This window comes from Lepidochelys kempii, chromosome 18, assembly GCF_965140265.1.
Source record: "Lepidochelys kempii isolate rLepKem1 chromosome 18, rLepKem1.hap2, whole genome shotgun sequence".
Lineage (NCBI taxonomy): Eukaryota > Metazoa > Chordata > Testudines > Cheloniidae > Lepidochelys > Lepidochelys kempii.
Genome location: NC_133273.1, coordinates 18,223,338 through 18,366,146, shown reverse-complemented (window position 1 = coordinate 18,366,146; position 142,809 = coordinate 18,223,338). Strand labels below are relative to the sequence as shown.

The following is a 142,809-nucleotide window of genomic DNA, read 5'->3' as shown; positions in this document are numbered from 1 at the left end:
AGTGTTGTCAGAGGCTCAGTCAGGAACCCCAACTTTATCACTGTTCTTTGTGCAGTGTTATGAAGATGTTTGGAGCTTTACAGGTGTTTAGCAAATCCAAGTTCAGTGGACTGTGGGACTGAGATCTAGGTGCATCTCCCTCTTCCTGCAGAGGCCAGCCCTCCAAAACAGGCATGAGGTACCTCCTGAAATAAAGGGCCAGATCCATAGAGTGATGCTGATTTACCTTGTTGAGGATCTGGCTCTCGAGAACACCACTCCCTGCCTCATTCCCGCTGAGCGGGAGAGGTGAGCAACGCCTGCTGAAGCTGGGGCGATCCACAGGAAGGGCCCAGCTTGCGTCCAGAGTCACTGCCACTCCTCGTGCCCAATCCCGCTTCATGCCCCAGCCTGACCAACCCAGCTCTTAGAGCCAATCCTTTTCTCAAAGTTACAGATCCGGCTTGCCAACTTCCCTTACCTACATTGTTCTAACATGCCAGAGACTGGTCACCTTGGAGACCTGCTGAGGATATGGGTACGGCCCGGCATGAGATTTACACCATCTCCCCCGGATTTTCAAGGGCCAGCGAGAGCTCACCGGTCACTGGCAGAACCGCGACGCTTTCCAAGGCTCAGGCCGCTCTCTCAGGGTGAACCCATTCCAGGGCGCCCTGCCCTTCACAAAGAAAAGAGCACTCTCCCTGGGGCTTCCACCAGCTTCTCCGGGATCTCCGCCGCTCCGGATTCGGGGATCTGAACCCGACTCCCTTTTGATCAGCTGAGGGCAACGGAGGCCATCGCCCGTCCCTTCGGAACAGCGCTCGCCTATCTCTTAGGACCGACTGACCCATGTTCAACTGCTGTTCACATGGAACCTTCTCCACTTCGGCCTTCAAAGTTCTCGTGTAAATATTTGCTACTATGACCAAGAGCTGCACCTGCGGCGGCTCCGCCCAGGCCCTAGGCTTCATGGCACGTCGCAGCGTAGCCCCCGTGGGTCTCATTGCCGGCGACGGCCGGGTATGGGCCCAGCGCTCCAGCGCCATCCATTTTCAGGGCTAGTTGATTCGGCAGGTGAGTTGTTACACATCCTTAGCGGATTCCAACTTCCTTGGCCACCGCCCTGCTGTCTATATCAACCAATGTGTTTTCTGGGGTCTGATGAGCATCGGCATCGGACGTGTATGGCTGGGGTGTCACTGGGGCTGCTCTTGTGAGCAAGGCTCAAAGGAACTGGCCCTTAATTAAAGCCACCTTCCACTGCGCTACTGCCCCTTCCCTGGTCTGCCATGGGAGATGTCTCGAAACCATCAAAGCTTTGCTCTGTTTGCGCAGCAACTCCCATCAACAGCGCCTCCCTCCCCCAGCACTGCACACCGTAATCTCACTGTAACCTTCTTGCACGCTCACTCTGCAGCCTCATGTAACTACCAATATTCTGGGAGACGCAGGCACGGCAGATGTAGTGGCTGAACATACAAGCCAGAAGCCAGACTTGGGGTCAATGGTCAGTTTGCAAAAGATATCAGCAGATTGTTTGCTTTATCCTGTTTCTGCTGCATAGAGGCTGGATGGCTTCAGAAATAGCCAAGAGGTCCTCGCCCGGTGTTGCTGGATAGTTCAAATGATGAACTTTAAAAAAAAAAAAAATTTAATTGGTAATTCCTCAGGATTGTGATCCCGGCCCCATTTGGCTTTAATGCAGGTTTGGCAAACACCGTCAAATGTGCTGTTCGGAGTTTGTTACAGTTTGTGGAGGAACAGCAGGGATGGATCGAGTATCAGCAATTATATGTATGTTCATATATAAACGTTTTAGTAAATGCTAAAGTGTGAATTTAGTATTGGGCTGGAAGTAGGGCCAGCCTGGCAGCTCCAGAGACCGTCCTTTGTTTCTTCACAGATCAAGCCTGGGACAGGCATTGCCAGGGCAAGTATCTGCCAATGGGCCTCAGCCGTGTCTTGGAAAGACCATGTCTAGGAGTGCAAGCGGTATTCAGCCCTTTGGGCCGCTTAGCCATTGGCCTTGCCCCAGAGATTGCCCAAAGGAACCGGTTGTGGTTACTGTTTTGTGTCTGGGCACCCGTTCCACTAGGAGCCTGAATGACACCCGCCAAGCTGATTCAGCATTGGACACTTTGATTGAAGGACGATCGAAGAGGGATCCAGTCCCAGCTGCTACCGCAAATTGCAGTGTAATATCTGTGATGGGCACTGAGCAGACAGCACAACCGGTCATCCCAAAGCAGGGAAGGTGGTTCTCCAGGCCTTCCAGGCTGCGTATCCCTGATATACTCTTTGTAAGGAGAGTGGGGATCCCTCACTGGAGCTTTGGGGAAAGGGTTTGGAAAGAGGCAGGAACTGGATTTTGAAAGGAGGAAAAAGGTGGGTGGGGGGGGTTTCTCTTGGCCTGGCCTGCTTTCGTCACCATCTTTTCTCTAGCCTGCTCCATCTCTCACCCTTTCCTACTTGCTGACTTCCAAGTTCCTTTCCCCTCCCTGTCACCCCCTGTAATTCCCATCTCTGTACCTCCCTGAGAGGCAGGACAATCAGGAGATATTTTGTTTGTCAGATGGGAGTTTTTTCTGGATCACTGAAAATAGCCAGCCTTTCCCCTGCCAAGTTTCCACCCCCTCTGGGCCTCATATGTGTGGCTGCAAACTGCAGCATTGCAGAGACGTTCTCCTTGGTTTTGTTTTAAGCTCTTACTATAATTCACTGTTTCTCCTCTTTTGTCAGGGCTGTTTCCATTCCTGTCCTGGCAGTCGAGGTCCTCTTTAATTTTTGGCCAACTTGATCCAATTGTGTTGTGTCTCTGCCCAGGTGCCTGGCTCTGATGTGATAACAGCACTGAGAGTGGCCTCCGATTGGATTAACAACCTCCGTACCAGTTTGGGCAGGAGAAAGGTTGATCCCACGTGGTTTTTTATGCAGTTTCCCAGTAAACCACCAAATTATTCGCTGGAAAATGATACCGGATTAAAAACATCGCTGCTCTTCCAAACTGGGTGTGCTGCAAACACCTGCCTTCACAGCAGAAATATACCAAGTACACTAGACCCATGCCGAAAGCCAAGTGCCAGGCAAAAGGTGGGTACAGCTGCCAAGGCCTGTGGGCAAACCTAGTTCACTTTTGCTTCCCCTCTAAACTTCGCTTCTTATTCCCAGAGCTATCTGAAGGTATTTATTTGCTCATCGGCCTAGCGTCCCTTTTGACATTCCCGATTGTACCTCGCTGGCGTTGATTTTTTTGCATCCCAGCTCCGTGCAATAAAAGCGTTGAGGGAAAACACAAGGCGTGGAAGGAAGTTCCCGCTGAAGAAGCGCTTTCAGTTGCGGCGCGTGTGTTGGAATGAAACGTGCTCTGCTGAGCTGCAGCAACGGGGCGGGTGAGCAGAGCCAGCGGCCGCGCCTGTTGCACTTCTTGGCTGTACCAGGTGCCTTTGCTGTGCTGTGACAGCACCAGGCAGCTGTTATTCAGAGGCCTCTCGCAGTGTTTTGACCCCTGCTTGAGAGCAGCAGCATTGATCCCCTTTTCAGCATCATTCCTAGGGTGGATCTAGTCCAGGCAATACCTGAGAGCGTTGAAGTAAACACAATCGTACTGTGTGTCTACATCACTCATTTCCTCCCAGGGAATGAAGAGCTGTGCCAGTTGGTAGCCTACAAGAGACGGGCTGGGGAGGTGGGTCCCAGTTTTAGTAGGATCCCTTGTTGACAGTCTTAGCAGAGAGAACGTGGCTCGAAGGAGTGTGGGGCGTCTGTTGGACCCTCAGGACTCGGAAGGATGAACCAGGCTGTTGTGCTGGAACGGAAGGTGTGAGCAGAGTCTCCTCGTGGACACAAGGGTAAGGGCTAATCAGAGCCCTCTGCACTGAGCAAGCCCAAGCCACTTTCCTCCCTGTTTCCTTGCTCACATGTTTACAAGGTGAAGGAAGGGGCAGGGCGTGAGTGGGGAGTGACATGTCTGAGAAGGCATGGTCCTGAGCATGAGCCCTATCCGGCCAATTCAAACTCAACTGGGCAGGAGGAGGCTCTTAGAAGTACTCCCTCAAGGTCTGGATTGATGCGTACAGATGTGTGTGTGTGTGAGCCTGCCCCCCGTGACTGCTGTCTGTTCTGTGGACAATTAGAGGGCTCTGGGCAATAAGGATGGAAATCACTAAATTGGGTTTCTTTTAAAGGGTAGCATCCAAACCGTCCAGCAGTGATCAGCTCAGACAATACTCACTGCCTAAAAGCTTTTGAGCCTTAAAGTGATGGAGCATCCTTAGGATGCTGAAACTGGGAACTGCTTGACTGAATCTGTGTTTACCAAAACAATCTCACCTTTCAGCACACAGGGCCAGGGACTCTCTTCCCTTTTCTCGGTTATTAATCATGGATTACTTTTGCGTGGCGCTGTCCTGACAAAGATTCCCTGAGGGAACGGTACAAAATCTCCATAGTGCCGAAAGCAAAGAGTCCCTGTGCCAAGAACAACCAGGCTGCAAATAGAAAACCAGGACAGTGACCAGAAAGCTGAAATAAACAAAAAGGGACAGATGTGAAAGCCAGGGTAGAGGAAGCCAAATCAAAGCCATCTGGTAGATGTATAAATGTGGAAGTAATTCTTGGGCGTTAGCTGTATTACAATAGCAATTAGACCAGGGTCCCATTGTGCTGACTGCTGTATGTACACACAGTAAGAGATATGGTGGCCAGATAGCAAGTGTGAAAAATCGGGACGGGGTGGGGGGTAACAGGTGCCTATATAAGAAAAAGCCCCAAATATCGGGACTGTCCCTATAAAATAAGGACATCTGGTCACCCTAGTAAGAGAGAGTCCCTGCCCCAGAGAACTTACAGACTAAACAGCCAAGAGGTGGGAAAGAGAGAGAAGCAAAATGATTTGCCCAAGGGCACAAAGCCCATCAGTGGCAGAGCCAGGGTTAGAGCCCAGGAGTCTTGGCTCCCAGGCCAGTGTCCTATATACTATACCAAGTTGCAACATATAGTCTATCCCAGGGGTGGCCAACCTGTGGCTCCAGAGCCACATTTGGCTCTTCAGAAGTTAATATGCGGCTCCTTGTCTAGGCACCGACTCTGGGGCTGGAGCTACAGGTGCGAACTCACTGCACAACCCCTGGCCCTGCCCCCACTCCACCCCTTCCCGCCCCCTCCTCTGTGCCTGCCATGCCCTCGGTCCTCCTCCTTCCCTCCCCGCCAGAGCCTCCTGCACGGCAATGGGACCGGTCCAAGGCCACCCAGCAGGCCAGTGGCAGAGCCAGGCATAGAACCCTGAGCTCTACCAGTCCAGTTCTGTATCCATTAGTCCACATTGCGTCTCTGACTTCCGGTTTTTCCTTTGGTGACGGGGAAGGTGATTAGTTTTGCATAATTTTTGGCACAAAAGCAGGTGAGAGTGGATTTCACTGAGATTTCTGGTTCATTGGGGGTGTGGTGTTGGCAGATGAGGTGGGAGAGAGCCCCTGGAGCTCAAAAGCAAAAAAAAAAAAAAACCCCAAACAAAAAAAAACCGTGCAAGCCCCTGCGAAGCAAACCTGGTGAGTCTGGTGCTACTCTAAAAAACTGCAGGTTATATCCCCAGCCGCTATAAATCTGCAAAGTGCAATTGAACTCAACAGAGCTAAGCTGATCTACCCCAGCTGAGGATCTAGCTCATAAAATCGACAGTTCTAATTAGCACTAGAAGTCTCTGTTCTTTTATGTGTATATTTTCAAGTGTCAGTACAAAGGAGCTGCCATTTCTTTGCCAACACCGTGATGTATTTGGCCCCATGATAGGAGCTGGTTGCAAGCATGGGCTTACTGAGTCAGCTGGGGGCAGTACTACCAGCAACCTCGCAGCAAACTGTGACGGCCGACGTAGTCCTCAGACATGCTGAGCCAATGTCCACCCTGCGGGAACTTCCTTGTCTTCAACTGAGTTACATCCAGAGGGATTTCCGCCACAGGATGCTGGGCCAAGTTCCTTCCTGGTGTAAGTCAGGGGTGTTTTGAAGGATTAACTTGTCGACGTTTGCAGAGTGCTTTGAGATTCTGAGCTGAAAGGTGCCCCAGAAAGGCAAAGATCATTATTATTATTATTTCTTTATTATTGTGAAGTGCATCCAACCCATTTTATTAAGAGCAAGTGTGAGTATGGATGGAGAGGTCCAGGATACAGCACGGTAAGTGCCAAAACTCTGTTCTGCAGGCTTTTTCTGTCTCCTGTCAGGCAGACTGATATGGTTCAGCTAATAGAAAGACAAGCTTAGTTTAAGACAGGTGGGTGTGAATAGAAAGGTCATTCAGCCTTCAGTCAGGGGGAAAGCTGACATTTCCAGATCCTCCAGAGGCTGGACATATGTTCCTTTATAGAACAACTCCCTGTGTCCCTGTTGCATCCATGCCCAGAACCCTCTTAGCACACACAGATCATTCTCCGGAGCATCCTGCGCAGCTGGCTATGCCCTGCCGGGATTACCAGGGTGCTCATCCCCAAGAAGAGCGAGGCACAGAAATCTGCAGCCTGAAGCAGGAAGGGTGCAGGGGGCCAGCTGGTGAAGCTGTGGTAGCCAACTGCCAGCGTGTTGGTCCCCCAGCAGGCCACAAACAGAACGACCAAGGCCAGGATGACCTTGGCAGCTCTCTGCTCAGAGACAAACCTGGCCACCCCGTTCTTGGCCTCCATGGCTCTCACGTGCCCCTTCAGTCTGTGTAAGGTGTACACGCTGGTGCCCAGCATCAGGGCTATGGGCACGGTTTTGTGGATGACTAAGGAAGCCGTGGCATAGGCCAACCCACTCTGCTGGGAGGGGAAAGCCCAGGTGCAGCCCAGCAAAGGCCTGGTGGTACTGCTCACTAGCATCAAGGAGAGAGTGCTATTCCCAACCGCTGCATGGCTGGAATACACCAAGGCAGGAAGAGAGTACAACACATTCACTATCCGGAGGGCAGATACAGCGATAGCTGCGTCCTCGGCCCCTCTGGCTTCCCTAGCCCCTGGGGGATGCTGCTTCCTTATGATACGGCAATGGAAGATGCCCAGGTGCTCATAGCTCTCAAGAGCACCCAGGTGAACATGAAGACCCTACACCAAGTGGCAGACAAGGAGAGCTGTAGCCCCAGGTCAGCTACAAGATCAGCGTGTTCCACAGCGCTGTGAGAAGCAGGTTGATGGTGGAGAGAGTGGCCAGGAGAAGGTCAGAGGCAGCCATGGTACCATGCTTCACAGTCATGGCAAGGACCGTTAGGAGAACCAGGCTGTTGCTCAGCAGGCAGAGAAGGACCAGAGCACCATACAGAGTCGCCTGCATCGTGTTGCCCTGAGACAGCTCATCCGATGTCATTGCTCTGGCGTGCCCCAAAAGCCTGGCGAAAGCAACACAAGGCAGGCCTATTATATCCAAGTGCCCATGTCAGCAGTCCCTGTGCCAGCCTGAGAAACCCACCTCCTCCCAGAACCGGGGCACCTTGGCTGTGCAGGCATCCAGAGACGATCCCCTCATGATGGATGATCCCATCATCATGCCTCCAGCCTGTTCTGCTTCTCTGGGATCAAGACAGGGGCTTCACCTTCAACCCACATTAATGGACACTCCCAACAAGGGACCAGTTGGGTTGGTTTTTTTGATGTGGATGTTATTTCTGGGAACTAGCCCAAGACACACACGGCCAAACTCATTATACCTGGGCCACTGAATAACCAGAGCAAGGCAACAGCTTTTGTTCACTACTGTCCTAGAGTAGATCCAGAACAGTGATCTAGATACCCTAGTACCCTACCACCAATTCTCAAATCCCAAGAATGTAGATTCCACTTAGATAAAGGGCCTAAGTGATGGCTCATTATTCACTGTCTCAGATCCACTCACCTGTGTGTTGGGGTCCTGGAACCTGCACAGAAAAGCAAAGGCCCCTCTCCTTCAGTACTTACCATCCTTCCAATTCCTCTCTTCTCTGGTCCACTCACTTGTTTGTGTGAAGTGGTACTTTTGCCGACTCAGCTAGTTTTCCACTCATTTCATCTGCTCATCAGATGCTTAGCAACTAAACAAGCATTTATACAACCCACTGATTCACCAGATGGCTACAGCTGGGACTTTAAAGACCTGTGAATCCAGATTGATCCTCCGCCCTTGCTAGAATGAGACAGAATAGGCCTACAAAGAATTGCATTGTCTTTCTGTAACACTGGGAGGAGAGTACTAAAAGCCAATTGGTGGGAAGGAGTTTGCCAATCAAATATACGTTGCACCTCTGAGCTGGTGATCTTGGAGAAGTTCAAACCACTGATTCTCCCAATGCCCCCTCTGAAGCAGGTAGGTATGTACCTTTGCATCTACTTTACACCTGGATAGATGGGGAGGCACAGAGGGTGCAGAAATAGAACAGCCCACAGCAAAGCCAGGCCTGGAACCCAAGCATTCTGACTCCTGTTGCCCTGCTTTAAAGGCTAGCTCATGCTGATGACTCATAAATTTTGGCACGGGAAGCTTTGTCTTTCAAGAGGGATTTGCTTCTGATGCATTTCAGCAACAGGTTTTATGCACATTTATCCTGAGGGCAGCCTTCCTTTACAGCAGTCTGATCTCCTCCCTGTGTTTCAGAGGAGCCTGATTCCAGGCCCTTTGTTCTCCCCTTCACCTCAACATGGCAGCTGAGGAAGGTTTAGGGAAGATCATGCTGTGATGTTACACCCCATATTCTTCACAGAAATATGGTTAGGATATGAATATGGCATAACTAAGAGATACTTTATGCAAGATGGGTCTTGTAAGATGTCATTGGAAAGGTTATAATTTACCAAATGTGTTTATCCAATTTGCATGCATGTATCATTTTTGTATCTGAAGCTGGGAGTATTGACCATGTCTCTGGCCTCATCCAACATAGCCCATTTGAAATACAAACAATGTTATTGGTTTATTGAGGACATGCACATGAGCATAAGGATTACCCTAGGAACGGTGTACAATAGAAACCTCTCAGAGAGAGCTCTGTACAATGGGCATGGTTTGACTCAAGGCACAGCAAAAAAGCTTTCCAGGAAGAGGGGGGAACATATAAAAGAGGGACAATGACAATTCGAGGTGTCCTCACTCTCCCTACAACAACACCACCTGAAATCACCTGAGGAACAAAGACTGAACTGTGGGAAGTGATGGTCCCAGGCTGGAAGGATTTTTAGCCTGTGTAAGAAAACCTGGGAAAGCCAAGGCAGTTAGTGCCTTAAGAATCTGCCAGCCTGTTTATCACTCAGGGTAAGCATTTGCTAATTTGTATCCTATCTATCTAGTGTATTAAAGCTCAGTTTGCGGCTTTTGTTTATTTACTAAGGTAATCAGCTTTGTTCTGTCTGCTATCCCTTTAACTACTTAAAATCTACCTTTTGTAGTTAATAAACTTATTTTGTTTATTATGAAACCCACTTTATGTGATTTCTAACTGGTTGGGGGGCAAGAAGTCATGCTCATCTCTCTTCACATTGAGGAAGTGGGCGGATTTTTATGAGCTTGCGCTGTGCAGATTTTTCTATACAGTGCAAGACAGTAGTATTTTGGGTTTGTCTCCCAAAAGGGGTGGGCACATGAGTGCTGTGGGAGTCCTCTCACACACAGCTGACTTGAGTCTGTGTCTGCAGCGGCTGTGGTCCTACCTGTATGTGTGCTGCAAGAGGCCAGAGAGCCTACTTCTTTAAAGCAGGGAGAGGCTCAACCCAGGCTGGTTGAGCAGGAGGGGCTCAGTGAAATCCCAATATATCAGGTGGCATCCCAGAAGGGGGGTCCAACCCGTCACACATGTTTATTCTGCAACATTGGTGGGCTGCCATAATGCTTCTGCCCTACAGCAAAGGAGAGGACGTGGTGTGTGTTGGTATGGAACGCCTCTTCGGCAGACTCCGCTGACTGGATCACACCATTGCAATCAATCCAGCCTTAAAGGTGATCTGCAAAAGAAAAAGAAACTGGGATTATGTCCCTTTTTTGCTTCTCTTTGATGGATAAAGAACGGCTGAAAGGATTTTTCCTGGTTGTTCTTACGTTAGGAATATGAGCTCTCCTCTCTGCTATTCTTGCTCGAGGACTCCATGGAGGACTGGCGAACTAGGACATGGCAAGAAGTGAGAGACTGAAACCTGATCAGTTCTTATTGTAGAAACCCTTCAGGGCAGCAACTATCTCTTTGTGACGTGATCTAGGATATTGGGGTCTAGCACTGTCTTTTAGGGGATGTCTTCACTGCAAAAAACAGGTGTGTTGTTACCTTGACTAGCAGCTCAAGTGCAACCCTAGGCTCCCCTTGAACTGCTAACTGGAGTTAAAAGCCAAGTTGCCATGTCTTCACTTCTAGTTTAACCCGAGTTAGGTAACCTGAGCTAAGAACACACCTGTGTGCAGTGAAGATCTCCTCTTCGCTTCGCTGACATTTTTGCTGACTCTCCTAGCCATTCAGCATCTGCTGCACCTTTTCCTCTCGAATCGTTTTGCTGGTCAGTGGGAATTTCCAAGCATCCCAGCACATTCTGCTCATGACCCGAGCTCAGACAGCCAATCACCACATCCACTCTATGCGATTCAGCTCCTCCTGGAGTAAAACAACGCTGCCAGCTCCCCTTCTTTGGAAAGACAGAGAGTTTGAATGGCAGCTTGGCTAGTGGAAATACTGATGGGGATGTGGGGCTGCCCGCTCTGTGAGACCTTACCAAAGCCCTGCTGCTTAGCATGGCCTTACTACAGCTCCCTGCTAATGCTCCTCTAATTGCTTCATTTGTCTATGTGTTAGCAAAGCTGCAAGGATGTGTTAGCTGGCTTCATGGACAGCAGCTCTTGATAATCACACAGCTTATGGAAGCATCAGCCACTAATTATGCCAGGACTTGCTCTCCCCCATGATCCTCTGGCCTGCAAAGGATGATGGGCTCATCCCACTGGGCCTGATGCAAACTGGGTTGTGTTACCCTACGCTGCTGTCACCCTGCTGCCAACCTTCTCTCAAGCTTTGGCATCTAACTGAAACAAAGCCTGGTCCTTAAATCATGGACGATGTCATCAGCACAGCTCTAATCCTGGGGGTTTTGTGATTAAATCCGGGACAATATCACTGGTGTGGGCCCGATCCTACAGTGGCAGAGAGGCTGGCTACAATATGATTGTGGCACACAGATCCTGTTCCCTCCACGCGTGGGCCCGTGAGGAGGGATAGCTCAGTGGTTTGAGCATTGGCCTGCTAAACCCAGGGTTGTGAGTTCAATCCTTGAGGGGGCCATTTAGGGATCTGGGGCAAAAATTTGGGATTGGTCCTGCTTTGAGCAGGGGGTTGGACTAGATGACCTCCTGAGGTCCCTTCCAACCCTGATAGTCTATGTTCAGTGCATCAATTCCTGTCTGTCACTGGGTGTCCGAAGTGCTCAGAAGAGGCTCCAGGCCTCCATGGATGTGAGGAGCAGAACTGAGGGTGGCTGTGGTGGAAGCCAGGACCCCTCGCGAGAAGTCTGCTCCCTTCAGATGGGCACACGAGGAGCCACAGCACAGCCTGCTTCTCAGCAGGTGAATGTTTAATGTCGCGTAGAGGCTGCGTCTGGGCTGCTTTGACCCTTGTTTGTCTCAGTCCTGATGAGATCTGGTTGGCGTTGTGGGCAGGTTCGGGGTCCCACCCCCGCCCCTCGGCCTCGCTGCGCACATCAGCGCGGGGACGTGCCTCTCTCTTCCTAGGGAGACAACAACAGGGCTTACGTGTCTGCTTGTTGACAGGCAAACAGCGCCTGCTCCTATGAGTCACGTCTGAAATCACTTTGTGCCTTTAGATGGCACCGTCCCCAAAGCTGGTCCCAGCTCCAGGACCAGCTCTGCTGCTCAGACAAAACAGAGCATCCCTCCGGGGCTGCTGGGGAGTGACTTGCTGTGTCAGACACCAGAAAACCCTGGCGCTGGTGCGGCCCGGGGCTCTCCCCTCCTCGCGGCCTCTGCTCCATCCCACCTGCAGTGATCCCTTTAGCCCTTTCACTGGCCCCTAAACGCTGCTCCCCTGGCGTATTGGGGCAGCAAAGTAGTTTCAACAGCCCTGGGGAGAATTCCCACGGCATAGGGCCGACACACATGGCCCTGTGCTGCCCCCGCTCCCACTAGACCTAGTGGCTTGCTCTCTGGATACTCTGGGCTGCAGTGCAACTCACGGACAGCGCTGGGCAGGCTGCCATATGGTAGGGCAACTGTGGGGGGCTGCAGCATATTGGGGACAGCAGCATCTGGGAAGCAGAAAGGGGGCTTAAAGCCCCTCTCTCAATCCCTCCTTCTGAGCTGTGACTTCTGCACCTGCCTCCTGAGAGGGGCAGTGTGGGGTCTGACTCGTCCTGGGAACACTGAGGCGAGCTGAGACCGTGCAGGAACGTTTGCACTGAGCACAGAGCTGAAGTGTCCAAATCAGTGCTTTTAATAAAGATGTCAGGACACGTTTCTGTTCCTCTTGGGCTCGCCCTCCGCTCCTGACAGGGCATTTCCTGGTTTCGAGCAGAACTGGAAGATCTGGCACTGACTGGTTAAGGTTTGTGGTTCTCTCTTTTGCACGTTGGCGAGTTGACAAAAGTGAAACAGTTTCCCTGAGGTTAGGTTGGAAGGTGACGGTCACAGTGTTTTATGTTGAACTAATGGGGTTGGATGTTCAGAACTCTTTCTCCCTCTCTCCCTTCACACACACGCTCCTGCGCTGGCCCTCACTTTGGTGGGAATTCTGTCATCCTCTACGGGCAAAGGAGCAAGGATCACACATGGAATCAGCTTGGCACACGTCTTTCCTTTAGCTTTGAATAATAATAATACCTAGTTTTATCTAGCGCTTTTCATCAGCGGATCTCAAAGCACTTTACAAAGGACTGTGGTCTCATTATCCCCATTTTACAGATGGGGAAACTGAGGTACAGAGAGGTGAAGTGTCTTGCCCAAGGTCACCCAGCAGGCCAGGGAATAAAACCTAGGTCTCCTGAAGCTGGGTCAAAAAGCTTTTTCCAGTAGGTCACACTGCCTCCTTGTGTCACCCATACATGATACACTGAAAGCTTATGCTCAAATAAATTTGTTAGTCTCTAAGGTGCCACAAGTACTCCTTTTCTTTTTGCTGATAAAAACTAACACGGCTGCTACTCTGAAACCGTACATGATTGGTGCCCTTTCACCACTAAGGGACTGATTCAGGGTAACAGTTCCATTGGTATAGATTTAATACACCAGCCACCATCTTTGTAAGAGCTGGATTACCTAACTCTTTCATCCAAGCTGTCTTGGTGTCATTTAAATCCCCACAGCATAAATCCAGCCACCTGTCACCTTCGTTCACTTCCCTGTGTATGGAGAAAACATGTGACAGGCTTTTAATAATTGATGGCCTTTGTTAGCTAGCTGTTTCTCACACAAACTATCCGATATTTATTTTTCTCCTCCAGTTCAGAGTTGCCTTGTTTCATTTGTGCTCTGGCTAGAAAGCAGAGCTGCTGTTACACAGAGATACATTTGTTAATAGCAATGATTATGTTTGCACAGGTAACATGTAAACAAGTGCTTCACTGCCATGTGTGTTGCAAACAGCTAATTAATCAGGAAAATATTAACAGCCACTCTTTTTCTTTCTTTGAGCAGCCAGCGCTGTGATGTTGTGCTGCAAAACACAAGAGTTGACTGCGCCCTAAATAATTGATACCATGAGAAATCATGTCTATGAGTGAGAGTGGCATGCGCAGAGTAGGTGGGTCTCTTTCTGAATGGAAATGGGCTGCAGTTATGCACCTGGAAGCTGAGATCAGGAATGTAGGTGCCAGCTCAGAACTAAGCCCAAGGAATGCTGGTCAGTGAAACCATGCACAAGTAAAGTGTGCAGTTGTTTGCAACGACTGGATCTTAGAACCGCGGGATAATGGAGTGCTTTGGGATACTGGAATAAATGCCAGGTTATTTTTTGTTCTGTATTGCTAGGGGCTGAGGTTCTGGGGGGCCCATCCTGCAAGCCATGGAGGGCCTGATTCTGTTCCCCTGCAGCATGTGTGTCCTCACACTTACACTAATGCAAAGCGGGTGTCAAATTATTATAGCACTCGGAGACCTCAGCAGAGCTCACCGTCCTGATCTGGCAGGAGCTGTGTGTGCAGCACCTTCCCCAGGTGACTGCATCCTAAACAGACAGCGGGAAGGTGGCGAGATGAAGGCACAGGGAAGAGAAGCCGCTTCCCCAGCTCACACGGCAAGGAGTTGCCCAATCAGAATGGGGGCATTTTACACCCACCTTGCACTGGGATAAATAACACCAGGAGCTGGGCAATGCAGAATCCGCCCTAGAACATGCCCTGGGAGGCGCTGGGGGCCCTCCACTCCCAGCAGCTCCAGTGGAGGCTCCAGATGTTTAGCACCTTGATTAGCAGGGGAGTTCGCTCTTCACCAGCTCGCGATGCCGTGGCCAGGCAGGCTGTGGCCCAAATCGCTTCTTTCTTCCCTTTCCTACCAGCCACCAGCTGCACGCTCCACTTCCACTTTGAAACTTGCCAAACTTCCCTGCTGGGAGGTGAGGGGTGATTTGGGAGGTGAGGTGATTAAAAGGACAGGACGTGGGGGTGGGCGGGGAGGGGGGAAGGGTAGGAGGTCCCCGGGGCACTGAGATTGCTAGAGCCCTACTTTGTGGGCTGTTAATTAAAAGTTAAAATAAACTGTCGATGGAGCCTAGGCTTGACTTTGACCAAGTAAATCGAGCAGAAAGGTTTTCCTGTGCATGTCCCCCAGGGGAATATCCATGTCAGGTCGGGGTTCGCTTCAACCTCTTTTTCCTAATCAGGACATACCTACAGAGTCCTCTTCTGGGGTGGTGGTAAGAAGCTCCCCAGAGCTCTGGCTTTTGGCATCAACATACCGCTGACGTGAACAGGGCCGTTCTCTCTCAGAGCTATCGTTTCAGGCTCTCTGCAGACTCAGGCAGGCAGCACTGCATAAATCACAGTCAGTTCCTATGTTCAGATTTTTTTTCACAACCATGAGAGCTAGAATCTTAATTTTTCTTTCGAACAAAAGCTGAGATTCTGACACATTAATATCTCCAGGAGCTGGAGCCCGAGGCCCAGGCCTATGATGTCAATGCTTTCCTGCGACCAGGCACAGCCGGGGCACTCTTTGGGTCGGAGAAGTGTGTGATGAAAGGTGCCATATGCATGGATTAGTAACAAGAGAGAAGTGGTTTGCTGTGTAGGTCGCTCTCCGCACAGTACAGATGCAAAGTCGTCATTCCCTGCGTCGGGAGCCAGTTTGCACTCGGAGGAGTTTTCATTGCTGACTTCAGCCAAGGCACTATTGCAAGTATTTGATTTGCCCATCTAATGACTTCTGGGAAGGTCAGAGGCCCCCAGGGGGAGGACACAATACCAGGTGACCTTCTTTCTGTGGATAATCCCATCGGTGCTGTAGCATCTGGCTAGCAAATGAACCGCAACACCTGCCTACCAGCTGCCACTGAAGGTCCTGATGATTGGTTGATCTTTCAGCCCTGTGCTCATTTCCTGTCCCAGACCAACTCTTCCTGCTTTAGGGACTACTCCGCTTCTCCAAGCAGGTGCCATGTGCCTGCTGCCTGCACTAACAGCTGTTCTGGTTCTCGGGGTATTTAGAGCTGCATCAACAGTATCAAGGCAAGGTTCTCCCTACCCCTGAGTGTCCTCCTTGAGTCCTGCCTTGCATGCAGGGGCCTAGACTAGACAACCTATTGTAGGACTGGACAGGACCTCACTTCTATGATTCTGATCTGGAGGGGCCACTTCAAAGAGGGCGAGACCCGTTTAATCTCAGTGGCTCATTCAGTCCTTACCCCCTCACTGCTGAAAGTGCCAGTTGTCATCGTGACCGAGAAGGGTGCAGTTAATGCACAGGACTGGGCTCAGCAGAGCGGCATTCAATCCCAGCTCAGCCACACGTTCCCGGCAGCGTGCCTAGGGCCAGTGCACTGAACTCTGAACCTTTGCCCCTTCATCGCTCCACACCCCCTCAGTAAAATGGGGATAGTATTAATATTTCCGAGGACGGCTGCAAGGCTAGATTCCTTCATATTAGCGAGGTGTTCAGATTTACGATGGGCTGGGCCATGTAGGTAGAGTATGTGATGTGGGCAGTTGCCAATCAGGAACTGACTGAGACCTGCCAAACTCATTTCACCCACTAGATCTGCTTTTTAAAAAGGAAAGGCTGCGGCAACATGCCGGCTGGGTAAGTATATCAGATGATATGAAGAGAAGCCCAGTGGCAGAAGAAACGATCTGTTACATTTCTCTGGCTGCCAGGTACCAGCAGGAGGATTTATCTGGCTGTAAAAGCTGTGACTTATTGCTTTAATATTTTACCAATGTTGCTGCATATTTAACCCCACTGAGTGGAGGAACCTGTTAATCTTCCTTCCCAGAGTGTTTTACAAGGGACTTCTGCAGAAGGATCTGCAACAACCGTGCTATTTCACAGCAGAGTGTAAGTGGTGCAGGGGAACTCAAAGGGAGTGGCAATGCGTCTCTAGCATCGCAAAAGACGAAACGACGCTGGGTCAGTAGGTTTGTTTCTATTCCACTGTGACTATGGGAGAGAAGCATGGACTACCCAGCAACCCACTCGGCCCTTCCTTGCAGGCCAATGTTTAATGCACTCGTCCGAATAGCAGCCCTTATTCATCTGCTGCTCAAAAAGGACCAAGTCCTGTTTCCCTTACTTAGAGGATTAGTCCACTGTGGCCATCAGCTTTCTATCCTGATTAAATTGAGCAGGGCTATCTGTTCATGTAGGGTGAAATGATTGCAAGCTTCTGGGGGGCAGGGACTCTCTCTTTATTTTGTTTGCACAGCACCTGGCACCCTGCGGGCCTGGTCCAGGACTGGTGCTCCCAGAGGCATCTGCAATAAAAAGAATTAATAATAATATTCTCCTGTGCAGAGGGTCGGCTCCACCCATCCATCACCACGGTATCTGTCTCCTCTAGATTCAAAGAGGATTATGCTTTCTTCACCTGCCAGGTGCTGGGTGTTCTGTGTGGGAAGGAGGATGGCAGGCAGGTTTCGCAGATTGCTCTGAGGCTTGTGATCGTTCTCACTTCTTCCAGCCGTGAGTTCCACATGCCTGGGCCAGCTCCGACAAAGGTTCTGTCTCGTGCCCGTTGGCTGACAGTAGCATTGTTCCAGTGGAACACAGCTGTCATTGGAATTATGGTCACAGAGGCCATCTGTGTGCTAGCCAGGATCAATGCCAGAATAGGGCTTGAGGAGTCAGACGGGTTTGTGATAGCCCTACACAGGGGTGGGTTTTACCCATCGGCTTGGTTTTGGGGTGTCCTTTCCTAAATGGACGTGGGATGGAACTTGAGGGCCCTGCTCTACCCCCGTGTTACTCCAGTTTTATGCCACTGAAAACAGTGGAGTTGCACTGACGTAAAACTGGAATTCCATTGACTTCACACTGGAGGTGAATCAACCTTGTTGCAACCTGTTATCCATTGGCTGAGATTTCTTGTGCTCCCTTTGAGTTCCCCTCACCTATGACACTCCTCTGAGAAGTGTCATTGTCACGGCTAGTCATTGGAGACGCACACAGAGATTTGGGGTTGGCTGGTTTGATTAGCACATTTTTATCAGTCTAAACAAATATCACCCACGGAAATACTGCATTGAAAGAGCCTTATCGCGGTTCCAATATCAAGCACTCAAAAGCTACGAAATGCCAGATTTAATGCACCCTTAATGCAGCCCTCGTGTGTAGAAGCATTTTGATACAGCCACTAATTATGTGATCAAATACTGGTTTTCCACCTGCTTCATTCAATGCACAGGATGGAACTGTTCTGGGGATAATTTTTCAGAGGCTTATAACTTGGCCGGGGGGGGGGCAGATTTTCACAGGGATGGCAAAAAGCATGTGCCTGCCCAGTGTCAAGTCCCTGCTCCAAGGCAAAGAGGGTTGTGGACTTTTCAAAGAAATGGGCACCAGAATTTTTAAACATGGAGCAAAGCAAATTATTTTCCCCAGCCTCATTTTGGGAAATGGCCAAACTATTTGGGCTGAAATTTTCCAAATAACGCTTGGCCTGGAACATGCACCCCACATAGTTTAACATTTGGCAAAGCTATCAGCAACTGAAATCCGGGTCTTTTAAGGAGACCTGTTGGGCAGCCTTAATAACTGGCAATCTCATACCAGCCCCACCCATAATATAATATAGATGGAGCTATAGGTGTTTAGGAATAGAAAGGGTTCCATTTTTTTCAAAAGCAGGCAGGCAAATAACCCCATGCTCATAATTAATTAGCTATGTACAGAAATATTTGCATAGCTTTGGGAGAAAGTCACCAAATCCATGACGTTTGCCATTTGTTTTGCGTGCTCAATAATTATTATGCCCCACTCCTCCTGTCATGTTCCTGTCCTGTGCAGCTCTAAAATGTGTCTAAATTGGCCTGAGTGCTTCCTTCCAGATGAAATAGCCTGGAAGAATTGGATGATTTGAATCCACACTTCCTCATTGGAACTCATCAACATATTTGTTTGGCGGGGGGGGGGGGGGGTGGAGGGTGAGAAAACCTGGATTTGTGCTGGAAATGGCCCAACTTGATTATCATACACATTGTAAGGAGAGTGATCACTTTAGATAAGCTATTACCAGCAGGAGAGTGGGGTGAGAGGAGGTATTTTTTCATGCTTTGTGTGTATATAAAAAGATCTTCTACATTTTCCACAGTATGCATCCGATGAAGTGAGCTGTAGCTCACGAAAGCTCATGCTCAAATAAATTGGTTAGTCTCTTAGGTGCCACAAGTACTCCTTTTCTTTTTGCGAATACAGACTAACACGGCTGTTACTCTGAAACATATTTGTTCTGTCTACTGCCATGTGTAAAACATCAAGTGTACTTGGCAGATACTGCTCGAGACCATTAAAGAGGGAAAATTGACGCTAGGATTTTTTTAAAAAGTAAATAAACGTCAAGCATTTCTGCCCCAATTGCAAACAAATTAGTGTGAACTAGAAGCGAGACATGCAAACATGTAATACAAGTGGAGATAAGGCATTGTATGATCGAGAAGGTATAAGATGGAAGCAAGAAAGACTAATTGCTGGACATTTCGTACAGCATAAAACACCAGGCTAGACACCACTGTGCCAAGGTACCGAATGACATACTGGCTGCAGAATTAGAACAGAGGGAATATATACCAGAGGTGTACGTACACAGACACATTAGTACCAGAATACTAGTTAATACCACCCACTTTATGGTTATTTATTGATTTATACTGGATGTTTGCATGCTTCAGTGAGTTCACCAAGTATTTATGCCATGACAATGAAAACCAAAGGAATAATAACAAATGAGTCACCATTTAGAACCCCCTACCGTTTTCAAAGTGGTGCTCCGCAGAGTTAGCATAATCCTAATAATAAATAACAAGGAACACGTTATGCATGGAATACCAGGATTGCAAACCATTTTAGAAAGGTGCGGGAATGTTATCACTCCTATTTTACAGATAAGGAAACTGAGGCACGGGGTGGTTCAGGTGAATGCTTTCTAACTGGGTCCCCAAAGTAAAAGCACCTGTCTCCATATTTCAGCACCGAAATAAGTGGCCTGATTTGGTTCAGAGCCAGTGTACTCAGCCTCTCTTGCTATCATCAGCCCTTGCCCGAACTCAGCCCTGGCATAGAGGTCAGGTAGAGGGTGTGGCCAACTCATGCTGAACTGCAGCTATTCCCAGCTGGTGTACAATCCCTTAGAGACTGGTCTCAGATGGTAGATGTTAGAGAAGCTCCTGAGACCCTCTCGTCTGCACTGAGGTAGGTGCAGATTCACCTTCTTAGGGCTTAGAGACACACCCACAGAGCAATAGGCAGCTGGAATTTCTGGCCAGGTGTCTCTTTAATCCACTTGGAAGGGACTTACGGTTGTCCAGCAAGAAAATATTCCTGATGAAGAGTATCTGAATGATTAGATCTGTTCTCTAGCATTCGGTAGATACATCCCTGGAATCTGGAAAACAGAAAAGATAAGGAACAAATTAGTATTTAAATATAGGAAACCATTCTAGTAGCGGGCGTTATGTTTATGAGGACTTGCAAGAAATGGCTTCCCAGCTTTTTCTTTGACATATTTTGTCAACCTAAATGAGTATTGCACATGAAAATCTGCCAGGGAGCTCTGTCTGCGCTGGTGTAAGGAGCTAGCAGGGCGTATGCCCTGCTGTTTCTTACCTTAGGATTCTAGAGGCTGTGTTCTGGCATGAATCTGCACTGCATCAGAATGCTAATGCCTGGGAGAGCCTGTGAAATGCATGATCCGGCTGCACTGATCTAACCTTTGAAATGTTCTGGACCAAATTCATCCCTGCCATGGCTGCCATGAAATCAATTGTGGTTATACCAGGCGTGACTCTGGCCTCTCTGTCTCGTGATAGACTGGGGATCCCACCTTTGTCACATGTGGGAAAGGCCAACGTGATCTAGCAGCACCCAAACAGGTAATTTTAATAGGCACTCCTGGGGTCCGATTCAGCTCTGGTGTACACAGGTGCAGTGCACTGAATTTCTGAATTTGCCCCCTCCCCCAACCTCTTTGACTCCTTTCTCAAACTGGTTTGATGTATGGACACACGGCAGGGGAAGCAGCCCCTGCCCTTTGCTCTCACTGCACCTGGACACCTTTGATTAATACATATATGACACCAGGCTAGTCCAGGAGCCCCCACTGAAGCCAAGGGAAGTTTTGTTGCTGACATCTGTGGGGCCAGGATTTCACACTCCCACTGTGGCCCTTCCAAACGCACACAGCTCGGGGATGCAACATGCCCTGGCTCTGTTGGACCAGTGCAGGGAGGGAAGGCCAAAGCAGACAGGCCCTTGTGGAGATACCCCTGACAGCTACCTTCTCTCTGTGATGCCGGGGAGCGGGGGTGCTCCCATTCGAGTGCCCCTGCTGAGCCCCATGGGGGTAGCATGTGAACAGGCAGAAGCTGCTCATGTATAAGCTGGTTCTGCCCACCATATTCATCCCCGCTTGGGCACTGTCCTCCACATGCCAGACAAGCCTGCTGTGGGGGGAAATGTCAAGAGAGCTTGAGGGATTGATTTAGGAAAGTAGATGTCAGGAGGTAACTGTGCCTGGCATAGAGTAGCTGGGAGCAGGGGCATGCAGCATGTCTGCGGGGATCTGAAGGATATAAACACCCAGGAGGCAGATGAACTGTCTGGGGTGCAGTAAGGGGTGATAAGTAGGAGAAACTGGATGACCGTCCGAGAAGGAAAACTTGGTCTGAGGATCAGGAAAATGGTTCTATCTGATTGCGAGATGTTTCTCCAAGCCAGGCACCTGACAAAGTCACATTACTTCAGAACCTAAAAGCAGCCTGCACAACTCACTAGCAAAAGTCCCACAGTGAACAATCCTACACTATCCAAGAGGCGAAGGAAACAGGCCCTCGGGCAAAATTACTTCAAATAGGTTTTTTCCAGTGTCTAAATGACATAAAATGGCCAGGAGAGTCACTTTCCTTGAGGTTTGTGGTTTACGTTTGTGTACGACTCAGACTTTATGTGACTGTAATTGCTCCTTGAGATCAGATTTTTCAGGCAGTGCTGGCTAACATACAATAGTATGCGAGAGAGGAGTGCCTGGTGCCTAGTTGCCCACTGGCATGTGCGAAGGCAGGGTTTGCAGCTCTCTAACACAGGTGCCGTTGTGTATTTTGTCTGACAGTTTCGCCTTTTGCATTTTTGTGGAAGTGAGAAACAAACAATCGCCATTTAAAGCCACTCTTTGACTCTTCCTCTTGAGGCTCTTTTGTGGGTCAGAAGAATTGAGCTTGGAACTTTAGGCCAGTAATCATTTTTCATGTTTAAAAGATCTCTGCATAATTAGCTTAGTGTCAACTTGATCGTTGGCGAGAGAGAGAATTTCTGACAGTGTAATATAGAATGGAGGCTGATTTACATTTCTGTAGCTTCATCTCTTGCAACATAGAGGAACAACAGCCATTTAATGTATCCAGTTGGCTTTTTCCAACTACTGGGGATGTATACCTGGACAGAGGTGGCTGAGGGCTATCAACTAGCCACTGGCTCTTTAAAGGAATATTTGAGTGGTTAATGCTATCTTTCTGCCCTTGATTAGCAAAACATTATAGAGCTCAAAGAGCATAGACTGCACTGCCGTGACAGATACATTTTGAAAGGTTCCCATTAAAAATGTACTGTACAGTAGAAACAAGGCATGGGGTAAAATTTTCAAAAGCACCTAAATGATTGCGGAGCATTAGTCCTTTGGAAAACAAATGGGCCATTTTGAAAACCCCACTATAAATGACTTACCCGTCCAGCTGGCCACAGTTATATCAAACCCCAGCAGAGTAGGAGGCGGTAGGGGAGCTCTTTGATCACTCCTGGGCATGTTGGTTTACAAAGTTCTAACTGGACTTCCTTGGCTGACACCCTCATTAGTGACTAGCCAAGGGAGCTAATCAGGGATCTGTCTAGCTCACCACTCAGTGCATTCTGAAAAGCTGCCTCAGGTTTTCATGGCCATCTAGGCAGTGCAAAATATTTGTGTCCAACTTTAGTGAAAGCTTGGCCAATACAAAGGAATGAATGTTCACAGAGAAGCTTGGACTCAGAACCACTAGATTTCAGTACCAAAGTTGAAGATCTCACAGACGTCTACTAACAGTGGGAGCCATCCTGGTATAGTGGAGAACACTAGACTAGGAGCCTAGGGGGCTGTTCCTGGCTTTGCCACTGATTTTCTGAGTGACCTTGGGTGAGTCACTTCCTTTCTCCGTTTCCCCTCCCTCCATTTGTCTGTCTTATACCCAGGTCACAGACTGTCTCTCTTTATGTGTGTGTAGCAACTAGCATGCTGGGATCCCAATAACTAATAACCCACTCCTATTTTGTCTAGCAACTCTGGATGGACTCTGAGAGTGCAGAGGGAAAGGGTAGGTTGTATTCAGCTAGGAAAACATTTGTAACCCTGGAGTCACTCAGTGCAGCCAGTAGATTTAGATTGGGTTCAGAGGAGGGGGATGCATGTTTGTTCCCCAGATCTGCTCTTGCTGCAAGTCAACAGCTTGGTGTTTCTTCTTACTTAGTATCCTGTTTGTGTGCCTTTGGAGTGACAGTGAGTATGCAGCCTACACAGCTCCACCAGCGTGCTTAGCGGTGAGCTGCAGCATCCTCTACTGGTCCAGGCCTGGTCCAACAAATATCCGTGACAGTGCACCATGCCCTCAGTACTGCAGTCATGGGCCACAGCACAGAGCAGGTTACCAGTCGAGGACTAAACTGTACTGGGCTTTGTGGATGCAGCGAGGACCTGTGCTGAGGTCAGCAAACGCCTGCTCACAAGTGGCCTGAACCACGATTTAATAAAACCAAATGGACACCTGGGATGAAAAGGTCAGACACTAGCTAAAGCCACTCAGTCGCTTTGTGGGGGCTACCCACCTTCCATCTATAATGAAGCCCACTGGAAAGGGAACCAAACTAAACCTCTGGATTCAAACCCTCCCCACCCTGAGCTTGCAGAAGGTTCAGATCTGTTACTGAACTCTGCGGGTTGCACTGCAAACACTCCTGCAGGCTGCTCCTGCAAACACCTGAAAACCGAGGTTTGAAAAGCAGAGTTCTCCTGCTGCTCAAACAAATCAGCTGTAGAACTCCTGCCCCCCCCTCAACCCCCCTCCCCCCGTTGCAATATTTCCCTGTGGTTAAGCAGGGCTTGGCTTATGGCCTCGGTCATTGTCTTAACTCCATTTCAAGTTCCTGTGGGTTTCATGACTGGTGCCAGCCTCCAAATCTTTGCCCAGAGCTGCTGCTGCAGGGAGAGAAGGGGCGATTAATGGCACAATTGAAAATCAAATTCACCTCTGCGATTGTGCTTCTTTGGCTCTGCCTGACTGGGTATGAGACAGGCCGGTATAGAACACTGGGTGGAGGAAACCCAAACCAATTACGACTCAATGCCACAGCAGAGGGAGGAGGGAGCGTGTGAATCCGGCCCCGTTTGGTGGGCTAGCAGGGCTGTGCGTTTTCTCCCTTCTGTCACATACAGCTGGGCCAGAGAAAGCATCCAACCTGCAGAGAGCCGGGCACTTGACGCTCCAATAGCCATTGGGCTTCTGAGCCTCCCAGCATTCGCAATGGTCTGTGAATGTGAATTAAACCAGGCTGTGCTCTGTGGCTATCAGGGATGTAAACAGGATGGATTTGGAAACCAAAAAAGCCTCAGGAGCCAGAAATAAAAAAACAAAACAAAACTCCAGCACAAAGTGTTCAGCGTGGAACAAATAAATCCATCATTTGCTAGCATCGGTTTCTACTTACTGTGAATCCCTGACTCCCTGCACACCCTTGGCTTCCTCAGATTTTCCCTGCTCTGACGTGAGTGTGGTTGCCAAAGGGCTGTTTGCCTCTCAAGGCAAGGGCTCAGAATTGTCTGCCTCCATGTAGAACACTCTAAGGGCTGTGATTGACCTAAAGCAGAGGATGAGGAGTCAGAAGAGCTGGATTGTATTCTTATATTTGTCACTGACTCCCCACAGAAACCTTGAACAAATTACAAGCTCTCTGTTCCCTGATCTCTCTGTCTGTATAAACGGGGGACCGTGCTGCTTACTCCTCTTTGGAAACTATTTGGGACGCTCCCTCTCCATCTGCCATGGGCAGCCCATGTTTATTGCTCACGCTGGTGGAAATGAAATTAATAGGCAGCTGGTTTAAAACAAACAAAAGGAAGCATTTTTTCACACAACGCACAGTCAACCTGTGGAACTCCTTGCCAGAGGATGTTGTGAAGACCAAGACTATAACAGGGTTCAAAAAAGAACTAGATAATTTCATGGAGGAAAGGGCCATCAATGGCTATTAGCCAGGATAGGCAGGGATGGTGTCCCTCGCCTTCTGATTGCCAGAAGCTGGGAATGAGCGACAGGGGATGGATCACTTGATGATTCCCTGTTCTGTTCATTCCCTCTGGGGCACCTGGCATTGGCCACTGTTGTAAGACAGGACACTGGGCTTGATGGAACTTTGATCTGACCCAGTATGGCTGTTCTTTTGTTGTTCTTATGTCTTCTGTGTGGAGCGCCAGCACAATGTCTTTGCACCATTATTGTCTCACTTGAGCTGTCAACATAGAGCTTAAATAGAGCGTAAGTGGTGTGCCGTGCCATGTACCTTGTGCCCAGGGTACACAGGGGAAAACTTTGTCCTCTGTTTCAGAGTAGCAGCCGTGTTAGTCTGTATTCGCAAAAAGAAAAGGAGTACTTGTGGCACTCTGTGATATGTACACACCCTGCATCCTCTCTTGTAGGCTGCATGATGTTCCACAACCCACCGCACAGTTGGAATATGTATGTGATCTCACCTGTGTTCCCTGTTCTCTGCTGCCCATTGGACCAGCAGCCTGGGTGCAGGTTGGTCAATAGGATGTATCAATCTTTACAAACTGGACATAAATCTCTATATGAGCCAATCAGCATCAAGGCTTCCTCTGTGTTCTCAAGCTGTCTGAAAGTCCAGGGTCTTGATTGGTCAGGCTGCTACACAAGTGAGCTTCTCCTCTTGAAACTTTCCATTATCTCAGGGTAATTTTCCCTACTTTTAAAATAATTTAATACAACCAAACAAGCAAATGCTACTTGTCCTGCTCTTCACAGGAGGTACCAGAGCTGCTGAACTGTGCTTCAGACCTCTTTCTGCCGTCATTCAAGGGAGGGACTTGCTTGCTCCAGAAAAGGTCACTTTCTACAGATGGACCTAAAATTGGATTAATCTTTTGGAATTTCTAAATCCAGATTTGTGCTTTCCAACTGGCCCCATCTCTATAATGGGCTGAAGCAAAATCCCAGATCTGAACAAAGCTTGAATATTGGGAAAGTTTGGATCTGAACACAGATCCAGCCTTTGTGTCCCAGGCCCATTGCTCCTTTTGTCCCTTTTATCCCTGATCAACTTCCAGAGGGTGGTGTTTTTCTTGTCTGGGTCTGAGATCCCCCCATACCACCTGACTTACTTGTTGGGAGCAACTATTTTAAACTGTAGTGATTTAGACAATGACTGTGGTAGAATCCTGCAGTGCGTTCTGCAAGGGGAGTTTTTGTCCTTGTATTTGAAGCCTTTATCCTGTCTGGGTTCTACATGTGACCCTTATTGTCAAGGGGAAGCTTGTCTCCACTGCTAAAGTATGCCAGGAAGTGGATAACTGCTCGTCTCCGAGCAGGGTTTTTTAATATCCAGATTTGAGAAATGGGTTACACCTTGTGTCTCTGATGCAATAAAATACAGTTACAGGTAGATTAATTTCCATCCACCAGGTTCTGTGCCAGAAGGTGGCTATTAGCTACAGAGATGTATACCTGTGCCTCCAACATTGCCCAATAGCAACTTAATTACCCCACACGGAGATGCAGAGATCTATTTTCAGTCTGCTTCTGCAGGGACACCTGCCTGCTTGGTTTTAACTGGTGCTTCATGTAAGTTGGAAACAAACGAACAAATTCCACAGAGGAGCATGGTTCTGCTCGTACAAGAGTCCAGCAGTCCTGTAGCTCATGCATGCGAGTCCTTGCTGTTGCAATGTCAGGGGTGCTTTTATCCTTTTGCTCTTAGAAAATGGTTATTCTGTTTCATACAAGAAAGAGGAAGGGAAGAAAGAACCTCTTCTTGTGTATTGATAGGATTTAGAGGACCCAAAAGGAAACCCCAGACTCAAAGAAGCTACCTAAGAAGCTTTCTGGACCATTCATGTTGATTTTTCAATATATCTTGGAACACTGGGGAAGCTGTGTCCAATTCTGGTGTCCACAATTCAAGAAGGATGTCAATAAAATGAGAGGGTTCAGAGAAGAGCCATGAGAATGATTAAAGGATTGGAAAACATGCGTTATAGAGACAGGCTCAGGAGCGCAATCTGTTGAGATTATCAAAGAGATTAAGGGGTGAATTGATGGGGATAGCATGAGAAACACATGTTTAATAATAGAGGGCTCTTCAGTGTAGAAGAAAGAGGTCTAACAAGATCCAGTGGTTGGAAGTTGAAGCCAGACAAATCTCTAACACTGGAAATAAGGTGCACATTTTTAACAGTGAGAGTAGTCAACCATTGGAATAATTTACCAGCAGGGACATACTTCGGCCAAAACTTCTTTCAGTTAAAAATAGAACTTTGGCAATGCCATTTATGTTTTATCAATTTTGTAAATAAAAACAAACAAAATTAAGAACCCAAAACAAAATTCCAAAATAGTCAAAATGTTTCTGATTCAAAATGTGCTTCTATTTTATTCAAAAACATTACAAAACACTTGAAATCTAATCAGAGTGTATAGTTCCACCCAAAACTAAATGGCTTTTTTTTTGATCTGCTGAAAAATTTAAAAAAATTCATTTTCAGTTTGACACTAAATAATTTTTTTCCCCTGAGTTGTCAGTGAACCGATAAAGAACCGAAAAAGACATTAGTTGCACAGCTCTACCCAGGAGTAAAAGGGGCATTAGCTTTATGGCAAAGGGGTAATATATATATCAGAGTTGGTGGAAAGAGTTAGTGGCCTCCAGTTTTGCAGCACCTTGGGAAAAAAAACAAACCCTTAGCCTGAGATTTCCATTGTTTTCCTGCTAAATTTTTTAATTACAGCTGGGAGTTGGAATGTTCCCTGGCTCTAATAAAAAGCCATGCTGTCTGCACCTCCGTAGAGCAGTTAAGACTGTGCATATTTTACAGGGAAGCAACTTCCTTTTAAATTACTTCTCCTGCTTTGCAGGCATTGTACAGAAGAAGGCAAGGGAGTTATAGAGCACTAATTGCACCATGATCAGTTTTCTAAGGAGAATACACTCTTTGCCCCTTTCTGTTTGCAGCTTGTCACTTCAAAACCAATCCTCGTTTCCTTTAATTAAAAAGGTACCTGACTTCCACAGAACCATTGGACTTGCCTGTAATAGCTTCTTGTCATGCATGGCCAGGTGCAGTCATTGCAGCAGTATTGCCAACCCACCGAAAGATCTTGAGTTGGGATTAAAAAACCCAACCCAGGTTATTAAAAAAAATAATAATTGGGGGTTCCCTGTATTTGAATTCTGGTTTCTGAGCTTTAAGGTGAACTCCATTCATGTTTTCAAGCTTTTCTTGGCAACCATGATAGAACCTTACTAATTTTTTAAAATGAAAGCTGAGATTCTTATCTAATCAGTTGACTCCAGGAGCTGGGGCTTTAAGAAAAAACACGAGCTATCACAATAAACTATCCAAACACCAAATATCATGGGATAAAGTCATGAGAGTTGGCAACACACTGCAGTGCCTCAGAATAAGAACAGCTGAGCCTGACTGGAAACTGTGATTCAGAGGGCAGAGACTTTGGCTCTGGCTGTTGAGTTTGTCTTTTGAGTGGGGGGGGGGGAGGGGGTTTTGCAGGAATTTGTCTGGGAGTTTCTGCCATCTTGAATGATCATGGAAATCTGGTGAGGTTAGCTATCTTTGAGATCTCAGCCACACTCTACTTGGACTCCGAGAACAGATCCCTTCCCATTTTGGAGCCAACCCAGAACCAAAACCATAGAGGTGGATTTGAATCAGGGCACTCACATGTTAGGTTCCAGCATAGGCCCATCTCTCTCTCTCTCATTTTTTTTTTTTTTTTGCACATGCCACTTTTCCTCCCTGTGCTTCAGAGAGATGTGGTCTGAGTGAAGAACTGGGAACCAGGAATGGCTAAATTCTAACCTTGTTCTCATACTGACTCCCTGTGTGGCCTTGGAAATCACATAACTCCTCTGTGCCTCAGTTTCCCCATAAGTAAAATGGGGCTAATCCTAATCCTGTTCATTGGGGTGGGGGGTTGTGAGGGTTAATCTGTGTTTGTAAAGTTCTCTGAGTTCTCTTAGTATTGTTGAGACTGGTGCAGGCTAAAAATCAGACTCTGTTTCTATAAACCCATAATGGGGGAGTCCCCTACAGTGTCTTTGTCTCCCTTGAATGCCTGATACACATAAGATGAGTCTACCTCTACTGCGACTTAGCTAGAGAGTCCATTAGCCCAGGTAGTCAAAGCTCATGCTCTTGCTCTTAGAGCAAAGATCGAGATCTAGAATTGCAGCCTGAATGGAGGCAATTATGTTTAGTATCATGGCCACACAGCGCCATCTCTCTGCCCACCCCACTCTGGTCTGTAGGATTGTCCCTAAGACATGGCAGAGTCCTGGGGGGATTGGGATCCCAGAGTTCCTGGGGAGTACCACAAGCAGGGTAGCTGTGGGATGACTCAAGGTGCTCATGTGGGCCCAGGAAGTAAAATCAAGGCAACAGACCGAATTTGAGATCAGTCACCAGAGCACCCCCTGACCCCTCCCCCACCAAAACAACAACAATAATAATTTAAACAATATATTTTGAAAAATGGCTTAACCTTATAGCTTCCCCTGAGGCTCCTTCTAATGAAACCTAATTATAAGCCGTCTCTTCTCATTATGGGAATGAGGGAACAGTTCAGCTTCGTAGCCCCCTAAATTTGGTACGCTCCAGAGCCTCTTTTTACTTTAGGTATAAATGCTCCCTGGGTATCGTATAACTGGGGATGGGACACTAGATGGGGAGGCGCTGAGTTACTACAGAGAATTATTTCCCAGGTGTTTGGCTGGTGGGTCTTGCCCACAAGCTCAGGGTCTAACCAATCGGCATATTTGAGGGCTGGGAAGGAATTTCCCTCCAGCTCAGATTGGCAGAGACATGGGGGGTGGTTCACTTTCCTCTGCAGCATGGGGCATGAGTTACTTGCTAGTTTGAACTAGAGTAAATGGTGGAATTCTGTGTAACTTGAAGTCTTTAAAAGAACAGTTGAGGACTTCAGTAACTCAGCCAGAGGTGAGGGGTCTATTACAGGAGTAGGTGGGTGAGGTTCTGGGGCCCGCGATGTGCAGGAGGTCAGACTGGATGATCATGATGGTCCCTTCCGGCCTTGGAGTCTAGGAGTCGAAAGCATTTTGACCTGTGTGAGAAAGCAGGTGGAGGAAGAAGCCAGCATGCACTGGGGCCGGCAAATTTTGGAGTGCACATGCAACATAAAACCTTTGTGTGTGTGTTTGTGTGCACAGGTGTGTGTATTGTGTGGGGATCCCTTCCAAAGATTATCAGCTGACATCAGAAGAACATTAAATGCAGCTAAAAGCAACTGTTGTGAAATTCTTTAACTAAACCACTCTTGAGCAGAGCCCATTAATTGACCCATCGAGGAGAAAGGTTTTGGGATCCATGCCCAGTGAGCCATTAACTTATCAAAAGTGCCCAAGAGATGCTAGAAATAGAAAGAGTCAGTGAGAAAAATGCAACAATACCTACAATCATTACTGCAGCATTCTAAATGAGAACGAGGGAATTTTTTGACTCAATGTTTTTTTCATCAGAAGATTCCAATTCATCAAAAATTAAACTTTTTGAGGGAATGAATGGGTTGGTTCTGATGCATTTTCAACTCAATAAGAAGGTTTGATTAGTAACAGAGTTTTGAAATTGTCATTGTTTTGTTTCAACATTTCCAAAATGAAAACATCCGATTTTTTCAGTTTGAAATGACTTTTTGTTTTGAAATTTAAGATGATTTTAGTAATAAAAAAATTAAATGGTCAAAACTGAAACAAAACTGTTCAAAATGAAACCTTTCAACTGGCCTGAATTAATTTTTTTTCTGCATTTTTGGTTTGTGAAAATTGTCAGGATTTTGACTTTTCCTCCCAATTCGTAGTAGGATAATTTTGTTGATATCTTGAAAATTTTCAGGGGGGAAGAAAACTTTGTCCAGCCCAGTTCTGTTTCAGTCACTAGGGCAGAATACTGTAAAATGTAGATGTTGTCAGCACGGCCACTAATCTGCTGTGCCTACTTCCCCCTCTGCCTCACACTCTCGGCCCACCAAGACAAGCGTTGACAAAGTGTAAGAAAGAGCCAAGCTGCCTGTGGTATCTGTCAGGGGTGGGTATGGCTCATCCAGGGCTACACGCTGTGTTTATGGATTTCAGCAGTGCTCACTGCTGTTGTGGGACACTGCTCAAAAGGTGGCTCACGGGCGCTTTCCTGGTGGTCTGCAGAATGAACCACTGCAGCTAGGGTGACCAGACAGCAAGTGTGAAAAATCGGGACTGGGGGTGGGGGGTAATAGGTGCCTATATAAGAAAAAGCTCCAAAAATCAGGACTGTCCCTATAAAATCGGGAAATCTGGTCACCCTAAGGGCAACATCACATGGCAGGGGACTGGGAGAGATGGGTTGATGGAAAAATCTCTCTCTTGTGAAGTGGCTTTCTGAATGAAAGAGCTGGACTGCTACAGCAACGTAATCTTTCCAAACCTCTTAGGTCTACAGATTTGAGATGGAAACCTCACTAACCCTCGCTTCCTTAAAGTCATCGGGATGTTCCTGTAGGTGGATTATTTGCTGTTTAGGCTACAACTACCCTAAAGGACTCTCTAGTGGTATTTTGGTACCTTCTGGACCAAGGTCAGAACCAGAAGTCCAAGAGGGGGTGAATGGAAAAGCAAGAATAAGATAAGAAAAAAAAGTATCCACACGTTTTTGAACAGATGTTTGATTGAAGGGAGAAGGGTCATTCAGCATTGTGGGAGGGTTTTAAAGGGGGGAGGGGAAAGGAGGCACATGAAGAAAGAGGAGCACCCAAGTATGCTTGTACAGTGATGCAGTCCCATATTGCATCCTCAATCGCCCCGTACCTTATGCAGTTATGTGCATCCACACAAGTGGGGGTCAAATGCTACCAGATCAGAATTGCCCTCTATGACAATCGATGGCCTGACTGCAGGTCACAGGAAGCAAGCAGAAGGCCCAATAAAACTTCTACTAGTTAGTGATACTTTGTGAGCGAGAAACCCAAATGTTGGAGTTCTTACTCCAGCAAAACTCATTAGAAAAAACCCCCATTTCCCTTTACCCATCTTAGCTCAGAAAACAGAAACAATTCCATAAATTGGTTGTTTCTTGTCTGCTGCAGCGTCAGGCTCTCCTGCACTAGCCCACCACGGCTCCATTGGGAGGGGGGCGGGGGGAGCAGCAGTCCATCAGCCTGTTTCCATTGGATTTCTAGGGGCCTGAAGTGACAGAGAAACTTGTATTGAAAAAAACAACACCACAAAAATGTCAGTTTGAGAGTAAATGTGACCTGATGAATGTTTAACTCTCAGCTATCTCCACAACAGGCAGAAGCTGCAGAGCATGACAAAATTCTCCCCTGCTTCCTTTACAATACTAATGGGACACTGAGCATCCCCTGGTCCATTAACTGGGGAGCCACAGGCACGCATCGTCCCCAGACACTGGGCCAACGCCAAGCCCTCCATCTTCGGGGGCTGCTGGAGCTTGGAAAAAAACAGCCCAGATATAAATATGCTTCCTCATAACAACAGTGACTTATCGATCCTGTCCGCCGGCCCTCGCGTCCTGCCGTTAATGCCCCTGGCACCGCCCCTTCGGCCTATCGACCTGCAGCTGGGCAGCTTGGTTGTCTCTGGGGTGCGGGGAGAGGAGCAAGAGGCAGAGCCAACCCCCTGCTGCGGACAGTGCCTCTGGCTTCTCCCCAGCACCACTTCCACCCCGTCCTTGTTACTCCCTCAGACCAGATGCTCCATCCCCAGCCCCTCACCGTCTCTGCAGCCGCATGGTCGCAGTCTCAGCTTCTCCTGCAGCCCAGATACATTATCCCCAGAGCTGCCTCCAGCCCATAGGCCTGGGCCCTGCAGGATCCCTATTCTAAGCTGGGCTAGTTTGGACCATTAGCCAAGTGCATCCATGTGCACACTTCTCCCACGCCCACCCCACATTTTCCCCACGCTACAGCCCTGCCTGCCCCCTTCCCAGCAACACCCCATCCCCACGCTACAGCCCTGCCTGCTCCCCCTTCCCGGCAACACCCCATCCCCACGCTACAGCCCTGCCTGCCCCCTTCCCAGCAACACCCCATCCCCACGCTACAGCCCTGCCTGCCCCCTTCCCAGCAACACCCCATCCCCACGCTACAGCCCTGCCTGCCCCCTTCCCAGCAACACCCCATCCCCACGCTACAGCCCTGCCTGCTCCCCCTTCCCGGCAACACCCCATCCCCACGCTACAGCCCTGCCTGCTCCCCCTTCCCGGCAACACCCCATCCCCACGCTACAGCCCTGCCTGCTCCCCCTTCCCGGCAACACCCCATCCCCACGCTACAGCCCTGCCTGCTCCCCCTTCCCGGCAACACCCCATCCCCACGCTACAGCCCTGCCTGCTCCCCCTTCCCGGCAACACCCCATCCCCACGCTACAGCCCTGCCTGCTCCCCCTTCTCACCAATACCCCATCCCCACGCTACAGCCCTGCCTGCTCCCCCTTCCCGGCAACACCCCATCCCCACGCTACAGCCCTGCCTGCTCCCCCTTCCCGGCAACACCCCATCCCCACGCTACGGCCCTGCCTGCTCCCCCTTCCCGGCAACACCCCATCCCCACGCTACAGCCCTGCCTGCTCCCCCTTCCCGGCAACACCCCATCCCCACGCTACGGCCCTGCCTGCCCCCTTCCCAGCAACACCCCATCCCCACGCTACGGCCCTGCCTGCCCCCTTCCCAGCAACACCCCATCCCCACGCTACGGCCCTGCCTGCTCCCCCTTCCCGGCAACACCCCATCCCCACGCTACGGCCCTGCCTGCTCCCCCTTCCCGGCAACACCCCATCCCCACGCTACGGCCCTGCCTGCCCCCTTCCCAGCAACACCCCATCCCCACGCTACGGCCCTGCCTGCTCCCCCTTCCCAGCAACACCCCATCCCCACGCTACGGCCCTGCCTGCCCCCTTCCCAGCAACACCCCATCCCCACGCTACAGCCCTGCCTGCTCCCCCTTCCCGGCAACACCCCATCCCCACGCTACGGCCCTGCCTGCCCCCTTCCCAGCAACACCCCATCCCCACGCTACAGCCCTGCCTGCTCCCCCTTCCCGGCAATACCCCCTGCACGCTTACATCCATCCAACCTCTTCCTCCTCAAAACAGCCCCAAGCCCCCCTATGCTGCTGCTGCAGCCTCCCCCCCCCCCGGCCCCTCCTCTTCGATCCTTCCTGGGTCCCGCCGCCCCACGCTTTGCTCCCCCGGCCCAGCTCAGCTCCTCCCCAAATCACGCCCCCCACCCCCCCCGCGGGTCCTCCAGCGCCTCCTAAGAGGGCGGACTCTCTGCGGCAGCCGCTCGGGTGCATTGGTCAATTTTCCTGTCAGTCCCCCCCCCGGAGCCCCCGGCCGGGGGCTGTGGCTTCCTCTTTGAAATTGTTGCAAGTTTGAGGCCGGGGGGGGGCGAGGAGGCAAGGGCCGGAAAGTCGGGAGACTCCCGCAGGAAAGGGGGGGGGAGGAGGAGGAGGAGGGGGGGGGCCGCAGGGCCAAGACGCCTCCATCGCGCCGAGTTCGGATTCTTCCTATTTTTTTTTTCTTTTTTTTTTTTGCAGCACATGGGAAGCAAAACTTTCCCACGGCCCCCTTCCCCGCGGCTGCTTCCCGCCCCTCGCTCCAGCCGCCCCCAGCCGCCGCCGCCGGCCCCTTCCCCGGGACCAGGCTCGCGCGGGCGCCTCCCCGGGCACTTTGGCGGCGTGTCGGCCCCCCTCGCCTGCGGGCGCTGAGGCGTCGGGCCCTTGCGCCCCGCTCTCGGGGCGGGCGGGAGAGAAGCAGCCTCGCCCAGCAAGGGGCTGGGGAAGGGGAGAACTTCGGGGATGTGCCGCTGGCGGGGAGCCTGGCGCCGCGGCGCCCGGCGGCTGCTCTAGGGGGAGCAGGGAGGCGGCGCAGCGGCGGGGCCGCTCGGCTCCGGGCTGGTCATGGGCACCGGCATGTGCTCGCGGAGGCAAAAGGGGCTCCTGCAAACGGGCTTCTGCCTGGTGGCGGTGGCGTGTTTGGGCTCCGGGGTTTTCATGTACGGCCACTTGCAGCAGAAGGCGAAGGGCGCCGAAGCCCTGGCTCTGAAATACAGGCAGCAGCAGGAAGCCCTGTCCGCCCAGCTCCAAGGTGAGTGACCCGCGCCCCTCTTGAGCCCCCTCTCCCCCGCTTCCCGTGCGGCTCCTTCTTTAACCTCCCTGCCTGGCAATAGGCTTGCTACGCGTCTCCGTCTCTCGCTGCGGAGAGCGCCAGGGGTCCCCTGTGCCTGGGTTTCATTGTTGAGTTCCGTTACTTCTGATCTTCCCGGGTTTATGCCCTGGTCGTTTCCTTTGGCTCATTAGCACAAGCATTTATGTGACTTTAGTTTTTAATTATATCAATTAACGCTTATTTCGCTCGGCAGAATCAGACCCAGCTCCTCTGGGTGAGGGAAGTTAGGTGCCAGGATACCAAATTGTGGGAGGGAAGGTTTTTTTAAGTGATCATAACATCCGGTACAGCTGTTTTGAGCAGAGAAACCCGCTCAATTCAGTGAGAAAATTGATCTGCAGGTCTTGTAGTGCTCCTGCCTCTCTGTTTTGTTGTGGATGGATGCCAATATAATGCCACAGCAATGAGGCATGCTGAGGGGGAATTGACTATGCAGGGCTCATTCCTGGAATCCAATGGGAAACCGCTTTTGTGGGGCTGTATCTCTCTCTCTAATTTTTCCAGAAGGACCACCCACTTATACTGGCAGTATAGCAGTAAACTTTTTTTAAAAAATCGCCCCCCCTTCCCTTCAGACAAAATCTCCAAACTTGGGAATATTTAATTTTAGCTCTTGGAGAGATTTCCCAGAAGGGCAGGATGGAAGATACATGTTCTTGTTCTGAACTCTCTTCTTTTTCTGGACTGTGCATTCTAGACTTCTTGTCTCTTTGCTAAAACTAGAGCTCCCAGTATTAACACCAGCATTATCCCAAGGTCCTGAGCCTGTTTGTATCTTTGTTAGATTTAAGTAAAGGGATTTATTCCTTGGAGTCCAATTCTCTGGAGCCAAGAGCTCTGCATCTGTAGGGTGGACTCAGCTATGGAATGAAGGCCCACAGAACACATTTCATATGGCTACACGCCACTCTGATTCTGGTATCTCAAGGACAAGAGAATCACTTAAACATATTTCTAGTAATAAATAATAACTAGTTTCCGGCATGTAAAGACAAGATTGTTCCTCAGGCTCAGAACAATTATGACCTCCATCAGATATAAAATTATATCTTATGGATGGTAGCCTGCATTGCTAAGAAGGTCTACTGGTTCTATCCCTGCCATTGCTTCAGCATAATCCTGCTCAAGGCATTTTCTTTTCTGGGTCAAATCCTCCAAAGTGTGTGCGTGCTGCATTGCATGCCCGCAGGTGCCAGTGTGCATGTGCTGTGCAGAACTTGGCATTCAACTCAGCACGTGCTCTTCTTGCAATGGGGACTCTGTGTTCCCATCTGTAAAATGGGTAGAGTGACTTTTCACCTGCCTCACAGGGGTGTAGCAAAATGTAAATCTGTGGCGTGCTGTGTATGTGTTCACTACTTACAGTTCGCTTCCGTTTTTCCTGCTAATCACTTGTGGCATTAAGGCAGCAACAGGTGATGCCTCTGGCACCGCCCCACCAGAGGCCTCCCACACGGACCTCTGATCAGAGACTGCTGGGTCCAGATAGAAGGATCAGCGGTTTAGATATTCAGTCCACGCTATTTCTGCTGATGCTCACCATCGGGGTGGGGTGGATGTTAAAAGAATAAGTTGAGACCACTGATCTCTGGGACCTGGTTCTGGGAGCAGTACAGAGGAAGATACGGAAGTCAGGTTCATAATGTTATTCCACTCAGAGAAAGTTTTTGTTTGGATGCGTGAACGGGTAGCAAGTCGCCTGGTCGCTTTCCACCTTACGGCTAGCAAATACAGGCATTGCCATAGAAACCCTTCATATTTTGGGAACATTTTGTCCAGTTATTTTAAGAAAGATGAAAGTTTGATTCAAATTTTGTTGGCAAGAGAGGCAGAACAGGCTGGCAGCTGCAAAGCTGTCAGCACTGTTCATAGGTACCTTCAGGTACATTGGTAGTTTGCACATCTTTCTGTATATCTCATGCTGTCTTCCCATACCTCCACCAGCATCTCTGGTCTGGTGCTTAAAGCCGGGGAGTGGGTGCAGGGCTCCTGGGGGCTGTACCCAGCTCTGCAGCTGTCTTGCTCTAAGACTTCGAGCATGTCGCTTTACCCACTCTATGCCTCAGTTTCCCTCGTCTCTCTGGGTAAAATGGAGACAGTGTTTCACAGGAGGCTGAAGCAGGTAATGTTCACCCAGCACTCTACATAGTTCTTCCCATCTCTCAGGTACTTCCTGTTCCCTTCACAGCTAGCATAGCAAGTGGCCAACGCTTCTGGCTCTCCTGTAAATAAAGTTTTCAAGTGGAGCGACAGGCCACAAATTATTGCCAGGGGAAAGGAAAGGGAGGGGAGGAAGTGAGCCTGTTCTCCTTGCGGGGCTGCCCTGGAGCCAATGACACGTGGCCCAGGTTATGTCCTCTTGTTGGCACAGCAAATGTATCTTCCCTTGCTCTGCTGTCAAACAGGAGCCAAGCAGCTGCTGAAATCGCTTTGGAATAAAATGGGCGGGCTCTGAACTCTTGCTGCTTGTATCAGACATGTGAAAGGAAGCGAGGTGGGCTTCCTAAGTGTGTGGGCTTCCTAAGTTCTGTCAGGTTGCAGCCTGGTGTGCCCTGCCTAAGATCTCATTCCCGCTGAGGCTCCACATTTCCCCCACCCCAGACTAATGCAGAGCCCTGAAATTTTGTGGCAAGTGGCTTTAAAAATGCCTCCCTTTTGCCTCTACTCTTTCCTCACAGGGTCAGGGAAGAGGGTTGTGTGTGGGTGTTAGAAGGTTTTAGATGCTCTTGGCCAATGGCCGTATTGACTGTAGAGACTGAGACAGGTGTGACCTTATTTCAGGTATTTTATTAGCAAATGGTGCTATTAGTGCATTGGAACTGGGGGATGGAAAGGATGTACTTACAGCCCCATCCGGTTCTCCCTGACCTCTGCCCCGCGGCCTGGCACATACACTCACGCATTAAACAGACTTCTGGGCCGGAAGAATTCTCCATCTCTTAAAGAGCCACCATCAAACATGGGTGACAAGAAGACTTTAATACTCCTACCCCCGCCACTGGGCATCCGTCATGTGCTTTGTTGCCTTTGCCACCACTTGTGATTAGAAGGAGCTGCATGGTAATGCTGGCTCTCATTCTGGGTTGTAATCTGCTGCCCCCGCCCCCCCACACCCCCCTTCTATGTGTGATTTCTTGAAAGCAGCTGCAGTTTGGTGTTTTGAGAGGTGGGGGTTTGCTACGCCAGAGATGGCGGCAGTAGGTTGTGACGTGACTGAAGCAATCTGGCAGGGGGACTCAATTGATCTCTGTAGAGGAGAGCGCGGCAGAGAGAGAAGCTACCTGGGTGCTTAGCATGGGGGGAGGGAGGGAAAGGAGCACAGGGCAAAGTACTACACTGAAGTTGGTGTGGGACTTTGCGTGCTGTGAAACTGCCTGTAGTTTGCAGTTCTGAGAGATCTGTTCAGAATCCTGCCGTCGCAATTGCTGCACTCACTTGCTCATCCTAGCAAAGCAAGAGCCACGCCTGATTATTGTAACAAATCCAGGGCTACCTTGGAAATTCGCTATGCTGCCCTTGGAACTTTTCTGCCAAAGCTGTGCGAGAGCCCTGGTGCTTCTGCTCCAAAGCCACTGGCTTCTTATCCCAAACTTTAACATAGAATCTCCATTAGCTGTTCATGCTGTAGGGCATAGGACACACAGCTGAATTCCTGATTCCTTCCAGTAGAGGTCAGTAGGATATGGCCTTAACCAGGCCATCCCATAACATTTGAAGTCTGAAATTGTAGATTTTTATTAAGGACAAAGCGATTTGTGTCACCAGGTAGCTGAGGACATGAAACAACTTGTCATAGGAAAAGATACACCAAGGTTAACAGCAGAGTCAGGAAGGTGTGAGGGAGCTCAGACCTGTCCCCATCAACACAGTTCACGTATGTTAGTATTTCTAAGCAAATCCTCCTGCTCAGGGGAATGTGTGTAATGGCAGGAAATGATTAGGAAAATTAGCTCTCATTTAATTTTTGTTCAAGTCCATTCTTTTCAGAAGCTCAGGGCTTTGTATTTTAGTTTGCTTGGCAGCATGTGACACTGCTTTAGCCCTGCAATTCTGGCTAAACTCCAGCTCTGTTAATTACACTCCGACCTCCTTAAATACCCTGCTGTAATTTCAACTGGCTACAGAGTTCTTCACTTCCTGCCCTAGGCTGCTATGTAAAACTGCTCTGCTCTGTTAAACAGCTGCTGTATTCCACCTCAGAGATGGGTGAAGTGATCCTTCAGTACAGGACTTACTTCCCGGTTTGTGCAAAACTTAATCCAAGTTTACAAGGTTCTGATAGCTTTGTGTGAAAGGTGGTATGGAAGGCAACGTTTTGTCCTTCTCATTGGCTGCAGGGAAGGCTTACCTCGCTTTTAATGTACCTGGCCCCGGGAGTCAGGAGATAGGGGGTTGTGTTTGGCTCTGCCACAGAGTTCCTGTGTGATCTGGAGCTTGTCATTGCCTAGAGATGGCCCTAATTTGTGAAGTGCGGATTAGGATTTTCGGATCTGGGTTTCGGTTCAAGTTTGTCATTACATATAGCTGCTCCATGCCTCAGTTTCCCCATTTGCATCATGGAGATAGTAGCACCTCATACCTTTATGGGGCTGTCAGAGCAGACCTATGCTGCACAAAGGATGTGGCTGAGTGAACACTTGTGTATTGCAGAACACATGCAAGTATCTCTTTTGACATGAAACTTCCCTTGCATGGTGCACCATGCACTTCTTTCTGCTGCAGTTCTTAACAGCACCGTGTTATTTAACCAGAGTCGGGGGCGTTTGGTCTTGTCTGGGCTTGGCAGCTGTTCCCACTGTTAGGAGGTGGTTTTGAAGTGACACATAAAGAGGGCTTCTGATTCTAGGTTTTAACCAGTTAAACACTAATAAAATACCCTTGATTTAAAAATGTGTTTATCCAATAAACAGTAGAAATACTTACTTGTATCTAAGGGGTTGTTTACATGGAGCAGTAATATGGATTTCGGGGGTGTGATTTTTAAAGCGCACAAACATGTGCATTAATTGGTCCATGTAGACCTTGCTGGTGTGCACTAGAGGTACTCTAGTGCGCTTTAATGTAGTGCTGTTTGAAAGAGTAGTATGTTAAAGCGTACTAGGGATCATTACGAGAGATTACTCATTACAGTATATACTACTGTAATGGGCAATGTATATAATATTACATGACTATACAAAGAGAGAGCCTCGAAAACCCCCGATTCTGGACATCTACATAAAACTCAAGAATTGCTAAAAAATAATCTCCCAAAGATGAAATGAATAACCCCCAAAAACAGAAGCCCTACATATAAACAAGCCCATGTGGCAGGAGTTTGTAATGACTGTGTCCAATATTGACCTCTCGGGTTAATGCATCTTGATGATCCCTTGCTTATGTCTTGAAACTATCAGTGTTCTTGGAAACTAGTGCCGTTGACTGAAATGCTCTCATGCAAAGTACCCAGAGGGGAAATTTCCTCCTCCCGCATGGCTGCTCATGCAAATGTAATGAACTTCAGTGTGAAAGTGTGAATCAAAGGGATCCTAAAAACCAACAGTGCCATTTCTTGCCAGTCTTCCAGGCATCTTCGTTGCTAGCCAAAGCAGCCACACCTTCTTACTGCTGGAACACCATGTCCAATCTCCCACGCCACCAGAGAGTTACCACCATCCCTGGCTGTGTCCCGGCTTAATTTAGACTGGGAGCTCCTTGTGGCAAATGAGAAACTTACAAAGAAGGCTAGTGCAGAGAGGGCCTCTGGAAGGTGGCTGACCTTCAGATGACAGAGTGTCATTGACTGAAGCTCCTTCATATGTGTCTGTGTGCTGACTTTGGCTTGGAGCGAGCAGGGCAGGGAAAACCCCCAGGGTGACCTCTCGCTGAGCAAATGGCTGGATAAGTGCTTCTAAAAATATAGTTGTCATTGAAGACTTGCGAGTGCTGTGCTCGTGTTCCGGCTGGCTGAGCCACTCCAACAGAGGGGGGCCTGCGTTGAAGGATGATTTCAGGTCCTCAGGATGGAAAGTTAAACAGCAGTTCCTGGCCTGAGTTTTATGAAGAGCCTGTTGAAAACTGAAAGGGGATGTGAGAAAACCTGGATTTGTGCTGGAAATGGCCCACCTTAATTATGCACATTGTAGGGAGAATGGTCACTTTGGATGAGCTATTACCGGCAGGATAGTGAGTTTGTGTGTGTGGTTTTTGGGAGGGGGGTGAGGGGGTGAGAGAACCTGGATTTGTGCAGGAAATGGCCCAACTTTATTATCATGCACATTGTGTAAAGAGTTGTCACTTTGGATGGGCTATCACCAGCAGGAGAGTGAATTTGTGTGGGGGGGTGGAGGGTGAGAAAACCTGGATTTGTGCTGGAAATGGCCCACCTGATGATCACTTTAGATAAGCTATTACCAGCAGGACAGTGGGGTGGGAGGAGGTATTTTTTCATATTCTCTGTGTATAAATAAAGTCTGCTGCAGTTTCCACGGCATGCATCCGATGAAGTGAGCTGTAGCTCACGAAAGCTCATGCTCAAATAAATTGGTTAGTCTCTAAGGTGCCACAAGTACTCCTTTTCTTTTTGCGAATACAGACTAACACGGCTGTTACTCTGAAACCTGAAAGGATCACTCTCTCTCCTCCCCCTTCCCCTTCAAATGTACAGTTTTTTCAGGAACCAAACTGACAATCAAGCAGCTGTGACTGAGAACTTTAACCCCTCCTGATCCCAGTACTGACAATCCCAAGTGTTCAAACATCAGGAGCCGGGCCCAAAAAACTACAGGATTGGCTTGACAATCATGACAAGTTTTATGCTGTTTTTCTTTGTCTTTGGGTTTCTGAACCTTGAGGTTGCACTCTGGTCATGCTTTCAAGTTTTTCCCTGTAACCATGAGAGCTAGGAACTTTAAAAATGAGCTGAGATTCTCACCTAATCATCTGAATCCAGGAGCTGGGGCTTTAAAAAAAAAACCACCAGATAAAGAATCATAGAAATGTCAGGCTGGAAGGGACCTTGAGAAGTCATCAACTCCAGCTCCCCTGCACTGAGGCAGGACCAAATAAACCTAGACCATCCCTGACAGGGGTTTGTCCAACCTGTTCTTGAAAATCTCCAATGACGGGGATTCCACAGCCTCCCTTGGAAGCCTAGTTCACGGGTTATAAAACCTGCAGGGGAACGATTTAAAAAAGAACCAAGCATTTCCCTTGTTCTCAGAGTTGGCTTAGATTCTAGGCCACAATAGACCTGACAGCATCCTGGCAGAATGGACAATGCCTTTATTTTTAGTAGAATCTCGATGCACCAGCCGAGACCAGGTCCCTATTGTGCTGGGCATTGTAATGCACGGAATAAGAGACAGTCCCTGCCCTAAAGAGCTTACAGTCTAAATAGACCAGATGGCCAAAGAGAGAATTATTATTCCTATTACATAGCAGGGGAATTGAGGTACAGAGAGATTAAGTGTTAAATGTTGTCCTGAGCACTGTAGTTAGGTTGACCCCCCACCCCCACCCCCCATGGAGATCTGGCTAGGGGAATGGAGGGATTCTTCAGTTGACCTAGGTGCTGCCTCTCGGAGAGCAGGATTACCTACCTCGATTTAAAAAAAACTCCTTCTGTCGCTACAGGGGTTACGGGGGCCCAGCTGCAGCACTGTAGCCGTGCTGCTGTTGTGTAGACAGAACTGAGACGTGACTTACCTCCCCCTTGAGGATGTTGCGAATCTGTATGCATTACACTGTAGGTGCTACAAAAGGGCCAGGTTAATAGAAGGGACCATGTGATCATCTGGTCTGATGTCTGGTCTAATGAAGATCAGCGAATTTCACTCAGTGATTTCTGCTTCGAGTCCCTAACTCCTGGTTGTGCTCGAGCACATCTTTTAGAAAGGCCTCCAGTCTTGATTTCAGGACTTCCGAATTGTAGGTTAAGCTCATGTCCGTATAATAGAGCCGTGTGTGTGCGTATGTACACTCCCCTGTGGGTGTATAAAATAGCATACACAGACGTGTACGTAACCCTAGTTTGAAGCTTAGCGCAATTGGGTGGCTGCACAATAATATTTTAGACACCGTCAAAGCATTCCTAGCATTTCCTCTGATTCGGAGTCCCTGCTGCCACGCGTCCTGCATCCATGGGATCCTGGCACTGAGCATGCCGTGTGTATGGGAGGCTTTTGGAGGAGGCGGGGGAGGGCAGTAATTGTTTTTGCCTGCTGCCGAGTGATCAAGCAGATGATGATGTGACAGCCTTTCAAGATTGATTATAGACATCTGGGGATTTTGGCTGCGGCCCGTGTAATGTGTTGCAAGGTTTCAGTGAGGGATGGTCGTGTGTGTGCAAAAGGACCCAGCTGTGAAAGGATTTTCTTTGGAAGCAGCTGTTTTATCCCCTCTGCCACCCAGTCACAGCCCAGCACCATGCCCCAGCCTGGACAAGTCTCCTTTCTGGAAGCAGGAGGTATCAGCAAACCAGGGAGAGCTCTTGGGGAGCTTTCAGATTTCAAACTGGATTAAAATCATCATCCATCAGGAGGTTTCTCTGGCACTTTATCTGTCATGTGGCTGATACACAAAACAATCCTTCGCTTTCCCTCCGGGTTACCGCAGTGCACAGCATAGATGTTCTTTTGTGCATGTAATGGGAGAGCAAGCTGGCTGGCCCATTTATCCTCAGTGGGTTGTGTCTGCTTTAGGACCAATTAGTGGGTCGGGGAGGGGGTGGGTGGGAGGAAGCATTCGTCTGGCTGTCTCCTGCGTGTGGCTGACACAGTTTCAGAGCAGCTGACCTGGGAGGCACTGGGCAGCTTGAGTCTTGCAGTGGACTCAGGTGGGAGCTGTTTCAGACTTGCTACAGAGAGGAAGCATGTGATTTGGCTGGCCAAAGAAAAACAAACTCCCAGGCTTCCTAGCTGAGGCACCAAAGCAGGCCTCCGTCATGATAGAATCATAGAATATCAGAGTTGGAAGGGACCTCAGGAGGTCATCTAGTCCAACCCCCTGCTCAAAGCAGGACCAGTCCCCAGTTTTTGCCCCAGATCCGTAAATGGCCCCCTCAAGGATTGAACTCACAACCTTGGGTTTAGCAGGCCAATGCTCAAACCACTGAGGAGCATCCCCTTTGCAAACCTCCAGCCCAAGCAGCTTGTTTGCTGATGCTACAGCACAGGGCAACGTATAAGAACCTGGAAAGAGAACTAGTTTGTATCCAAAATCTGGGCACTTTTAATGCAACAGTGATTTGCTTATTGTGCATACATAGCAACTCGTCGCACCTTGAATGTTCCAAAGCATTTTACAAATTGGGGTCTCTGTAGAAATAATAATGCATCTAGGGATCTTTTCCCCTGCTACTTAAATGCAGCCGCCTGTGGTGTTGAATGCAATAGCTGCATGATCAGTTGGGAATAGTCTCAATTAAAAGTACAGAGGGTGGCTGCTTGCTTTTTTTTTAAGGTAGAAGGTCAAATTGGAATCACTCAGACCGCAAAAGCTAGCCCCCACCTGTTGTGAAAAGTCTTTACTGATCACACCTGGCTGGAACATTTTACCTCTAGATGTGCAGTGCTCCCCCAACGCCATGCCGGTTTGGTGCCCACGCAGAGTTCGTCCTGTCAATTCACCGACACCCACTTTGTGCTGCACCCAGGATTTCCGTAGCGTCCTCCCAATCCAATTATTGGCCTGGCCTTGCTTAGCCTTAGAGATCTGGTAGGGTTGCAAATTCTCATAGCCCTGAAGTAAGCCCTGGATATCCAATCAAATGCGGTGTCTGTGCGCTGGCCTGTTTCCACTGGAATCCTCAGTTCAAATCCTATCTTGGGCCAAAAGTTCAAATAAACTTGGTTTCCCTGGTCATGCCCAAAACCCCGATGGTGCGGCCTGTCCTCTTCAGTGGGAGGGGACTGAGGATTGGAGCAGCAGTCGGTGCTGCTGTCGGTCAGTAGAAGCTTGTGCAATGCAAGGCTCAAGTCCGCACTCTTGAGCCTCATTTTTAAGACAATCCCACTTGGGATACAGTGGGCCCATAGAAGATTGATTGAGCAGCATGGCTTGTCTTCTGGACAGGAAATACTTCCCGCCACCCGGTTCCTTCTGCCTCTGGGCACACTTGCATGGCTCTCTCACCCTCTTTTGTCATGCTGTACCTTCCTTTCTAGGAGTGTTTTTCCCCCACAAGAATTGTTGTCCAAATCAACCCTATTTTAAAATGGTTTAGAGCAGACTGTGATGAAAACAGCCTTTTCTGTCGAAATCAGGTTTTGGCGATCCTTTTCCCACTAGCTCTAGTTCCGAGCATGTCTCTGGCCAGGGGTCTACTGTCACACCCTCGATTTCCCCTCCAGTCTCTCTCCCTTGGCCATTCCTCGAGGGTTCTCAGAAATGTTCAGCATTGGCCTACCTTTGCTCCCGTTGCCGTGCAAAAGTCCTGTTCGCTCCAGCGGGAGCAGAATTGGGCCGGTGCTGAGTGCTGCTGAGACGCCCACCCAGGATTTGCCCTTTGCTGTTATGAACTTGCCGTTATTGCTAACAGAGTTTTTAAGACTGCGCTTTTGGTTTCCCATCCTGCCCTTTAATGTTCCATCAAACCTAATTGCCACGAGCGTTTGATCTTATTCATCGATATAAGGCGGGTTGGGGGAGGATCGACAGAGCCTTTAAAGACTTCGTTGCCGACATGAAATCACTCACTAGACAGATGTTCTTAGGAGCTGAAACTCTTTCCAGCTAAATGCAGGTAGAGATCGAAGTCTCTTTTACTAGGTTAAACTGATGACTTGGACCACCTGAACACTGCGACTGCTGCTCTGTTTGGGCGGCTTTTCCTTCGAGGAGCCGTGGCTTGGGCTTGGATGGTCACAAGCTACCGGGTGCTGTGCTGTCTGTTTCCCGGGGCAGTGAGGGGTGAGTGGCAGTGGGAGGGAGCCGATTGATCCTTTCTGCGCCTCAGTTGGGCTGCTCCTGCTCCCAAGTCTCATCCAGCTCCCTTTTCCGCCGTCACTTTACAAAGAAATCTCTTAGCACTTCGGCATGTTACTGCAGCCCAGCTGTACGGAGTGACTGTACGTTAACAAACTTCCTCAGTGTTTGCCCGAGGACATAACGTGTGGTTGACCCCCTCCAGAACTGGCAACTCCAGGCTATTTGTGCGCAAAACCTGCTCCCTTTAATTTGATCGCTATTCACCTGGCCCAGACTGGATGCTGTGACTTAGGGGAGAGCAGGGGGAGGGCTCTGTCCCACTAGTGAGTCATCTAGTCCCATGTTTCATTCCATGATGGGGAGACAATACGATGGAGATGAGGATGGGAAGAAATAGAAACCATTTGCCCACTCGTCACAGACACAACTGCAGTCATTTGTTTTTGTTTATGAACATTTGGGGTCTCCAAACACCTGTTTGAAGGACCCCAGAACACTTGCAAAACCCACTATATGGGATTTCACGTCCATATTACAAAACCTCCCTTTCGGCTTTTGAGCCAGCTCCTCAACCAAAAAGCCCTTGCAAAAGGCCCAGCTCTCTTCTTATCCCACTGCTTCTCCTTTTGGGGATGATACCTGTTGGATTTAAGATAACTGGAGCTGCATGTTAATTCAACCTCTTTGCTTCACCTGCTTTGAAGTGAGACCTTCACTCCCTTTGAGGAACGGATTCCTCTGTTGAAATGCTGTCCAGTGATGTCCTCAGAGCTATATTTTATGAGGAATCATAGTAGATACCTCTATGGCCAATTTATTGGAGGGAAGGGGATTGTTTTTCTTTTTCACTAGTGGCAGAATTACATGACCCTCTGTGGATAACCTCCAGCACCTGCCATGTTCTGACGCGATTATGTGAGGTCAGAGTGCAGTAGGGTTGGCACATAAGAACGGCTACACTGGGTCAGACCAAAGGTCCATCTAGCCCAGTATCCTGTCTTCCGACAGTGGCTAATGCCAGGTGCCCCAGAGGGAATGAACAGAACAGGGCAATTATCAAGTGATCCATCCCCTGTCGCCCATTCCCAGCTTCTGGCAAACAGAGGCTAGGGACACCTTTCTAATTGCTGGTAACCGAACCCCTGAGGCCCCACCCTGCCCCGCCTCTTCCCAGAAGGCTCTACCCCCATCACTCGCTGGGTCGTCTCAAGGAGCCTGCCTTCACGTAGGAGGTGGCCCCGGCTGAGCAGGGGCTGCCATGGGTTAATGACCTAGCACTGCCCCACGGTAACTGGACTTTTGGTTTGGGTGCTATTTAGGGTTGCCAGGTCCCCTTTTCGAAAACCGAGCACCTGGCAACCCAAAATGGCACCCAGACACAGAAGCTAAAAACTGGACAGGTGGCAACCCTAGAGTGCAGAGATATTTTGCTTAGAAGGGATGCAACAGTGACTGTGATTATGATTGTGAAGGGCTCTTTGTCACCACAGTCCATGTGCACAAAGGGTGCTTCAGGGTCTCGGGGACTCTGTACCATTGACTGGCTGACAAATAGCATGTGACGTATATACTCCATACATAGCATCCTTCAGAAAGCCATGGCTGTCCTGGAGTGTCTGTCAAACAGAGCAACTAATCCTCTAATACCATAGTGCACATTTCACCATCCCTGAAAGCGGGAATGCTCTCCAGGGTACCCAGGGACAGAGCTGCCAGCAGCCTTTCTGCAAACTCACTGGCAGGGTGGGGCCTTGCTTGTACAGCGGGCTGCTCCCTCTGGTACACTCTGGCTCTTGTTTTATTACTGGCACCAGCTCATTGGTTCCCCGGAGGCAAATCTCTGACTTTGAAACCTCGCTTGGCCAATGGGTCACCCTCAAGCGTGACCTAGAACTGAAAGGGCTCAGTGCGGAGAAATCTTCTCCACATCCTCAAATGCCTCTTCTATGGAGTTAATATCCATTGTAGAGAACTTCTTAAACCATCTAACAGAATTAAATGGAAAATTCTCCTTCTGCTTCAGAATTTGATAAATCCGTCTGCAAATTCTATAGGAAGATTATCTTTCTTTCTTGAATTCTCGAAGCGTTTTCCATAATTCATTGATTGGCTGTCATTCTGAAGGATCCTTCACAAGTTTAAACAAATGGAGATAGACACTGAGTTGGTGTAAATGTCATAGCTAAATCAGAAGGGTTATTAAAAGTTATACCAGCCAAGGATGTGCCCCTTAGTGAGCTAAGTGATTCTTAGACACACATTCGTCTCTGGGGTAGAACAAAGCAATTGTTCAAATGGTGCACGGCAGCACTACGCAACAGTCTAGGACAGGAAGTGAAGATGCCTGTATCCAGTAGAAACTGCAAGTGGCCCTGATAGTAGGTGGAACCTCTACATGCTACCGTAGAACAAGTGTTAAGATTCAGGTTTCAGAGGAGCAGCCGTGTTAGTCTGTATTCGCAACAAGAAAAGGAGTCCTTGTGGCACCTTACAGACTAACCAATTTATCTGAGCATAAACTTTTGTGAGCTACAGCTCACTTCATCCAATGGAGATGAAATATTCGTTCAGACCAGAAATGTGCAAAGAGTGAAGCAGCAGCAAGATGGTTGTGACAATGACATGATTTTACAAAGGCCTCGTATCTGATGGCCTGCCAGGCCACACTGGCTGGAGGTATACGAATGCCTTCAACACCAATAAACTTTAGGTCTGGGTTTGTGATCACAAAAGAGCACTGTTAATGCAACCTTACCTGGTCCAGTATATTTTATAAATGGAATAGCCCCAAAATGCCTGATCGTCTGGTAAGACTGCCATGGAAAGTTCACTAGCCTAAGTGCAAAAACCTACTGGATATTTTGTTCACTGGTCTTCTAAAAAATAAAAATAAAAAAGGCTAATGGCCCCAAGCAAGGGGGTAATTCAGCCGTCCCTTTATCTGGCGCACACAACCTGCAAGTTCTTGGAAGATAAAGACAATTCAAGTTGCTAGGTTAGGGTGGAGCAGCTCAGAATGGCTGGGTCTTGGAGCCAGCACAACATGCTGGAACAGAGCCTAAATTCTGGGGATGTTTACTCCCAGGATTGGAGCAGCTTAAAAGAACCTGTCAAGCTGTGGTGGTTTTTTAAAAAGTTCCATCGCCTTTTATATCCCCTTGTGGGCTGGTAAACAATGGGCTGGAATGTGGTCCCTTCCCATTCAGCGGTACAGGGGATGGGATTCATAAACAGCAGCCTTGTGGTTTTTTGCTGGAAGCTTCTTGCAGAGAAATACAGTTGAGCTTCTCAGGTAACTGCATGCACCAGCCCTATGGTGAGCCCTGGGCTCACATGCTAGCTGGTGATCCGTGGAACCTCCTTTTAAAAATCACTGTCTGATATTTTTTTTTAAATTTTTTTTCTTTCTTCCTCAAATACGTGGACAATCCTGTCCGACCCAAAGTGTCTCTAGCACTAAGAACAACATTTGCATTCTGTGTGGATTTAAAATACATACATATGCGCCACCCAAATCTGCTGCTGTTGCTTCTACAGTGTCTTAGAGCCAGGTCTAAGTGAGGATGAGTTGCACCAATGAAGTAGTGAACTCTGGGAGAATGGGTCCTCCATGTTGTGACACGGCACCCTAGTGCTTGTTCTCTGGTATGTTAAAATTCGTCCACCGTGTTTTGCCTCATATCAGCTGAACAAGAGACCCTATAAATGTGTCTGCACAGCATCAGCCAGGTATAAAGAGAGACTTCTGCAGGCACTGGGTCTGGGAGGCAGGGAAGCGCTTTACGGCAAAGTAAGGCGGAGTTGGGTTAAGAGACTGGCTTGGCTCAGACAGCAGGACTGTGACAGAGCTGGGACTAGTACCCCGGAGTCCCGGCTCTTACTGTTGTGTCCTCCGTACTCCTTCCCTTTGACTCTTCCAGAAAAACAACTGAAATTGGTTTGGAGTAGCAGTGAGTGAGTGAAATTGACTTGAGTAAATCAAATCAGTGAATGCTATTACTTTGTATAGTCCCCCTTTTCTGACCCTAACCATGCTTGACGCACATATTGTTCCACTTGACGCCCGTTCGGATTGCCACGCTCTGTGTGTCTGGGGAGGGTTACATGGTTTGCTGAATTGCTGGCTGCGTTTCAGTGCTGGGTGGCATGATCCCTGTCTAGCTTGAAAAGCTCCTTGGGATGGTTCGGGTTGACAGGGGCAGAAGGGGTGTGTGTGTGTGTAAGGTGTGAACTGAAGCATTCTGTGAACTGAAGAGTGGCCTTGGTAACTTATTACAGAGTGGGACTTGGTTACGGGTCCCATCAGAAGAATAGAAGGATTGTATAGCTCCTTTAAATATAATCCTGCTTTAAAGGAGAAGGAATCCCTTTCTAACCCCAATAAAAAACCGCTGCGAGCTTCTCAATATTAGAGGGAGACTCCTGATTCTCCTCACTGGAAGGGGTGAGCAATGGGGTGTGTATAACGGTTGTTTGTGGTGCATTTGAATCAAAGCCATACCAGCTTGATTTTTTTTTTTAGGGCCAAATCCTCAGCTGGCGTAAATCAGTGTAGCTCTTTTGACTTCAATGGAGCAACATTGATCTACACTGGCTAGGGATCTGGCTCCTCAGAATCTAGATGTGCTTCTCAAAGTAGCATTAGGTTTGTTCCACTCTGGCCTCCCCAGTGCGACAGCCATTTCCAAGTCCCCAATTCTCCATGCAGCAAAGAAGCAGCAGCACGGGATCAGCCGTGGGGGAGGCTCGGTGCTCTCAGCCTATAGGAGAAGAGCTTTGAGAAAGGGAAAGTGTTGCCTAGCCAGTAGCCCAGGGGTGGGCAAACTATGGCCTGAGCTGTTTTAAGCCAGTCTGTGAGCTCCCGCTGGGGAGCGAGGTCTGGGGCTTGCCCCACTCCGGTGCTCCAGACGAGGTGCTGGGTCGGGGGCTGCACCATGTGGCTCCTGGAAGCAGCCGCATGGCCCCGCTCTAAGGATCAGGGGCCGCTCCACGCATAGGAGCCGGAGAAGGGACATGCCACTGCTTCCGGGAGCCGCTTGAGGTAAGTGCCACTTGGAGCCTGCACCCCTGAGCCTCTCCCCATGCCCCAACCCCCTGCCCCAGCCCTGATCCCCCTCCTGCTCCCCAAACCCCTCAATCCCAGCATGGAGCACCCTCCTACACTCCAAACCTCTCATCCCCAGCCTCACCCCAGAGCCCGCACCCCCTCCCCAACCCCAATTTTGTGAGCATTCAGGCCCACCATGCAATTTCTATTCCCCAATGTGGCCCTCAGGCCAAAAAGTTTGCCCACCCCTGCAGTAGCCCATACCTCCTGTAGGGGCCCACAGTGGGGGATATGATGCTCCCAGGAGAAGAGGTCATTTTCGGTAGAGCTGGTCAGGAACCTTTTGATGAAACATTTGTGTTGGAAAATGCCAATTCGTCACAATAGAAACATTCCGTGGAAATGTATCAATTTTGATGAAATTTTCTCAAGTCCAGGGTGGAATTTTGGGGGAAGGGAGAGACACACGGAATAGCCAGGAGCCCAGTGGTTCAGCTCAAGTCTCTGCTCTCCCTGATTCGGAGCAGAACCTGGATCTCCCACATCCCGGGTGAGTGCTATAACCACCAGGGTATTGGCCACTGTGTACTGGGTCGGGTTCTCTCTCTCTCTCTTCTGTTTTAACGGCAAATTTCAAAGGTCTCACTTGCATTGTGAAGTGAAATGCGACCAATGCCAAAACCTCAGCCCTGGTGAAATAGGGACTAGTCTGGCTGTCTGTCTGGTTTGCCACTCGCTCTGGGCTTTTCTCGAGGGAGACTGTGGACCCCCCTCTGCGAACTGCTTCTAAGCTCAGTCCTCTTGGGAAGGATTTTCTGTCTTCCTGGCATTTCCCCAGCATGCAGGCCCTCCTGGCAGAATTATCTCCGGAGATGTACAGTACTCTGCAGCCAGCCTCCTTTGTTTCTACAGCATGTCAGAATGGCTCCTGCGTGTAATTTACACGGGAGCCAAGCTTGGCTGTGCATCGCAGGGCGGTTGTTACACTTGTCTGTCTGTAGCCTTCCCCTTAAGCTTTATCCTCCACAATGGCCCATGTCCTGCACTGACATCCAGGGGTTCAGTGTTTTAAAGGCTTTCTCAGCGGTTCGGGTAAGTCTCGTGAACTTGTCCTCGCTAAGCCCTTATTTTTAAGGCAATGGCCGTGAGCATTTGAGTGGAGGGTTGGGCAGGTTTGAGTCTCTCGCTGTCCCAAATATGGAAGCGTAGCCCTCCCAGGTGGTTAGAGAAGGAAACCAGCGTCTTTCTCTTCCCTGATTCGCCCACTGACTTGCCCTGTGGCCTCGCGCCAGTTGCTTCCGCTCTTTGTGCTTCCGCCTTCCCCTCTGTAAAACGGGGATGGCAAAACTTAGCCACCTCCATAAGGTGATCTGAAATCCTGGGCTCGCAGGGCTACTCAAGGGCAAAGTGTAATAACCTTCCGTAGCCCCCTAGGACGTTGTTGTTAGTGCAACATCAACTCCCTCTGCCTCTGCACAGAAGTCTCCCAGGCCCTTGGATAGTGCTGATCTTGGGGCCTTTTGGGAGTGTGTGAGAGAATCTTGTATTGTAGGGATTGTCTCTTTCAGGCTTCAGGATGAATTCCTGCTCCATCCCTCCCTTCCCATGAAGAACAATAGAAACAACCAGGGGACAAAGACTCAATTAGAGGCTGTTCTCGTGCCCCAGGAACATCTTTCCAGTTCTGTGCCTTCTTGAAAAAGTGCTTGCACCTGTCTCTGTGAGCAGAGGCTCCATAAATCCTTTCTCCTTCCCTGCCTGCGGGAGTGCAGCCGTGCTGAGCAGCCCCATCAATAAGAACTGCCCTTAGCCAGAGATGTGACTCAGCAATCTGTACCGAGCTGGTTCGCCATGGGCTGTTTAACCCTACAGAGCTGCTGATGCATAACCAGCTTTGGCCCCCCAGTGGGTTAGTAACTCCACCGTGATGCAGTCCCAGCACTAAATGGAGCATTGAGCCCGGTTTTTGCTCCATTTGGCCCTTCTTCTTTGTTCTGAAGTGTAATTTACACGGGAGCCAAGGTTGGCTGTGCAGCGCAGGGCGGGGGCCTTGTTGGTACACCTGAGCCACCGTGGGCTAATTGTCCAGAAAGTCAGGGCCTGTTGTCTCCTAGTCATGAAATAGGAAGGGGGAGTTAGAAGGAGGAAAGACCTGTTGGCTCAAGTCCACTCCCCCTCTCTGCATGATGCTCTGTCCCACTGCAGGGGACGCTCAGGATACACACTTGTACTCCGTGGCTATGGGGAGCAAATGCAGGGGAATGCATAATTGTTTGGCTGGTTTATGTCATGCTTTCCCTTTCTCTTCGCGTCCCTAGTTGTGTATGAGCACAGATCCCGGCTTGAACGATCCCTGCAGAAAGAGCGAGGGGAACACAAGAAGACTAAAGAAGGTGAGTCTCTTGCACAGGCATAGCAGAGGTCGGCAGCAACTCAAATAGTCTCGCTAGGGAATAACGCACAGCACCTAGAGTAATTTCCACCTTCATAGCACTGTTCAAAGGTTAATGAATCCTCCCAACATCCTCATGAGGCGGTAGGTGGGAATTATCCCTGCTTGACACATGGGGAAACTGAGGCAGAATGGTTAGTGACTCACCTGAGGCCACAAAGGGAGGAGGTGGTGTGAGATCAGGGATTGGAACTCTGGAGTTAATGGCTCCTACTCCTGTATTTAGTCCCTGTCTAAACAATCCGTCTGTCTAGGCTCTTGCATTGACACCTGTGACGTAACGTCTGAGTTCCACAAACCTGTTAACTAAACCCAGCACTGGACCGTGCCTCTTCTTTTTAAATGCGTAAACTTTACATCAAGGTGAACTAGCTTGGTCAGTTTCACAAAAATCAATACAGCCATTACAGGTTCAGTGTTTGCAAGGTGCTCTGAAGATGTGCAGCTGCCTAGTGCTTCTTAATAATAATAATTAATAATAGCATTATTGCCAGCTCTTCGTTCTTGACATTGGCTACAGATTGTAAAACCTCCCATTAGCTTGAAATCCAGAGATGAACATGTCTATTTTTAAGACCGCGAAATTGAATAGGAAATAAGACGTGAACGGGCTAAAGCCTGTATCTCATAGCTCTGAATGCTGGATGGCAGATCACGTTAGCCCTGAATGTTGCTGGCAATTTAACAGCTTGGTTTGTATCTTCAAAGCTGCTATGTGGAGAAATACGTCTATCCCTTTTGGTCTCATTCCTAAGCTCCCTGCATTTCTGGAAACGTTGACATGTATCAGCCAAGTTTGTCATGAGTCTGTGGATAAATAGTTGACTCAAATGTTGAATGTCTGTCTTCTAATATTTAGATTTCTTTCATAGTTTGTCAGCGTTGCTCTAGGAAATGAGGCGACTGCCAAAGGGATTGCTGCAGAGCGTGCATGGACTCTGAATGGCTCCGGGCTGTGTGCATTTTGGCTCTAAGAACGCTGAGGAGCTTTTCTCCATGACTGGATCCAGTAGACCATTTATTTCAAGCAAACATAGCATTGGATGCTCGTGAAGTGAAGGACGAGTAGCACTGTCTTCAGTTAGCTTTCACCACACACGGCCCAATGTCCTGACCAGCTGTATGCTCTGCAATTACTCTGCAGGAGGGTAGCCCCCTCTTGGGAAGCCTTATATAGCAAACCATGTAGTGGTTTGGTGACTGGGCACAAGGACGTTGGCACGGTTACTCTACCAGGATCTGCGAGGCCAATGCATTAATTCCCTGTACCCATCCCTTCCCAGGGGGGTTTGATTACCATTCTTTGTGTTGTGGTAGCACCTGGGAGTCCCGTCCTTGCACCAGGACCCCATCGTGCCAGGTGCTGTACAGACATAGATCCAACAGATGGTCCCTGCCCCAAAGAGCTTGTGCACTGAGCTGATGTGCTGCTGTGCCATTTAAATGGAGGGTGGCAAGTCTGTACGATATTGGGCTACAGTTTGCTCGGCATTTTGGGGGGTAAAATGTAAAGCTTCACCCCCAGCGCATCCGTGCAGAGTGGTATGTGCTTGTCTCCCAGTGACACAGCAGTTAGCGTCAGTTCTGTTTCTCTGAAGCTTCTAAGGAAGTTGGGGGCGTAAGTTTCATAGAGCCATTACCTAGCCTAACCAAATACCATAGCCTCTTGCCTGACCAAGATTTGGACCCCTTTGCACTCTACGTGACAAACTTACAATCTAAATAAATAAAGGTGGGTGAAGGGAAACTGAGGCACCACGTCAGGAAATGACTAGTCGCAGCAGGTCATTCACAGGAAATAGAACCCAGGTCTCCTGATTCCCAGTTCAGTGCCTTATCCCCTAGGCCACTCTGCCTCCTGGCAGTAGTGATTTACACAGCCTTCTTGGGAGTAAGAGCACAGAGAAGGATTCTTGGAGGGGCTGCTCTCGCAGTGGCAAGGAGAAATCTGAGGCACACTGGTGCTCCCAAAGGTATCACCCCTTTGTTTGTTGCTTCCTAGGAGCTCACTTCTGATCTCACTGTGGCCCTGATGACTAAGCTGGGCAAGGGAGGGAATCTCTGGCTTTAGAACTGATTGAACAAAGCATGGGTGCTCCTGGCCCTGTGCTGGTCTCTGCAAGCCGACCAATGTGTTATGGGGTTTAACTATTCTGTGTTAACTCCTGCTCCCGTGACGTGGTACCGTCAGCAACGAGGGCTGGCACTGTCAGATCCTGGCTGTCTATGGGAGCTGCGTCTCTTCCCGCACTGACAGTCCTTTGGAGAATGCAGGGGAACCCTGGTGGTGGGAATTTGGGAGATGCATGAGAGCACCAATGCCACGTTCTTCATGAAAAGGCCCTTCTTATTTGTGTGTTTGATTCAGAGGGAGGAGCACGCAGGAAGACACCGAATAATTGAATCCCTTTCCCAATTCCAGTGACAGATCTACAATACTGTGATCAGATCTAGTTAGTACCGAGGTGGGGTGGGGAATTCACCTAACCTCCCATCCTAAGAAGAGGACGCAGTGTAGCAAATAAATGATACACCTTCATGAGGCTTGCAGGAGCCATTGGCTGGTGCAGACAGAACTGAATGCAGTGCTATTTATGCCTGTCTACTGGAGCTGGGTTGCACGTGGAAATGTGTGCATCTGGCTTTGCTGGACACTTCTTTACATCGAAGCATCAACCAGGCAGCTTAATTAGAGGCCCAAGCACTGGGATATCGGGGGATGCTGCAGAGCAGGACAACAATGAGGTGGTTATGTGTTGTCCCCAGACTGGACTAGTGGGGGATGCTGCAGATCAGGATTGATGGACATTGCTCGAAGCAGGCAAGGGGACACAAGCCCGGAATAGCAGCTTGGTGCTGTAGGGCCCCATTGAGGTGCAGTGACGGAGCGGAGCGGGCCCTGAAGGGAGGTGAGCAGTCATGGGAGTTTGAGGAGGCCAGAGATAGCAACTGGGTCCCTTGCTTGGCATAAGCAATGAAGCCTCAGGAAAGGACAGGCCATCTTTTCAAAGGGCTTTCTGGATCTAATGCAGCTATACTTGTGTTTTCCTTAATCATAGACACTGTTATCTTCACGTTTTGCCTCTTGCGGTGGGTTAAGTTGAGTCTGTTTGAATCATTTTGTTATGATTTGTTTTATGGTAGAGCCTAGGGACCCCGATCAGTGCAATGACTTTTCCTGCCCTAAGGAATTGACAGTCCAGCCTTCCTATGTAAATCATGTCTGAGAGAGGATGAGATGGCCCAAGGTTCTCTTTGGACTCCTGGAGCCGGCTTTGGCTCACTGTGGCTAGTGCTCACCAGCCAGCCCTTGTGGAAATTTGTGTGCAGATAAATCGGTTTGCTGTAAAATACACTGCCTCCTCCACCTGTGTATGCTGCAGCTTGCCACTGATGTTTTCCTTCAAGCCCACCACCGTGCTGGGAGAAATGCCACCGTGTAGCTTTAAAATGTATTTCTTGCTAGCATCTTTCGTCTCGAAGGACCCCAAAGAATTGCGCAATCTTTGCACCTGCTGAAATGCAGCCATTCCTGGGGTGCAGAGTGGCAGCGATCTAGAACACTATACTGTATTGGGAAGAAGGGAAATTTTGGCCAGGACAGCAGGGCGGACAGGTTTAATGGAAAGTACTACACTGTCTTTGATCGCACAGAGCGGACAGGACCTCGGTGTTCTTTAAGTCTCTTAAAAGGTTCTGCATTCCATCTGGCTGGATCAGCCTTTTGCCTGGTTAGGCGTTTTTCTCCTTCTGAAAATTATAAAACAGATCCTTGTAAATTCCATCCAATTAAACACTCTCTTCTTTTTTCCTTTCTAGATTTTTTGGTGTATAAATTAGAAGCTCAAGAGGCACTCAACAAAGAGAAGGTAGGTACAGTATGTTCCTGTGTGTGTTTGAGAGAGGGAGATCCTTTCAATATTTCCACAGCTGCACACCAACATACATTGGGGATGATGCTGGCATTAGAGTTTTGGGCCAGTAGGTATCCCATCAGGATGAATCCTGGGTCACTTCATCATTAATGGTCTAAGGGCTTGTCCATGTGAATGTTTAGTTCCTGGCAAGCTGTGGTGTGAATCCATCCCACGCTAGCCTGCTGTGGACTAAGTGTTCATGTGGACCCTGCTGACTTGCGTTAACAGTTTGGGCTTGTCTACATGAGGGCATACAGAAAAATTAATCCAAATGAATTAAAGGTGTGCATTTGAACTGGATTAGTTAAACCTCATTAACACCTGTGTGAACCACTTCATTCAGAATTAAAGTGGCCTTAATTCAGTTTATTTGAATTCATTTCCAAAGTGAATTAAACTAAACTGAATTATTAAGGCCACCTTAATTCTCAATAACAGCATTCATATTGGGATTTAATGTGGTTTAACTAATTCACTTCAAATTCACATCTTTAGTTAATTCAGATTAATCTTCCTGGATGTTCCCATGTAGACAAGCCCAAACTGTTAACACGCATCAGCAGGGTCCATATGGCCAGTTAGTCCGCGACAGATTAGTGTGTAGTAGATTCACACCCCAGCTTGCTGTGAACTTGTCTATACAAACAATTAGTCTTATGTGAATAAGGGTCTATTTCAACTCAGTTGGGAAGGAGAAAAGAACTGTCTCTCTCTGGGGATGTTGCTAGCCCAAGTCCCTATTCTTGGTCCAGATCTGTAAATGGCAAACTGAGTGACTGGACTTCTAGCCTCCCTGGCATCATGGAGTCCTGCTCAGCTGCCTATTGGCAAAGGAAAGGCCAGTTGTCTTTGTATTGGACAGAATTCTATTCACCTGAGAAACTAAGCATAGGGACAGCCCAGAAGAGAGGAACTATACTGCAGGGAAGTTGTGGACACTGTCCCTGCGATGGAGGTAAATGGTTTCTCCTGGTCTGTGGGTGGGAGCGCGGCAGCAGAACTGAGTCAGGGGAGATCATGAGTAGCAACAACCTCTCCCCCTGCAGCCCCGTCCCAATGGGTGGTGGGTGTTTGTCACTAACAATGTGCATATTAAATTACCAGCTACCTGGTGCAGAGAGCCAGAGCAAAACAGTGCGTCTCGGGGGAGGGGGGGGGGGTTTACTGCCAACCCCCATCTGCTAAAAAGGGGGGTGTCTTTTTCCCCTCGGGGGTGGGGTGAGGGCATCTTTCAATGGAGATGGGAGTCCTTTGTCATCATATTCATAGCCCCTGACCCTTTGCAAAACAGAGAGCTTTGCATAAGTGTTGGCCGTTGTTCACTGCATGTGATGGTGTGTGACCAGCAGCAATGAAAGTGTCAGTGTTGCTGAATTCAGGCAGAACTTTATTACTCGAGTCCCTAGGGGCCCAGATAGCTCAGCGTTTGCATCTGATTTTCACAGGCTTCCTATTGTCTCTATTTATGGGGCTGAAATAATGCAAGATTGGTCCCATTCCAGGGTTTTCAGCCCCATAACTACTCTTTGTGGTGTTAAATCCCCTGACAGCTGGACGTGCAAATGCTAGAGCCCCTCTTCATTTATATCCTCACTGCAGTTTGCCAAGTGCCATGAATACAGCAGCACAGAAAACAAAGGGGAACCTTTATGGTTAAATAGTATATTCACTTGTAATGAAGAAGTTAATGGGGTGTACTGGTGAGATACTCCTGTGAATGTGAAGAGCATCTACAGTTACTGGGGAGAAAACGACAAGGAATCTTGATCCTCATGCTTCAGGGCTGGGGTCAGGAAGAAATACATCCCTAGGGTAACTCACTCACTTTAGATTATAGGACTTGTTACTCCTTCCCCGAAGCATCTGAAATTGGTCACTGCTGGAAACTGGGCGCCAGACTAGGTGGAACATTTAATCGGTTCCACTGTGACTGCTAAATACCACGCAGTAATGGAATTAGCATAGTGGATATACTTGCTGAAGAGACTGATGGCTATGCAGCTCCATAGCAATTGTGTCCCTGAAACTCATTTGGTGGTAATATTTTGGGTCCTATTGAATATGTAATTTGAGTTGTGGGTTAGAAGATTGCAACAACTATACACTGTGCTTAGTTCGCAATTCCATGGTGCTGCCTGTGATCTGTGCCGGGCTACTTAAAGCTGCCAAATACAGATCTGAGCAGAGATGCTTGTGAAAAGGCCACAATTCTGCATCTTGTTCACATCCTGCACCCTGCAAGCTCTGAGTTTTCACAGGGAAAAACAGAATCTGGGCCCTGCCTTCTGGGTCTTGGGCCTTGTCTGCACACTAACTGCACTGGTTTGATTAAAATCGAGTTGGTTTCAAGCAGTGCAAACCATTCTCTGGATACGTGGTTTATAACTGGTAGCTGTACCCATATCCAGGAGTTTAAACTGATGCAGTAAAACCAGCACAAAGATTGGTTTTTAGTTAAATTGGTGTAACTTTCACATGTAGGCGAGGCCTTAGGGTTTGTGTTGTCTGTCTCTCCCCTGCAGCTCATTAACAAGAGCCCTCATCCCAGTTCCCAGGGAATTCTCTCCTTTACAAAGCTCCTCCAGCCCATTTTGCTCGGGTGAGAATCACTAGTCAGCAAGAATTAGTCTGCATTTACACCAGAGGAATGAGAGCAGAATCCTGCCCCTTAATTAAAATTAATTTCCCTGTCTGCATCTCAGTGCGTGTGCTCGGGAGCCAGATTCTGATCTTACTTACACTGGTGTAACTCCATTGAAGTCAGTGGAGTTACTCCGGTTTTACACCACTGTGAGCGCAGAATATGACCCTTCATTTTCTTTAAACTGGAAAAAATTCCTTGAAACCAATATTTTTTTGTGAAACGGGTGGGTTCGATGAAACACCTGTGCTGAAAAATTTTTGGTTTAAAAAAAAAAAAAGCTTCCAGGTTGCTAAAATCTCTCATTTCAGTATTGTCAAACCAGAAAGTTCTGAGGGTTTTTTGGTCTCAAAACAACTTTTCACGTAGAAATGTAAGTAAATTTTGCACTAAAAAAATGAGTCAATATCAAAATGAAATGTTTCAAAATTATCAAAAAGAAACATTTTGCTTAACTCGGCCAAAGGGATGTTTTTGGATTTTTGGTTAACAAAATTTTCAAGCTTTCAAGTTTTTGTCCAATTTGTGATCGGATTTCTTTTTTTCTTTTTTTTTTAAATGTCAAGAAGTCTTATTGGACAGGAAAACTCTTTCCTGCCCAGACTAAACGAGTAGTTTAGTTATTTTAAACTAATCCATTCTAGCAGCACTCACTGAGAAGTGACCCTTCTTAGGCTAAATGGATACAACACTTAGTCTTATACAGGAGACCAAACATCATGGACGCTGACTTGCAGGTACTTTTAATGGTATGATTAAGTAGCCACACTGATGTTGATGTGTGGTTTTGATCTGCCTCTGTATCTTCTGCATTCTAATGTGTTTATGATATTTTGTTACAGCAAGATTCTATGAACAGATATGGGGCCCTCAGTTCACAGCATAAGATACTGAAGGTAAGTCAGTGCATGATTCCTCCTCTTTGACTGGTGAAAACTGTCTGTGCTGGGGTTATACCATGGATCTTGCCCTCCTATTGTGATCCAATAGGGGTCATGTTGGAAACAATGCAACAGTCATTTCCCCCTCGCTTTGAACCTCTCCGCCTTTCACAAAAGGTTTGACTAGCACACAGGTGCTGGGAGACTGTGCTGTCAAGTGGTTAGAGCGGCAGAACTGGGGACTCTTGGCTTGCAGTCCCATTTCTACCAGTGACTTACTGTATGATCTTGGGAAGTCCTTAATATCTGTACCTCTGCACAATGGGAATACTACAGGTATCACCAGAGCATGTTCAGGACTCTACCGGGGGCTGCGTGCCGAGTGAGGGGTGGAGCGGAAGCTCTTTGTCAGACAAATCTGGCTTTGCAGCGTCAGATGTGAGGGGGGGAAACACAAATTTCCACAAGTTTTTAGACAAAAATATTAAATGGGCCTTTTGTCAAAATTTTGCCCAAAAGAACCAAAATTGGAGGAGGGGGAATTGCACACAACACAGCAGGGCCTCCTGTGAAACAAGTTGCGTCTTGCACAGACCTGTGTGGGAGCAGATCTTGCCCAGGACAAATGTCCCATTGTCTTTTTCTACGCTTGGCTTGACCCTCTCCATCACTCCCCCCCTCCCATTCCACCTGGACCCTGGAACACTCTCTGCCTTCCTGTTTGAGAGGGGAGCATGTACAACTGATCCTTGGTGCTGTTACTGCACCTCCCATCCTCAGATTTCAACCTGCTTCACAAATGGGATACAGAATCCCTGCAAAGTAGACAATATCCCCCCTTCCACTGAGGGGAAACTGAGGCCCTCTTCTGGCTTCCTAGAGGAAAGGGCACGTATATGAGAGATGCCACCAGCTTGACTCAGGGGCTGCTGCCCCCTCTGTATCTGCGTGTGATAAACATTTGTAACAGGAAATGAGTCTCATGGGGGAAGGTGCAGGGCTTTCTCCACAAGTAGCAGAAGCCTGTGTCTGGATTCCTGTTGTCTCATCAGCGATGTGATTTCTCATCTCTTTGCATCTCGAGTGGAGACTGAATTTTTTTTTTTAAACGTTCATCAGAAGAATGCACATCGTCACCATTTACTGTCTGCAAAGGCAAAGAGCTGGATTCGAATGAAAGGGATTTTTAGACCAAGACCTCCTGACATTGCCATACACTGGGAACTTGCAATGAATGGCATTTTCCTAGCACTCGTGGTACAGGGCATGTATGATTTACCTCTTCATTTTTATCAACTGATATTTGCAGAGCTGCTTTGTAAGCCACAAGAGAACTGTTTATTTGGTAAAAAGAAAAGGAGGACTTGTGGCACCTTAGAGACTAACCAATTTATTTGAGCATAAGCATCCGATGAAGTGAGCTGTAGCTCACGAAAGCTTATGCTCTAATAAATTGGTTAAAGCTTTCGTGAGCTACAGCTCACTTCATCGGATGCTTATGCTCAAATAAATTGGTTAGTCTCTAAGGTGCCACAAGTACTCCTTTTCTTTTTGCGAATACAGACTAACACAGCTGTTACTCTGAAACCTGTTTATTTTGTAATGCATGTTTCCAGATGCTGACCAGAATTAAAATTGCAGCTGGCAGAGAGGTCTCAGGCACTGCACACCCTCTGAGCAGGAAAGTGAATATGGAGGTCTTATGCTGTATTCTACATGGCGCAGATCAGTGATTCTCAACCTCTCCAAGACTAGATGTCTTTCTAAAAGATATACTCTTGCTCAGCTGCAATTTGAAGGGCTTGATGTAGGGAACACTGAATGAAGTTTTATGATAGATCCGTAATACATCTTAAATACTTTATGGCTTCCATTACCATCATATCTGAGCACTTCACAACACCTCTCTGAAGTAGGAATGGATTAGCCCCCTCCCCCCTCCCCTTTTTTTACATGTGGGAAACTGAGGCACAGAAAAACTAAGTGAGTTTCCCCAGGTCACACAGGAAGTCTGTGGCAGGACTGGGAATTGAACCCTGGCTGCCAGCTAGTGCTCTAACCATTGGACCATCCTTCCCATAGGTCAGATCTTTAAAATCAGTCTTTGGTCAGCAACCCAAAAACTGAGCACAAAACTTGCTCTGCAACCCAATATGTTTAAAATAAATAAATAAGAAAAATTGATCCAAGGCTAATGAAGTATCAGTGTAATTTAATTCAAGATGCATCTCTTCACGAATTCCTTTTTAAATTAAATTTAATAAAAATTAATAGTAAAAATTTAGTTTTATATTAAGTCAATCAATTATTTTAATGTAAGAAAGTAATCTAAAACTATATTTGGCTGAAATCACATTAAAAAGGGACCTATGTGAGTCCACTGTGAAATGTATTAGAGAAGGATTGCAGCTAAAAGTGCTAATTAATTCTCATTAATGTGAAATGTGAGCTTGCTTGCAGTACATCACTTTCTCTGTTCTTGGTGCAATGCACTATTCAGTGTGTTCTCAACCCGGTGCGTGGCCATTCCACAGCATAGAGGAGTCTGTTATAGTTCTCAGTTACTAGACTTTCTCTCAAATTGTAGAGTGTCATGACTCAATTCCTGCTCACAACCAGGACGGTGGTGGTCATGCTTCTTCAACAAGTGGCATTGGGTCATTCTCCAGATTTAAATTTGTTCCTGTAATTTTGTCTATAGGAATTTGGCGAACCTGAAGCCGAAAGCAGTGGTCAGACCTTCTGTCTCTGGCTCCAAACTTGCCACTGGCTTCTATCTCTCTTGCTGAGTTTATGCTCGATGCCTTTTTCCACACATTGGAGCATGTCCTCCTCACTCATGCAGTTGCTTTTAGATTCATAGACTTTAAGGTCAGAAGAGACCATTATGATCGTCTAGTCTGACCTCCTGCACAACGCAGGCCATGGAATCTCACCCACCAGCTCCTGTAACAAACCCCTAACTTATGTCTGAGCTGTTGAAGTCCTCAAATCGTGGTTTAAAGACTTTGAGGTGCAGAGAATCCTCCAGAAGCTATGGACGCTTCAACCCTGTTGGAGCTATTGAGGGACCCACTTCCAGGCTCTCCTGTGACTTGAGAAGTGCTCCTGCGCTCATAAAATGAACCATGTGCCGTGTATGCCAGACTTCTGGCTTGGTACACTGCAGTGTGTGAATACTCGGTGTACTTGTAAAGGGTAGAATGGCAGCCAAGACTCCTGGCTTCTCTCCCTGACATTGACTGAGGTCTCAGGCAAGTTATTTAACCTCGCTGCCTCACTTTCTCTGTTTCTTGATGTTTCCCACTTTTGAGTTACAAACCTTTTTAAACCATTAAGTTTGCTCTAAGCAGAATATTTTTCCTGAGGCTGATTTGTGGCTGACCAATCCCCTGGAGCATATAAGTTTAAATTGCTTTGGACCCCTAGTAAGCCTTGTGTTCACAAACCATTACAGTTCTTTGTAGCTTATTTTTAAAATGGCAGGCTGGGAAAGATGCTCCTGTGATGAAGGAGCTGGACAACGGGTATGTCTACACTGCAAAAAAAAATGTGTTTTTCACTCAGCTTAACTCAGGTTAAAATAGCAGTAAGGACACAGCAGCTCGGGTTAAAGCCCGTAGAGCAGCCTGGGGCTCAACATGAGCAGCTAATCCTGGTTAAACGCCAAGTTGCCATCTCTTCACTGCTATTTTAACTCAAGTTCGCTAACCCAAGTTAAGGACACACCTCTTTTGCAGTGTAGACAGGCCCTGCCACTCTGGAGATCTGGGTTCAGTTCCTGACCCTGCCACAGACTCCCTGGGTGACATGGGCAAGTCAATTAGTCTTTCTTTGCTCAGTTCCCTATTTCTGTAAAATGGAGATCGTAATCCTTCCTTTGTCTATCTAGACTGTAACTGTTTGGGGCAGGAACAGTCTCTTCTCTATACAGCACTTACATAATGGGGTTCAGATCTCAGCTGGAGCCTCCAGGTGCTACTGCAGTACAAATCCTAAATCAGCACTGGGACAACTCTGTGGATCCTGGTATACTATTTTCATCCGTACTATATGTACGTGAGGACCTCCCTGGCATCTCTCTCTTTACCTTATTGCTCTGGGTAAGATTGTTCAGCAGGAGACGGTTTGTGCTATGGACTTCTGAAGGCCCCATAAAAGTACATCCCATTGTTACATGAAGCCGCGAGGATGACTCCAAGCACTGATGGCATTTTAAAAAAATAATTTAAGGGAAACAAATTGGAATGATTGCTGCAGCCCTGCAGAGTTATTGTATTGAAAGGCCAGGAGTTCACCTGCGAGCCGGTCGATTTATATATGTAATTGGTGCTGGCAAACTAAGTGTGGAAGGACTCCATGGGTTACTATGGGAAACCAAAAGGAGGTGAATTCTGGTTCATTGGGTTTGAGCAAAAGGATGTCTCGACATGTTTTGTTCTCTAGTGTGGGGAGGGCAGGGAGACGGAGTCTGTTTTCAAATTATTCACCCTGCATTTTTGAAACTCCACTCCCTCTGAGCTCAGCCCATGAGTCTTATTAAGACCCCTGGTCCCAGTGCCCTCGCCTTTGTCTGGAGCAGAGCTGATATGTGGCCTGTTGGCCGTACATGTCCCCCATGGGTCAGATTGAGGCAGCAGATGTGGGACTCCCTCCAGCTCCGAGCTGTCTGTACTAGTGGAGAGGGGGTCCCCGCAAGGGGTTCTCTAGCAGTTTGGTGCAGTGGGGGAAAGCAGCTAGCAGGTTTTCAGAAGGCAAACCCAAAAGAGAGAACAAAGGTAGATTCCCCATGCAAGAGTTCAGTGTGTGTGTGTGCTTGGCAGGCAACATCGGGACACAAAATGGCGGTAGGAAGGGGAATTTGGTCCTGTTTAAAGGTGCAGGACTCAGGAAACTTGGCTTAGCAGATCAAACTACACGCACCGTGGACACCTCTTCTGTCTTTCCGTGTAACGTCCCGCAGTGTGGCAGGAGCTCTGGAAAGGACGTCTGGATTGGCGCAGTGTGCCACATGCATATGGTGAGGGAAGGTCATGGTCGTTGGGTGAAATCCAGAACCATGTGCCAGACCAATGAAAACGTTTGGGTGAGGAGCATCTCCAAGAAAACACATGCTAAATCCATCGGCCGGTTGGAGACTTTGGGACAAGTAACAGCACTCCCTCCCGCTTAACGTGCACCATGCGCTGTGCTAGGATGGGTGGCTTCCATGGAGAGTCTCCAGTTCTTTCTTCCCTGTTCTGTTACTCGGAACCGAGACGTTTTTTTCCTTGCCTTCTCAGGTCCCTCCTCCCCCAAATCCCTCCCTCAGCGAGGGTTAGAAACTCTCTCCTTGATGTGTCTGGAATTGTTTGGCACCTCACTACAGGAACCAACTTCAAGAGGAAGCCTTCACTCTCTACCCCGGGGGAAAAAGAGGGCAAAGAATCCCTGAAAATAAATCTCTGCGTCCCCTCTCCTCCCTTCTATCAGCCTCCAGTGAGATGACAGTGGGAAGTGCAGGAGGTGGCCTGCTTTCGTTGGCAGTAAGATGAAGTTTTCTGGGCTTAAAGGGCCAGGCAGTTTTGTGGCTTGCTGCCGTTTTCATACTGGGTATGAGCCAAAAGCCTGGATCCAGATCCCCCATCCCGAGCTCTCAGGAGTTCCTACTCCCATATGGGAACTTCACGGCCCCAAGCATCACCCGGGGCAGCGTTACTTGGCGGTTGAAACACATCAGAGGGCTGAATGAAACAGGCAGGTGGGTCACAGTCCCAGATCCCATCGGAAATGCTTTGACAGCCTGACACCCACCGCCGTGAGTAGCTCTGACTGACTGACTGGCCTTCACAGCCTCAGCCAAGAGGCCGGGATTGTTTGGCGCTTGGAGGCTCAACTCTCTCGCCTGGACAGGTGTCCCTCCAGCTCCAGGGCATGTGTGTAAAGTAGAGGGTGTGGGTGACGCTTGTGTCCAGGGACAGAACAGATGCCTGCCAGGAGTGGGTGGGTGAGATTCTGTGGCCCGCATTGTGCAGGAGATCAGACTAGGCAATCATAATGGTCCCTTCTGACCTTAATGTCTATGAATCAGTCCAGCCTGGTGAGATTGCACTAAAATAATGCTGTCTGGGTGGTCAGCACTAGAAATAGGCCAGGAAATAGCATTGCGTAGTGGAGCTGAGGGCATTTCAGCATCCGGTGTGGCTATTCAGGGCATGGGGCTGTTACTCTGTAAACTATTCTAGCATGTGTCTAGGTGGGGAGAGGGCCAGGGGAAATACAAGTATGGAATGGACTTTTGGCTTCGACTCTATTCCTGGCTGCCAGGGGGACTTTGGAGACGGGGGTGTGAGGCTGAGGTGGGCTGCAGAGAGGGCCCTATACTGGAGAGGTGTGATAGAGGTGGGACTGCAACTACGTGGGCTGGCAGTGCTTTGGAAACGTCCCAGCAGAGGGGATCAAACAGCCGCTGGGGGGGGGGGGGGAATTTGCACCAACCCTGAGTGTTGCTTTTTTTTTTTTTCCCCCTCCCCGTTCAGAACCAGCACGAAGATGTCAAGAAACAGCTGCTTGACCTGCAGCTACAGCAGAACAGCTTGAAACTAGAGCATCGCAAGACGGTGGAGACCCACAGCCAGAAATACGCCCAGCTGCAGCGGGAGAAGGAGAGTGAAGTCACGGGCTTGCAGGGTGAGCGCGGCGGGGAGCTGGGCCACTGGGAGCAGAAGGCGCGACGGATGGCGTGGGTGTGGGAGAGGGTGCCCTTCTGCCTGTGAGCTCCTGCTCGTTCCCTTCCGCAAACGCCAGAAGGATCCTGAACAGAGTACAGGCTAGTTGGGCATGCGTGTATGAGAGAGGCAGGGGAGGGAGGCTGGGTCAGTAGAGACAGAAAGCTGTTTAATGGTCTGTATTGAGTGAGTTTGGGTCTCAGTCTGGTTCCCAGGGTCCATAGCGTGCACCATCCCCATTGGCAGTCTGAGCCAAGAGGCCAAGGCCTGAAGAGTTCAGGCTCCATGAACTGCCTCTCACCGCAGGAGGTTCGGGATGCATCCTGTTGGCATGGGTCCGTGGGGAAGCTTGCCTTGCTGCCAGCCATGCAGAAACTGTCCTGTGGGTAAACAGAAGCCGTTGGCCCCAGGGTTCTCACCCGCAGAGCTGGGCGAAGAACGGAGTTTCTGGCTCGCTGGCAGTTTCCAAAATGTGTTTTGGGTCGAACACGACGTGTCATGCGACCCGAAGCAAAAGGCTTGATCTCGATTTTTTGAGTGGGTTTTACGCCTTTTTAAAACAAATGAAAGTTGAAGTCTCAAACCCGAAAAGGAGTTTTGACTTTCTTAATTTGGGGTGGGTTTTGGTTTTTTGTTTGTTTTACACGAACCATTTGGTGAAACGGATACAGAATCACAAAATGTTTCGGCGTCGCCACATCTGCATTTTTCACAGGGGCGGGAGGGAAGTTTTGGCTGAACCATGTCGCCCAGCATCAATCATGAGCACTGACTAAGCTTCAGGCGAATCGTAGGGAAGCCCAGTTAAGGGTCTTCTGAGTAGAATTCTGCCCAAGGGTGGCCCCACTAGTCTAAGTGGTGAGTGTTTTAAGTTCAGCACAAGTTGCATGGAAGGCACATGGCCTCTGTGGCAGTGAAGTTTTCAAACTGCCTGGAACGGGCAGGACAGTACTGAAATTCCACACCTCCCTCTTTGGGTCTAGGTATTGCTACCACACCCCTCACCATGGTATCTGGGCCCTTGTTCTGGTACCCAGAGTCCTCATGGTGCTGCATGATGAGTCACTGACACAGCGGAAGGGAACGGCTTGCTCTGGAGGATCCTAAGGGTTGTCCAAATCCAAAATCGAAGGCTCTGAAGTGCTATTGTGCTAGCCAGTGGGTTGCCCACGTGGCATGAGCTTCTGCTGGAGCAGAAGGATAGAAACACGCTGGGGCGGGTCTAGCTGGGATTCTCCATGCCTGTGTCCCACAGTACACCTGTGTGTACCTACTTTCTCTGAGTACCGTCTGCGTATCAACATCTGAATTCTCGCCTCACTGTTCTCCTCTGAGGAGCTGAAGGCTGAGCCCCTACGTTCTTTCTCTCCCGACTCCAGTTTCCCATCTCTTGCTTCGCAATTGGCGGTTTGATGAACTGCATGTGCTGAGTTTGGTTCTGGGATGTTGTACACAGTATAACGCTCATGTCCTTCAGAAGGGGTGCTGCTCAGCACGTGTGTAAAGAACACTTCAAAAAGCCAGCTAGATGGAGCCTTTGCCCTGTGGCTTATGGCACAGGGCCAAGGGATCAGGCTATTTTAATCTTGCTAAGTCATTGTCATCATCTTTCTTGCCACTTCCCTGTTTGGGGTTGCCGACTTTTATAGAGTTTTTCCAAAACTCATGATTGTACACCTGGCTGTCTTGCAAATTGGTCTCTGTAAGGTCTGCTGATATCTGGTCCCTGTACCAAGCTTTTGGCCTCTGCCTTGGTCATCTTCCATCCATGTTTATTGCAGGGGCTGGCCTATCGCTATGAGTCTCAGATCTCTGCTGGACATGTCCATTCCAATGTAGCCTTATCTCCCTCAACTTGTCTTCAGTTGGGGCAATCCAATCTTAGGCCCCTTATAATTTCATTTCATTTTCTGTCACATTTGACCATCTCAACACCTTCTTCTCTGTGATGGAGAGCATTCAGATTTATTTTCGTGTGGCTGGCCAAGTCTTTTTGTTCCGTACATTAGGATAGGTTGAATTATAGTTTTATGTTCTCTTCCTTTTAACTTTACTGGCATCTTTTTGTCACATGTGGGTCAGCTCCCACCATTTGCACGAAGCAGCTTCTGCGCGATGCTGGGGGGCACCATTGTCCGCAACCACTGATCCTAGGTATTCTTTCACTCTCTAAGCCGTCTGCCTGTGATTTCTTTTTATGGTGTGTCGTCCTCCTTCAGCTTTCATCACCTCAGTCTTACCAGCGTTCACTCAACTTTCACCCTGTTGCCACTGTTCAGAGTTGGTTTGCCGGGTCTCCATACATATCACAAAGTCACCAGCGAACCGTTTATTCCAAGGTGGCTCCCTTCGGATATTCTCATTTATCATGTCCAAGACAAGTGCAAAAAAGTGGATCCGCAGTGCAGGCCAACATTTACTGGAAACTCTCTGCTGCAGCCCCCTTTGATTTTGACTGTGGCAGTTACTCCATTGTCTATATCACGGACAAAAAGGACGTATCCTTCTGGCACACCTCTCCATCACAAACTCCACCAAACTAATTCTCTTGGTACACAGAGGTGCTCGGATACTCGGTCTCGTAAATTCTAGAACCTACCTATATACTCATTCATTAGCCCGTTCATTTATAAGCCGACCCCCCAAGGTGGATAGGTAAAAATAGTAAAAACTGTATGACCCTTTCATAAGCCGACCCTATATTTCAGGGGTTGGAAAACTTTGGCTCCCAGCCCATCAGGGTAAGCCGCTGGCAGGTCGGGAGGTTTTGTTTACCTGGAGTGTTCGCAGGCACGGAGCCCCTCAGCATGCCACTTCCCACAGCTCCCATTGGCTGGGAACAGCGAACTGAGGGGCTCCATACCTGCAGACGCTCCAGGAAAACAAAATGACAATGTATTAGATATTCAATTCAATGATTTCATAGAATTTAAAATCATCACATTTTGGTGTAGGCCTGTTTATAAGCCGACCCCTGCTCTTTGATGTGTCCCTTTTTTACCAAAAATATTTGGCTTATGAACGAGTATATATGGTACATTTTGGAGTAAATTTAACCCTCCCTTTTTTAATTCGCGGTAAGCATACATAAAACTCTTCTAATGGCAGAAATTGCTGCAGGGAATGCTGATACCTCTAATTCCTGCAGAGCATGTCTATTTAGTTCAATTTTTATTGAGATCGTGAAATTTTCGAGGTTCATTTCTAGCCCCTGGATTGGGTCTGAGAGAGTGAAAGCTGCTGATGGGTTTTTTTTTTTACTAATATTTGAGTAATGCTGCTAGGGCGGAAAAATAAACCCTACGTGCAAGCTAAACAGATTACCCGAATATTTGATTCCATCTCTCTCTTGGAAACACACAGCGAAAAACAGCGAGGAAAATGATTTTTATCAAAGCAAAGGGGGAATAAAGCTCAGAAAAACCACTTAGGGGCAGGAAAAAATCTATTCAAGGAGTCTGACTTCAGCCTGAGATAATGGACATTCAGTGCCCATCTTCCCGGCTGCTCGTTCACTTGGTACGATACCATTCCTGCATTATTAACTCTAAGCTGGCTGGTAAATCTTTCTTTTGTGGGAAGGTGGTGGCTGAAACCCCGGTCAATGAAAGAGCATAAGTGATCCCTCTGTCATTGAAAATAAAGGAGGCATCAGAGCAGCTGGAAACCAGGTGGTTCTTACCAGGTTCTTACCAGGTGTTGTGTCGAGAATTACCCACTCTTGGGCCAGGGAGGTGGTTAGAACGGGTGTTTGCCAGCAAGGCAGCTGGGTTGTGTTCTCGGCTCTTGCTCATTTGTGTCACTGGTCACTTTACTGCTTTGTGTCTCTGCCTCCCAGCTGGTAGCATGGAGATACTACCCACTTTTGTAGAGTACTTTGTGATCCTTGGATCACTGTATACTGATTCTTCAAAGACCTCTGAGGCTTGTAAATAGTGCTGAACGAGCTGGGGTCTGCTTCTCTCCCATGCCCCCACGCGCACCCCCATTTTATGTTCCCTGCTGTTTTTTTCCACTCCCTTGTTATAGGACTTTATGTGTAGTAACACCAGGTCTCCCCCTTACAGGCCCTTGCTCTAATCCATGCGGTTCGGATTTCTCCCGTCATGGGGAGCTACCCCTCTGCTTTCTGCAGATTTGACCAGGTTTGAACTTGCACTAGAGAAAAGCTCTAAAGACAAAAGGTGACATCTTGGCCCCGCTGGGTATGTCCACGCTGCAATAAACCACTCAGGGCTGGCCCGTGTCAGCTGACTTGGGCACAGGCTGCAGGGCTAGAAAAACCGCTGGACCCAGGCTATGAGACCCTCCCCCCCTCGGGAGTGACATGCACAGTGAATAGAGACACCATTGTAATTAGGTTTCAGAGTAGCAGCCGTGTTAGTCTGTATCCTCCAAAAGAAAAGGAGGACTTGTGGCACCTTGGAGACTAACCAATTTATTAGAGCATAAGCTTTCGAGGGCTACAGCCCACTTCATCGGATGCATAGAATGGAACATATAGTAAGAAGATATACATACATACAGAGAAGGTGGAAGTTGCCATACAAACTGTAAGAGGCTAATTAGTTAAGATGAGCTATTATCAGCAGGAGAAAAAAACATTTGTAGTGATAATCAAGGTGGCCCATTTAGACAGTTGACCAGAAGGTGTGAGGATACCTAACATAGGGAAATAGAGTCAATATGTGTAATGACCCAGCCACTCCCAGTGGCTGTATGAGGAGTGAAAATACCACACACTCGCTTGCCATGAGGTCCCTCCGATCTATTTGCAGGCTAAAATACACACCAGTGCAGGTTTGAGATTCTAGTGGTGTTTTAATACAGCCTCAGGCAGAGCCCAAAATAAGGCCGGCACAGTCTGTCTCTTCCCTTGGGGATACAGAGTCCTTTCTTGTATTCAGTGCAATGCGGTATGTGGGAATTGGTGCGTAGCCTTTCATGCTCTCGTGAGGATACGAAGAGTTTGCAAGCAGTACAACCCTGATGCTTCAGGGCATAAGCCAGCCGCTGAACAGGTTAGGAAGTAACTTTCCCAATGGCCGGGTTAACCTAAAACTGCCTTCTCCAGGCTTTCTTGCACCATCCTTTGAAGCCACTGGTTGTCTGAGAGAGAGGAGACGGGAGGCTGTGCTGGCTTGGCCCCCTGGTCTGATGCGCTCTGCAGTTGCTGTATGTGGTTGGGGGTTGACCATACTCTGTCACAGATGCCCTGCCTGAAGCGCCCCCCTTCCAGAGTAGGGGCTCTGGCATGACTACCTGCCTGCCAGTAAGCGGCAGGAGAACAGCTGAGCTGCAAGTGAAGGAAAACCTCTTATTCTGACCAGCAAAGGGCATAAAAATGATGACAGCCCCTGACCACCCCCGGCTGCCATCTGGTGTCTAGGTCCCTCTCTAGAGCAGGGAGTTACTTGGGTTGACGGGGGGGCTGGTGGCTTGTATCTGAGAGGATGCTCTAGCCATGCCACCTGCTCTTCCTCATGCTTTGAGAGCCCCGGCGTTTCCTCGTGAGTGAACGGGATGCGAGCGAGGAGCCGTGCGTAGCCGAACCGTTGTGTTCACCTGTGTTCTCTCCCTCCTCTTACAGATACCGTCTTCAAACTCCGAGAGGAGAGCAAGCTTCTCCGGCAGGCCCACCAGGATGTCCACTCTCAGCTGCTTGATGCTCAGGTAATAGATGCTGTTAACAAGGTAGCCAGAACGCAATGGCCTGATCCTGAAGTCAGGTGAATGGTGTTTATAACCGGCTTAGAGCAAACACGCCAACTGGATAAGGCTTCCCAGTTGCAGAGGGACTAATGGCAAGAGGCCTTGTGCTTGTAAAGCCGGTTTGGTCTAGTGACTCAGTGCACCTAGACCTTAAATCGGAGACTGGGCTTTGCTGCCGGCTGAGAGGAGATGAGGAATCTCCTGACCTTAAGGTTTCCCAGGGCTTTCCACTGTTGTTGGTTTGTGCCCTGGCCTCTTGACCAGCACTAGTGACTTTCTAAAGTGTTGTGCTTGCAGAGTGCTTTGAGAAGGTGCTGGGGGGGGCTGAGCAGTGGTCTCATTTGAAGTGTGTGATACTAGGAAGGGAGGGGATTTATTTAGGGGCGGTCACAGGAGGTCTGGATGAAGCTGAACACAGGGAAATGTGAGCAGAGCATCCCAAGAATGAAAAATATCCCCCCGGGGAATAAACTCTGAACTGAAGTGACGGGAGCATCATCCTTGGAGTGCTTTAATTAGCCAGAGCCCTAGGGAATACTGAAGGGAACAGCTCTCCACTGGCTGGGGCATGGCCGGCTCTCCCAGGTGGGGCTTGTCTGTGGAGTCAGTGGTGTACACTGAGTTGCACCATAGACTTTCCTGACTCTGGCTCTCCCATCCCAGTGGGATACCTGAATGGAGAGGACCGACTGGATTTCATGTATAGACTGGGAGGCCATCTGAAAACGAGGGGTGAGGACTCCCTAGCATCTTCCGGAGGTCGTTTGTTTTTAAACAGCAGAAAGAAACCCACCTTCTTTGCTCCCAGTGCCTAAGAGCTGGACGGAAATCTGCCACAACCCAGGCCCTTCGTATGTTCAGTATTTGTTTAAGCTTTGTTCGGGAGACGATTCTTGAAGGTATCTTCCATTCCATTTCCGATGCCCTACCTTTTGGGTTCAGCCTAGGAGGGGCTGCAGCACATCCTCCAGCTCCGAGGCTTTTAATAGAGCCCCCGGCCTTTCAAAGGGACCTGCTGCTCCATTACTACCTTGATGGATCATTCATTGGGGAAGCCTCTTGCCAGCTGAATTTTCTTTTTGTCTCTTCTTCTGAGGAGGGGAAGACAATATCCAGCCCCAGTGTCCAGATCAGCTCTGCCCTCCCTCCTCCCACCCCAGCTCGGTTCTATGGCAATGAGACATGCAGCCTTCTGGCTGTAAGTGGGCTGTTCAGTGCAACTGGAAGCTGTTACCCTTTGATGCTCTGTGTGCAGTGACTTGATGGTCTCAGCTGAGGGGTCTGCGTTACAAGACCCATGCTGCAACTGACTCTCCTCGGTGCCCTGCTCAGCAGTCTCAGCACAAAGATGAGGGTTGAGGCAGGTCTGGAGGGAGGTGTTGGGGAACATTGCTCTGATCCTGTTCATGTTGTGTCCACTTTGTTCGCTAAGGGAAGCCTTCAGCCTCCAGGGCTGCCCCTCAGTGCTCTTCACCAGCACTGAAATCACTTGGAACGGCTGTTTGTTTTTTCTCTCTCTGCTCTAGCACAAAAGTCTGTTACACAATTCACAGATTAGGCAAGGGAAGCAGCTGGTGTGGTTTTAATTCAGACCATCCAAAAGTGTCTGGCAAGTCCCCCAAGGATCTACTTACCTCTAGCACTCAGCTCTCTGTATTATGGAGCCTGGAGTCCTCCATGATCTGCTTTTTTCAGTCTGAATCCTTTGGAAAGAGCTTCACAGCCTGTGTTCCTGCAGGGGCTTTGTGGGGTTGGTTGTATGGACATTTTCCCCTGACATGTTTTAATTCTGCTTATCCCAAACTGACCCAACCCCAATATCATCTCAGAGATCAAAGGTTACACTGATCTGGGACTTGTTCTGTTAGGCCCAGAATGAGTCCCAAGACTATCATGCTACTAGAACGGGAATCAAAACCCTTGGCTTTGGGGAGGAAGAGATTCAGGAACATCTGCTTGTAAGGGGATGAACAAAAACCCTGAGCTGGGGAGAAATCTGGATCTGAGCTTTGGGGCTGAGGCCCACTGCTATGCTAGACTAAGAGACCAGTATGGTCCTGGCAAGGTTTTGGGTCCCCTAGTATTAGGGACAACTGTTCTGCACTCTTAAAAGGTGGTTGCAGGGTGTGAGACCACTGACCGTGAGATCACGCCATTCTGATTAGCAGCTTGCTTCCTCCCCAGCCACTGGAGTTCCAACATATCTTTGCTAAAATCCTCTGAGCCCCTGTTCTCAAATGGTCTGAAGAATCCACTGCTAATCCTAGCTCTTGATGCAAGCAGCTCTTCGGGGATTTGTGTTTTCATTAGGTGTTTGCGTGAGGCATATCACGATGGGGAGCCTGGATCCCTAACTGAGGTCCATAGACACAACCATCGTGCAAACAACAAATGACAAATATAGGCGACTGCTGAACGTCTCTGGCTGCAAAGACGTTGGCTGCAAAGGTGCTTTGGTTGGTGGAGCAGGACAGATGCTTTCAGGACCCGTAAACCTCTCCGAGCACTGGGCTGGGCCCAGCCCTTGAAGTCACAATGATCCCTGCTGCATGACTGAGACAGTAGTAAGCATTAACCAACCTCTCTGTGGGTTAATTCCTCCCGCAATAACCAGCGTGTGTCATTAAACCCAGATCTCAGGAACGTTTCCATCCCGAGTGGTGTTCGGTCACCTTCTGCCGACGGCTATCCAATTAACTGCAGAGAGAAATAGTGCAGGGCAGTCCTGCCTGGTTGAGACGGAGACTCGCTTGGGAATACAAATAGGCACTCGCAAACGGTAGAAAATGGTTCTCCGGCTGCTTCGTGCGCTGATGCTTTTGCAGAGGGGGAGGCCTTGGAAGGGTTCCTAAGAGCGACACCAACAACATGTCCTTGTTCAGCTGTAAAAGCTGCCGAACGGGGGTTGAGTTTTTGAGGCAGGGGCAGAGAGGGAGGCCTGAAGCGCAAGGAGCATGTAACGCATGCAGGTTTCCTGGAGAGGCGCTTGCGATCAACACGGCCCCTGAATCCCAGCACATTGCAGGAGTCCCACTGCTCCAAGGCAGGGCTGGGAGCCACGGGGCCCCCATTACGGGCAGGCACTGCGTTTCCAGTGGGGCACTGTGCAAACCGGACAAAGCTGGGACTTTGCAGATTACCGAGGGACAGGAGAGACCGAGGGGGAGATCAGTGTCTTTCTGAGGCCCTCGAAATGAGCCAGACCCTCCAGCTGCTTTGTCAATATATTTTCTGAAGTCATGTCACCGGCTGGATTAACGTGTTCTGTTGCTAATTAACAGCCTGCTGTCACACTCTCCTGGGCTGTGTGCTAAGCTCAGAAGCGGGGAGCTGGCTGTGGCCGGATGTGGCTGACAGCCAATCCTTCCCCTGAGCCAGGCGCCGGGGGTGCTAAGGGCTGGAGGGGAGTTTTTCTTCCCCTTATCTGCAACATTATTTTTGTTTCCTGGCCTGCTCTGCTCTGGATGGCTCCAGGGAGTGCCAACATCACGAAGGGTTCATCACTTCAGGTTAGTTCCCTGAATCCAGCGCCGGTTGTTGGCTCAAGTCCAGGTCTCTGGATCTGAACGCAGTCGCTTTGTGACAGCTGTTTGCTGGCCCATGTGACATTTAATTGGATGGATGAGGGGGTAGCTGAGTAAATTTCCCCATGGGCAGGTGCCCAAACGACCACCAACGTACTCGGAGACTAGCCTGGTGGTTGAACTGCCTTTCCCCTCCTCCTCATGGCTGAGGCAGGTTGGTGGGACGGCTCGCACAGGCCCGGTCCCTGATGTGCCCAATAAATAAAGGACCTCAGTCAATCCAGCTCCCTCCACTGGGGCCTACTTCTGTCCCTCACTGTTTCACAAATTCTGGACAGCATCCGCTCATTCCTTCAGGGAGTGGTGGGCGTTGTCCAGCGTCTTCTGCCTGGTGTCTCCAGCTGGTGCCCTTGTATTGACCCTCACTCCTATGCCTGTTGTTGTTCTGAGAAATCAGCTGGATCCTGGTGCTGGTGCCCCTCCCTCAGTTTGGGGGCGGGGCTTTAGTTTTGGGTGGGCCTAGGCCCTCCCGCCCAAGATTTAAATAGGCCAGCATCCTTAACCAGCACCAAAGCCAGCAGGTGATGCAAGCGGCTCCAGACATGCGCCCCTGCCCTACCTGACAGCACCCTTCCTGCAAACTGAAATGCAGCTCAGCTTTGCATCGTTTTGGCCTCTTTACCAAAACTCTCAGAAATAGCCTCAAATGTGGATTTAGTGATGTGGGCACCTGTCCTCTACAAAGCAGATTGAGACCGAGCCAGCTTGTATAGGCCATTGAACAGCTGGTGAAGGGTGGCAGGTTTTCGGGGTCAAAACCCGAAGCGCTACCGGTGAGAGGCTCCATGTCCGTTACCAGACACCCTTGTAGCTAAAATATTCTTGTCTGGCTCACTAAGTGCTGAGAGCATTTGCACCTTGGCAGCGAATGCAGGATCAAGGGTGAATAATTCTTTAGCTAAGCACCTCTCAAATGCTCTTTTGTGGATTCTGTGCTGGGGATATTATAGCAAAGCAGTTGGGAAAATGAAGCGTATTTTGTGTGTGTGTGTATCTCTCACACACAAACCCTTTCTCTCTGACATTTAAAAAAACATGTTAAAAGATTATTATGGGTACAAACTGAAGTACTCGGAAATTAGGAAATGCCAGAACTAAGGCTGCTTGTGTTACCTTATTTCACTCCCTTGTGCTGTGTCCTGTGGAAAGAAGAGTTTGTGATTACACAGTAAAAGACTATCATAATCATGCACAAGAGGGTTGAATTTAGGTTGCCATCGACTTCACTGGGGCCAGGATTTCGCTCTTGGTAGCTAAGCAAGCAGATTCCTGCATCAGCCAGCAATTCTTGTAATCAGTGCGGTGCTGATTTGCACCAATCTTGCCTTCCTGCTGCAGATGACAGGTGAGTGTTCATGCAAAGGGAATTTACAGAGCATGCTCATTATCCAAGGACTGCAAAGCACTTGGCACGCCTTAGTAAATTGACAGGAGCATTGACTAGCTGGTGTTCTGATAGTACAGATGGGCGAAGTGACGCACAGAGGGGCGAAATGACTCTCGCCCAAGGCCTTGCAGAGTGAATCAGTCTGTGCCGGGTTTGCTAGAATGAAATCTCTCTGGTTTGTTCTAATCTAGCTAATCTCCTACCAGCTGGGCTGATCCTCTGTGTCCCACAACCCACTCCCTACCTCCTTTCCCGTGCTGCCTTGTCTGTTCTTAAAAAACCACCACTGCCACCCCTGAGGTCAAAGCAAAATATGATCACAAAGGAGAGACTTGAAATCAACAACCTCTGCTCAAGGAAGTTTCCTCCCAAACTTTCCTCTCTGCTTGGAAGACTTATCGCCCAACTCCGGTTTGGCAATCAGATGAAAAGAATTCCCCTCCCCTCCTCCCACGCAGACTTCCCTATGAATAAAACGGAGAGGCGTGCCAAGCCCTTTCACTTTCTAGGGTGGGGAGGGAGGAAATGAGCTGATAAGCCGCAGCAAAGAGAAAAGTGTTACATTTGCCTTGGAGTCCAGGGGAATCCATTTTCATTGAAGTAAATTGAATTGTCAAGTAGAATTAAGCCAATTATTGTCAATCCCTCTGAGATGAACTCATCCACTGAGAAATGGCTCCATGGAAAAGAGCCTTGACCCGAACGTACATGTGACCCAGAATGAAAGGGACCAGAAAACCAGAGGTGTAAGTGCAGAAGGAATCCATTCTGCAACATAGGCTGTGAATAGCACTGTTTGAAAAGTCGGTTTCATGGGTCAGCATTTCCGCTGTAAAAAACGGATGGTAAAAGCTGGACGCCATCAGGCTTGCTGGGGTAGGGAAAAACTGAGTCTGAAATGCGGGACATCCGTGCAGTCGGGACAGATGGGAGAATGACCGTGGCGGAGACTAGCTCTTCTTGGGGGCTTGCTGCAGTCAGTGATGGGGTGGTGCTGGACAATAGATGTGAATTCTCTTCAGCTCCTTCTTGCACACGAACGCCCCACCGCAGTCTAGAGGAGAGCAGGACTCTGTAGTGATGACTTTTCCCGGCGGGGAAATATTAACCCTTTGTCACCTGAGTGTTTATTTACCCTTCTCATTGCCCCAGACCCAGATGGAGGAGTTCAGGCAGCTCAAGGAAGCTCTGCAGAAGATGCCAAGTTTCAAGGAAGTGGGACCTGTGAAGGGGCAACAGCAGCTCCAGGCATTGAAGGAACAGCCCCCGGTGCTGGGCAGCAACCATTTACAGTTCTCTAGGCAGAAGGTACTGTACCCTGGCATTGGGCCTTGCTGGGTTCCAACCTGGGCATGTGAAGTCTCCTGGGGAGAGGAATGCTGCTTGATGGGGTGGCTGAGTACCTGGGGCTAATTCTTCTCCCTTCCTGCTCTCCGTAATTAACACAGCCTTGCAAAATTCTTCCTTCTCTCCTCCTTCCAGGTGTTTGCAGCCAACGGGGCCAAAATGCCGCTGAGCCCCGTGGATCAGGAGAAGCCCCCTGGAGGGAGCCTGATGAGACCACAGATCTCTGGGGTCAGGAGCCAGGGAGAGGGAACTTTGCCCCAAGGCCAGACCTCGCGTAATAATGATGGCCCCAGGCCCCAGGGCAATGTGCTGTTCGCCCATCCCGCCCCACTGCAGGAAGCCAACCCACCACCTGCCTGGCCACAGGGGCACGGGGACAGCCCTGTGATCCGATTCACACGGACAGTGAACAGTGTGCAGAATGGGAACTCGGTAAGTGGAGCGCAGTCAGCTGTGTAATCCAGGCCGGGACCTAGGGAGAGCCTGTGACACTAGACAGCACAGGCTGGGAGCTAGGGAGTGAGCGAGAACCACAGGGTCTGTTTGGGTCCAGCAGCCTCATTTTAAATTTGGAAGTGAAACCAGCCCCCTGTCCTGGGAAATAGACATCGTTCAGCACAAAAATGAGTCAATTCCTGCAGTCTGTAATGAAGCAGTGGGGCCCGCAGCCACACACACGTTATGCACGGTGCATACCCTTGGCAGGGGACATGGCTGCCCAGAGGGTGGGTCCAAAAGGGCAGTTTGCCCCAGGCTCCCATTTGAGGGGGCCCCCAAACCGAGTGGCATTGTGACCCATTGTGCAGTGCCTCAGCGCCACTCGGGTTTGGCTCTGAAGCTCCTCCATCAAGACGGAGTTGCCAGGTCAAATTTTAGTGAGTGGCTCTGCGATCTCGCGTGCTGGGTCATGACGACCAGAATGGGGAGTCAGGCCCTGCCACCACTGCCGGGTGAGTGCGCCCCAGGTGAAAAATTTCAGGGGGTGCGTGTGCCGTGAAGTGTGGCAAACTTTGAATTCTGAGCAGCTTTGCACTGGAATCTGACCGTTTCCCTAAATATTAATGTGCACCCCCCATTTTCCAGTCCCCAGAGTGCTGTGGTACGGTTTAATGGGCTACTCTGCAGCAACTGCTGCCCCTAGATTCATTGTGAACAAGCAGGGTGTTTTTATTTCTGTTGATCGTGAGAGATGACTTTTTTCCTCCCCTGGAGTCTGACCGCTTTTGGTTTCCAGCTTTGGTTTCCATTTGCAGATTTCTTCCCTCTCTCGCTCAGTCTTCAGGAAACCATCCTTTGCGCGGTGTTTGCGTTTCCTCTTCCCTGGGTGCTCTCCTCCAGGGGGAGAGTGCTGACTGCAGCCTGCGGGGCAGCCAAGCAGGACTTAATGAAGTGGTCGGACTGTTTCTGCTTCTCATTTTCCCTGTTCTCGCTAGACTCTGAGTCACTCCCTTTGCAAACTGCTGGTCAGTAGTTCAGAGAAGGGCTGGAGCTTGCAGTCCTATGGCAGCGGGGATTCCTGCTCCTGGGAGGATGCTCGCTCTGCAAATAGGTCGCCGTGGGTGTCTTCATCTAACCTCATCCTGTCTACCCTTCTTCGCTGTCTAGCTACAGCCCAGAGGTGGACCTAGGGCTTCAGCCACATACTAGGAGGATCCTGTCCACTTGCTCCAATGGGCTTTGGATGGGGCCCATAAAATCCATGGGGATCAGCTACAGGCTGGTTCTTCTGCTGTGCAGTCAGTGGAACGGACTCCACCATCAGCCAATGGACAGGGAATTAGTGGGTGACCAGCCAAGTCCTCTCCTTCTCCTTTTCATTCATCTAGCTCTGGAGGGCACTGCTCATCCATATTTATCCTAGTTATTCATGGCCTTTTCTATTGCCCTCTTCACCATGGCATCGAAGCACTTTGTGGCCATCATGAATTTATCTGCCCAACACCCCCCTTCACTGTCCCGTACACCCCCGTCCCCCCCCCCGCCCAATGAGGTGGGGGAATATGATCATCCCCATATTGCAGCTGTTTTAGAGAGATTAAGAACCTTCTTTCCCGAGGTGCTGAGCACCCACAGCTCCCATTGACTCCCACCAGTTAGCGACTCTCCTGGTACCGCACAGCAAGTCTGCGGCAGAGCCAGGAACCCACATCTCAGGGTCCCACGGTGATGGGCAGGTAGAGCTAAAAATGCTGCCTTAGCCAGGTGTAGGGACCCGCAAAGTGAAGCTGGGCATTGGTGTATGCGGGAAGACTGGAGACGGGGGCGGGGGACACATTCTAGAGTGCAGGTGGGGGAAAGAGGCACCAGAAATCTTGGCTGTTGGCCGTGTTGATCCCTGATCAGTCAGTGCCTATTTCTCTCTCTGTGCATCACTGCAGGCATCTTTTATGCAGCCTCTGGTTGGGGACCCCCAAACTATATTTATGTTTCAAACCACATGTGGATGTGGATTTTCACGGCTGGCCTGGTCCAGAAACACTCTTGGTCTCAGCCTTGAGTAAGGACATCCTGTATGTACTCAGGAGGATGGTCCAGTGACTAGGGCTCTGGCCTGGGACTCAGAAGAATGGGTTCAACTCCCTACTCTGCCATAGACTTCCTGTGTGACCTTGAACAAGTCACTTGACGCCCCAGTTCCTCATCTGTAAAATGGAGTTGTTAATAGCACCGGCCTGTCTCACAGAGATGTTGTGAAGATGAGTAAGTGTTAATTATATCCTGACAAACCAAACCACAGTATAATAACACTAATCGCAGTGTAGTTACATAGTAATTACTGTACCCTTGTTTTAAGGTGTGACCATAGGATTGCCCTTTTGTCCCATGGGCATTGGCCTGCTGAGGACAGGGCAAGTACATTTCACATAGCCCGCCCAACAGAAAGGTAATTTTCTTAACTCTCTGGGACATGAATTACTTTCCTTTTCTCAGAAAATGGTAGCATGGCTGGCAGGGAATGCATCTCCCCTGCAGAGCAATTCCTGTCCCAATGTTCCCTGATGAAGGATGTGATCCAAAACCAGGAACCTTCCAAACACAAGGCGGCAGTGCGGGTCCAAGAGGCCAGGTAGATTGTACAGATCTTTGTCCTCTCTGCAGGATCACAAGGTGGTGGTGAGCATTCAGGGGAAAACCAGTGAGGAAAACCATGCTCCCAGACGGGTGGTGCCCCATCTGAAACACCCATCTACGTTGGAGAAGGAGGCGGCTCCAGCCAACCATCCCTTGGCAGGGAACAAACAGGCGCAGATGCAAAGGTTTGTACTGCAGGTCTCTCCTCTTACTCTCAGAGTTTAGGGGGAAGAATGCTAAAGAAAGTCATCAAGACTGGCCCATTGAACTCTTCCCCTTGCTGGGGTGTTCAGTGTTATCTTCCATATAAAGAGCTGCAAATGAAGACTCCAGGTCCTAGCATGCTCTGCTCTTTCTTGATTTGCCCATGAAACATCCGTCTTGCTTCAAGCTGCAGGCCACTCGTGTCAAGATGCAGCGCTGCATGCTAGGACGCATGGCCTGGTGGGTTCCATTTCCATATGAAAGGGGAGGGCAACAGGGTGCCATGTTGCGGAGCTCTCCACGGGCTGCATTTAGCCAGCAGGGTGGGCTTTGTCTACCAGTCCTGTAGGTGTTGTGCAGTAAGGAGAGACTGAGGAGCTTCTGTTGAGCAGGGTGCAGGGCATGGATTGAGTCTTAGCTGGAAGAAATGGCAGAGCAGAATTTTGAGTTGACTTCTGCCAGCCTCTCTGCGGTGGGGAACTTAAAAATAAAAATGGTGTTGTTTAGCAAGCTGAAGAAATACAGCAAAGTGGAAGCCAGACATCTTCGGCAGCAGGGCTGTTAAGGGATCCCATCAGCTTCTCTAATTAAGAGGCGTTAAGCTGTGTATTAAAGCTGAGGTTCACTCATGTTTTCCACTAATTAATTAGTAATCCATCAAGCTCTGTGGGAACAATCAAAGCAAGATCTGAAGGCTTGTCATCTTCAAGGTTATATGGTAATCAAGAAGTAGCAGGCAACTGGCCCCAATTGAGATGCTGACTTCTCCTGGCTTTGCATCTGGGTTTGAGGTGAAGGTTCTATCCTCTTCTCATTTGTGGATTTTCTTCCATCTTGTGGATGGAGCTGTTGCTTGGGTCCATGTCTCCATCATACCAGCAGGGGAAGCTTCTTTGAAGAGCCTTACATGACTGTAAAGTGGACATCTAGACCTTGTCTACATATAAACGTTGCACTGATTTAAAATGTTTGTTAAATCTCTTGAGTTAAATTCTGGCGCATTCTCCTGAGTAGATGCACTTGAATTTAGGTGAGGCCTTTGTATGGAAATTTCCGAGCCTCTTGAGGGGCTGTAGTTTTTATTAGACAAATGCAGAAGGCCTCTTTGTACATAGCAACCTCCATCACTCAGCCTTCATTCCCAGGTATAGGGGAGAGGAGACGAATGCTCTCTGGGTAATTTACAAATAAAGGTGGATTCAGAAGTAGGTGGATACCGTTACACTCAGATCATGAAATGGATACTTATTGTTTGTATTGCGCTCACGCTTACGAGTCCCAGTCATAGACCGGGACCTGTTGTGCCAGGCGCTGTACAAATACAGAACAAAAATACTGTCCCTGCCCCCAAAGAGCTGACCATCTAAGTGAAGGTCTCTGCTGACCAGTTAGCAGAATGAGCATTCTGCGTGTGAAAACACTTTCTGATACTGCAGTTCTTCCAAGTTTGGCTCTGATCCAAAAAGAGCATCTTTCTCAGCTCATCAGCTCCCTACATATCTCCAGGTTACATCTACTTACTTTACTGAAACAAACAAGATGTGGTTCCTGTTAGATCTGCAGCTGCAGTCAAGCTGCGGGAGAGACCGCTTCTGAATTGTCAACTGAGTTCTGATGGGGATAGTAACAGTTCGTTTCCTCCCTCTTGTTCTTGTTCACTTAGGTTGCCAGCTCCTCAGGGGAGGCACTGCCTCTTCTTATGTATCTGTAAAGCATGTAGCCCAGTAGGGCCCGGGTCTCAGTCTGGTCCTCTACGTTCCACTGAGACAGCAAGCGTACTAATAACCTGGATTTAAGAAGCAAACTGGCTTTAAGAAAATATACTAGACGGAAGGGGTTCTGTTGTGACGGGGCTCCAGAGCCATGAAAGTCAGTGGAGGTGGGTGTCACTAAAGGCACCAGCGCTGTATGTGGTTGCATATAACACTTCCCTCTGTAAGTCCGAGCACGCAAGCGTTGAGCTGTTCGGCACATGGAGAAGGAGGCCACAGCATGGCACGGACCCAGCATTCTCCCTGAATGGATCTAAGGTCAAGAAGTCGTCAGAGCAGCTAGGGACTGTCCTATTACCTGGATAGTGCGTGAGGGGGTGGGGGAACATCAAAGTGACATTCTCTTGGAGATGTCCGTGCCAAAAATAACACGCAGCCTGCCAGAGGCAAAGAAGCCATTTGTCCAACGCGAGGAATTATTGCAGGGGTGGATTAGATCAGCAGATTCCAGAGGGGCCCTTGATAGTTGATTTACATTTTGATTGTTTCTGTGGTGGGTGATCCAGGATGATATTCTGGCTGCAATTTCCTTTCTAAAAGCTTGCGCAGTGGCGGTGTGCTGGCTTTAAATGCAGCAGCTGAGCCTGGTGGGAACAGGCAGAAGGGAGCTGGTTTTGGCGAGCTGAAACCACTTCCACACAAGGGTTCAGGGAGGACAGACAAGTTCTACAACAAGCCAGGAACCAAATCCTAGAGTGGCTCCAGTTGGCTAGGCACCAAGAATTCTGGGATACGCCCAGAAATCCTTGCGCCAGGCACAGGTAGCTGCAGCCCCAGTGTGGACACAGGTCTACAGAGTATAGGGCATGTATGGCATAGCAATGTGGATTCTCGGAGGCGGGTTTAGCTAACGTGCTCACATGTGCATGAGCCAGGACCCAGGGCAAACCTGCAAAGTAGACATATGAGTTGAATGCACCAGTCCCACTAATTTTAATGGCAACTGGGTGTCCAAATCTCTCAGGCAGATTTGAAAATCTCAGCTGGTGTGTGCATCTGAATTGGGGATCTCAGGCTGTATAAAGGAGGAATCTGATCGTGAACTGAAGCCGTTTTTTGAGGTTTAAAAGTTCTGGTAGTGCCCATCATTTTTCACTCCTGAAAGTCTCCGTGCCTCTGGGATTGGTGATGGAAGTGGTGAAATGTTGCAAGGGTTTGTAGCTGTTCTGGAGAGTTTCCTCTGCTGCTTTCCCGGGAACAAAGTGTTCAGAGAAGCAAACTGGTCTTCTGGGGGCTTTCCCTGGATTCTGAACCTTTAGGTTCACCCCCTAAAAATTTGAAGTCGTTCCTCAGAAATCAGGGCCACGTTCAGGTCTGGTGTAGGTAGGTGCCACTCGAGTGAATCTCAAGGTCTGGGTTTGGCTCTTAGTGTGTTATAGATCTTCAGAAGCGCGAGGCTAGGTGCTTGGGTGATTTGAATCTTGTCCATCATGTGGCGTTTCTGCAATGAGCTGGGTGGAGAACAGACTCCCTTGTTGGAGAAGTCTGGGCCATCTTTGTACCCTGCATAAAAGACACTTCCCTCTGGCACTGGATGAGAACGTCTGCATAGGTATTCTACCTTAAACACCCCTCTACAGCCCCCTCCACAATCCATCTCTGCATCTGTAATGCACATTTATAGACAGGGAGTGGAGCCTCTGACTAGCCATGTAGAGATGGGCTTCTGAGCTCAGTGGCTGGTACAGGTACCATGCAGAGATGGCAGCATTGAGGAGAAGAAGGGCATGGCATTTAGCATTTGTCCCGTTGCCAACCATCATTAAAGCCTTGTTGTGCCAAGAGGGAAGCAGACAGACAGACAGTGGATCCAGGTAGCAACAGGCGCATGTTTGAGGCATAGCATTCACAGGGAAGGATCAAACTCCCAGCCTAGCTCATGGCTGGCCAGAAGGAGCTGCCCATTCTTCCCCAGAGCTCAGAGTCAGGCTCGCAGGCTGGTCGCAGAGGTCGGGCGCTAACAGAGACAGACACCCCCCCACCACCTCCCCGAAAGAGGACACCCAAGTAGACTTTTTCACCACAACATCTGACACAATTATTACAAAGAGCTTATGAGAGAGATTTTATTAAAATAGACAAGGAAAAGGCTATCTGCCGTGCTACACTACAAGAAGTTCCTTATACAGTAAAAGTGGAGCTATCTGGCACTTTACCAGCCAGAAAGCTCTATAAACCGGAATTTCTGATCTTCATTGAAAGTCTGGTTTATAGTCGGGTTGGTGCGGGGCTGGCAGGCTCTCTACCTGGCTCCGTGTGGCTCCCCGGAAGCGGCGACATGTTCCTGCTGCTCCTCAGCAGAGGAACAGCCATGGGGGGCTCCGTGCACCGCCCCTGCCCTGAGTGTGGGCTCCGCAGCTCCCATTGGCCGGGAACTGTGGCCAATGGGAGCTGCAGGGGGGGTACCTATGGGCAGAGACAGCTCACAGAGCCATCTGCTGCGCCTCCTCCTAGGAGCAGTGAAGACATGTCGCAGCTTGTGGGGAGCTGCCCAAGGTGAGCGCTGCCCAGATGTGGCATCCCGAAACCCCTCCTGTGCCCCAGCCCTGAGCCCCTTCCCACACCCAAACTCCCTCCCACACCCCAACCCCCTCCTACATCCTGAACCCCTCATCCCCCGCCCTACCGTAGAGTCAGCACCCCCAGCTGGCACCCTCACGCCTCCCGCACTCAGCCCTCTGCCCCAGCCCGGATCCCCCACCTGCACCCTGAACCCCTCATTTCTGGTCCCAGCCCAGAGCCCGTACCCCCCCACACACACCCTTTCTCCCTGCCTCATCCCGGAAAATTGGTATTCCATCAGTAAGTATAACTCTTAGTGAACCGGAATATTTGACTAACTGGCACCCCCCCATTCCCCCAACATGCCGGATGACAAAGCTTTTACTGGATCGTTATTTTTCTTAAAAAAGCTTTCTACACTCGTAGTTCAAAACTCTACAGTTCTCAATGATGATTCTTCAGAGTTTGGACCAATTACTAGAAGACTGTGGTACACGTAGCATTATTACTTTTTATGTCTCAGCCTTTATTTAGAGGACTTTTGGTTTGGTATTTTTCCAAAAAGGCAAATTTATGCCTTCTAATATGTGGGAAGCATGAAAATGTATCAATTTGGAGTTAGAAAATATTGCCCCTGCTATACGGATAATTTATCACAGGGCATGAATAAGAGATTAAAGCAGTTCTAACAATACATTGCATTTATAAAGCATATTTTATTTGGCATTTGTGTAGCATATTAATTGTTCTGTAGCTTTTTCATGTAGCTTGAAGGGATAACTAATGCTATTGGCCCCTTTGCCGGAGATGTACAATTAGGCAGGAGTTTTGCATGTGTGGGAGGTGGGTTTCTCTTTGTGTTGGTTTGGTTTTTTTTTCCCCTGCTTGCGTTTAGATTATGAAATGCCAACAAGCTGTGTGGCTTGTTCTGTTTTTATTTCTTTCTTTGCTGCAGCTGGCAAGACATTGTTAACAAAGTGAACGCCCGAATGGATGAGGAACAAGTGCACGGTTACCCAAAGCACCTTCACTTTGACACCAGATCTGAGCAGAATGGCAATCTATTGCTGGCCAATCAACAAAGAGGGGCAGAGCGTGCGATAGCCAATCGGGAAGGAGACAAGGAAGGGACGGATGATGAGGAACTTGAGATGGGTATGGTTTCCAAAATGCAGTGAAGTACAATAATGACCTGTGCTTACCAAGGGGGAGGTTTTTGAATAAAGGCAGTCTCTCAAAAACTTGAAGAGAAATTTTAATTTGAAATTTTGGTCAGGAGATATCATGTATTTTAAATAATCCAAACTTGGTCATTTTTGCTCTAGTTTCTAGTCCCTTTTGTTCCCTCTGCCTCATGCCCTAGCTCGGTCCTGTTTAGTTTCTCAGCATTGCAGGAGAATGCTTGCTGCCCCCAGTGTCTCTAGCATTAATTCATACACTCCCCCGTTGTTCCTGGGAGGACTCCCATTCAAATACTGACATGGCCCAGCCTTGCTTAGGGTTAGCGCCGATAGGCTCAGAGCACAGATAAACCAAGGCATGTTTCGTTGTGAGTGAGGTACAATTGCTAGGAATTTTAAAAACTCTTCTCCTCCCTGCCTTGCAAAGTGCAGAAAAGGAGCCTGGGTCTGGGAATCACCTGACATCCTCCCTGCTCCTGTGTCCGGGAGGAAGCATGCGTAACATCTGCAGTCCCCTTATGGATGACTAAGGAGTTTGTTTTCCTAGGGATAGATGGAGAAAGGACCCGCCTCCTGTAGTAATTTACAGGAGAGGCTGTTGCCCTTATTCTCCTCTGTCATCGGAGGAGTGCAGCACATCATCTTGTTATTGGGGATAGGGTGGCCCTTTCATCCAACCTTGACCTGTCCCCTTTCTCCAGGCCATGCACGTCATACGCACTAAAGCAATGTGCCAGGAATTCACACAGGCTGCGGCAGTTTGTTTCCCGTCTATAAGAGAGGGATGGAGAATCCCCTTGCACTGTGTCTTGCAAAACTTGAGTTCAATCTCCCATGTGATTTTATTTATTTATTTATTTTTGGAAGAGGGATTCCAATCTTAATCCTGGCGATGAATTTCCCAGTATCCTTTGGGGGCGAAGCGCAAGCCATTTCAAAGGCCAGCTAATTCCTTTAGTCAGTCAGACAACTGCAGCCGCTGCAACTATCTTGGAAGACTCAAAGTCTGTGCGTCTGAGCAGCTGGGGGAGACCAGCCCTCAAACCATTTGGCACATGTTAGAGTTGTATCCTCTGCCGCTCCAACTGCATTCAGACTCCCCATACTGGCTCGGCCAACTAACAATGTATTTGCAAGGGAAGCCATTAAAAAGGGGAGAAGGGGGAGGCATTTGACCCGGTCTGACCCATCATCAGGCCAGGAATCTGGTTCATGAATAATTCACCAGCTGAGGTTTGCGAGGGAGGAGCCTTTATCTCTGCTTCAGTTCACAGGCACAATGTATAAATATTGTTACGCTGAAGGTTGGGCGATGGTACCACGTCATTGTTATCATGCAGGACAGCTTCAGTCTTCCAAACAGGGGAACTGAGGGAACAATGAATTGCACCTCTGTTTAGTGATAGCTGAAACAATAGAACATGATTGCCCAAGGACTAGACTGCTTTCAAGCCTGGGCAGTGGGTGGGCCATGTGGTTCCAGGAGTTTCCTGGGGATCTGATAACAAATGCAAGGATGAGGGATATATTTGATTGTAGCCGTGCATCTGTGTGCAGGAGAGAAGCGGCAGAAACACCTCAAACAGTGAAGGCAACAAGGAAACCACAGAGACAGCGAGAGAAATGTGTGACCTTGAGGGGGAAAAAACGAAAGTGAGAGCTTTTGAGCAGAATGCTGGCTGGAATCTTTGAACAGAGAAACTGTCTCGCTGCTTTTTGATTCCTAGTGTGTTCAGGGAAACAGGACTTGATGTACGTTCTTTGTAAATAAACAGGATTGCATCAAAGAAATACCTGAGTCCATCATCAATTTCTGTCCCTAACTGAAACAATCCACAAGATCCCAAATATTGATTAACTGCTCGGATCTAAAAGGCTAACCGTGTTAATGCAGATTTGATCAATGCAACTGAATGGGGTTACTAGACCAAGCTGAGCTAACAAAGTCTCTGTTGCCTTTGGTCAGTGACCTATATCTAACTGTCACTGGGATTCTGAATGCAATATTCCTTAGGTTGCCTAGTGGGTGGAGCAGGAAGTTTAGGAGTCAGGGCTCCTGGGTTCTATCCTCAGCCTCTGGGGATCTGGGTTCAAATCACAAGCGAAAATGAGTTTGGTGGTCTCAGCCTGAACCCTTGCCAGTGGATTTTGGCACAGTTTTCATTCTCTGCTCAGGAGAGGGCTCGGATTAGGAATAGCGGTGGTGGTGAGGGGCAGAGATGCAGGTCAGTATGACTAACAGAGGCTTAGATAATAAGGCCATAATAAAGATAGGGAGGAAAGGTCTAGATCATTGGGTCAGTGCCCTTCCAGTGCAGGAGAACCTCTCAAATATTGGACATGTTAGATATTAAACTGATCCTGTGCTGATCGGGTCCAGACAACTGGACACAGAGAAGTGTGGGGGTTGTGTGAGAAAGAGAGGAGAAGCCATGTTCTTGTTTCAAAGCCCGGATGCTTTGTCCCTTCCCATAGAAGAACCCAGCTGGTATTTCATCTTTAAATGACCTGCTTTCGACAAGTTCCCTCAGAACAATCAAACTAATTGCCTCACATCAAAGCAAACTCTTCTTTGAAGGAAACAGGCTCGCACTGGGGGGGTGGGGATGGGGGGAGTGTTGGGACCAGCAGGACTTGGCCTCCACGTCTTAATTGGGATTAACGCCTTAGGGAACAACTTTACAGCCCAGGCCATGAAACTATCTAATTGGGAGTCCTGTTGCCTCTTGGTCTCTTACTTAATGTTTCAAGAGGGAAAACTTGGCTAATGCTGATGACAGACAGCACAGAAACACTGACCCAACTCCCTGCCTCCGGCCTTCGTTAAGGCCATTCTTGTCAAGGATTGTTAGGAGAAGGATAATAAATGATGGGCTGTCAAAATGGGCGATTAGTGCTCAGCTGTCTTCCCACCCCCGGGGTCCTGAGAAGCGTCTCAGGCAGAAATACTACTTTTCTGTTGTTTGTTTTTGCTACTAAAAACGCATCCGGGCCTCAAAGACACCGGGTCTAATGCAGCCAGATTTGGACCACAAGCCTGGAGGGAGAACCATCTCTGCACCCCAGGATTAGAGATTACAGCAAATGAAGCTGTTTAATGGGAGGGGGGATCATTTCTGAATGGGGGGATCATCTTAGAAACTCATCTCATGATTCTGTTAGCACCCCGTGGTTCCCTCCAGCGCGCCCTGCTTTACACCCCCGTCTGCCATCTTGTGGTCGCCATGATTCTCATTGGGATGTTCTTCACAGCTCGTAAACCCGGCTTCTAGCTGGCCAGAGCCCAATGGGATGCCCCTCCTTTGCTTTGTGCACCCTCAGGGGACCCGTGCGTTGCCTCCTCAGCTCTCCCAGCTCCTGCCAGACTGGGGATGAAGGAGTGGGCGCGGCACCTCGTGTTCCCTCAGAGAGCTACAGATTGGTGCTGCATCCGTCCCTTGGGACGCACTTGCCTGTAGATTACACACCAGGCCGAACGGGGCAGCCTGATCCTGGAGGCTGCTTTGCATCACCCCTATCAACCTGCTCTGCTTGCCTCTGCAGTGGTCAGCATGACCATTGGAGCCAGCGCAACCAGATGCGGTAGCTGGACCCACTCGGATCTGGATTCAGATCCGGTGGGGTTTGGGCCTCCCGCTGGTCAAAACAAAGGGCTGTCCAGGGCCTCAAATGTATGACGGGAGAAATAAACATAATGAGCCACCTTGCTTCCCGCAAACTGACGCTCTGTGCGGTTCCCCTTTCCTCTCCCCCTTGCCACGTGGGGCGCCGGCCTTTCATTTTCAACCGCCAAGCGCCGACGAAGGGCAAAGTGGCGCCGACCTGTAACACGCCGTGGCACAGCTGGGCTGGGAGCAATGCTCTGACCGGCTGCACAACTGGGTTGTTTCCATGGATACCACCCAGCCTCTGCAGTAGCCCAAGGGACCGAGAGCGAGACTAATTCCTGAACGTACAGATGGAGTGACGGAGCATCCGGTGGCTCAGTAAGCCAATCGCCCTGTGGTGTGACTCCAGCTACCTTGCCACCTAACAGGAAGCAGATGGGTGTAATTGGCACATCAAGGATCGTTAAGCCTCCAAAAAGGCGGCCTTACAAATCCCTTGCCCCCAAAAGCTGTTACTGTTATGTGGAGTTGTCTGTCTTGCAAACTTGACATGGGGAGAACAATGAGTCGAGGCCACTGTCCTACGCAGCACACAAGACGGATGCCAAGATTTGGACCCTGAAACGTTGCACCCATCCCCCCTGCACTGCCAGTCTGTGCCATGTTCCTGGGAGCGTACGTTTGTTTTGGTGTTAAATGTGTTTTCCGTTCCTCCTCGTGTCATCAGTTGTCAATAGTCGCAGAGGTTTTTTTGTCGCCAGCATGTACCTGCACCATAGATGCCAGGAGAGGTTTTGGCAACTGGATAGAGGGGGTTTCTGGCACCCACGAATATGCGGGAGGTGGTTTTGAATTTTGGCACCAAGGAGGCTGTGAAAGTGCCTCTGCAAGTGACTTCAGCTCTTGGAGGCAGGGGACTGAATTGCTCCTTTCCCTGTTGCCCTTGACAGCAACTAGCTCCCTGAGCGCTGTCCTTACATCCAGCCGTGGCAAATAAGCACGTTAGCTTGATGCCTACTAACGTGATCGTTGATGAAACAGTCAGTGTTGACATTTTAACATACTATCGTTAGGCACCAGGATTAACCCGTTACAATGAATGGGGAGCAATTCACACCCCTCCATGCTATTGTGTCAGACTGTCTGCAGAGACAGGCAGACAACACTGCATCAGTTTCCACTCTATACCTGTTCCATAGTGTGGTAACTAGCCTGCTCTCTGGTTCCAGTGATGCTTCATCACAACCCAATGCGGTGTCTTTCCCAGATAGGCACGAGCGATCAGTTCACTTTCTTTCTCTAAGTGAGAGAGAACTTTCCACAGTGCATGGGACCAAATGGTCACATTGCCAGTGCCCTGTGGGTTTTGCTGGGACGGATTTACTCATTTCATTTTTCTTGCAGATGCTGGGATGATTGAAAGAGAAGAGGATATCCACACCCGAAAAGAGGCATTGGTCCAGGAGCCAATGGTAAGAGACGTCACCATGCTGTCATCACTTGAAGCTGATTGGACACCAAACTCTTCCATTCAAGCAGAACCTTTCCATTCTCGCCCCTGCCCCCAAGAGGTGTTGTTTTAGTGAAGAATAGTAGGGGTTTTCCTAGCATCCATTCGAGTGCTAATGGGAAGGTATGGTCAGCACAGAGTGAGAGCTGGGAGTTCTAATCCCAATCCCTGCCATGCGTTCTCATCAGACAAGTCACTTCTATGCCTCCGTTTCTCCTAGCTTAAAAACAGGCAAAATTACCTCTCTCTGATGGGTGTTAGGCGAAGCAGAGCTGGTCAAACAGAGCATGTGTGCACATGAGGGGAGGGGGGATAATTTATTTGCTGTTTGATGACATCTTGTATATAATCAGTTGCAGAATCTCTCACCTTGGGGGCCACAAACCTGTTACTTCAGGGGGCCCTCAGCACGCAGCCTTTCCATATGGCTAAATAGGCCCCAGTTAGATCTCTGCTCTGTGGATGGGGGGAGGGATCCCGAGGAGCAGGTGCTGGTTGTAGAAAAGGACCTAGGACCACTGCCCTCGTGGAAGGAGGTTGTTTCAAACATTTGTAAAGATGGTCAGATTGCAGGGGAAAAAATATACTGGCACATCATTTTATCTGACAAGCTCCGGGGACGCGATGCACTGACTGGTGTTTATGACGACGGTAGGGCTAGCTAGGCTAATTTGCTGGTGGTTTGTAAAGTGCTCTGAAGGTGAGACGTGCTATGGAAGTGCCAAGCGATATTAGTTCGGTAATCGATGTCCATCGGGAGAGCTTCAGCTCCGTTTATCTGCCTTCTCTTGGCTTCGAGAGGCTAAAGGAGAGAGACCATGCTCCCCAAAGTGGAGAAAGAGGAGTAGTAACTTCAGGGCTAAGTGATCTTTCCCTACACATTTCTAAAGCCCTGGCTGGGATGATTTAGTTGGGGATTGGTCCTGCTTTGAGCAGGGGGTTGGACTAGATGACCTCCTGAGGTACCTTCCAACCCTGATATTCTATGATTCTATAGCGTTCCTCTCTGGCCTCCATGACGTCAGCAGGGCCTTGAACCTTCAGCTTGTCTGACTTTCTTTTGCCCACCTTGGTGCCTGCAGGTCTGTGGGGACATCACACCTTTATCCATGACCTTGACGCATGCACAGGCTTTCACCTTTCTCTGCCCTCCCTAGAGGGGAGGACATTGATGTTTTCATTGAGAATGCCAACTGGTAATTCCCCACAGATAGGAGTCAACACTGATCCAGCTCCACTAGAGGAAACAGACTCTTCACAGGTGACCTACAGAGGAGAATACCAAAACAAAATGATGGTAGATATTAAGCACAGGAGATGATGGTGCCACCTCTCCCTCCTGATCCATTCTTTTATTTAAGTGACAGGGTATGTTTCTATCTGATCTGCTACAAGGCAGAAGTCTTGAATCTCCCACAGCTTGGAGCTGTGTGTCTGCCCCTCTCTGCTGGAGCTCAGGGTTCAATGTACCTCCTGAGAACATCTTTGCCAAGGACACCATCTTGGTTTATGATTCCCGGAGCTTTAGATCTGAAAGCATCGCGCACATAACAAGGTGTAGAGCGTTGTCAAAATGCAGATTTGTTTTGGCTAAAGGCAGCTTTTTCTTCTGAGGTCAGTTTGATAAACAGAGAGTACAGCTTCTTCCTTTCCGGGGGGACTGATTTAGGGTCATCACACCTATTGCCAATGAGTTATTTCATTGCCTATGAGGGAAACCAAGTTTCTGATGTGAAGTGGTTTCCTTCCTTCAGTTGCTAAAGATTCCAGGCAATGACTTCCTAAGAACTTCATTAAGACTCAACTTCTGCTGAGTGTTTCTTCATTTACCGACGTAGCTGGACCGATGGAGAGACCTAAAGAATAGACACACACAATGCCATGGGATTTCAGCAGGGGTGGAAAGTGAGGTGAAGGGGGCAGATTACTGGTAACCAAAAAAGATTGCCTGTTCTTGCTAGGCCCCATCACCTCCTTTAGCCGTAATTTCTCATAGTCTCATCTGAGGAGACTCTGATCTGGGGAAACCCCTGAGATCCAGCCTGAGGAGGACTGCTGCACTGAGTTGGGAAGCCCTTCCTGGAAGCTGGCATTCCCAGCTGTAGCTTCTCCCACCCATTGGCCTGGGCTTAAGCGATGGAAAAAGCCAGCTCATATTGGCCACCGTGTGTCCTGGGTGTGAGGGTGCTGGGTGCTCAAAAGAGGCTTCTCTCACCCAGATGCCTGATGATGCCGCAGACCCTGCTCAGGACCCCAATAACCAAGGGGAAGATGAGTTTGAGGAGGCCGAGCTGGAGAGGCCGGACTTTGAGAAGGTGGTGCAATCAGACAAATACAAGGAACCCAGCATGCTAGGGAAAGAGGAGACAAAGAAGCCACTGAAGGTAATGTAATGTGATGGGGAAGCCATTTCTGCAGGGAGGGGTGTTGGGGGGGGGGATGAAGAGGGTCCTTGGCCCTACAAGTGGGAGGAGGGAGGGAGAGGATGCATGTCCCCCAAGAGAATTTTCACTCCCAAGCTCCTGTGCTGTATTGTGATGGACTGGCAGTGAGAGAACCCTTCCCCCATCATCTCCTGCTCCAGGGCAGCTTGTAGCTATGGAGTCCCAGCTGGGTCATGACCAATTTTTCTTTTGGCTTTCAGGAGTCACTGGCAAGCTGCCCTCCCTTCTCCCTCTTCCACCTGCTCTGAGGCTGGCATGGCAGCACCTGTTCTCTGCCCAGCTATTGCGTAACATGTCCCACTTGCTCTTAGGCCTGTTCTGGTGCCACTTTGGGAGCGGGGCTACCCAAGACCTTAATTCTTCAGGGGGTGAAGGGAAGGGGGCAGAAATGTGGTTGTAAGGTGGACTTTATTATTCCAACTATGGCCACTTGCCACCATTGGCAATAGGTGTAACCACAGGAGGGCTGAAAACTGGGAATCCTGGCATATCCCATGCCATCTCTGTAGTGTTAGAGCCTTAAGGGCCCCGTGGCCCTCAATACGCCCCCACTTCTGAGCTGATGCCAGGTCTAGAGAAGGTAACTCAGAAACTTCTCTCCTCTCGGTCTCGCAACACAGGAGCCAGGAGATGTTCAATTTAAATTAAAAGGTGAAACGTTGAAAACCGATCAAAGGAAATCTTTTTTCACAGACCCTGTGGCAATGAGCTTCACAGTTTAATCCCAGGGATTTAAGGCCACGAAATTAACTAGACTCACAAAGGGAAACTGATAGCCAGAATATCCTGCTTTGTCACACTTAAGGACAATCAACATTTTGGACAATCTTTCACTTTGGGGCTTAAGCCAACTTTAAACTATTAGAATCCAGGATGACATCGAATGTAGGGGGGCCAATTATCCCCTCTCTGCCTACTTCAGGATTCTCGTGACTTCCTTGGAAGCACCTGGTTGTAGCCATTGTCAGAGACAGGACACTAGACTAGATGTACCTTGCTTGGTCTAGTCTGGCAATTCCCATGTTTCTGTGATGTGGCCGCAACCATGGTGGATTGGTGGCAATTACGCTGTGCGAGGGAGAATCTTGTCTCCTCCAAGAAGATGATCGCTCGCATCTTGTGAAGCGCTTCTTGTGTCTGGAGCGAGACTCTGGAGAAGGGAAATATTAGCTTGTTTTGACAGGCTGCCAAGAGTTCTCTGTGTCACTTGTTTTTAAAAGGAGCATTTTTCTGTCAGGCTGTAAACCGATGATTGGTAGCAAGTCTAAAAACACTCCAAACCAATGGAATAGACATTGAAGCAAAGAGCCCACCACTGCAGGATTGCACCTGCTGAATAAAACCCTCCAGCCCCTTAGTAGGAAAAGAATTTGTACCTTAACTATTTGTCTTTGGATAGGGCTAGGCTGAGCTGTTCACGCTGTTTGGACAGAGCGCCGGTACCTTAGGAGGAAAGACCTGAGGGCTCTGGCAGAGAGAACTTGTGCAAACTTAGCACTCCTTTGGGAGGAAAATTTAAACTCCTTAGTCAGCTTGGTCAGTTTTCTTATTAATGAACTACTGGATGGAATCAGAACTGCACTGTGTGTCATAAGTCCTATACTGCTCATAGGAAGCAGTGATTCTCCCGTAGTCCAAGTGGGAGAGGCCTATGCTTTTGAGGACGTTCTATCCCTGCTGTCACTGTTATGTTCTGAATGGCTGTCCTCACGAGTTTGTTACGGTCTATATTGCAGCATCAAGATACTGCAGCACCAGAGCTGCATAAGCACAAGGTATAAATAAGGCATTGGCAATCAGATGGCTGACAAGAAAGGAAAAAGTTAACAGCCCTAGAGAAGACAGAACTAACCAGAGGACAGAACACTCCCCCTGTCTGTTGTTTTTCCCCCCCTTTCCTTTCTTGTTTCCTTCCCTTTCTCTCTCTCACTGGATCTCCCTGCTCAGCCTGCTCCTTTCCACCATGTGAATGCTACAAACCTTAGCACAATGCCTGGCTTCCGTTCTCCTTTTCTGAGCGGGGCGGTCAGCTGGTTTTCGTGTTGGAGCACTGCTCCCTTAGGCTCTGATTAGCTCCCTGGTGAGCCCAATGGGGAGGGTATTCAGGTAAGGGTAGCTGGTTTGGGTCTTATTTGTGGGGTCTGGAGGGTGGCATGAGTCGGTGCAGCTCTGGGCAGGAGCGGATGGCCTGTTCGCAGCTCAGCCCATCAGGTGAATGAGGAGGTGCTGAATCGTTGCCCTGAGTGAAGGCCTGTAAATCAGAAGCTGCATCAGCATATCTGAGTCCTTCTCTCCGGGAAGTGTAAATTATCGAAAGCTTTAATATTTCACGCTCGCCAGCAAGAGGCTCCAAGAAAATCCCCCTCAGATCCGGCTCTGTTTGTCTCTAACTCTGCGGCTGGGCAGGCTGCTGTGGGTGGAGTCAGGCTCAGGCAGAGCATAATGCCTTGCCCGATACCACTCCTGGTGCTCTCCTGAGCCAGTGCCACTCATGCCAACCTCTGACTCAGTGGAGGAGCTGGGCATAGAACCTGGGTGTCTTGGCTCCTGTTGGACCATGCTGCCTCCAAGAACGATGAACAGCTGAACAGAGTCAGCCAGGATTCGAACCCGTGACTCCAGGAAATATGAATATTCCCAAGTGAGCAGAGAGCCCTCAGCCATTGCTATTGAGAGGAGAATGATCCAGTGACTTTCCCCCTCCACGGACCCTTTCTCTCAATGCCCATGCCCTGTTTTAACAGGCTCGGCCATGGTGCCCTGCAGCAGCCCGGGCTCCTTCCCTGCAAGCCTGCAAACAGGCAGTAGCCATGGGCCAGATCCTCAGCTGGTGCGAATCACCGGAGCTTACTTACAGTCAGAGAAGCTGCATTGATTGACCCCAGCTGAGGCTGTGGCCCTGCATGTGGGTGGAGAGAGTGCTCGATCATTACCCCCCCTTGCGCTCCTGTCTTCTGTTCAAGACCTTCTCGGGGCGAGCTGCACAGCCCAGTGGCCTCCCCCGGCCGCAGGGGCACTCTGCAGCCCTCCGTGCACTAGGAAGGCTGAATTGCTATTCGTTTTCTCAGGCTGCCTCCCAAGCAGCTGCCATCTCTCATTTTAATGGGCAGCAAGTAGAACTCATGGTCTTGGCTGCCGGCTTCTGGCTGGAAGGTCTGAGCTCGGCTGTGCTTTGCTAATGTGACTTGGGCAACTGCAGTGGGGTGGAGGAGTGGGGGACTGGTGCCTCCTCGAGCCCAGAACATCACTCCCCTGGTGCTTGGATGCTAGCTCAGCCGTACGATCGCTGCCCAGCTCTGCCAGCTAGCTTGTTCTCTCTCTCTCTCTCTCTCTCTCTCTCTCTAACAGATGCTTCCCCACTGTCTGTAGGGACTGTTCAACCCAGGGTGACCGCTTGCACACCCAGGGCTCTGGCACAGCACTGATCCCTACCGTGAGAGCGCTCCCATGCTCAGGCAGACGCGAAGGCGTGTGGCTGCTGGGCAATGACTTGGCTGCTTCCATCTGCCCCCCTGGCTGCCTATGGGATAAAAGGGGCAGAAGCGTTGATTGGGGACAAGCACCCAACAGAGATGGGGTCACCTCTGATGTTCCAGGGTCTTGATTCAGCATCCTCCAGACCTGGGGCTCTAATACATGAAAATCTGGGTCTCCAAAGCTGCGTTGCCACTCCATCAGGATTGGGGTTGTGGGGTGTGTGCTTCTGGGAGCTTTAAACAAGGCTGACCTACCAGTGTCTGCCCTCCTGTGTTTCCAGGATGCCGCTGGGCTGGACAAAGCCAGGGAAGAGCCAATGGACGACTACCAAGAGGATCAGGAGCAAGAAATTGTATGACACTGAGGTTCCTCTTCATTTCCTGTTCTGTCGTGCGGCTGTGGGTGTGTTTGAGACCAGCAGCTGGGCCTGGTGCAGCGGTTGGGCAGACCTGTGCGTTGGGACAGCTGTTAGGGGAAATCTCACAACGCCCTAGGAATAGGAGTCAGGCTGCCTGTCCCTGTAAGCTCTTTGGGACAGGGACTGTGCCATTCTGCAGTGTAATGGTCAGAGCACTGGACTGAGATTCAGGAAAGCTGGGTTCTATTCCTGGCCCTGCTGGGTGACCTTGGGAAAGTCACCTCCCTGCTCTGTGCCTCAGTTTCCCCAGGTATAAAAGGAGCATAATGATACTGACCTTTGAGATCTGCTGAAGGAAAGCACTGTGGAGGAGTTAGGTGACATTATTATCCGATGCGTTTGTGCAGCACCTAACAGAATGGGCCCCGATCCCAATGGGGGCCCTTGGGTAGTAGCGTGATGCGCACACACAGGGCCTTCTTTCCAACGTAGCTCAGCACCCCCCAAGTTGTCCTTCTCTTCAGTTAGACTTGCTGGTGCTCAGTGCCTGTGCAAATCAGGCCCTGGATGATAAACAGGATGAACCAGGCTTTTAATCTGGTTAATCCTCCTCCCCTCCCCCCACATTAGTCATGACATACGTGAGCCGTTCCAAAGCACGGAGGCTGTACAGGTGCCCCCATGCTGTTCAGGCTTTTCCCTTCTTCTCTTCCCCCCACCCTGAGTTAGTGTGGCTTTCCCACCCTGATCAAACCAAGGCCCGATCCTGCTAAGAGCTCTGCACTCCGGCTCAGCTTTTGGTTTAAATTGTCTAATTTTGGGAGCAGAGTTGAAAACCCCCCTCCGTCTCGGTACGTCTCTGTGTTTTGCTGTGGCGTCTGTTTATTCCAGTTTATTAATAATGGACGAGAGATAAGTGCCTCCAACAGAAACTGTCCCCTCTGGGCTTCTGCCTGCTTTCAAAGCAGAGCAATTACCTATCTTCAGCTACTTCTTGTTAACTCTGCGGCAGCCAGACCAGGAATCCCAAGGCTCCTTCTGGGGATGCTGACATGGAGGGGAAAGCTGCTACACTGCTGATATAAACGCATGATCAGTGGTTAAAAATGGCTTGTTGCTATGCAAGCTGAGATAGGTGGGTGATTGGATTTCACGCCTCGGGCCATGAAGGCCCTGATTCAGCAAAACATGCAAGCATGTACACAAGTCAATGGGGCATAAACACACAGTTAACTTGTCTGAACAAAACAAAGCTGCAGATTTCTGAGATAACCATCCTGCTTCCTTACTTGCCTGCATTTTCAAAAGTGACCTGTGGTCTCGGGTGTCCAACTTGAGACAGTGTAAAAGGGGGGCCTGATTTTCAGCCTGTGCTGAGCACCCGCCTTGTGACAATCAGGACCCTTTAAGGTGTCTGAAGCTAGGCAGTCTCAGTCTCAACTCATTTCTGGACAATTTAGGCCAACGGTTTTCAGGGCTTAATGTGGTCTGAAAAATGTCGTGGTAGTGGTGATGGCTGTTGTCATCTGGGAGAAGCAGGTTTGGTCAGACAATGCTTAAAATTCACCTTACAGGAACCCAGCTCAATTTAAATTGTTTTTTTTTTGCCAGGTCTGTGACCCTTTGCTGCCCCTTTTCTCCCCCTCCCCCATTTAAACGCTGGCTGGTACTGTCACTGGGCTACATCATCTCCGAGCCAGGAATAGAACAATGAGAGATTATTGTTATGCCAGAGACTTTTTAAAATAACAATTTTTGGTGGTTCTTCCTGTGGTAATACACATAATAAATAATAATATATAATATTTGTCTTCTGGTTATGGACCTTTTATGGGGTCACATTTTCAAAATTTTCTCCACAGCCAGGAGGGCTAGAAACTTTTTTTAAAGTAATTAAAGCTGAGGTTCACACCTAATCACAGGACTCCAGGAGCTGGGGCATTGTCAGAAATTGTCAACGCTACAGGCGAGTTTTATTTTTGGTGGTTTATTTGCCCTGCCCTTAGCTTAGGCAGTGACCGCAACCATGTCTGTTTCATTTCTGCTTGTAGCCATGTTGAGTCACTTTTGCTGCCTGGCATTATGCACTAGAATAACCTGATTGTCGCAGCCATGCTGGCAGAGCTTTCAACTGAACCATTTCCATTTAACTTCAAAAGAGAAAAGGTTGCGGGAACCACTTTCCATTTAAACAGGGAGTTTTGTGTCTATGTGTATGGGGAGCTGTTTTATCAAGATCTAAGTTTCCTTCCCCAAAATGAATTCAGTATCTAAATCGCAGCACCCCGGCAAGCTAATTTTGCCTTGGACAGAGCCTCCCTGAGGTGTTTGATTGCGAAGAGACAGGGAGATGCCCTTTATTGCTGCCTGTGGAGTCCTTTTGAATTTTTACTGCCATCTGATTGTAACATTTAAATGTAATTTCCACTTCAAAACCAGGACAAGAGGGATCTCTAATTCGGAAGTGCAAATGCAAGGCTGGGGGGGAGGATGACTTGCATGGGGGTTAATGAGCAATTTCTAGACAATGCCCAGCTCTCCTCACCTGCTCCATTCTGTGCCTGAGGAGCCGCCATCTGTGGAAGCTGGATGTGTCCTCGCAGGGGGGGATTCTGAGGTTTTTTGGCTCACAGTTTGGGAAATGAATGACCTGCAATGGCAGAAAGGGACCAGATTTTCAGAGGCCCCCCTGAGCCTCAGTGGGAGCTGTGGGTGCTGAGCCCTTCTGCAGATCAGGGGCGGCTGATCCCAGTCACATGGAAATCGCTGAAATAACTCCCTTGACCTCGGTGGATAGTGGAGCAGGCCTCCACAATCTGCCAGTCTGGGCTGGGTTTGAGGGTGGAACGTGGAGGAGCGCTGACCCCAGCTCTGCAGTGCAGCCTCTGTCGCGGAGTAAATAATCATGAGAAGAGGAGAGCAGCTGGAAAACGTGAACCCTAAACGCTCCAAAGGCAAAGGCCTCACACTTACGTATTTTTAATCTCATGATTTTGAAGCCAGTCTCATGATTTTGGGGCCCTACCTGATGGTTTTTGATCATTTAGGGTTGGCAGTGCTGTTCCCCTTAGTGCCAGCTAAACCAATGCAGTGTCCCCTTCCCTTCCTGCCTCTGGCTAGGGGAGGCTTCAGTTAGATCTCTCCCCCCCCCCGCCCCCCCCCATCTCCTGCCTCTCTCTTACCACTGCCCTTTGGCTGATGGGATCGACTTGCTCCCACTGTTTTTACTTAAGAGCTCGCCCCAGGCTGGCCTGAAGCGCAAGCTGAATAAACAGCTCCTTGGGGTTTGCAGTCGACAGCCAGATCCCCACCACAAACCCTGTAAAAGCTTGGGACTGCTTGTGCGTAACACCATGCATAGTGCGAGGTCAGCCCTTAGCCATAGATCTGGCCCTGCGACTGGGTCAGAGGGGAGCCCTCAGCCCACCATCTCCACTGAGCCCACTGAATGTTCTCTCACGGCATGTAAGAAGAGTAAATAGTTAATAATGTCGAGCTCTTTTCATCCATAAATCTCAAAGCACTTTACAAATGAGGTAGCATTATTCCTGTTTTACAGATGGGGAAACTGAGGCACGAAGAGGCGCCGTGTCATCCAACAGGCCAGTGGCCGAGCCAGGAATAGAATTCAGATCTGCTGATTCCCAGTCCAGTGCTCTGAACACTAGGCCCCTCTTGCCATATGCAGGGGGGTGGGCTTCGTTGGCCCAGAAGGGGCATTATTTCCTAATATCAAATGACAGTGTTATGTGAGAGAAGGCTGTCTCATCTGGGGGCATTAAGTCATTTCCCTCTATATCTGAGATCACTGTGTGGGGCGTTTGTTTGTTGATTGATGGGTGGTAAATCTGTGGGCTCAGCCTGAAGTTGCAAGGGAGGAACGCAGCAGTCCTGTACAATGTAGGACATGAGCTTTGCTGTTCCTCCCTGTGGGAAGGGTGGTTGCTGGCAAAGAAAGTGACATGATGGGACGCGGAGTGTTCCTGACCTCTTTTGCTCCTCTCCCCGCCCTTCGTAATTGACTGCACTGCTTTAGAAAGCTTTTCCTGGAGGCCTGGATGGTGTGACATAGCGTGCCTCTCTCTTGGGGTCATTTGGGTTCCTCCAGGGACTCCCCTCCCTCCTCTAAAAACCTGGCTATTCATTCACCATTGTCAGGGACTTACTCCCTTTGTAGCGAGTTCTAGCTGTCACAATCTCTGCACAATCTCTCCTTTTCTTTGATTCCAGCCACTGAATTGCATTACAGTGTGCTAAAGTTCGGCCGAGTGTTGTTTTTCCATGTAAGTGCTGTAGTTGTCACAGGGATGTTATTCGATGGTAGATGGGAGACGGTGGGGTGGGGGCAGGAAATGGGAGGGGAAAAGTCCCCAAGACCATCTCTGTTTAGATGTTGGCCCCAAACAGAGGTTTGCAAACCCCTAAGCTAATGTGTTTCTAGGTAGTCAGTCCCAATAGCCTCTAGGCAGCGGATCTGGAGTGGAACCTGGGGGTTCCAAAGCCTGGGGGTAGGGTTCCGAGCCTGAGCTGCGCTTTGTACCCGATTCGAATGGCCCCGTGCCGTCCGGCCTGCACAGACAGGGATCTGAGATTTGAGAGGGGCCTTGAAGCACTTTTTGACTCTTCTGCTATTTTAACGGCTAGATGTGCTTGTTGGAAAGTGGTTCAGAGAGCAAAGCTCTAGGCCTGGCTGATTCAGTGAAGCTGGCGACAGCAAAGCCAGCAGCAGCCTGTCTCCTAGAAACCGACAAGGAGAGAGAGAGACCAGGCTGCTGGCGAGCGTGGTTGGTAATAAAAATCTACTTTGGAGCCCCCTCCCCCTCCTGTGCCCCAAAGTGTCCTTGCTGGTCAGAAGCCTCTCAGGGGGAGAAAGCCCACCTTGCTTGTTCCCTGTGGGTGGTGGGCTGTCCATGGGGCAGGAAGCAAGGCGCCTCAGGCTTCAGCAAAAGAATGTTAACTGCTACATCAGCGCCAGATTTGGCATCTTATTCAGACAGACCCAAGCTGTGCCTGGCTCTCCCTAGCCTGCTTCCTGGTCAGTACCAGTCCGGGCCCACACGTGTAATGAGCAGTCGCACGGCTGCATGTAAGCACCCTGCAAGGGAGAGCGATGCTCTCACAGGCCAACAGCTCTCATACAGCTGGCGCTCAGGGCCCTAGGCTGCCTGGAGAGGCTCCCCCTGTGGAGCTGGGGCCAGCTCAAAGGTTGCTGAGCTCCAGAGCAGTAGGAGGCCCTGGAATGTTTTGTTTGTGCTAAATCTTGAGCGCCGATCTCTGAGTAGGACAGCACAAGTCAGGTGCCACTTAGAGCTACCTCCATTTGCTTGCCAGCTGTAGGTGGCTGGGTATCCACGCCTGAAGATGCCAACTCAGTGCATCAGAACCCAGGGAAGGACAGGGTGTTAACTGGCCAATTAACTGTAAATCACAGCCATTTAACACCCTGGGAGTCTAGCCCCACCCACCCTTTCCCTGAATCCCAAGGGTATGTTCTTATATGCACTGCCTGTAGGAACTGAGTATTTTTCAAATAGTCCTTGAAAAATCGGACTTTGGTCAGTTTGCACCTGTGGGGTTCACACAGTTCAATACTGGGGGATGTTCACTAGCTGTGAATGACAGCCAAATGGCCTGTTAGCAGCCCTGGCATTCCCCAGAGTCCGAAGTATTGGATCATGTGGACATGCCCTGGGGCCAGGGCCCCAGTGAGCGAGGCACTGTGCAGACCCACAGTAAGGGCTTGCCTCCACTTAAAACACTGCAGCAATGCAGCTTCCACGTGGACCCTACCTATGCCGGTGGGAGGGGTTCTCCCATGGGAGTAGGAAATCCACCTCCCCGCGACTTGCACGGGGACTTAGGTTGGCTTAACAATGCCACTCGGGGGGGGGGGGGTGGAATTTTCACAACCCTGACCAATGTAGTTAAACCAACCTAGTTTTCTAGTGTAACCTAGGCCTAAGAGATGGTCCTTGCCCCAGAGAGCTGACATCTAAACCGATGAGACAAGACACAGGGTGAGAGGGAGGAAGCTTAACAGGTGGGGTAGAGACTTTCAGTGACTTGCCCAAGGTCACCAGGGAAGGCTGTGGCAGGATTAAGAATCAAACCCAGAACTGGATCCCAGCCCATGTTAACTGGTGGCGAAACCACGAATGTTGGCCGGCCCTTGGCTGACTGGGTTGGGCTCTTGCTTTCTGTTCAGTGTTGATTTCTCCATCTCTCCTTTTTCCCTGCAAACAGGAGGATCACGGAGGGGAGGTGGATGATAACGGTGACCTGGAGCTGGTGCAGGAGCAGAAGGACCGTGGGGGCATCCCAGGAGCTGAGAGCAAGAAGGACGATTACTACTGAGGGTGCCAGCGGCTCAGAGCGCCTGGGAGGAGAATGGCGTGTTATGGGAGCAGGAGGGAGGAGTTGCAGGAATCTCCTCGAGCGACATGGATCCAGTGTGAACTTCCGAAGGCGGGGCTGGAGGAATGTGTGGCCAGCCCACAAGCAGGCCACTTCCAAATGCACATCGTGTGTGTGTGTGTGCCCGGTGCAATCCCAGCCGCGCTGCCCGCTGGCGGAGAAAGCAGAAGGGCTCTCTGACCCCCGGCACGGCCACATCTTGCTGCTTCTCTCGGGGGCGCTTATTGATTTTTCCCCCCTCCTTTTATTATTCCTCACTCCCCTGTTTCAGATGAAGGGTTTTTTTTTAAATTTTTTACTGCTTGGGGCACGGGAGAGGCAGATGTTTGCAGAACTACGAGACACCAGTGGTTGCACTGGCCCAGGCTGCTGCCCTGGACTCATTTGACTGATCTCTAATACAAAGGAATCTCTTTCTAAATCCTTTGGTTAATGGTGCTTCTTTAAAATGGTGTCTGTTTGCTAACTTGGATCATGCCTCCTGCTGCAAACCCCACCTGGAAATGGTGTTGCTAGGAAAAAATGAACATCTTGGTCGTTTAAACACTTGGGGTCCATCAGCAACTGACCAGCCGGAGCCCAGAGCAGGGGCAGTGGGAGTGGAAACTAAAACAGACCTTTGGGTGCAAGGGGCAAATATCTCAACTTGGTAAATTTTTGGGTTGCTTCTGGTGGCTCGATGGGAGCCTGACTCTCATGGGGACTGTGGTCGGGTGGTTAGGAGTGGGGGAGGGTTATACCAAAATAGACTCCCAGGGTGGATTCATTCCTGTGTCTCCTGACCAGAATGATCAGCTGTGTTGAATGTATCCTTGATAAATCTCTGGCAGAGGGTACATAGAGGCAGCAACCATTTTTCCACTTCGCAGCTGCCAATGTTACCAGGAGCTGGGTTCTTCCTACAGGTCCGTGGCTAACCCCGTACAACCGGCTCTGCCGCTGGTCCTGATTAAACGCTGGTGAGAGGGGGCAGCTGTGGTGAAGGGAAGGAGCAGTGGTGAGTCTTACTGAGCAGAGAGAGTCGTCTGGGGTCGGGGTGGGCTCTGACTGGGACGTACTTTTGCAGCAAATCCCTCTCTGTCATTCTTGGCTAGTTTGAACGCTCTTATGCATGGTTTGGAAGGGACCATGGAGGGGAGGGGGAAAAAGAGCCAGATGTGGCAAACAATGCTCACCTCCCTGGCGATTGTACAATCATCTGTCCCCCTCTCCTGTACCATCCCCTCTGAACTATTCCATTAACAGTGCTACTGGCCCTCAGCAATATTACAGGAAGGTGCGTTTCAAAACATGCTAGGGAGCAGATGTACATAAGAACGGCCACACTGGGTCAGACCAATAGTCGATCTAGCCCACAGTGTCCTGTCTTCTTACTGTGGCCGGGGCCAGGTGCTTTGGAGGGAATGAACAGAACAGGGAATCATCAAGTGATCCATCCCCCTGTTGCCCATTCCCAGCTTCTGGCAACCAGAGGCTAGGGACACTTCAGAGCATGGGTTTGCATCCCTGCCCATCCTGGCTGAAAGTAATTGATAGAATTCAGTAAGTTCATGGAGGATAGATCCTTTCTGAACCCTGTTATAGTCTTGGCTGTCACGCGAAGTCCACGCAGGAGTGTGTTCTCAGGGAGATAAGGACCAATCACTCCCCAGGTGCCTGCCTTTGAATTTGTTACCAGGCACTCGCTCGCTGTGAGCCCCTGCCGTTGATCTTGGATTTATTATTAGAGCAAACTGTACTAATCCCTGGCCACTTGGGACCAGCACAGTTCTGTCAGTGCTATTCAGAACTTCCCGGAGACGGCGGGGATGCAGCTTAGCTGCTCCAGTTCCAAACTCACAAGCATGCACACATCCCACTGCTGCCTGTCTGCTACAGAACCCCCTCTGTGCCAACCCACAGAGGATGTGAGCGGTTGCAGCCACCAGCTAAGACACCCTGACTCTTTGGTTCATGCTTTTAGCTCTGGAGATGCTCAGTTCAGTCCCCAGTGCGTCAGCCAAGATGGTGGCCATTGTACCCGCTCCCGCCCAATTCTGTACCCTGGGGGGGCTCAATTGTGTTCTGTTAAGCCTGCGTACCCCCACTAATTGCAATGCAGCTGCCTAGGGGTGAGAGCAGAATTTGAGCTTAACAAGGGCTTTAAGAAATCCTATTCCCCGATTTTATTTGTCTTGTCCAAAATAGCTGCTATTCCTTAGTCGAATGAAAAGCAGCCTGAAATTCATGGGAAGACAATGTGCCACCTCCAGACGTCCCCACGCCCTCCTCAGCAGAAACCCCCCTGCCGGCCAGGGGAGCGCTCCGTGGGAGTGGAAAGGGTGGCTAGTTAGCGTGTGTGCTGAGGCTGTGTTAATATCTCTGCACATCATGGAGCCGCTCCCCTCGCCACACACCACTCATAACTGGAGTACTTCCCCTTTTCCAGCCTTGGGCCAGAGACCTACAGCCAGGAGCCGTTCACTTGCCCACGTGAGTGAAGCTTTAAGTGGGCCCTGGAGTTTTGGAGTAATTCCACAAAACTCCAGCTACTGAGCATTGTTCCCAAATCTCTCTGCTTTGTACAACTCAAGCGACTCACTGATATATCCTGCTGTTTTAAATATAGCAGGTAGTTGAGTGTTCAGAACTTGGGCAACTCGTATAAATATTTTAGAGACACAAAATGTCGTACGAAGGCTTTCACCTGGGGCCTAGGGGACACTTGTCCACAGTGCCATAGGCACTAAGTGGTACCTTAGTTGCCCTCCTCAGCAAAGAGGCCAGGGACAGAATGGCAAATTCCTTGCCTCCCGTAAGACAGCCTCTTACGCCAGGTTGTCCCTGGAGGTCAGGCTTGAGGCGCGTTAGCCAGTCTCCACTGCTGCCGGTAATGCATTCTCCCACAGGAAGCCACACCGTGATCCGTTAGGGAGTTCAGGGTAAGTTACAAAGGAACAGGCGCCAGCTAGCGTGATTTGGATGAAACGGTTAATAGTGGGCCTACGCTCTGCATTCGCCTCCTCCCAACCTTGCGGCAGGAAGCAACACGATTCTGTCCCCACCACCTGCTATAAATAGATTAATCAGAGGAGAATATATCTGCCCAGATGCATCCCTAATTCTCAGCTGGGCCCCAGAAACGTCAGTGTTCTACAAACCAAGATAAGATCAGCAGTGACTCGTAGGGTGACGGTTTCATCTCTGCGTCCCCCAAGTCAGCATTGTGAGATGAATAATGCAGGTAGCTTCCTCCTGAACTTTTTCTCCTCCTCCATTCCTTTCCATGTTCTCCTTCACCTGTGGCTCCCAGATGGTGGGAGCAGGGACAGGCTAGGCTAAGTGCTGAAAATAAACTCCTAGTAGTGATGAGACCGGTGTGCTGATTCAGAGAGACTCAGCAGAGGTTATCTAAATTAGGAGGCTAATTCCCTGCCTGCATAGCAGCAATGAGTAATCTTTGAAATTAGGACTTGGAAGGAATATAGCAACTCAGCCCTAAATGCAAGGCTCCCTCCTAAGAGAATGCATTTAACATCCAGCCAGCGTATGCTGGCCTTTGCTGAGACCTAAGTAGCTCCTCTCTGTGGACTGTCTACCAAACCCAGGTGTGGATCTAAAATCTACACAGCACTGTGCTAATTTTGTCAGCCCTGGGTGACCTGGATCCTAACTGTCTGGATTAGAGCCAACTGCCCCCCATTATAATACCTCCTCTAGTGTCCCCTCCAAACTGTGGGCTGGAATAGGAGGTGTATTCTACTCCCCTTACTCTGCCCTGGACTGGAAAAATGGAAAAGCCACAAAATGGTGGGGATACATCTGTGTGCAAGAGCACTAAAGCTTGTTCGAAGGCTGCTTAAAAGCAGATGGAGCAAAGGGTTGGACCAGGCAGCATGGCCAGAAAGTTTACGGCAGATTAGGGACAAGCCTGAAAGTACAGTTAAATGACTGAGATGGCAAGGGAACAAATGTTGAGCCAAAGCTTTGGCTCAAAACCTTTCATGACAACTTCCTGGGGAAGCCATGCCGGGCTTAGCCATTTGACCCAAAGTCAGGGAGGACCCAGGGTTTAGTCCTGTATATATCTGATTGGCTAATGTGAATGGGAAACTGTATGACCCAGCCCAGAATTCTCCGTACTCCTGTTTTGAACTTGAGGGTGCCTGTTGGGGAGGATGATCTGGGACACTCAAACCAGAGCCCACCAAACCCAGCTCCTGGTCCCCAACCAATACTGAAGTTAGCCCATGATGTCCTGTGGGCAGGTCACTTGGGCGTGGAGAGAACTCGGGAGAGGGCACTGGTCCAGTTCTTTCAGGCAGGTGTTTATCAAGACACTAAGGATTATTATGCATCCTGACCAGAATGCCAGGTGAGGGGCTCTGCAGCATATGTGCAGGTGACATTTTAATCACATCAAGCAAATACAACAGTTTCAGGACAACAGATGCAAATGGATGCACACTTGCTGGATGTAGGATAAGGTGTTTCCTGATGTAAAGTCTCCGATTGGCTGCTAAAACATATGTCTCAGGAATTGAAGCAAAACGTTGTTTTTTTGTTGCTTTCGTTTTTTCCCTTCTGGCCCTTCCAAAACTTGATCAAAAGAGAGCTTGGATTTTTGTAAACAAGCACATTTCAGGGTTGGTATGAGGTCAGAGTGTTAAGTGCAGCTTCTGTCTCTGGTATTGACTTTCACTTACAACCTCACTGCTGGAAAAACACAGGCACAGCACAAGGTCTTATTAGCCTCTCTGCAAATTTCTCCTGCTATGGGGCTGGCTGTTTAGGGCATGGCTTTTAGCAGTCTCTTTGTGGTTACAGGCTCACAGCAGGGTTGCAAAATATAGTCAGCCTCTTACTAGACAGAAGGCAAAAAGAGAAACATAGAAAATAAATAAGGTAGGAAAGGAACAAGAGACACAAGGGAAAAGGGCCACAAAGGTTCACATCTCAGGGGGCATCTGGGACTTAGCCAAAGCCAGCAGAAGTGGTGAAGTCATCTGGGTTCCTCTCTCTGGCCAGGACGTGTCTCAGGGTCAGCCCAGTGCAGGCCCAATGGAAGCCTGGGTCCCAGGAGGTGGTTAGGGCAGCAGCCCCGATAGTGAAGTTCGCTCCTTCCTGTTCTCCCGTCTTTCAGTCCACCAGCATGTGTGTCCACTTCTCTCCTAGCAGAAGGATGCCAAAAGGGAGCAGTGGGTGGAATAGCCCATCCTCTCATTGTTTTGTCCACCTACTTTCTTACACACCAATTTTGGGTCACTGAGTTCCAGTTCTATGCTTTTCTTGTTCACCACGCATGATCTTAACACAGTCCTTGAGCTACAGCAGGAAAACTTTTGTTGTTGTTAATGACTCCTTTACTCTGTCTACCTTTTGCACCTTTTCCCTTCAACATTTGTTCTTACAGGTTATTGCGACACTTTATTAACTTTCACTCACTTTTCCCACTTGAGCTCACAAACAGGGTCAATTTGTAGGCCCGATGATCACAACAGCGCAGTGCACTGTCCCCTTGAAGAGGTCTTGAACTCACAGCAACTTGTTCAATTGAATGCTCAGCCAGAGATGTTGCATAATTCAAGGTTCGTATAATTGTTCTGGAAGGAAATTTGTCCCAGCTGGAAGACCCCCATATACCTACGATGCTCTGCATTCTGGAGCTGTCTGGCAGAGCACCAGTGCTCTGGGATGTAAGAGGGGAAACTACCATGCATAGGTATAAAGAAATTGTAAATAACTGGAGACCATTCCCCACTACTCTTGCCAAATTCACTATGAGCCGATTCTGTATTCAGGGGTCTCCAAAGGCTCTTCCCTCAATGACTAACACTTCTAACAACCGTACTAAAGCCAAGGGTCTCCTTTGGAAACCCTTACTCACGCAGAGTAGCATTTTACTCAGTGAGCAGCCTCAGTGCTTTCAAAGGGATTCTTTGTGCAGTTAAAGTACTATTCAGCATGAGCTAGAGTAGCTGAATTAGGCCCAAAGGAAGCAACATTACAATATTGGCCAAAGAGTGATTAATAAAAATCCTTAACAAATCCAGACACCTGTCCTGAGGCATTTTCGGGCAGTCCCTTCTATTGCAGGAGACTAACAGGACTTCTCTGGTTTTCCCTCCCCATAGGATTTAACAGGGACATAAAATAAGGCCCAGGCTAGCGCTACATCTACACCGCAGGGACTCTAGTGGCATGACTATGGCAAACTTTGCAAAGATTCCTTAGTTAGGCTTGACAAACTGCCCGTGAGGCAGGTACAGGATCACATCCTTGACCACCAAAATGAAGCCAGCTTCAGAGTGGAATCTGTTTTAACAGCGGATGGCAGCGCTGCACAGACTTCAGGGAGGAAGAACGGAAGGTGGAATGGACTCTGAGCACCTGCCAGACACCCCCATCTTTTACTAAAAGCGTTATTGGGTCCTTAATGACAATACATTTTCTCAACAGGCTTCTGACCTGGAAGAGCTGAGGAGGCATGTCTAGCAGCATAGCACTCCCTATTCCCACCCTGGTGTAACAGTTCAGTGCTCACTTAAAATGACGTGGTCTCTGACAGCATGCGTGAGCCCTGCCTGCTTAACAATCTGCCCCACCTTGCATTTCGCTGACGCTCGGATTTCCTTCCCCAGTCCTGAAGAATAGCTCTGTGTAGCTTGAAAACTTGTACATTTCACCAACAGAAGTTGGTCCAATAAAATATTACCTCACTCACCCTGTCTCACTGATAGCCTGGGACCAACAGGGCTCCAACACTGCGAACGACAATTGAAAAGGTAAGTCACTCAGAGAAGCTGGCTCAACGGTAGACAATTTGGTCATATAAATGCTCACCACATTTAAAATGAGGCTACATTTTAATAAATCTCAGACAGGAGTTAATTATGCTTTGAACGCATTCAAGTGACTGCTTGAATTCAGGCCAAGTCATTTTCTCAGGCAGTAAAATACATTCAATCAAACTTCAGTGCTACAACTTCTGTTATACATCAAACTTTCACATGCTAATAAATGTTCCTCATCGAAAAGCATAAATTCTCATCTATCCAGATTTCTCACTCCTATATTGTTTATATTAGGACACATTGCTTGCATTTTCTATCTTACATTATTTCCACTTAAGTATTTGTTGCACATTCTGCTGTTAGAACAAACGTCCCAATCACATATACCAGTCATTCTGCACAACACAGCTAAGATTCCCTTTTCTTCTCATTCAAAGGGACACTTGTGACTACTTCCTTATAATGACAACAAGGAGGCCGGTGGCACCTTAAAGACTAACAGATTTATCTGGGCATAAGCTTTTGTGGGGAAAAAAAACCCACTTCTTCAGATGCATCATTCCTTATCACGGCTTTTCGTTCTCATTTTGTGCTCTCCTGTTTGCATTCTGGTCTCATCAGCTTAAGCCCATGCTGATGTTTCCCTGCATTTGCCAAACATTGCAAATGTGGGGGGGGAATCAATGTTTGCAAATGCGGGGGGGGGGGGGGAATCAAACATTAATCCCCCTTCCCGCATTTGCAAACCTTGATTCCCTGCCCCCGGCATTTGACAAACCTTGATTTTTCCCAGCCTTCTGTGTTCTCAATCAGAAGCCAATACTTCACCTTTATGTTTCCTCTCGTGCGTATGTGCGTGTGCAGCATTACTGATCATGTAATTGATGCTGACCATAATATATGCATACCAGCAGGGGCAGCACACACATTATCTGTGACACCAAATGGTAGCTATTTTTAAAACCTAATTCTTGGCATCAAAAGCAGCAGATATAATAGACAAAGAGGTAATATAAATCTCTATACATGGACTATATCATTATTCACTAATGGTGTAGGATGGGGGAAGAGGAAGAAACCATACATTCTCAGCACTAGATATTTAATACTATGCCACTTATACCATACGTTCAGAGAACGGTCACTGTTATAGGTGATATGGGCTAAATAAGTTAATATTGTCACTAAAGAAAACATTCAACTCTTGATTAGGGAACATTAACCGTATTCTTGATTACAACGTTTTTCTACAAACTGTCATTTGAAAATTCTTCCTTGCAAGATTTTGCAATGATCGGGCCAGTGTTGGACCAGGAAGTATTTCAAGGTAAAAAAATCAATAACAAAGTGAAGCATCTTGTCCTCCAGCAATATTTATAATCTCCCTTGACTGGTGGAGGAGGGGAAAGTACAGTAGTAACTTCCGGCTTCTCTGCTGCTTAAAACCACTAAAGACTCTTCATAAAGTTGTTTATAAAACAATTAGAGCAAATTATAGCATTGGGTGGAGCCTGCGATTAGGCAAGATTTAGAGCAGCTTCCACCACTTTAACTGTGCAAAGGATCCTCAAACAGTTGAGGTTACATGTGTATTTTTATCATCCTTTAGTTATTCAGGAATCACTTCCGCATTTTGACAACGGCAAGACCGGCAGGAACACGCTCCCAGCATAAATCTTTCAAGAGCTTTCTGAAAGCATTATGCGGTCCAGCAAACGTGCCCGGTGTTATGTCCCCACCAGTGGTTGTCTTCGCCTTCCCTCTGTACTGCAGGAAATGGCTGACCCCAGGAGATTGAGTGAATGGATGATGAGTCCTTCTGGCGACTGGAAGTGACTTGGGATTACAAGTCCCTGGGGGTGTGTGTACACTGGTAAAAAACCCACAGCACCGAGTCTCAGAGCCCCTGACAGCTGACTCCTGGGGCTCAGGCTGCAGGGCTATAAAATGTCAGTGTAGACATTTGGGCTCTGGCTGGAGCCTGGGGTCTGAGACCCCAGGAGAGGGGAGGATCTGAGAACCCAGACTCAAGTGTCTACGATGCAATTTTTAGCCCTGCAGCCTTTACCCCTGCCAGCCCGGGTCAACTGACCTGAGCTCTGAGGCTTGGTGCCTTGTATATTTTATTGCAGTGGAGACAGGACCCACCTCCAGCCCAAGTCCCCCAGTCCGGAGGCAGCTACTGGAGCCAACCACGGCCATTTATTAGAGCGCTGATGTATCCTGAGCTAGCAATGGACTGGACTAAATGCCTTAACGAGTCCTTTTTCTTCTCTAATTGCTATGATGACCGTAGCCAAGCTATGCCACTGACTGCCTTTCTCCCAGTCTGTCTCTGACCCAGTATGTCATGCTCTAGTTCTCCTCCTCCCCCATTCCTCTGCAGAAAGGCCAATAAACCCTACCTGCTCCCCAGGGCCATGCTTAGTAAGATTGAAATTCTAAACCTGAAAGCATAACCTTTAGTTTATAAGAAAACCCAGACAAAACCATGTCCAGGACCAAGATACCACTCACTCACCTTGACGTAGCCTGGTCCGGGCAGGCGGGACACCTGGGTTCTATTCCTGCTGTCCACTTACTGTGTGACCCTCCAACAGCATTTCTGTTTTAACCTCGGGTCAATATCAGTCTGGTCCAAGCAGGGTTAGGTGATGGGGTGTTAGAAACACCCGTGGCAGCCCTGCAACCTGTCTCCTCCAAAGCTCTCAACGTTGCTAACGCTGGTGGAGCTGCATGAATCTGCAGGGCCAGGAAACGTTCTACAATTTTCCCTAGCAAAGGGCCCTCTAACAAACATTTCCTAACCAGTACGGTGCTGTCAATCAATGGGATTACTCTGGGCTACATGGCAGGAAGTGCCAGCTGGCCTGGGCCTACCCTGTACAACATGCAGCGAAGGGGTAACCCTGAAAAACAGATCTGTAGTGATTCTTTGTTCCAAAGGGAAAGGAATTCTGTTACTCCCCATTTCAGTCACAGCTCTGTAGATTTTAAGGGCCAGGTGGGACCATTAGGTCACCTGTTCTAACCTCATTCCTAAGCAAGGCTAGAGACTTTCACCCAGTTACCCTCTATCAGGCCCAGTTACTTGTTTGACTAAAGCACATTATCTAGAAAGGCATCCACCCTTGATTTGAATCTACAGGAAGGAAACTGGTCCAAGTCTCCTCTCATTGCTACTGTTGGCAGAACTGCACAGGTGCAGGGATCATTTAAAAGTCAAGCACTGATGGAACTTTTGGGTAGAGGCCCTTGACTTCATCCCTCTCCATAAAGCACCCTGGGTGTTGATGTGATCCAAATTCGGGGTGCCAACCCTTTAGGATGGTCCTGGGGTCTCCAAGAGTTAAAGAGGAATCTCTAAATAAAGCTTCGGACCTCCAGCAATAGGTCCGACCAGAACTGGCAACCCGAATCCAAACGCACCTGGGTCTGCTCTAAAACCCAGCTGAAGCTAAGGGGAATCCTCCCCCTGGCCTCAAGGGGCGTGGGACTGGGTGCTTTGGGGCTGGAGGGTCAGGAGCAAGCCTTATTCCCCCCACTGTCTTGCAAGCCGGACCGTGTTCAGCGCCTGCCTGCAGGACGCGGGGGGGGGGTCTGAGTTATTCGCTGCCGGGGCTGTGGTTTCACCACCCGCTCTCCCTTCGGGCTCCGGCTCCGGCTCCATCCTCTCCCCGCTCGCGCGCTGCCGAAGCGCGGGGCAGGCGGGTTTGCGCGCCGCAGCCCAGCGAGAGTTAACGCCGGAGCCGCCTCTCCATTGGCGGCCGCCCGGGCGGGAGGGGCCCTTGGGCTGGAAGTTGGCGGGTCCGACAGGCGCCTGCCGCCGCTCGGCTGCGGGAGGAGGCAGGAGGCAGCGCCGGCTCCCTGCCCCGGGGACGCGCTGGCGGGGCGAACTTAGCCGGGGCCGGCTCCGGCTCCGCGCGGGGCTCGGCGCACGTCGCTCGCGGCCGCCGGCGATGCCTGGGGCCCGCGGACCCGCAGGGAGCCAGCGGGCCGGCGAAGCGCTGCCCCTGCCCGCCCGCTAGGGCTGCGGCGCCCGGCCCCGCTCCGCGCCCCGGGCGCCCGCCCGCCCAGCATGCTCCGCCCGGGCCCGCTGCTGCAGTCGCTCGCCCTGCTCTGCCTCTGCCCGCGCCGCCCCGGGCCCGCCTGGGGCGGGCGGGCCGCGGGCGGCGCCGCTGCCTGGGACCCGCCGCCGGCCCGCGGCCCCGGCGCGGCGCCCTGGTGCCCCTACAAGGTGTTCAGCGAGGGCCAGGCCAGCGGCCGCCTCTGCTTCAGGAGCCCGGCCCGGGACTTCCAGTGCCCGCCGCCCAGCTGCCGGGCGCACCGCTCGCCGGGCCGCGCCCTGGTGGCCAACGTGCTGGCCAACGGCAGCGTGCTGCTGCAGTGGGGGGCGCCGGGCGGCGACCTGCGGGGCTTCGCCCTCAACTGCTCCTGGGCCGGCACCTACACCCGCTTCCACTGCGACCGCGTCCAGCTGGGGGCCGCCTGCCGCGACTACCTGCTGCGCGAGGCGCACGGCAGCGTCCGCTACCGCCTGTGCCTGCAGCCCCTGGCCCGGGCCGGCGGGCCGGGCGCGCCCGGCGCCGAGTGCGTGGAGTTCAGCCGGGAGCCGGCCGGCCTGCGGGACATCGTCATCGCCATGACGGCCGTGGGGGGCTCCATCTGCGTCATGCTCGTCCTCATCTGCCTGCTGGTGGCCTACATCACCGAGAACCTCATGCCGCCGGCCCCCGCCCCCGCCGCCAAGAGGGGCACGTAGGGCGCGGGCCCCGGCGGGGTGGGGGCCGCTCCGGAGCCCGGGCCTGGAGCGCCCTCTGCAGCCGCGGGGAGCCTGGGACCGGCCCCTGGAGCCGGGGCCTGGAGCGCCCTCTGCAGCCGGGGGCCCTGGGACCGGCCCCTGGAGCCGGGGCCTGGAGCGCCCTCTGCAGCCGGGGGCCCTGGGACCGGCCCCTGGAGCCGGGGCCTGGAGCGCCCTCTGCAGCCGCGGGGAGCCTGGGACCGGCCCCTGGAGCCGGGGCCTGGAGCGCCCTCTGCAGCCGGGGGGAGCCTGGGACCGGCCCCTGGAGCCGGGGCCTGGAGCGCCCTCTGCAGCCGCGGGGAGCCTGGGACCGGCCCCTGCAGCCGGGGCCTGGAGCGCCCTCTGCAGCCGGGGGGAGCCTGGGACTGGCCCCTGGAGCCGGGGCCTGGAGCGCCCTCTGCAGCCGGGGGGAGCCTGGGACCGGCCCCTGGAGCCGGGGCCTGGAGCGCCCTCTGCAGCCGGGGGGAGCCTGGGACCGGCCCCTGGAGCCGGGGCCTGGAGCGCCCTCTGCAGCCGCGGGGAGCCTGGGACCGGCCCCTGCAGCCGGGGCCTGGAGCGCCCTCTGCAGCCGGGGGCCCTGGGACCGGCCCCTGGAGCCGGGGCCTGGAGCGCCCTCTGCAGCCGGGGGGCCTGGGACCGGCCCTAGAGCCAGGGCTTGGAGCACCCTTTGCAGCCAGGGGACGGGAATCGGCCCTGGAGCTCTGGAGCCAGGGGGCTGGACCCAGCCTCTAAAGCCAGGGCTGGAGCTCTCTCTGCAGCCAGGGGGATGGAACTGGCCCCTGGAACCGAGGCCTGGAGCTCCCTCTTCAGCCAGGGGCCTGGAATCCTATACCCAGCTGGGGCATGGTGGATCCCTCTCTATCCAGAGTACTGATGGACACTTCTCTTCCTAGCTGACTCCAAAATGCATATTGATCACAGTGCTGTAGGGGGTAGACTTTGACTAAAGCGTTATCTGGGGGTTACCAAAGCCTATAACCTTTCTAATCCTGCTAGCGGTGACAATGAAAGTTTAAATCCGGAGGAAACCAGTGCTATCACTCAGAGCAGATCTGCAACAACCTGAGGCACCTCAGTACCATTGTATGACTCAAAGATTTTTTGAGTTGTATCCGGTATTATTTTCCATAGAGGACTTTCTATAGATCAGTCTTGACTAGACCAAGGGAAGTTTTAAATAGCTAAAGAAAACTGTGTTTAGAAAGAAGCAGGGGAGAAATAGTTACACATTCAGGTGTCTGAACGTCAGTGTTCTGTGATAAAGAACTTATACTGTGAAATATTTGTGAGGTATGTAATTGTGGTTTGGGCATGGGCATGCAGACATTACTAAGAGAAAAGTAAGTGTTGTCACGGAATGCTGAAAGATTGGGTTATAAGCTGCCTTTGAGATAATGTTGATGTGTGCATTTTATTGTGATTTTTAGAACTAAACATTCCTCAAGACGATAAAAGAGATGGGACAAAGAAAGCCCCAACTCCTCACACTATGTGCCATAACCTAGATTGTTACATTGTTTAGCAATCCTGTTACACAGGAAAATAGAGTAAGTTTAGTAATAGGATCAAAATTAGGCATATTAATTAGTGCTAATTTAAAGCATTCAGAAATATAAGCCTGTTCTTTAGCATATATTTCTTTAGGTACCATCTTCTTTATGAAGGTGTTTTCCTTCATTTTATTTGCAGAACAGTTGTTAAAATACCAAGGTCTTTTTGTTTTAATAGCAAATTTGCCAAGTGTATCATTTAAAGGTTTGGAATTTTGTTTTCTATTTTTGGTTTAAAAAAAATAAATTACAAAGCAGCTATTCTGCCTGAGCCATACCCAGTTTTCAAACTTAAAATATCTCCATAAGTTAAAAATAAAAATCAGGAATCTGCATGAAGTGCCAGCAAACCTGCAGTTTTGAAAAGTAAACAAACTTATTTTTAGAGGCCTCAAATCAAAAAAGCACTTAAACACATGTTTAACTTTAAGCATGTGCTTAAATCCCATTGATTTAGATGTGCCTAATTGCTTTCCTGAATTGGAATGCTATCCTGAAATTTGGCCAAAGAGCGTAGATTAATACAGCTTAAGAAACTCGGGGACTGATGCAGAGTCCACTGAACTGAGTGGAAAAACTCCCATTGACGGCAGTGGGTTTTGGATCAAGCCCTATGCTGCGCAGCTCAACAACTCAGGGGCCCAGGCTTGCCCCTATTGAAATCAACAGGAGTTTTGTCATTGGCTTCAACAGCGCTAGGCCCTTTCAAAAGTCACAATGTTTTTAGACAAAAAAAATGGATCTAGCCAATGACTCTCCGGTTTCTGCCTGCTGCAGTTTAAAAGGGCCAATTGAACAGAGTCTGAAAACTGGGCTTCATAATGGAAACATGACCTGAGCTTTAATTCTAATGGTGTGAAAAATACACAATAATAACTACTATGGCTAGTCTTTGCTACCCCATCTTTGACAGATGCAATACACTTTAGTTCCACTAAGGTAACACCTCCTAAACGCTGAATTCTGTCATGTAGTAGCTGAGTATTTTTAATACAGGAACACAAGCTGTAATCCACTCACTCGAAGTGATAGTAAACTAGGATTTTAGCTAAACTCTAGTATTCATTATATTGTGCCTTAGTGTTGAAAGTTTGACCCACTTATATTGACCTTTCTGTTATTGTTGTAAATGTTATAGGAACATGTGTACCTCCCACAGTGTTTTGTCTGTTTGATAGGAAAATAAACTTAGACTCGCTGAATATTACTTGAATTTTAATGTATATTTAAAATAGAGTAAATTACCTTCCTGGAGCTTCTGTGTTAGTTTCTGTTTAGTATTGTCTCCACATAGTTGACTGGTGTAACAAAAATCTAACATTATATCACATTAAAAATAACGGTGGGGGGAAATAGGGTTTGTGTAACGGTGTATTATTAATAGATCACATATGAAACTCAAGTGTTTTTCTGAATAAACACATATGTTTATAATCAGTAAATGCCCATTGGCCATTTCTTAGGCAGTATGGAAGAACTAAAACTTGTAAGTAGATGGCATATGTAGAAACCCTCTAGGATCCGTTGTTAAAATACAATATTTGTACTAATCAGATGAGCGCAGCCATACTACAGCCTACATTTCTCTTTTTTTCCACATTGTGTGTTTTAAATCCAGCAAGCAAACTTATTTCCCTTTAGGACTGAAATAATTTGAGGGTGGTCAGGAAGCTGAAGGTCTGTATTCTGTCAGACAAAAATACCTTTCTTTTTCGTTATTTCTTCATATTTTTCTTCTCATAAGCAGCTTGCTCTAAAGTACACTTCTTCCCTTCATGAGTTTCTTGCCTATGAACCTTGGTTTAAAACCACCTGACTGTTTAAAATATAATTGCAGTCGGGGGATGAGCCCTGACAGAGAATTTCATTCACTTTTCCCCCCAAACAGAGAGAATGTGTGAAATCTGAAATTAGTCCAAGAATATTAAGACAAGTTGTACCTAGTGGAGTCATGTCATCCTTTGTGTAAATCCATTGAATTCAGTGGATTTAAACCCACAGTGAAATTTGGCCCTGTTTCCTTTGAAGGCTTTGCATGCATCTACCCTATGACCAATTCTGGGCAGGATTACTAGAATGGAACTAATATTGTACATTTCGACCAATTTCTGTCACTCGCTGTTGGTGTCTTGTCCTTCATCTTGCCATGAATTGCCAGACTTGAAAGTTAAATGTATAACTAATGAGCCTTGTATCACCTTGAAGTTGACCTTAATGAATTAAAAGAAAATAATAAAACCGTAATAGATTCTGACTGATACCTTTTTTGATCAGGTGAGTTAGAAGTCTTTCTGATTCAAGTAGTGGACAAACCCACCAAAGGCTTGTCCTACTTATATTACTTGCTGTAAAATTATTGCAACATCATTGGTTATACAGGTAGAAACACATGGAATTTTGGAGCACCTGGTTTATGGAAAACATTGTCAGCATAATACTCCTGCACAAAGATTTTTTCCACTCCCCCCCTCCCCAACAAACAAGTTTTCTGTACACACCTTTATTTTTTATTTGTTCTTGTTCAGTGTCCCACATATCTACGAAGCTGAAACAAAAAAACAGTGAGGTCAATAGAAAGTCACTCATGGACCTCACTGGGCTTTGGATTGGGCCCTATAGTGCTGCATTTGTTGTCTGCGTTTCTCAGCAAATTCGTTGTAAAAATATTTCCTTAAAAAAAAAAAACCACAGCAACAACACTGGTGGTTCAGCTGCACAGCAAGAATGTTCTCAGCTCTGGTGGACTTTTCAGCTGTGGTTAAACTTTCACACCCATATTTTTGGTTTGATTTCTGGCCAGTATAATAGAATTGCAGCATTGCTTCATTTGAGGTTCTCAAGTGATTTGCAAGCAAGCGTAAGTATTTTTATTTCGATTTTAAAGATGAGGAAACTGAGGCACGGAAAGGTTATTGAATGACTTGTCCAAGGTCACACAGAACTATTCTGGCAGACCCTACATTAGAATCCAGACCATCTGACTTCTAACCTGCTTTTAGTAAATAGAATCCACTTTAACAACTTTTATTTTCCAAATAATGGGCCAGATCCTCCGCTGATGTAAATTGGCATCATTCCATTGAGATCAAGGGAGCTATGCTCATTGACATCAGCTGAAGCTGTGGCCCAATCCATTTAGGTCTTACTCAGTTTGATATTCAATGGTTCATTCAGATTTATGTGCCATTTAAAATAAGAGTATTAAAAATTAACTTTTCATTTCTCATCATCGATGAACCATAATTTGGGCCAAACATTACACAATTTCTTTTCACATATCTTCTCCTTGAGCCTCTTTGTAAAGAGGAGATCACAGTATCTACCGCATTTTAATAGCAGAGTTAAATACATGCGCTGAAGACTCTGAACACACTACATTCCCTACTGAATCACTTTCCCCACTAATAACAACATGGTCAAAACAGCCCTGGCTCATAGTTCACCTAGTGCAGTTTCCACCCCAAAGTGGCTGAATTTCTGGAGTGGGTGACGTGAGCTGTTATTTATTTAGAGTGTGGTAGTACCCCTAATCCCCTAAACACTTCCCAAATACTGAGGGGGAGAAACAAAGTCCCTGCCCCGAAGAGCTTGCTGTCTAGATAGATAAAAGAAGCGGGGACAGAGATGCAGCATACAGGTAAGGCCCTAGCCCTTCAATCAGATCTGATAGTGCTGATCTTTCCCCTGTGAGAAGTTCCACTGAGCCAAAATGATCAGTGTGAGGATAAACACGTCTTTTGTTTTTAAATAGAAACTATCCCAATCTAACCGTTAAATGAGCTGTACTTACCTCCAGACCCAAGCCTCGTCTACAACCCCAAATTACTTTAATCTGTGTACTCACAGAACCAGCTCCTGATCTCAGTTACACTAGCAGAAACAGCATCAGTTAATTCCTAGATTTATGTGGGGATCTTTCAAATAAACTGCATTGGTAGATAGTGGTAGGGAAAATCCACTTGCTACAACATCTTCCCCGCTCTACCCCATATAAAGAGACACCCTCTAGCAATGTCATCTGCTTTTCTGGATTGTATTTCTGCAGCATGTTGGGCGGGAGGGGTAAGAAACCAGAGCAACAAGATGTACTACAAAGGTTTAATCCTGCTGGGGGAATTGCTGCAACTCTCAGAAGGATTATCTTATCAGCATTACATTCATTTCTATGCATTATGGATGGGAGGTGTAAAACAATATTGTATGGCTTCTCATTGGCTTTCAGTGAATTAAATCTTGACAATACATCACAGTGCTGGGGCAGGAAAAATTAGATAATTCTCTCCCTTTGTATATGATGTTAAGCAAAACAAGAAAACAACATGTTCAATAACAACCCATTTGCAATTGATCTTTTGATTTTTTCTACAGCATGAATAAGGAATTTCCTATGTAGCAATAATGGGTGTGTTACGTGTATGTGCCCTGATATTAATTTGATCCAGACAAACTGTGTTAAACTCAGTGGTTGTATAAAATGGGGCAATTAAATTAAGCATTGTTAGCCAGTCTCTGCAAAATACACAGCTTGTGCTGAAGGGCTGTGATTAATCCTGTTCCATTTCAGACAGCTATAAAAAGTTGGGGCTAGATCCTCAGCTGGTGTATCTCTGCACAGTTCCATGGACTTCAATGGCACTGGGCTGATTTACACCAGCCCGGGAGCTGACCATTGTATATTAATATTACGGAGGGAAAATGGAAATAGCTTCTGCTGTGTTGTCTCTACCTTAGCAACTGGGGTGTTAAAAATCCAAATGCTGCAGTCTAAGGGGTGTTTGGACTCAGGGCTTACCTGCTAATTTCAACACAAATACCCTGCAGTCTGCAGGCCACGTGTGCAGCTGTTAAAATAGGATCCGGCTGAATTTTGCCTGCAAGCAAGTTTTCTCTGTGCCCTTGTGCTAAATGGGAGAAAAATCGGTATTTGCAGAAAGGTGAGCAAACGGAACTCTTCTGACTGGCGTTGCCTTTGAATCATCTCAACTCCCAGGCAGAGATGGCCTCAGCTTCAGGCTAAGGTGGGTTTTTTTGTTTTGTTTTCTAATTCCATTCGCTTTTGTGTTACATCAAAGGGAAAATTCAATGTGCTTTGCTTCTCTGTGGGGTGAAGGGAAGGCTGGTGCTTTGCTTCCATGGAGACCTGGAGAAGTAATCTTGCAGAGTTGCAGGCCACTAGGCTGGTTTTCACCAAAGCATTGTAGAAAGAAGAGGGGGTAGGTTGAGGAGAGGGGAATGGTAAATAACAGCTACCTTATTGTGTCCCTGCGTAAAAGTCCTGCAGTTATAGTAATGATGCTTGGTAAGGTCTGTTGCAGGCTAATTGTGAGCAGATGCATCTTCTCTCCTTCCCCGAGTGTTATTTGAGGGCCACCCAAGCTGAAAACCGGATCCAGTCTTTGCACTGTTTTCAGAGTGGTGGGGTTTTTAAGCTTCCCTTGCAATGGCTGAGCCTGTCTCCACTCAGACCTGAAGAGATTATCACCAGGGATGAAAGAGGGCCTCTTTCATTCATTCAGCCCTTGAGTAGAGAGAAGGAGGTTTGGTTGACCAGGCCCCAGGCCAGGGAGCTCCGGGGAAACAGAGAGACACTCCAGTAGGGCTCAGATTCCAGTAGGGCTTTTACTTATTGATTTGTTTGTTTGGTTCCTGACTGTAAAATAGAGTGGAAGGAAAGGCAGCTAGAGGCTGTGAGGTCAAGGAAGGATGATCTTGTGATTAAGGCAGTGAACTCAGACTCGGTGTGACGGGATGTACCAGATTCTTCCTGGCCCCATGCTGGCGCCCTCGTTACACCTGGATGCAGTTTTTGGTTTTGCTACAGACTCCTACCTTGGGCATGTCTCTTAATCCCTCGGTGACCCAGTTCCCCATTTGTGAAAAGGAGATGATGATACTCCCTTTGTCTGCTGCATCTAATTACAGGGACCAGTCCTTACAATGTGTGTGTGTGTGCAGTGCCGAGCACAATGGGGCCCGAATCTTGGTCAGAGCCACTAGGCATTACCACCATGATGATTATAATCAATTGGTGTCAGTCTGGATTAAACCTTGACTACACAGTGACAGTGATTTTTGCATTCAAATCTGAGTCTCCTGAGAACTTTTTCTGTCCTGCCCTGTGACAATGGGTATGTTTACTGCAGAGACAATAATCTTCCTCCTGTTCACACGCACAGGGCTCAGGTTCTCCACAGCTAGGCATCCTGAAACCAATAGCACGGCGTGGAGTGTATGTCAGGGTGGAGTCTGGCCTGAGATGCTTTAGCAGATAAGTAACAACAGCCAGTTAGGACTTGATCCACATGGAGAGGTTTGATCCTTCTATTATAGGTACTTCTCTGGCCCCCAGCACCGCAGTCCCTGAGTGCCTCACAATCGTTACTGTATTTATCTACATGACACCCCTGTGTGGTAGGGCGGTGCTATCATGCCCATTTAACAGACTTGGAACTGAGGCCCAGAGCGGCTTTTTAAGGGGATTTAGGTGCCTTACTCTCATTGAAAACAATAGAAGTTAGGTGCCTAAATACTTTCAATAATCTCAGCCTAAGTGACTTGCCTGAGGTCATCTGGGAAGGCTGTGGCAGTGCAGGGAATTGATCCCAGGTCTCCCAAGTCCTCAGCTGACCCTGTAACCACTGGACCCTACTTTCTCTCTGCTGATGTAGGTGGAGCTGCCATAGTGGCAGGGCACAATGCCATTTCACCTGGCAATCCAAACCCTGGGTGTGCAGTTTATCTAGTCACTAATAGTGCTCGCGCTGAGTTGTGTTGCTCTACCTAAATGGTAACAAACCCACTATTGCTTTTCTTCTGTCTCGCCCCAGAAGAGGTGCCGGTATCCTTTATTTGCTTGGCAGGCTCATGTGTTTGCACATGATGGGGCTGGTGTTCCCTACCGCTAGTATGAAGATGGACGTGCTCATTTTCCTGCATGCAGATGTAGGCAGGTTTCCCTAGCTCAGTGATTGAAGTGGAAATGTCTACTAGGAACGAGGCAAGAATCTGCTTACAGCAGCCTAGCAGAGTTGGGCTTTTCCCCCTTCCTCCTCCTTCTCATCCCAAAGCATCTTTATGGACACGATGAGCAGAACAGCATCACCATCCATTCCTGACCAGGGCTTTTTCCTCTATTGAACCCCCATCTGGTTATGTCCCTGTGTACCATGTCCTGCCATCTGCTCGGTGGTCAGCCTCTAGGTTTGACTAACCTTGGTTGCAGTTGCATTATTTTATTTGGTCTCCTGTGATCTGTTTATCTTCTGCAGCGTCCCCACCATCGTTATCTTGTCAGCCGCAGCCAATCCCGTTCCCTGACTTCACGTTCTACTCTCCTTCCCACGTCTTCATCTGGCTGAAGATTGTTCCGCTTTACACCTGGTGTCTTCCGAAGAACTCGCTTCCCTACTGCCTTCAGCTTTCTGACAGCTGTTTCATTTAATGCAGCTGCTTCCAGACCACAGAGTAATACCCTCAGTGCACTGGGTGGATACACTTTCACTTTGGTACCAAATTTAATATTTTTACCCGTCCATAATTACATCAGCTTCTGTGCATCACTTGTACCTAAAGCCCATTTCCTTTTAATCATATCCTTGTTGGAACTGTCAGCACTGATCAAGCTTCCTAGGTACACGTTAGATTTTACTTGTTCTAGGATTTCACTGCTGCTGCATTTAAACACTTCATCGATTGTCCCTTTTCTAAGATGCAACCACTTCTTTGCATTTATTGTAGGGCCAAGTCAACCACACCAATTTTCCAAGGTAGCAAAGAGTGTCATCATCCTTCAAACATGTCTGCTGGTTACCATCTGCATAAGCTTAACTCTAGATCACCCAATGTCATGCTCTCCAACTCGTTTACTGTTCCTAACATCCCATTTAAGAACTCGATGAAATGCGATGGTGATTTCATGCCACCTTGCCATATCTAAAACTTTGGCTTGAACCAATTGCTTAATTTTCCACCAATTCTTATGGCACTACCGGAGTGTTCGTACATAACTTACCATTTGTAATAACTGGAACTTCATATGATTTTACCACTTTCCAATAATGCTTCTCTCAAACCAAATCACTTTTCATAGCACCCTCCAACTGAGGATCTCAAAGCACTTCATATGGATGAGCAGAGTAAGCCTGGCACCTTGGGGTGACTTGGTCTGGATAATTATTCCCAGAGGAGGGAAGTGAGATACAACATCTTGTCCAAAGAGACACAGAACTCGTTAACAAAGACAAGGATAGAATCCAGCAGCATCTTATATAAAGGGCTTTATTTGGCCACCTTTACTCATGCTGAGTAGTCCCTTTGTTCTTGAGCCATCCTACTGAGAGGCAGTGTGGTGTAGTGGGTAGGGCACCGACCAAGGACTCAGGGTTCTAGTCCTGGACCTGCTTGTGAACAGGGCAGGTTATGTCTCCTCTTTGTGACTCTGCTTCCAGCTCGTAAGCTCATCAGGGCAGGGACTGCCTCTTACTATGAGTTTGTCTACACTGCAGCTGGGACTGTGTTTCCCAGGGCGGGTAGACAGGTGCTAGCTCTGCTTGAGCTAGCATGCTAAAAATAGCAGCGTGGCGCCGGCCGCACAGGTGGGGTGGCTCAGGCTGACTTCCTGAGCGTGCACCTAGGCGGGTTTGTACCCAGGTGGGTAGCCTGAGCCTCTGTCTGCGCCGGCATGGCCATGCTACTAGCGTTTCTGCCTACAGGTGCTGGGAGGCCACTTCCAGCTGCTGTGTAGATGTGTCTGCACAGGCCCTGTTCTCGAGTGCGGCCTACAGTAATACAGATCACAGTACGAAAATGATGGAAATGGAGCTACTTTATGTAATAAGCGATTATCCAATGTGGATACAGGTGGGTACTGGTGTTTTCAATGGTGAGGGGTATGTGAGTGAGAGCTCCAACACCCAATGTCTTGGAGAGCTTGCTATCTACAAAAGGAAAAGTTTAAATATATGATTTAGCAAAGACTGGCAACCTTCACTGAAAGCCTATTTGTCTTTGTTTCTTGCAGGCTTTAATTGCACTAGTCTCTGTTGTCCATTGAAATATGAGGTCTCAATGTTATTTAATTAAATGCATCACCTGAAAGGCTCTGGCATGGTAAATCAGCAACACACACACACACCCGCCCCTGTTGCTGGAATGTTCATTTGTTCCTAGCTTCATGTCGCCTTATCTCCTCCAGCTACTCTGGGCTAATTCCTCTTTGACTGCAGTGCCACAGACCAAAGAACAAAAAGCTGGACAGATCAGGCTCCCCTGCTAGCAAATCAGGCTGCAAGCTTCTCTGCATCTTCTCTGTTACTGAGCAATGGCAAACTCGCCCCCTCTCCGCCCCCATGAGGAGCAGTGCAGTCCAGTGAGGACCATCACGTGAGAAGGTACAAGTGCACTTTGGGTAATGCATGCAAAGCCTGTTCGGTAATGGATAAGACAGAAGGGATTTCTCCGCTTGAGGATCATTCATGCCATGGTGAGCTAACACCTTACTGTGTCTGAGCAGCTGGACAAAAAACTAAAATACTGTAAAAAATCACTGGGTGCCAGGATAAAACTGCCGCTGTCCCATTAGTAATAGTTCATAACAGATTTTTGGATATAGAATTGCCCTGGCTTATTGGATCAGTGATCCATCTAGTCTGATATCCTGTTTCTCTGACTGGGTCCAGTGCCAGATGCTTCAAAAGATGGACTATTATAGAGTAATCTATCAACAGAGGAAATTTCCTTCCTGACCGTTGTGATTTAGGTGTCAGTGTATACCTGAAGCATGGGAGTTTAGAGCCCTTATAACATTTTTGTACCATTTAATGTAACTGAGGATGTTCTCATTACCTATAAAAAGCCTGATTCTTTTTCGAATGCTGCTAAACTCTTGCCCTCAATAATATCTTGTGACAGTGAGTTCCACGAATTTAGTTATGCAATGTGTAAAATATTTTAATGGGTTTTCAATGGTGTAACAGATGGGGGGGGGGAATCAGCTACTAGATGTTGATTACTAACTGAAATTCATCATCTTTTCTCTGTTTCTGCACAATGGGACTTTTCATTGCTTTTTGAAGAATAGGAAAAACAAATACGTTTGCTGAGACCAAAATCCAGATTAAAGGATTATCTGCATCACTCTTGCATGGAGCAGAGTCAGCCAAAGTACAGCCCAAATATAGCCTGTGGAATCCTTCAGTGCAGTCCCCACCAACTGCCTTCATCTTTAAACACAGATTTGCTCATTCCTGTCCTAGGTTGCTCTGTCTGGTTCTGGTCCTATCAAGCCGGAGCACTGCATGCCAAGGTCTGTGGTCTCTTGAATATAAAGATGTGGGGTGAAATCCTGGCACCATTGAAATCCATGGGAATTTTGCCACTTATTTCATTGGAGCCAGGATTTATTTTCACCCATGGTTACCTGTTGGGCAAAGGTGGGTCTCCCCTGCTAGAGAGGCAGAGACCTCTGAGTTTCTCAACAAAGAGGCTTGCGGATTACTTGTGCTTTAAAATGTGTTAAGTACACAGAGAGCCTGAAAGGAAGCGAATGTGTCTGAACAGAAGCTGGTTTCCACAGACAACAAGATTAAATCTGCTAATACACTTACTGTCACCAGCCCTGGAATCCAGCCGATGTGGTGCAGCAAAATGCTGCTAAAATGCTATTGCAAGGATTAGCTCGACTTCCTCGCCTGTCAACTGGTTCCAGTCGGTGTGGTGGCAGCAGGGAATGTAGCTGCAGCTGGGCTTGGTTGGGGCCTGGAGGTGGGGGTGGAGCGGGGCAGGAGTGTCAGTTATTGAAATACTTAAGGAGACCTATTTCAGGGGGTTCGGCTCATACCCTGAAAGGTAGTACAGTGTCTCTCTCCCATTGATTTCAGCGGGAGTTAGGTACCTAAAAACCTTTGAGGATCTTGGCATTAGTGCCTCCAGCCTTTCACATCTAGCAACACAGGCTCAGTTCCTGACTTGGTTACAAGTGAAAATATGTGAGCATCTGAGTTTTAGTCTCTAGCTCACAGTGGATGTTTTCCCTCACCCCTGAACCACCCTCCAGTTCTGGATAATTAATGATCACAGATCAGGTGGTGTCACAAGCCAGGAGTAAGGTGTGTTGACAGGGAAAGGCAGCTTGGACAGCATTTTCCTGCACAATGCCTAGGCCTAGCTAATGCTATCCGCTCCTCAATTCCATGAACATCAAGTTCACCCCCACACAAAGCCAGGTGACATTCCCAGATTCCTGACACCTTTATTTAAAGGGATAATTTTACCGCTCACTAGACCCTTTGAGCACTGTTCAGTGACAGCCCCAAAGCTTCGAGGAGGAGCTGGCAGATGGAACCATGCAAACAGGAACTGGCTTCCAGGTGGTGCTTCAGGTGCAAAGACATTGAGGATTCCTAACTGCAAACTCACCATGATGTAGCAACCTGACTGGAAAACACTTAGTGTAGCACCATTTGCTAGATATGCTTTGTGTGCAATCCTTGATCATATGGTTGGAAATTACAAAGTTACCTACTTCTGAATAGGCTCCTCTTTGTAAACAGCTGTGCACCTAATAGAAAATAGGTGCAAGATTGTCCTGCAGTGTCCCCCTCTCCCTGAGACTATCGCAGGGGTTTATCCTGGTGCTTGAACGTCATAAACAAATAGGCAAAGTACCCATGACAGCTGCAAGCAGCGTGAGAGGTTTGGGGCTTATCAAGAGAGTTTCTACCCCTAGTTCCTGGGATGGTTTACAAAGCTGGGTAACTGTCATTATCCTGGTTTTGTGATGGGGGCAAATTTAGGCATAAAAATGTTGACTTGCCCAAGATCACAGTCAATCAGCGACACAGCTGGGAGGAAAAACAACGAGGAGTCCTTGTGGCACCACAGAGACTAACTCCTTGTTTTTGCTGATACAGACTAGCATGGCTACCACTCTGACAGCTGGGAGGGTCTCCCAATGTCCTGTTCTCTGGCCACTGGACCACCCTGGTTCTTGCCCCACTAGCAAATGCTCACATTCCCTCTAAGGCTCTAGAGGAGCAATTAAGGCTGGAAAGTGGCTATGGGTCTATCTCTTTAAGAGGAAGAAAGCAGGCTGAGGTCAAGTGCTGCTGCGAAATGAGTTCTCAGATTGTTCTCTTTAAAACCGTCTTTGCCTAAAGAAGCCAACATATGAGTTTAGTGCCACAAAACTGCTGGTGACTTGTCTCTCTTTAAGGACGAAATATGAAAGGGAAAGAGCTCTGTGCTTTCTTTCTCAGGGCCAACAGCACTTCAACAAACCAGTCAGGAGACAGAAACTCAGAGGAAAGAGCTTAGAGATAAAATGGAAGGGAAAGGAGCCTAGCAGGGAGAGGAGATGAAGGTAAAACAGCCATTCCAGGAAGAGGGGCATGAACTGGCTGGGTAAACAGGTTTTACTGATGAGATGAAATTAGGAAGGGAGGAAACTAAATCAGATCAGGGAGGGGGCCAGAGAAAGTTGATCTTTTAATATTCTTTGTTCTTCTTTTCCGAGGGGAATTTCGTGCAGGTGCCAGGTGCTGGACTGAGCCATGGAGGTTAGAGTCATCGGCCCACAGAGCACAGGTACGGTTCCCCGGGCCTGCGGATGTTGTTGTTATTAATTTGTATTACAGTAGCTCCTAGAGGCCCTGCAATATGAGGGTCTTTGTTAACACCCTTTTGTGACAAGATGGGGAGCTACCCCTCCCTGGCTCCATCCCCCTTATATTGCTGTGCCCCATTCCAGCCAGGTCCTCAGTAGTCTCTGTCCCCTTCAGGGCGGTGGGGAGTCATGTTCTGTGGCTCTAGCGGGGCTAATCAGCCCGAGGTCTCCTGGGTTGAAGACCTTCTCCAAAAGCCACACCCACTCCACTGGGTTCCAGCTCAAGACCCTTGTAGGAACAGCCTGAGCCAGTCCCTTGCTGCTCCTTGAGCTACTCCTGCCTCTTCTCCTCTGTGGGCTTCCCCAGCCTCTTGTCCAGCTTCTCCCTCTTTGGGGTGTTGTTTGTCTCACCTTCTCACCAATTTGCTGGAGGGATCCGTGCTCTGCAATTCCTCTGCCCCTGGCGGCTGTCCCAGTTCCCTCCTGTCTTGCAGCCCTTTTATCTTGATCTTGACTCCCCACAGCAGTGAGTTCCACAGGTTGCCTATGTACTGTGTGAAGAAGTAGCCAAGTCTGGAGTGTTTTTCTTTGTAAATGAAAAAAAACTTTTTTTTTTTAATAAGATCCCTTGAAAAATTACACTTAACTGCTTTTACCAAACCTGCCCTCAACCCGCCATTTATTTCCCCCTGGTGACTTTTTGGACATTTACCCAAGTGCGGCTGGGCTTTGGGAGCATTCCTGAAGGCTTTGACAGAGGCAGATCAGGACTCTAATGCTGAGCTGCCCTCTGCTGCACGGTGGAGCACTCGGGATTTTTCTTCCAGATGATACAGAGACCTTTCGACGGACAGCTCAGCACAGCCTCACTTCAGAAATGACACATGTCGGACATCTCCAAAGTCACAAGCAGTCTGTGCGCTGCAATTCAATTCTGCTCAGGTGTAACAATCTCAGCTGTTTCAGGGCTCCCTTTAATAAGGTCTTTAATCTCCCAAAAAGCAGCCCTGGATAATTATGGCTCTCATAATGCTGCTGCTGGGTCCCTTTCTAGCAGCCCGAGAATTGCTCTGGCATGTCGGAGAGGCTGAAAAGAACTTTCATTTTCGTTTCTCCAGGGAGGGGGGAAACCCCAAAATCAATAAAACTGACCTTGAGCTAAGAACCGGCTTTGATCCTTTTATGATCGGGTAATTGAGGGAGGCGCTTTCTGATTTAATAAGCAGTTTGATTGCAGGCCAGATCACACTGAAAATTACGGGAAGGGATGTGCTGCAAAAGCCGTGACAGCTCTCCCTTGGCACGAGGTTATAGTTTAGAGAGGAAGATGCAGAGGAGAGAGAGGTTTCAGAGTGACAGGTTTCAGAGTAACAGTCGTGTTAGTCTGTATTCGCAAAAAGAAAAGGAGTACTTGTGGCACCTTAGAGACTAACCAATTTATTTGAGCATTAAGCTCATGCTCAAATAAATTGGTTAGTCTCTAAGGTGCCACAAGTACTCCTTTTTCTTTTTAGAGAAGAGAGACTGGCTTTGGGAAGCAGAGATGGGTGGGTACCACAAATCATTTCCCACTGGCATTAGCTTGAATTTGAAAGTGGATTTGCTTGGGCTGCATACGTGCCCCTTCGGGGTTCATTTGTGTGGCTGAATTTGCTCCCGTGACTGTCTAGAGGGCAGCCAGAAAACTCTCAGGCCCAGAACACTTGTGCCAGATGGATTCTCAATTCTCATGCACAGGCATTTGCCCACCGTGAGCAACCTATTTGTGATGTGTCCCTAGAAATAGAGTTAGTGAACAGAACCCAGTAGAGTGAAATTCACCCATGGGCAGGGGGCCAGCACAAGACTTGTGTACCACTATGAGGGCTTTAAGGGTTGCTGAGAACTTGTGCTGTTCCTCTGCACAGGGTTGAATTTCACCACACTGGAGGGAATTGCAGTCTGATCATGGAACGATCATGAGCAGAGAAAAGAGGTGAATGTATTCTCACTGAATACACAACTAGTCACTGTACTCAGCTCTGCTGGGAGATCATTACGAACCAGAGTGCATAGTTCTCAGTGCTGCCAGTTCTCACTATTTTACTATGAGTCTCTTGATATTTGGTGTTTTTCCCAAAGCCCCAGCTCCTGGAGTCATGTGAGCATGTCAGAATCTCAGCTTTAATAATAAAAAAAGGTTTCTAGTCTTCGTGGTTGCAGCAGCTATGTCTCTACAGCAGCCAGCGGTGTGATTTGCAGCTTGTGTAGATGTACTTGTGCTAGTTTTAAATTAGCTTGCTCACTAAAATAGCAGTGAGGATATGGCGGTGCGGGCTTCAGCGGAGGCTGCACAAGTCCACCTGGCGCCCCTGGGTATGTACTTGCTTGTGCAGCCTCACTTCTCTTTTTACTGAGCTGGTGAGAGTCCAGCTAACATGGCTAGGTCTCACAAGCTGCAAATCACACCCCTGGCTGCAGGGTAGAAGTAGCCTGGTGAAGCTTGAAAACATGACCCAAGTGCATCCTACAGGCTCAGGTTTCAGAGTAGCAGCCGTGTTAGTCTGTATCCGCAAAAAGAACAGGAGTACTTGTGGCACCTTAGAGACTAACAAATTTATTAGGGCATAAGCTTTCATGGGCTGAAAACCACTTCATCGGAGGCATGCAGTGGAAAATACAGTAGGAAGATATATAGATATACACAGAGAACATGATAAAATGGGTGTTGCCGTACACACTATATGTAACGAGAGTGATCAATTAAGGTGAGCTATTATCAGCAGGAGGAAAAAAACCTTTTGTAGTGATAATCAGGATGGCCCATTTCCAACAGTTGACAAGAAGGTGCGAGTAACAGTGGGGGGAGGGAAAAAAGCATGGGGAAATAGTTTTACTTTGTGTAATGACCCATCCGCTCCCAGTCTTTATTCAAGCCTAATTTAATGGTGTCCAGTTTGCAAATTAATTCCAATTCAGCAGTCTCTCGTTGGAATCTGTCTTTGAAGTTTTTTTTGTTGTAATATTGCGACTTTTAGGTCTGTAATCGAGTGACCAGGGAGATTGAAGTGTTCTCGGATTGGTTTTTCAATGTTATAATTCTTGATGTCTGATTTGTGTCCATTTATTCTTTTACGTAGAGACTGTCCAGTTTGACCAATGTACATGGCAGAGGGGCATTGCTGGAACATGATGGCATATATCATGGTAGATTCAGAAACCAGAAGATAAAATAAAAAGAACCTAAAACTTATTATTTAAAAAAAAAAAATCTCATGCTTTTTGGGGACCTGACTCATAGTTTTTGAGCTATTGGAACTGGCAATACTGAGTTGTTACTCAAGCAAAACTTCCCCTCCCCTCTTGCATGTATTCTTCCTCAACAGAAATCTGGCGAGTGCATCCCCAGTACCCCACACTGTCTGACATCCAGCAGGGATATTTCCATGGGTGGCAAACTGGAGCTTTGCTTTGATCTCTTTTGACATCTCTCTGCTTTGGGATCATTAGCAAGAATGACAATGTGGTGTCGAGATGGAGAGTTGATTCGGGTAATCTCTGTGCATTTCACTCCAAGATTTCAAAGCACACGTGGCGTTATTTTGTGAACTCAGGCAGTGAGGAAGGAACCACCTTTCTGCATTGCTCACAAGATGTGCTAACAAGGGGTATTTTTAGATGCTTTGGGCATGTGGTGTGCAAGAACAGAAATGTTGTTATCACAGTGCGGCTTCTTCGCGGCATCATAAATAAGGAACTAGCTTGCTGCCAATACAGCCCAAGAAAGGGACACAGCAACAGGGACACGTGCTCACTGCCGGCATCATTTTTCTTGCTTTTCCTGGAAGGAGATACAAACTGTGGTTGACACCCGGAGTGACAGGAGCCGAGATGGTTATTGCAGCTGACTCACTAGAGCAGGTGAGTCTGATTAGCTCCAGCCAAGGGATATAATGATATAATGAGAGTCTGTAGAGAGCTGTGGGCAAAAACCAGATTAGTCTTGCGGGGAAAACCTTGAAAGAAACCAAAGCTCAGGAAGAGGCTTCGGCTGAGGTCTGTTTGTTAATTACTACCAGTAAAAGCACAGGCCTGAAAGGGGGGTAAGTTTGTGCACTGTGTTGTCTGTAGGGTAGGGTGGAGGCTGCCTGTTTGCACCCTGTCTCTGGTTTCCTTTTGTCATTACTATTTGTATTATCATAACACCTCGGAGCTTGGACCAGGACCTCCATTGCGGTAGGCACAGCTGGGCAGACACAGGACAGAAAGATGGCCCTTACCCCTAAAGGTTTACAAGATCTCTGAGCTCCGTTCTGTGGGGAGGCTACGGCTGGCAGATCTGGACCCTGCCGTCTGCCGTGTCTTTCGCAGATGGGGGTCCGGCTTTCCATGGCGGTTTTGTTGTTTTCTGTCATCTAAACTCTCGTTCTTCGGAAAACCTGACCGCTGGTTCTCCATGGGTGGGCCCAGCACCAGCCACACCACAGGAGGCATGTTCACCAGGCACCTCCCCCAAACTGGACTTTCGGAAAGACTCGTCCTCGGATTTAGAGCAACTGACAGCAACTCCTGGGCACCTGATCCTACCGCAGGGGAGGCAGCACAAAGCTACCCTCTCCACAATCAGCACTAACCCATCCACCAGCCGGCAGCCTCAGGCCTGGACCTCTGGCTCCTCCAGGTCAGGAGTGAGAGTGGAGGAAGCTGGGGCTGCCGCTGGCCATGCTGTGCCTGCTCTGAGGGTAAATAGAGGGTTTCACTTCTCATGCTCGTACCATTTGAGGGCCTGGGTTCCATCCTCGGGGCTGACCCATGGGGTCACGTTATACCAGGGTGACGTTCTCTGGGAATTTCTCTCCGAGAGCGACTCTGCAATGTCCTGGGACATCCCCGCCACCCTCCCAACCAGGACTACGGAAGTGCTCAAGAAGAAGCTGCCCCTAGACCATCCATTGCAGGTTTTGTACTGAGCCCAGTGCTTGCTGGGCCACAGCTTTGGGGGTCTGGCCAATGCTGTGTGAGTCCGTAGTGCAGACTTGGGGAAGGCCAGCTCTGTTCTCATTAACGCTGGATAACTCCCTGGCGTTACTGCAGATTTAGACCAGCATGACCGGGGGCTTGTTTACATGGGGAAGTATGACCAGTTAGACCGAGATAGTTATACCGACACCACCCTAGGTGGACACTGTCATTCTGCTATAAGAGGGCCTCTTTCCAGTTTAGTTTATGTAACTTGGGAACGGATTTAAACTAAACAATGGCCCCCCCATATCAGTTTAAATTTCACACGAGATTATACCAGCTACACCTCCCATGTAGGCAAGAGCACTCACAGCTCATAGAGCCAGATCCTCAGCTCGTGTAAATCAACTCCAGTAAATCAACTTCGGTGGAGCGTCACTGATTTACCCCGGCTGGGGATCTGAGCTACAGTTACCAAGTCTCAGTGTCTTGATTTAAGGAGTTCTCAGTAAATGGGGCTTGGTCTCTAGTGATTGAATTCCCCCTCTCCTGCATTTAGTAAAGTCTCTGGTTACCTTTTTCCCAACATACCTCTGATTTTCTAGGCATGCCATGAAGCAGCTTTGGCTGCCTTTTTCCAGTTGATTAAAGGCTCATAAAAGTGTGATATACAAACAAGGATGTAATGAGACGTTTATGGGTTCTGTCGCTTTGAGTTAATTGCCAGCCAGTTAGATTTATCACTGACACGCGGTTTTAATTCATCATCATTCCTTCTTTTTTAATAATCAAATAGTGTTTAATTAACAATAACTGGTTTTCTGAGTGCACATTAAGTACACATTGGAGAGAGCCCGTAAACAAAATATATGTAGCTGGAGAGATATCTAGAGCAGTTCTCAGTTTAATAACAACTTGCCTGCTAATTTATTGTGCTGTTGTACTGGGGCAGCCCAGACCGGGGTACATAACCCAGCCTCTGCTTATTGCAATCCTTAAATGGCTGCAATTTCATAAGAGCAGCAATAACACGAATCAGTTCCACTTGAATCAAAGTGGCAGCCTGTTTTGGAGCTGCCCAGGCTGGCTTCCTTCCCTGGTTGGAAGTGACTTGGTATCAGAATGAGAGCCAGTAAGGCAATGTAGCAGCTTGTTGTGTCCTCCCTGACTTGCAGGAGATGGAGACCTACATTTCCATTTGGACTCAAACTGAAACAAGCAACCAGCTAGGCTGGGAAGAGTTGGGGAGGTGGATGCGCAAAGGGTAGATTGCAAAGTCAGTCTGCAGCAAGGCCCTGCAAAGAGTTCATTTGAAGTAGTTTCAGAGTAACGGCCATGTTAGTCTGTATTTGCAAAAAGAAAAGGAGTACTTGTGGCACCTTAGAGACTAACCAATTTATTTGAGCATAAGCTTTCGTGAGCTCCGATGAAGTGAGCTGTAGCTCACGAAAGCTTATGCTCAAATAAATTGGTTAGTCTCTAAGGTGCCACAAGTCCTCCTTTTCATTTGAAGTAGGTTTGCCATAGTGTCCCTCTCCCCGTGGGAGGCTTGCTCCAGGCGATACTGATTTGTCTTTAAAGGGCAGGCGACAAATATCCTCTTCAAAGGTTTTCTCTGTTGCTCCTGCTGGGGTCATCTGGTTTTGGCAGGTGTCAGGTCAGTGGAATGGCATTCTGATGAGTGTCTGTGACACTGACTCATTCTCCCTGGAGCCTCAGGCCCACATAAACTCCATGCTGTTTGGCAGTCTGCTTGGTGCTCTCACATAGGACCCACTGCTGTGCCCGTGTAAGCTGGATTGCACACTGTACTGGCCCTAAAGGAAGCATCGCCTATTGATTAGCACACAGCCTGGAGGCTGGGCACCTGGGTGCTCGGCGTAGCTCTTCCAGCTGACTCACTGTGTTAGCTTGGGCAAGTCATGAAGACCCGGTTTCTCAGACTTATTTAGCCAGACTCTACTGAAATCAATGGGAGTTAGGTTCCTAAATATCTTTGAGAATCTGGCCCGTGTGCCCTGTACCTAAGTCAGTAGCCAGACTCCGATTACCTTCAGCAGTAGAGGACCCTTAACTTCACTATACCTTGGCAATGGCCAGTCCTTCCAGTTGGTGAGTACCCCATCTCCCAGGGAGCCCTCCTCTCCCATTGCTGGGGTTGGGTGGCACTTTTCCATCCACTTTTTTTTTCTCAGTGGAAGTTGGGGGGTTGACAAACTGACTGTTTTTGTAGAAGGTCTGTGACTTCCTTGGAACTTTGGGTTTTTCACTGGAAGCCTGAACAGTTTTTTGGAAGGTCTGTTTTCGATTTAATCAATGAAAATGTCAAAACTGTCCACGGGGGGCGAGAGGGGAAACCCATTTTCCGACCAGCTTTACTTGTTGCCTTTGTCAGATCAGGGGTTTGATGGGCATGAGACCTGCCAATTCCCAGGCTGGCTGAGAGCCATCCAAAGAACCTCATTCTGCATGGCTTGGCCCCCTGTGGTGTTGCTCAGACCTGCTTTGGAGCATTTTTTAGTCTCTAGGCACTGGTGTAAATGATGACGCACACGGTGGAGAAACAAGCTTCAAGGAAACAAAACCCTGTATTCCCCCAGCTGTGTCCTCCCCGCCCCACCATGGTCCTCCTCCCTTCCTTGACCCACCCAGATTATTCCATACCCAACCCTGTACCCAGACACCCAGAACTCTGGAAGCAGAACGCAGAGCCTTGGGTCCAGCTCTGTGGCAGAACAGCATTGCCTTTCCCAGCTCCCTCCCCAGGGATGCTATGTCCACCACGAGCTGTTTGGACCGAAGACACAGGTGGCTCGGTGATTAAATCATATGACATGACTGCAGCCGGTAGGTTTCCCATCTCAAGATAAGGGATCCCTGTCCTCTGCTGCCTGTTCATTTAAGCAGGTCCTTACGTGCAATGCTGCAGACACCAACCTGGGAAACTGGAGCTGTTGTCCTGGCTGTCACGTAGGAGATAAAAGCTGTCAACAAGCTTCAGGCAAGGAGCCGACTCCCTCAGGCAGGAGAAATGAATGTACAGATGTTAACACAGCCAGACTGCTGCTGGCAGCGTCCAGAGCTTCCTGCAGCCCTGGAGCAGAGAGAATGCAGCTGGGAGAACAGGATTACTTTATAAGGGGGCAACTGAGGGCTCTGAATGGCACGAGGATGCCATTTCATCATGGCTGGCTGAGTCCCCAGCAGCCAAAGCGTCTTCTGGAAACACCACAGGTGGCTGGAGAAGGTGGGAGACCAAAGCTCTGCAAAGCACCTGAGGTGGGCATCTCTCCCAATATGGCCCCCGCTGGGCAGTTGCTTTGGACGGTGACCCTGAGGTTGGTTTGAGGGCTGGGAAGTTAGCCTCTTGATCGGCTATAACTCACTGGTCAATGTGTGTGATGCACCCCCTCCACAGAGGATGAGAGTCTGGTATGGGCCCAAGCGGGAGAGCTCAGGCTGGAGCAGCTCCCGCTTTTAGCTCTGGAGTTTCCCGGGTCAGTCCTTGGTGTTGGCCAAGATGGCAGCTGTCAAACTACCACAGGCCGGGCCCAAGTGTCGTGGCCTCTTTATGGGCAAAGGCTGATGCTTGGCACTTTCCCACAGGGTGGGAGGGTTCTGCATTTTTCCTCCGGCTGATTGTGATGCTGGCCAACCAGGTGCCAGCTCTTGGCAAGGCTTTAGGCCTCAGCTGAGTAGGGACAAATCCATTGCTGTCCCCCTGGGGGTTAGTATAGTTAAGATGGGTATTGGACTTAGGACAATGTGTTTAGTGCTTAGACTTTATGAAATGCTTGTAAGTGGCTGATCTCTCTTATAATATCTTTATCCCATGCTATAAGGTAATATTTAAGTTTTTGCTTTGCAACTGTAAAAAATGTTTGCTCTGAAATGGTGAACCCAGGCAGGAGGCATTGTCTCCTGCTCATCAGGAACGGCTGTCAAAGCTAAATGGGACATCGCAATGCAAAGACTTTGTTAATTTCCCCCTTACACCCATGAAGAGGCTACATGCAAAAGAGCTCATCCCATCAGCTTGAATTCTGGAAGAAAATAAAAATGGCTGAAAAGAAAATTTACATTGTTGTCTGGTGTAGTATATTTTGTAAAAAAGAATGAAACGCTAATAACCTGAGACCTCACCACACCGCCCCTGCTATTTAATCTTACTGAGAAGCTGGTAACTCTTATTTTATGGAGCCTCGGGATTAGCTAAATGTGTATTAAGGGCACAGGAAAATGTTAAACCAATATAATAATAATTAATTACTAAAACATTAAACCCGATGCCATTTCTGAGGTTCAAGTGGGCCCCAAATGCCTGCAGCTTAATTCTGAAGTTCTTGTTCGGCCCATATTGTACCATCAATTTTTAAGCAGAATTCCCCATTGATTTCAACTAGGGGGTCTATTTAAAAATCACTGACCTCAGTGGGAGACTTACCTGTATAAGGATCTCAGACTTTGCCCCAAAGAAACTATATTGACGACTAGGCACCGTCCCATTAATTGTATGTTCCATTGATTTATATTTCACAACAAATAGATTGTTAATTTGCAGGCTAAGGATGCAGAACAAATGTAAAAGTTAACAGAATAAACCCTTAATTGTGGGCCATCTCCTAGATTATTTAAATCAAAGCACTGGGACGGGATTCTGGGGTACAGAACTAAGAGTGGTCTGGATTGTGTCTACTCTGTATGAGCATTCACACTGCGCTGATTCCAGCGCCACAAGTCCTGTCCCACCATGCACTGGGCTGAATGCAGAGCCTTGGATGGATTCTCTGGGATGTGCCTTTATTTGATCCGAAGTCCTGGACGGAACCCAGGAGGGGCTGTGGCCAGGGTATTACATAGACACTCTGATGGAACTTCAGGCTGGAGCCCCTGTGAGCCATCTGGGCTCTGCATGGAGCAGCAAGGGACCAACCAGACCAAGCACAATCTGGGTAGCTGGACAGCTGGTGCCTTCCTCAGGCAGCCAATCAGAGTTGTTAATTACCTCTTCTCCAGCTTGGTGCAAGGGCGCTGAGTCCCCAGTTTAATATATTCATAAACCCCTCGAATGCTGACTCAGGGCCCAGTCCTGCAAGGCATGAGGGCCTTAAAGCCCCTTTGAGTTCAGTGGGAGTGAAGGGTGCTCAGTACCCCACAGGATCCGCTCTTTAATTTGTACCGATCTTCATGGCAAATTGATTGGGCTACACAGCTGTTCCCAGGGCTCTTAGCAGTTGATTCATCGTGGCCTCTTGCATGCAAAATTCATTCCGGTCGCTTGGAGGCCAGGGAAAACGGGGTGGGGTGGGCGGAAACGGTTTCCAGACCGTTCTCCTGACTGGGCTGAAGCTCAGTAGCTTCGTGGTGAGCTCCAGTCCCAAACAGCGTCCCTGGGAGCTCTTGATTCTCGTGCCCTCTGTATTTTATAATTATGGAGGGAGCTGGGGAGCCGGAGCCTGCTTAGCACTGTCTCTTCCGGCATCGCCATCCACTTCCCTTCAATTACATTAATCACCGAGGATAGTCATCGCCTTGCATCAATACACCGCTCCAGCAGAAAACCTTGAACAACTCATCAGCTCGGTGCCCGGCATGTGTGGCCCGGGGTGAGATGGGCCAGACCGGGCCTGGAGTGTGGGGTGATTGCCTGCCTCCGTGTCATGTTTAATACAGAATCAGTATTTTTACTCAGGGTCTGTCTGAATTCAAATCAGAGCTGGTCCGCTTTGTGATTCCTGTGTGTGGATCTGATGCTGGATTGCCCACCCTGGAGACCAAAGGCCTCTGTCCACTACCCCCAAGGACCACATGGAATGTGGCAGGGCAGTCTTCCAGCATGCTGATCTGACAGCGTGTTGAGACCCAGCCCTGGAGGGGCTGCCTCTAGGACTGAGAGGGGTGTTCAAG

The 142,809-nt window shown here is 48.9% G+C and overlaps 2 protein-coding genes across 5 annotated transcripts; both read left to right on the top strand.

The window, feature by feature from the left end:
• The first annotated feature begins 34,407 nt into the window (after window positions 1-34,407).
• Window positions 34,408-106,657, top strand: LOC140900196 (uncharacterized). 4 transcript variants are annotated; one of them, XM_073317039.1, is made up of 14 exons: window positions 34,409-35,030; window positions 53,385-53,459; window positions 57,338-57,387; window positions 60,919-60,972; window positions 67,476-67,626; window positions 73,255-73,337; window positions 79,500-79,655; window positions 79,830-80,126; window positions 82,794-82,951; window positions 88,200-88,399; window positions 93,438-93,505; window positions 95,763-95,927; window positions 99,745-99,816; window positions 106,066-106,657. In XM_073317039.1, exons 1-14 carry the CDS (start codon window positions 34,844-34,846, stop codon window positions 106,174-106,176), a joined length of 1,827 nt encoding a protein of 608 aa, XP_073173140.1. In that variant the 5' UTR covers window positions 34,409-34,843; the 3' UTR covers window positions 106,177-106,657. The 4 variants fall into 4 exon arrangements, with proteins under 4 accessions (XP_073173141.1, XP_073173140.1, XP_073173142.1 ...); XM_073317040.1 differs by lacking the exon at window positions 53,385-53,459 and having other exon boundaries at window positions 34,408-35,030; XM_073317041.1 differs by lacking the exon at window positions 95,763-95,927.
• Window positions 106,658-117,018: 10,361 nt separating this feature from the next.
• On the top strand, window positions 117,019-117,844 carry FNDC10 (fibronectin type III domain containing 10). Its single transcript, XM_073317043.1, has one exon. It carries the CDS (start codon window positions 117,088-117,090, stop codon window positions 117,769-117,771), a length of 684 nt encoding a protein of 227 aa, XP_073173144.1. The 5' UTR covers window positions 117,019-117,087; the 3' UTR covers window positions 117,772-117,844.
• The last annotated feature ends 24,965 nt before the right edge of the window (window positions 117,845-142,809 follow it).

Bases quoted from the DNA above. Each gene is read 5' to 3' on its own strand.
- LOC140900196 (XM_073317039.1), top strand. From the start codon at position 34,844: ATGGGCACCGGCATGTGCTCGCGGAGGCAAAAGGGGCTCCTGCAAACG. The intron at 82,952-88,199 runs GTTTGTACTGCA...TCTTTGCTGCAG, and splicing joins AAACAGGCGCAGATGCAAAG to CTGGCAAGACATTGTTAACA. The intron at 95,928-99,744 runs GTAATGTAATGT...CTGTGTTTCCAG, and splicing joins AGACAAAGAAGCCACTGAAG to GATGCCGCTGGGCTGGACAA.
- FNDC10 (XM_073317043.1), top strand. From the start codon at position 117,088: ATGCTCCGCCCGGGCCCGCTGCTGCAGTCGCTCGCCCTGCTCTGCCTC.